At 48.7% G+C, this 112,673-nt stretch overlaps 1 protein-coding gene across 2 annotated transcripts; it reads right to left on the bottom strand.

The window, feature by feature from the left end:
• Positions 1–42,007: 42,007 nt before the first annotated feature.
• LOC141162666 (uncharacterized) lies at positions 42,008–103,195 on the bottom strand. Of its 2 annotated transcripts, XM_073649012.1 has the most exons (5): positions 103,022–103,195; positions 77,928–78,269; positions 70,128–70,254; positions 50,839–50,906; positions 42,008–45,636 (listed from the first exon to the last, which is right to left on the bottom strand). In XM_073649012.1, exons 2-5 carry the CDS (start codon positions 78,244–78,246, stop codon positions 45,314–45,316), a joined length of 837 nt encoding a protein of 278 aa, XP_073505113.1. In that variant the 5' UTR covers positions 78,247–78,269; positions 103,022–103,195; the 3' UTR covers positions 42,008–45,313. The 2 variants fall into 2 exon arrangements, with proteins under 2 accessions (XP_073505113.1, XP_073505112.1); XM_073649011.1 differs by lacking the exon at positions 103,022–103,195 and having other exon boundaries at positions 77,928–78,357.
• Between the last annotated feature and the right edge of the window lie 9,478 nt (positions 103,196–112,673).

Genomic DNA, 112,673 nt, shown 5'->3' with positions numbered 1-112,673 from the left:
AGAGTAGTGAACTGTGCAACAACATTGCTCGGGCACCTCCATTTTGGAGGAGGTGCCTTATATATGGTGAAGTCCTCCGGCCATTGGCCGGGGACTCCTTAGGACGGCGCGCGCGGCCCCTTTAAGAGGGAGGGAGCGCGCGCGCGCGCGCCCTAAGCACAGTGGCCGGGAAGGAGCGCGCGCTGCCAGCAGAGCGGGAGGAGGACGCCGGGCTCGGAGCAGAGAGGTGAGGGGAACAGCGTCCCTGCCTAGCAGAGGGCAGGGACGCCGACGCTACAGTACCCCCCCCTTTAGGCCCCCCTTTTTTAGGCCAGACAGAAATTTAGCAAGGATGAGAGGGGCATGGATGTTCTCCCGGGGCTCCCACGTTCTCTCTTCAGGACCAAACCCCTTCCAATCTACTAGAAAAAAGGTCTTCCCTCTTACCCTTTTGGTGGCCAGAATGTTCTCTACCTCAAATTCGTTTTCAGCGGAAACCGGAGCAGGAGGCGTGCCTGTAGACTTGGAAAAAGAGTTAAGTACCACAGGTTTGAGGAGAGATACATGGAAGGAGTTAGGGATCCGCAAGTTGGCCGGGAGTTTCAATTTATAGGCCACCGGGTTGATCTGACTGATGATTTCCAGAGGACCGATGAACCGAGGCCCTAACTTATAGGAAGGAATCTTGAGCCGGACATACTTGGACGAGAGCCAGACCTTATCCCCTGGACGGAATTGAGGAGGATCCAGACGTTTTTTGTCAGCATGTCTTTTCATACGCTCGATGACAGAAGGAGTGCGGACCGGGTACTCTCCCATGTGGAGGAAAATTTGTTAACAAGAGATTCCGCAGCCGGATTGTCCACCGAGGTGGAGACGGGAAACGGGATCCGAGGATGCTGACCGAAGACTACAAAAAACGGGGATTTGGAGGAAGATTCGCTCTCGTGATTGTTGTACGAGAATTCGGCCCATGGCAGGAGATCCACCCAGTCAGAATGGTGGGCATTAACGAAGTGCCGGAGGTAACTGGTCAGGATCTGATTGATCCGCTCCACTTGACCATTAGACTGTGGGTGGTAAGCGGAGGAGAAGTCCAGGGTGACGTCTAGCAATTTACAAGTGGCTCTCCAGAAACGAGAAGTGAACTGTACCTCACGATCCGACACGATGTGACGGGGCAGGCCATGAAGACGGAAGATGTGGCGGATAAAGTCTTTAGCCAGCTCGGGTGCAGACGGGAGGCCTGGCAGGGGAATGAAGTGAGCCATCTTGGAAAAGCGGTCAGCGACCACCCAAATGACCGTACAACCGGCAGAGACGGGAAGATCAGTTATGAAGTCCATCGCTATATGCTGCCAGGGGGCAGCAGGTACTGGCAGAGGAAGAAGGCGACCGGCTGGCAGGTGTCTCGGAACTTTGTTGCGGGCACAGGACACACAGGCAGAAACAAAGTCTATTACATCCTTGCGCAGGTTAGGCCACCAGTAGTGCCGGGAAATAAGCTGGAGGGTCTTTTTCTGACCGGCGTGGCCAGCTAGTTTAGACGAATGACCCCAGTGTAGGATCTTCTCCCGATCAGGTACCGATACGAACGTCTTACCGGGAGGGAGACGATTTAGACTCACGGGAGCCACCTGCATTACTCTGGCGGGATCGATGATATGTTTAGGTTCTTCCTCGAGATCAGATACCAGAAAGGATCGGGACAAGGCGTCTGCTTTGATGTTCTTGTCAGCCGGGCGAAAATGTAGAACAAAATCAAAGCGAGCAAAAAACAAGGACCACCGGGCTTGGCGCGGATTAAGTCTCTGGGCATGCTGGAGATAAGCCAAGTTCTTGTGGTCAGTGTAAATTATTACCGGATGAAGAGCCCCCTCGAGTAGGTAACGCCACTCCTCCAATGCCAGCTTGATGGCCAATAACTCTCGGTCTCCTATGGAATAATTGCGCTCAGAAGAGGAGAAGAGTTTGGAGAAGAAGCCGCAAGTTACCATCCTCCCGGAAGAAGATTTTTGAGTAAGTACAGCTCCGGCTCCAGAGGAGGAGGCGTCAACCTCCAGAAAGAACTGCTTGTTGCCGTCCGGACGATGCAGCACCGGGGCGGAAGAGAAGGCCTGTTTTAAGGAAAGAAAGGCCTCCTCTGCTTCGGGCGGCCACTGTTTGGGATTAGTACCCTTACGGGTGAGCGCGGAAATTGGGGCAGTCCGGGAAGAGAAGTGCGGTATGAAGAGGCGGTAGTAGTTGGCGAAGCCCAGGAACCGCTGAATGGCCTTCAACCCCTCCGGTCGGGGCCATTTCTCGATGGCAGACAGTTTCTCTGGATCCATTCGTAGGCCGGTCTGAGAAATAATGTAGCCCAAAAACGGAAGCGAGGTCTGCTCAAAGAGGCACTTCTCATATTTAGCGAAGAGGTGGTTCTGCCTGAGCCTGAGCAGGACCTGACGAACGTCCCTCCGGTGAGTCTGGAGATCCGGAGAGAAGACCAAGATGTCGTCCAGGTACACCACAACGCAGGAGTAGAGTAGGTCCCGGAAGATGTCATTGACCAACTCTTGAAAGACGGCAGGAGCGTTACAGAGACCAAAGGGCATTACCAGATATTCATAGTGGCCGTCCCGGGTGTTGAATGCAGTCTTCCATTCATCCCCTTGACGGATACGGACCAGGTTGTACGCCCCACGGAGGTCCAGTTTGGTGAAGACTCTAGCCCCCCTCAGGCGATCAAATAATTCTGGAATGAGCGGAAGGGGGTACTTATTCTTCACCGTGATCAGGTTTAGGCCTCTATAGTCTATACAGGGACGGAGAGAGCCGTCCTTCTTTTTTACGAAGAAGAAGCCTGCTCCCGCCGGGGAGGTAGATTTCCGGATGAATCCCCTGGCCAAATTCTCCTCAATATATTCGGACATCGACCGGGTCTCAGCAGCGGACAATGGGTAAATACGCCCACGGGGAGGAGTAGTACCGGGTAACAGGTCGATAGGACAGTCGTATGGTCTATGAGGGGGTAATGTCTCTGCCTCCTTTTTATTAAAGACATCAGCAAATGACCAATAGGGAATCGGAAGTCCAGGTAGATTAGTTGGGGTAGGAGAAGGACGGACGGGATGAACAGGAACCAAACAAGTCTTATGACAGTTCTGTCCCCAGCGAAGGACTTCTCCGGTCTGCCAGTCAAGCACGGGTGCATGTCTCTGGAGCCAAGGTAGACCTAGTAAGAGGGCGTGAGAGAGTCCAGGCAGAACATGAAAAGAGATGCTCTCAGAATGCAGCATTCCCACCTGCAGAGTTACGGATTCGGTGATGAGTTGGATGGGACGTGGTAAGAGGCCCCCATCCACAGCAGCGACAGATAATGGTACAGCCAGAGGTTTGGTGGGAATGCGGTATTTTTCTACCAGGGACTGTGAGATAAGATTCCCGGCCGCTCCAGAGTCAAGTTGGGCTAGTTCGAAATAACGATTCTCCCCGCAGATAATAGAGACTGACAGTAGCAGAGATGGAGAGGATTTATTCTTGTCTAGGTTGACCTCTCTGAGCGAACCTAGACACAGGCGTTTCCCGACCTCTCCGGGCAGGTACGGATCCGGTGCTCCTTACTGCCACAGTAGAAGCAGCTCCCTTCGGCACGGCATAAGTCCTGACGGGTTTTGACCATCTTGGTCTGGTCGACCTGCATAGGCTCAGGAGAGTGTACCTGGGGAGAGACGGATTTCTGAAAAGTAGGAGCTAGACGTGGAAACCTCCTCTCACGGGTGACCTCTTTGGCACGCTCCTGGAACCGTAGGTCAATCCGGGTGGCAAGAGTTATTAGGTCATCGAGAGTGGTAGGAATGTCCCGACCGGCAAGTTCATCTTTAATACGGCCGGACAGACCCTCCCAGAAGACGGATACCAGAGCGTCGTTATCCCAGGCCAGCTCCGAGGCAAGGGTACGGAACCGTATGGCATATTGGCCCACGGTGAGACTTCCCTGACGGAGGCGTAGCAGAGATGATGCGGATGAGGTCTTCCGTCCGGGTTCATCGAAGACTTTCCGGAAAGCCATGAGAAAGGCAGGCAAGTCGGACACCAGGGGGTCTCCTCTCTCCCATAGAGGATTTAGCCAGGCCAGGGCCTCCCCGGTGAGATGGGACATGATGAAGGCAATTTTGGCCCGGTCGGAGTTAAACTGGTGGGACAGGAGTTCAAAGTGCAGGGTGCACTGATTTATGAAGCCCTGAGCCTGGGCGGAGTCGCCTCCGAAGCGAGGAGGTGCAGAAAGCCGGGGTCCGGGGTAGGATACCATGGTATTGGTGGGCAGCGGAGCTGCCGGGTTGCGAGTCATGGCACTGGCGGTGGTTGCTGGTGGAGCAGTCAGAGTGTCCAGGCGAGAATTGACATTCCGCAGGTGACCCAGGATGGACTCCTGTTGGGACCTCTGACGGGACAGTTCATGGCAGAGGTCCGAGAGCGAGGGAGCTTGGGTGCCACCGGGTTCCATGGCCCGAGCAAACTGTAACGGGTCTGGGAGGCGGAACCTCTGAGCTACTATACAAGGGGGCGGTCCTTGTAAGGGAGCGGGTGGCAACCAGGGTAGACGGGCAGGCAGTCACAGCAGGTGACTGGGACAGTCTCTGAATGAACGGACAGGAGGTCACGGCAAGTGACCGGGGCAGTCTCTGGATGAACGGGCAGGAGATCACGGCAAGTGACCGGGGCCGTCTCTGGATGAACGGGCAGGAGGTCACGGCAAGTGACCGGGGCAGTCTCTGGATGAACGGGCAGGAGGTCACGGCAAGTGACCGGGGCAGTCTCTGGATGAACGGGCAGGAGGTCACGGCAAGTGACCGGGGCAGTCTCTGGGTAAAGGATTGGTACGACCTGTGGCGGCAGATGATAGACGTGAGCTCCCAGGTGAGCAGGCGAGAGTCTCTGGATAATCGGGTGGTCACAGCATGTGACGGTGGAGCCTCCAGGAAGACCAACAGGCAGGCAGATGAGCGCTCCCAGGTGAGCGGGCAGGAGTCACTGGACAGGCAGGTGGTCACAGCACGTGACGGCAGAGCCTCCAGGTAGGCTAGCAGGCAGGTAGCAGATGTGCGCTCCCAGGTGAGCGGGCAAGCTGGTCCATAGACAGACTGACAAGAGTTGGAAGGCAGGCCGTCGGACCTCAGGCAAGCAGGCAGGTAGTTGATGTGCGCTCCCAGGTGAGCGGGCAAGCTGGTCCTTAGACAGACTGACAGGAGTAGTAAGGCAGACCGTCGGACCTCAGGCAAGCAGGCAGGTAGTTGATGTGCGCTCCCAGGTGAGCGGGCAAGCTGGTCCTTAGACAGACTGACAGGAGTAGTAAGGCAGACCGTCGGACCTCAGGCTAGCAGGCAGGTAGCAGGAATATCAGGCAGGAAACAGACAGCAAACTGGCAGGACTCTGACAGGAATCAGGCAGGTAACTGGCAACGGGACCTGAGGGCTGAAGCAGAGTAGTGAACTGTGCAACAACATTGCTCGGGCACCTCCATTTTGGAGGAGGTGCCTTATATATGGTGAAGTCCTCCGGCCATTGGCCGGGGACTCCTTAGGACGGCGCGCGCGGCCCCTTTAAGAGGGAGGGAGCGCGCGCGCCCTAAGCACAGTGGCCGGGAAGGAGCGCGCGCTGCCAGCAGAGCGGGAGGAGGACGCCGGGCTCGGAGCAGAGAGGTGAGGGGAACAGCGTCCCTGCCTAGCAGAGGGCAGGGACGCCGACGCTACAATGTAAATAATACGTCTTAGATCCCAAAGGTCACAAAGATCAACTCTGATGGAAATACGGCAAAGATGGAAATGTATATCATTGCCATACAACCATGCCAATTGACACTTTACTAAAGCAAACGGCATATATACAGTATATAACATAATAGATATTTCACACATAAATAATCATAGATGATTTGAACACACATAAATGATGCTAATTAAATAACATATTACGGAATGCAAAGAAATATAAATATAACATATCCGAATTGACAATGGATACAGCAATGAGTAGACAAGTATATGGAATGATAGAGAGTAGATGGTGTTGTTGTGGTTGTCAGAGTCCATATCATCATTCCAGCCCATGTGGGGATAAAGGCGTATATAGGTCCTGCACAGTGCAACACTGATCGGACGCCCCGGCGGGTTGACGGCTTCCTTGTGGATCTTAGGTAGAAGGTACAGAGTTGCTTGGGGCATTTTACTGTGAGGGCCTCAATGTTTTTTTTACTAATTATCCCCTGTTCACATGCACGGCCCAAGATCCCCTGAAGCGCTATAGAGAAGGAGGCCGTAGGGTTAAAAGACAATTTGCTGTAAGTGTCTGAATCCCTCAATTGCCGGAAGGCCCCTCTTTCACATTTGGCACAGGGCCAAACCACTATGCTTCCTCCCGTGTCTGCCGGTTTGAAGATAATGTCATTGTATGACTGTAGTTGTTTAATGGCCATACGATGGGAGTGAATAAGGTTATCAAATCGTCTACGGGTGGAAAGACGCCTGAAGTCCTCCGGAACTAGTCGCACAACTATTTCCACTGCCGGACTTAAAGACAAGGGACACGGTGACACGGTGCGTCCGCGTGGCCGCAATGAGGCTTTGAGTTTTGTGCCTTTCTTATAAAAGAATCGGGGTATTTTCTCTTCTTCTCCTCCATACTCTGTTTGATATTTTTTGTTTCTTGGTGGCAACTTATTGTGTTACTTTAACATTTTGTTTTTAACACTTTTTTATTGTTTTCAGCTCAGTGTTGCACTGTGCAGGACCTATATACGCCTTAATCCCCACATGGGGTGGAATGATGATATGGACTCTGACAACCACAACAACACCATCTACTCTCTATCATTCCATATACTTGTCTATTCATTGCCGTATCCATTGTCAATTGGGATATGTTATATTTATATTTATTTGCATTCTGTAATATGTTATTTAATTAGCATCATTTATGTGTGTTCAAATCATCTATGATTATTTATGTGTGAAATATCTATTATGTTATATATATACTGTTTGCTTTAGTAAAGTGTCAATTGGCATGGTTGTATGGCAATGCTAGACATTTCCATCTTCGCCGTATTTCCATCAGAGTTGATCTTTGTGACCTTTGGGATCTAAGACATATTATTTACATCACCTGCAATTTCCATTGTTGATGCGGCGGGCTTGCTTGTGAGGGATCTCCCTCGCCCTACGCGCGCCCAGATATCTCGGCACCTGCTGCGTGATCCCGAGAGTTGCGGCTTCACCTCGCTCTTGTGCAGTCGGCATGACTGCCTGGGCCCGCTTGGTTGGTGTTGTCAGCATCCCCGTGCTCAAGCACCGTTATAGCATCAAGGCCATTTTGATGGATTGGGCAATTCTGAAAATATTTTAAATTTTGCATTTTTTGGGGGGGTGAAATTTGAAGAGAATTTGATTTGCCTCAAAGTGATTTGCTCATCTCTTGTAGGAACCGCTAACATAAAAAGGTACAGAAGTAAAGCTGACAGATGATCGTGTATGACTGTTCTTATAGGGTGGCACGGTGGCTCAGTGGTTAGCATTGAAGCCTTGCAGCGCTGGGGTCCTGGGTTTAAATCCCACCAAGGACAACATCTGCAAGGAGTTAGTATGTTCTCCCCATGTTTGCGTGGGTTTTCTCCGGGTTCTCCAGTTTCCTACCACATTCCAAAGACTGATAGGGAATGCAGATTGTGAGCCCCAATGGGGACTGTGCCCATAGTGTCTGTAAATTGTCTGAATTGTAAAGCGCTGCAGAATATGTTGGCGCTATATGAATAAAAAGACTATTAAGGTTACTCTTCTCCCAATCATTTTTCATAGTAAACAGGTTTCAGATTGCTTGATGAATGAGCAAAATGCTCATTCATCGGGTGAAAAGATCTTTTGCGCAGCAAATCATCATTCTTGGCTGTGTATTATCCTGTGTAATCAGGACTCGCACTGCCGAGAACAATGGCGGTCTATGCTCACCGATCTATTACTGATCTGCTACAGATCGCTGTGTGCGTCGAATACTGTAATCTGCCCGTGAAAACAAGAGTTTCCCCAATAGATGAGATCGGTCCAATTCATGATCAGGTTGAGTAACCGGATCCATGGGACCATAAACCCAACAAGTCATGATGGATGGTAAAACCAAAAACTTAACCCCATCCTGATGTAACAGCCTGAGCTGTAGCCGGACTGGTGGTCGGCAGTAGACATTCAAGTCAATGGCAGAGAACAACCGAATGAGTTGATTAAGGTGTAGATACAGAATCTGATGTTTTAGGTCTAAAGTAGAGTCTAAACAGTTTCCAGATTTTGTGTCCATTTAGTAGGTAAAGTCATGGACCATGAGCCAATTTCCTAAACATTTCCTCAGGAATGGAGCAATCTGGTGCACTGGTATTGTAAAATCACAGACGGGTGAGAGAGCGCCTCCATCTGGATGCTGTCACTGGAGTAAATACCCAATTACTAGAACTATTGGCTTGTCCAAAGAGAAGGGTAAAAAAGTCACTATGAACCTTGGTTATCTCAAATGTAACCCTGAGATACTACAAGATGTGAGATGGGTTCATTGTGAGGAGCCGGAGAAATCCCTGAGGACGGTGCAGATCCAGAAAGTGAAGGATCTACAGTACAGACCAAAAGTTTGGACACACCTTCTCATTTAAAGCTTTTTCTGTATTTTCATGACTATGAAAATTGTACATTCACACTGAAGGCATCAAAACTATGAATTACCACATGTGGAATTATATACTTAACAAAAAAGTGTGAAACAACTGAAAATATGTCTTATATTCTAGGATCTTCAAAGTAGCCTTTTGCTTTGATGATTGCTCTGCACACTCTTGGCATTCTCTTGATGAGCTTCAAGAGGTAGTCACCGGAAATGGTCTTCCAACAATCTTGAAGGAGTTCCCAGAGATGCTTAGCACTTGTTGACCCTTTTGCCTTCACTCTGCGGTCCGGCTCACCCCAAACCATCTCGATTGGGTTCAGGTCTGGTGACTGTGGAGGCCAGGTCATCTGGCGTAGCCCCCCATCACTCTCCCTCTTGGTCAAATAGCCCTTACACAGCCTGGAGGTGTGTTTGGGGTCATTGTCCTGTTGAAAAATAAATGATGGTCCAACTAAATGCAAACCGGATGGAATAGCATGCCGCTGCAAGATGCTGTGGTAGCCATGCTGGTTCAGTATGCCTTCAATTTTGAATAAATCCCCAACAGTATGACCAGCAAAGCACCCCCACACCATCACACCTCCTCCTCCATGCTTCACGGTGGGAACCGGGCATGTAGAGTCCATCCATTCACCTTTTCTGCGTCGCACAAAGACACGGTGGTTGGAACCAAAGATCTCAAATTTGGACTCATCAGACCAAAGCAGAGATTTCCACTGGTCTAATGTCCATTCCTTGTGTTCTCTAGCCCAAACAAGTCTCTTCTGCTTGTTGCCTGTCCTTAGCAGTGGTTTCCTAGCAGCTATTTTACCATGAAGGCCTGCTGCACAAAGTCTCCTCTTAACAGTTGTTGAAGAGATGGGTCTGCTGCTAGAACTCTGTGTGTCATTGACCTGGTCTCTAATCTGAGCTGCTGTTAACCTGCGATTTCTGAGGCTGGTGACTCGGATAAACTTATCCTCAGAAGCAGAGGTGACTCTTGGTCTTCCTTTCTTGGGGCGGTCCTCATGTGAGCCAGTTTCTTTGTACCGCTTGATGGTTTTTGCCACTGCACTTGGGGACACTTTCAAAGTTTGACCAATTTTTCGCACTGACCTTAATTTCTTAAAGTAATGATGGCCACTCGTTTTTCTTTACTTAGCTGCTTTTTTCTTGCCATAATACAAATTCTAACAGTCTATTCAGTAGGACTATCAGCTGTGTATCCACCAGACTTCTGCACAACACAACTGATGGTCCCAACCCCATTTATAAGGCAAGAAATCCCACTTATTAAACCTGACAGGGCACACCTGTGAAGTGAAGACCATTTCCGGTGACTACCTCTTGAAGCTCATCAAGAGAATGCCAAGAGTGTGCAAAGCAGTCATCAAAGCAAAAGGTGGCTACTGTGAAGAACCTAGAATATAAGACATAATTTCAGTTGTTTCACACTTTTTTGGTAAGTATATAATTCCACATGTGTTAATTCATAGTTTTGATGCCTTCAGTGTGAATGTACAATTTTCAAAGTCATGAAAATACAGAAAAATCTTTAAATGAGAAGGTGTGTCCAAACTTTTGGTCTGTACTGTATGTGTAATGAAAATGTATCTAAGGAGAGGGGACTTAATAACATTCTAAGATCGAAATACAGGAACGTGAGTGCGCAACGCAAGGAGATGTTACTGAGATGGATGAAGAGCTCGCTGCAAGATAACTTATGATAAAATATCCACAGCTCTTCATACCCCAATATACAAACCACAGAGACCACCCAGAACCATGGGAGCCCCTGCCCGTATACATTATACAATGTGAAGCTTTGGGGTCGAAAGAGACATCAGAACATAATAAATGTCTTTTCGGGGCAGATAAGAGTTGGTCAGGAGTTTTATCAGAATTAATTGAATTTGCCCTCTTCGAGGGATTCTGCCCGAAAATAACCTCGGGAGATTTGCTTATCTCTAATAGAGACCACCGGTCACATGACAACTACTACTGTAAGAACTGGCGGTCCCAGAAACGTCACATATAGGGTTTATGAGTGGTTTCTGACGGTCACAGGTGGGCCTGGAGGCTTGTACATGGCCTGACCAGTTGTGGTGACCCTGTGGTGGACGAGGTTATCCGTCCACCCTGAGGTGCATGGATCCCAGGTCGTAGCTCAGATCTGGGGGGTCCGTCCCTGACTAATATAACTCTGCTGTGGGAAATGTGCTCTGTAACGGTGCAGCAGATTGTAGACTGCCGGCAGCATTAACCTTCACAAGTGACAGAAAATGTCCTAGAGAGGTCTGAGAAATATGCTCTGTAAGAACGGTGGCGCAGAGCCATTCAGCTACAAAATGGTGCGCTGGCCCTTTAACATGAACAATAGCCGGACACCACAGGTCTCTGGGGTAAAGAGCACACAAGCTCCAGCTCTCAGTCTGGGTCTCTCCTGTTTGTCAGCTCATTTCCAGGAATCAGAGAAGCTTTCACTTTCGCCCTAACTGGATTAACCGGTTACTTTCCAAAACACTCAGAAGTCAGTTCTGAGGCCAAAATTGCTGGAATCTATGCAGAATCTGTGACAGATCCCAGCAGACGACTCCGACAGACGAGGCCCCTGTGCAAGAACAATAAGTGGCCTCTCTGCAGTGCAATCACTCATCATAGTGCAAAGTTCCTCCGCTTTGGAGGTGGAGTGGCCCCTTATCCCCTGAGCCCGGGTGCGGCTGCACCGCTACTGTACTGAACAAAAATAGTAACACTTTTGTTTTTCTCACATTTTTCATGAGTTGAAATCAAAGATGTAAAACTTTTTCTATGGATACAAAAGGCCCTAATATTAATCACACATGTCTAGATCTGTGTTAGTGAGATCTTCTCCTCTGCCGAGATAACCCGTCCCCCTCACAGGTGTGCATATCCAGATGATGATCAGACACATGATTATTGCACAGGTGTGACATATCCAGATGATGATCAGACACATGATTATTGCACAGGTGTGGCATATCCAGATGATGATCAGACACATGATTATTGCACAGGTGTGACATATCCAGATAATGATCAGACACATGATTATTGCACAGGTGTGGAATATCCAGATGATGATCGGACACATGATTATTGAGCAGGTGTGGCATATCCAGATGATGATCGGACACATGATTATTGCACAGGTGTGGCATCTCCAGATGATGATCAGACACATGATTATTGCACAGGTGTGACATATTCAGATGATGATCAGACATATGATTATTGCACAGGTGTGGAATATCCAGATGATGATCGGACACATGATTATTGAACAGGTGTGGCATATCCAGATGATGACCAGACACATGATTATTGCACATGTGTGGCATCTCCAGATGATGATCAGACACATGATTATTGCACAGGTATGGCATCTCCAGATGATGATCAGACACATGATTATTGCACAGGTGTGACATATTCAGATGATGATCAGACACATGATTATTGCACAGCTGTGACATATCCAGATGATGATCGGACACATGATTATTGCACAGGTGTGGCATCTCCAGATGATGATCAGACACATGATTATTGCACAGGTGTGGCATCTCCAGATGATGATCAGACACATGATTATTGCACAGGTGTGACATATTCAGATGATGATCAGACATATGATTATTGCACAGGTGTGACATATCCAGATGATGATCAGACACATGATTATTGCACAGGCCCCTTATCCCCTGAGCCCGGGTGCGGCTGCACCGCTACTGTACTGAACAAAAATAGTAACACTTTTGTTTTTCTCACATTTTTCATGAGTTGAAATCAAAGATGTGAAACTTTTTCTATGGATACAAAAGGCCCTAATATTAATCACACATGTCTAGATCTGTGTTAGTGAGATCTTCTCCTCTGCCGAGATAACCCGTCCCCCTCACAGGTGTGCATATCCAGATGATGATCAGACACATGATTATTGCACAGGTGTGACATATCCAGATGATGATCAGACACATGATTATTGCACAGGTGTGGCATATCCAGATGATGATCAGACACATGATTATTGCACAGGTGTGACATATCCAGATAATGATCAGACACATGATTATTGCACAGGTGTGGAATATCCAGATGATGATCGGACACATGATTATTGAGCAGGTGTGGCATATCCAGATGATGATCGGACACATGATTATTGCACAGGTGTGGCATCTCCAGATGATGATCAGACACATGATTATTGCACAGGTGTGACATATTCAGATGATGATCAGACATATGATTATTGCACAGGTGTGGAATATCCAGATGATGATCGGACACATGATTATTGAACAGGTGTGGCATATCCAGATGATGACCAGACACATGATTATTGCACATGTGTGGCATCTCCAGATGATGATCAGACACATGATTATTGCACAGGTATGGCATCTCCAGATGATGATCAGACACATGATTATTGCACAGGTGTGACATATTCAGATGATGATCAGACACATGATTATTGCACAGCTGTGACATATCCAGATGATGATCGGACACATGATTATTGCACAGGTGTGGCATCTCCAGATGAAGATCAGACACATGATTATTGCACAGGTGTGGCATCTCCAGATGATGATCAGACACATGATTATTGCACAGGTGTGACATATTCAGATGATGATCAGACATATGATTATTGCACAGGTGTGGAATATCCAGATGATGATCGGACACATGATTATTGAACAGGTGTGGCATATCCAGATGATGACCAGACACATGATTATTGCACAGGTGTGGCATCTCCAGATGATGATCAGACACATGATTATTGCACAGGTGTGGCATCTCCAGATGATGATCAGACACATGATTATTGCACAGGTGTGACATATTCAGATGATAATCAGACACATGATTATTGCACAGCTGTGACATATCCAGATGATGATCGGACACATGATTATTGCACAGGTGTGATATATCCAGATGATGATCAGACACATGATTATTGCACAGGTGTGGCATCTCCAGATGATGATCAGACACATGATTATTGCAGAGCTGTGACAAATCCAGATGATGATCAGACACATGATTATAGCACAGGTGTGATATATCCAGATGATGATCAGACTCATGATTATTGCACAGGTGTGGCATGTCCAGATGATGATCAGACACATGATTATTGTACAGGTGTGGCATCTCCAGATGCTGATCAGACACATGATTATTGCACAGGTGTGATATATCCAGATGATGATCAGACACATGATTATTGCACAGGCCCCTTATCCCCTGAGCCCGGGTGCGGCTGCACCTTCTACTGTACTGAACAAAAATAGTAACACTTTTGTTTTTCTCACATTTTTCATGAGTTGAAATCAAAGATGTAAAACTTTTTCTATGGATACAAAAGGCCCTAATATTAATCACACATGTCTAGATCTGTGTTAGTGAGATCTTCTCCTCTGCCGAGATAACCCGTCCCCCTCACAGGTGTGGCATATCCAGATGAGGATCGGACACATGATTATTGCACAGGTGTGGCATCTCCAGATGATGATCAGACACATGATTATTGCACAGGTGTGACATATTCAGATGATGATCAGACATATGATTATTGCACAGGTGTGGAATATCCAGATGATGATCGGACACATGATTATTGAACAGGTGTGGCATATCCAGATGATGACCAGACACATGATTATTGCACATGTGTGGCATCTCCAGATGATGATCAGACACATGATTATTGCACAGGTATGGCATCTCCAGATGATGATCAGACACATGATTATTGCACAGGTGTGACATATTCAGATGATGATCAGACACATGATTATTGCACAGCTGTGACATATCCAGATGATGATCGGACACATGATTATTGCACAGGTGTGTCATCTCCAGATGATGATCAGACACATGATTATTGCACAGGTGTGGCATCTCCAGATGATGATCAGACACATGATTATTGCACAGGTGTGACATATTCAGATGATGATCAGACATATGATTATTGCACAGGTGTGGAATATCCAGATGATGATCGGACACATGATTATTGAACAGGTGTGGCATATCCAGATGATGACCAGACACATGATTATTGCACAGGTGTGGCATCTCCAGATGATGATCAGACACATGATTATTGCACAGGTGTGGCATCTCCAGATGATGATCAGACACATGATTATTGCACAGGTGTGACATATTCAGATGATGATCAGACACATGATTATTGCACAGCTGTGACATATCCAGATGATGATCGGACACATGATTATTGCACAGGTGTGATATATCCAGATGTTGATCAGACACATGATTATTGCACAGGTGTGGCATCTCCAGATGATGATCAGACACATGATTATTGCAGAGCTGTGACAAATCCAGATGATGATCAGACACATGATTATAGCACAGGTGTGATATATCCAGATGATGATCAGACTCATGATTATTGCACAGATGTGGCATGTCCAGATGATGATCAGACACATGATTATTGTACAGGTGTGGCATCTCCAGATGCTGATCAGACACATGATTATTGCACAGGTGTGATATATCCAAATGATGATCAGACACATGATTATTGCACAGGTGTGATATATCCAGATGATGATCACACTCATGATTATTGCACAGGTGTGGCATGTCCAGATGATGATCAGACACATGATTATTGTACAGGTGTGGCATCTCCAGATGCTGATCAGACACATGATTATTGCACAGGTGTGACATATCCTGATGCTGATCAGACACATGATTATTGCACAGGTTTGACATATCCAGATGCTGATCAGACACATGATTATTGCACAGGTTTGACATATCCAGATGATGATCAGACACATGATTATTGCACAGGTTTGACATATCCAGATGATGATCAGACACATGATAATTGCACAGGTGTGACATATCCAGATGATGATCAGACACATGATTATTGCACAGGTGTGACATATCCAGATGATGATCAGACACATGATTATTGCACATGTGTGACATATCCAGATGATGATCAGACACATGATTATTGCACAGGTGTGACATATCCAGATGATGATCAGACACATGATTATTACACGGGTGTGACATATCCAGATGATGATCAGACACATGATTATTGCACAGGTGTGACATATCCAGATGATGATCGGACACATGATTATTGCACAGGTGTGAAATCTCCAGATGATGATCAGACACATGATTATTGCACAGGTGTGACATATCCAGATGATGATCAGACACATGATTATTACACGGGTGTGACATATCCAGATGATGATCAGACACATGATTATTGCACAGGTGTGACATATCCAGATGATGATCGGACACATGATTATTGCACAGGTGTGACATCTCCAGATGATGATCAGACACATGATTATTGCACAGGTGTGGAATATCCAGATGATGATCGGACACATGATTATTGAACAGGTGTGGCATATCCAGATGATGACCAGACACATCATTATTGCACAGGTGTGACATCTCCAGATGATGATCAGACACATGATTATTGCACAGGTGTGGAATATCCAGATAATGATCGGACACATGATTATTGAACAGGTGTGACTTATCCAGATGATGACCAGACACATGATTATTGAACAGGTGTGGCATATCCAGATGATGATCAGACACATGATTATTGCACAGGTGTGGCATCTCCAGATGATGATCAGACACATGATTATTGCACAGGTGTGACATATTCAGATGATGATCAGACACATGATTATTGCACAGCTGTGACATATCCAGATGATGATCGGACACATGATTATTGCACAGGTGTGATATATCCAGATGATGATCAGACACATGATTATTGCACAGGTGTGGCATCTCCAGATGATGATCAGACACATGATTATTGCACAGCTGTGACATATCCAGATGATGATCAGACACATGATTATAGCACAGGTTTGACATATCCAGATGATGATCAGACACATGATAATTGCACAGGTGTGACATATCCAGATGATGATCAGACACATGATTATTGCACAGGTGTGACATATCCATATGATGATCAGACACATGATTATTGCACAGGTGTGACATATCCAGATGATGATCAGACACATGATTATTGCACACGTGTGGCATATCCAGATGATGATCAGACACATGATTATTGCACAGGTGTGGCATCTGCAGATGATGATCAGACACATGATAATTGCACAGGTGTGGCATATCCAGATGATGGTTAGACACATGATTATTGCACAGGTGTGATATATCCAGATGATGATCAGACACATGATTATTGCACAGGTGTGGCATATCCAGATGATGATCAGACACATGATTATTGCACAGGTGTGGCATATCCAGATGATGATCAGACACATGATTATTGCACAGGTGTGACATATCCAGATGATGATCAGACACATGATTATTGCACAGGTGTGGAATATCCAGATGATGGTCGGACACATGATTATTGAGCAGGTGTGGCATATCCAGATGATGATCGGACACATGATTATTGCACAGGTGTGGCATCTCCAGATGATGATCAGACACATGATTATTGCACAGGTGTGACATATTCAGATGATGATCAGACATATGATTATTGCACAGGTGTGGAATATCCAGATGATGATCGGACACATGATTATTGAACAGGTGTGGCATATCCAGATGATGACCAGACACATGATTATTGCACATGTGTGGCATCTCCAGATGATGATCAGACACATGATTATTGCACAGGTATGGCATCTCCAGATGATGATCAGACACATGATTATTGCACAGGTGTGACATATTCAGATGATGATCAGACACATGATTATTGCACAGCTGTGACATATCCAGATGATGATCGGACACATGATTATTGCACAGGTGTGATATATCCAGATGATGATCAGACACATGATTATTGCACAGGTGTGGCATCTCCAGATGATGATCAGACACATGATTATTGCACAGCTGTGACAAATCCAGATGATGATCAGACACATGATTATAGAACAGGTGTGATATATCCAGATGATGATCAGACTCATGATTATTGCACAGGTGTGGCATGTCCAGATGATGATCAGACACATGATTATTGTACAGGTGTGGCATCTCCAGATGCTGATCAGACACATGATTATTGCACAGGTGTGATATATCCAAATGATGATCAGACACATGATTATTGCACAGGTGTGATATATCCAGATGATGATCACACTCATGATTATTGCACAGGTGTGGCATGTCCAGATGATGATCAGACACATGATTATTGTACAGGTGTGGCATCTCCAGATGCTGATCAGACACATGATTATTGCACAGGTGTGACATATCCTGATGCTGATCAGACACATGATTATTGCACAGGTTTGACATATCCAGATGCTGATCAGACACATGATTATTGCACAGGTTTGACATATCCAGATGATGATCAGACACATGATTATTGCACAGGTTTGACATATCCAGATGATGATCAGACACATGATAATTGCACAGGTGTGACATATCCAGATGATGATCAGACACATGATTATTGCACAGGTGTGACATATCCAGATGATGATCAGACACATGATTATTGCACATGTGTGACATATCCAGATGATGATCAGACACATGATTATTGCACAGGTGTGACATATCCAGATGATGATCAGACACATGATTATTACACGGGTGTGACATATCCAGATGATGATCAGACACATGATTATTGCACAGGTGTGACATATCCAGATGATGATCGGACACATGATTATTGCACAGGTGTGACATCTCCAGATGATGATCAGACACATGATTATTGCACAGGTGTGACATATCCAGATGATGATCAGACACATGATTATTACACGGGTGTGACATATCCAGATGATGATCAGACACATGATTATTGCACAGGTGTGACATATCCAGATGATGATCGGACACATGATTATTGCACAGGTGTGACATCTCCAGATGATGATCAGACACATGATTATTGCACAGGTGTGACATATCCAGATGATGATCAGACACATGATTATTACACGGGTGTGACATATCCAGATGATGATCAGACACATGATTTTTGCACATGTGTGACATATCCAGATGATGATCAGACACATGATTATTGCACAGGTGTGACATATCCAGATGATGATCAGACACATGATTATTACACGGGTGTGACATATCCAGATGATGATCAGACACATGATTATTGCACAGGTGTGATATATCCAGATGATGATCAGACACATGATTATTGCACAGGTGTGGCATCTCCAGATGATGATCAGACACATGATTATTGCACAGCTGTGACATATCCAGATGATGATCAGACACATGATTATAGCACAGGTTTGACATATCCAGATGATGATCAGACACATGATAATTGCACAGGTGTGACATATCCGGATGATGATCAGACACATGATTATTGCACAGGTGTGACATATCCATATGATGATCAGACACATGATTATTGCACAGGTGTGACATATCCAGATGATGATCAGACACATGATTATTGCACAGGTGTGGCATATCCAGATGATGATCAGACACATGATTATTGCACAGGTGTGGCATATCCAGATGATGATTAGACACATGATTATTGCACAGGTGTGATATATCCAGATGATGATCAGACACATGATTATTGCACAGGTGTGGCATATCCAGATGATGATCAGACACATGATTATTGCACAGGTGTGGCATATCCAGATGATGATCAGACACATGATTATTGCACAGGTGTGACATATCCAGATGATGATCAGACACATGATTATTACACAGGTGTGACATATCCAGATGATGATCAGACACATGATTATTGCACAGGTGTGACATATCCAGATGATGATCAGACACATGATTATTACACAGGTGTGACATATCCAGATGATGATCAGACACATGATTATTGCACAGGTGTGACATATCCAGATGATGATCAGACACATGATTATTGCACAGGTGTGACATATCCAGATGATGATCAGACACATGATTATTGCACAGGTGTGACATATCCAGATGATGATCAGACACATGATTATTGCACAGGTGTGACATCTCCAGATGATGATCAGACACAAGATTATTGCACAGGTGTGACATATCCAGATGATGATCAGACACATGATTATTGCACAGGTGTGACATATCCAGATGATGATCAGACACATGATTATTGCACAGGTGTGACATCTCCAGATGATGATCAGACACATGATTATTGCACAGGTGTGACATATCCAGATGATGATCAGACACATGATTATTGCACAGGTGTGACATATCCAGATGATGATCAGACACATGATTATTTCACAGGTGTGGCATATCCAGATGCTGATCAGACACATGATTATTGCACAGGTGTGACATATCCAGATGCTGATCAGACACATGATAATTGCACAGGTGTGACATATCCAGATGCTGATCAGACACATGATAATTGCACAGGTGTGAGATATCCAGATGATGATCAGACACATGATTATTGCACAGGTGTGATATATCCAGATGATGACCAGACACATGATTATTGCACAGGTGTGACATATCCAGATGATGACCAGACACATGATTATTGCACAGGTGTGACATATCCAGATGATGACCAGACACATGATTATTGCACAGGTGTGACATATGCAGATGTTGATCAGGCACATGATTATTGCACAGGTGTGACATATCCAGATGATGATCAGACACATGATTATTGCACAGGTGTGGCATCTCCAGATGATGACCAGACACATGATTATTGCACAGGTGTTACATATCCAGATGATGATCAGACACATGATTATTGAACAGGCGTGACATATCCAGATGATGATCAGACACATGATTATTGCACAGGTGTGATATATCCAGATGATGACCAGACACATGATTATTGCACAGATGTGACATATCCAGATGCTGATCAGACACATGATTATTGCACAGGTGTGACATATCCAGATGATGATCAGACTCACGATTATTGCACAGATGTGGCATATCCAGATGCTGACCAGACACACGATTATTGCACAGGTGTGACATATCCAGATGATGATCAGACACATGATTATTGCACAGGTGTGACATATCCAGATGATCATCAGGCACATGATTATTGCACAGGTGTGACATATCCAGATAATGATCAGACACATGATTATTGCACAGGTGTGATATATCCAGATGATGACCATACACATGATTATTGCACAGGTGTGACATATCCAGATGATGATCAGACACATGATTATTGCACAGGTGTGACATATCCAGATGATGATCAGACACATGATTATTGCACAGGTGTGACATATCCAGATGATGATCAGACACATGATTATTGCACAGGTGTGACATATCCAGATGATGATCAGACACATGATTATTGCACAGGTGTGGCATATCAAGATGATGATCAGACATATGATTATTGCACAGGTGTGGCATATCCAGATGATGATCAGACATATGATTATTGCACAGGTGTGACATATCCAGATGATGATCAGACACATGATTATTGCACAGGTGTGACATATCCAGATGATGATCAGACACATGATTATTGCACAGGTGTGGCACATCCAGATGATGATCAGACACATGATTATTGCACAGCTTTGGCATATCCAGATGATGATCAGACATATGATTATTGCACAGGTGTGACATATCCAGATAATGATCAAACACATGATTATTGCACAGGTGTGACATATCCAGATGATGATCAGACACATGATTATTGCACAGGTGTGACATATCCATATGATGATCAGACACATGATTATTGCACAGGTGTGGCATATCCAGATAATGATCAAACTCATGATTATTGCACAGGTGTGGCATATCCAGATGATGATCGGACACATGATTATTGCACAGGTGCCTTAGGCTGCCACAGTAAAAGACCACTCTAAATGTTCAGTTTTGCAGCATTGGGGGTCTAATGGGTCAGAAAACCAGTCAGAGTCTGGTGTGACCAGCAATTGCCTCACGCAGTGCAGCACATCTCCTCTGGATAGAGCTGATCAGCCTGGTGACTGTGGTCGGTGGATTGTCATTTTATTCAGAGTTTTTGCAGTGATTTTTCCCAATTCAAATGAATTGGAAGTAAAAGGTAAGTGAAAATGCTGCAAAAAACGTTCATAAAAACATGCAAAAACCACATAAAATCATACTGCACACAGCATTTTTCCTGCCAGTACTCTGTATTTTGATGCAGATCAATCTGCAGCAAATATGGTGCGTGTGAACAGCCCCTACAGGGGTTTTCTGAGAATATAAAACAGATTAGCATAAAAAGGATAAATCCCCCGCCACTCCTGCACCGACGCTCCGAGGATCTCTGCCAGTCTTGGCTGCAGTCATCTTGTCGCTGCACCTTATGTTATAGCTGCAAAGTGAATAATGACCGGCAGGGACGGGAGCACCAGCACTGGAGAGATAGCAGGGGAGTTGGGGGATAAATGCCAATGTTTTCTGTTCTTGACTGTTAGGAATCCGCCTGAAAAAGTGCTAATGTGCATGTATCTTCACGGTATGTGCACCCAATGTCTTTTTCAGGCAAAACCCACTCAAACCCGCTTGAAAAAGCACAAAAAAAACTAGAAAAAGAATGAATATATACGGCCAGCAATGTCAAAACCACATTGTGCACATGTTCAGCCTTAACATCTTCTCTTATCAACTTCAGGTTTCACAATAGAAGTGACAGCTCTGTTCCTCCGGTGGTTTCCACTTGGCACGGTCGAAGCTGGCGAAACAGACGCCGTTTCTTTTTTTTTGGCGCACCCACGAGCCTGAAAAATGCCCTTATGTAAATGCTCAAAAGAATAAAGACCTGCATGGCCATCAGAAACCATCTCAAATGTTCAGGCTTTTCAGCAACTTTTAACTTCTTCAAGTTTCCAAAGACGCCAATGTGACCGGTCTGTTCTTCTGATGTTTTCTGCTTGAGATGATTTATAATTGCAAAGTCAATGGGAAAGCTCAAAAAACACCCAAAAGAGCCCAGCTAGGTTTTTAAGTGTTTTCCCAAAGTTTTAGTCACCGATGGTGATTTCTTAATTGTTGAATGAAGAAAAAAAAAGTCCGGAAAATGGCAAAAAAAAAAAGACGACCCCAAAACACTGGAAAAAACAATAGTCAAAACCATAAAAAAGCGCTCATGAAACAAACTCTGCAGGTAGCCGGCATGAATGAGACGTCGTCTGCACAGAACAAACTTTGTCCAGCTGAGGGATTCATCCATCAGAGACTGATTGTGATCGGATGCAATAATCTAAGGATATGTGTGTGTGGCGCTCATGTCTATAGCGCCACAAAATGCCTGCATGTCTAATATAATTATATGTATCGCCAGCAATGGTGAGGATAAGTTCTCTGCTGTTTTCATTGCATACACATATTGTTACCCGAGCCCTTAGTGGAGGATTGTGCACTTTTGCCTAAACCAGGAAGTTATGCAGATCCCTCAGAGGGGAGGTGGTGCTTCAGTAGTGGAAGTTGTAGTCTTGAGGAAGATGCAGCATCATGGAGGTTCCTGGTCCAAGGGAGATACATGTGCTCTATGCAAGGACAAGCTGCACAAGGCCAGGCCTCAGTCCCGAGATCACAGAGACCTCCAGAGTCTGTGCTATACTGAAAGACTGCTCAGTCTTCATATAACGAGCAGCGAAGTGCTTTCTGTAACCTACCTGTCGGCGTCCTTGCATGGTGGTCCATCTCCCACTGTGCAAGAGCACGCACTTGATCTCCAGTCCAGAATGTCTCTCTGGCTTCCTTCCATGCTGTCTGTTTGTGTCTGTTTCTGCTGCTTAAGGGCGGCGCCCGATCACTTCCTGCTTTTTGTACCTGCTGTGGGTCACACCCCTTGTGCGTCCTCAGCCTATTGCTGTCTGTCACCTGGTATATAGCTCAGCTGCTCCCATCTATCCCTGCCTGAGCATAGTGTTTCATTCAGTGTGTGCTTGCACTCTGAAGGTGCCAGGTCCCGTCCTTTGTTCTCTTGTCTGCCTTTCCTGGAGGCTGTATTTCCAGGCCTGTCTGAACATGCTCCTAGCCTGTTCCTCCCGCCTTCTAGGGGCCGATTACCTAGATCCGTTCCTGTATCTTGTCTGTCCTGTCTGAACACGCTCCTAGCCTGTTCCTCCTGCCTTCTAGGGGCCGATTACCTAGACCCGCTCCTGTATCTTGTCTGTCCTGTCTGAACTCGCTCCTAGCCTGTTCCTCCTGCCTTCTAGGGGCCGATTACCTAGACCCGCTCCTGTATCTTGTCTGTCCTGTCTGAACTCACTCCTTGCCTGTTCCTCTCGCCTTCTAGGGGCTGATTACCTAGACCTGCTCCTGTATCTAGTCTGTCCTGTCTGAACTCGCTCCTTGCCTGTTCATCCCGCCTCTCTGGGGGCCGTATTCCCAGACCCGCTCCTGTATCCCGCTGCATTGTCGGTCTCCTCCGTACACTCCGTTCCAGTCTGAACTCTCTCCTATCCTTTACCTATTTTGCCTCTATGTCCGTTCCCTTCCGTTTTCTGCAGAGTCTGAACTCGTACCTAACTCCTGCTTGTTGTCTCTGTACTCTCGTTTGTGAGTTTGTGGTCCACTCGCTACTTCACTGCAAGTACCCTGTGGGTATTTGGCTCTGCCTTTCTCTTCCTGTCTGTTCCGTGTGAACAGAGCCCTGTCCCCCCTGCTCCTAGCCTGCTCTGTCTCCTTTGCTTACCGCTCCGGCGGTTCTAACCTGCTCTGACTCCTTCACTCGCTGCTCCGGCAGCCTTGCTCCGCTCTGACCCTTTTACTCGCTGCTCCGGCAGCCTTGCTCCGCTCTGACCCTTTTGCTCGCTGCTCCGGCAGCCTTGCTCCGCTCTGACCCTTTTGCTCGCTGCTCCGGCAGCCTTGCTCCGCTCTGACCCTTTTGCTCGCTGCTCCGGCAGCCTTGCTCCGCTCTGACCCTTTTGCTCGCTGCTCCGGCAGCCTTGCTCCGCTCTGACCCTTTTGCTCGCTGCTCCGGCAGCCTTGCTCCGCTCTGACCCTTTTGCTCACTGCTCCGGCAGTCTCGCTCCGCTCTTATCCTTTTGCTCACTGCTCCGGCAGTCTTGCTCCACTCTTGCTCACCGCTCCTGGCGGCCTTGTCCTGCTTTACTCTTGCTCACTGCTCCGGCAGTCTCGCTCAGCTCTGACCCTTTGCACACCGCTCCTGGCGGCCTTGTCCTGCTCTACTCTTGCTCACCACTCCAGGCGGCCTTGTCCTGCCCTGTTCTCGCTCACCTCTCTGGGCGGCCTCACTCTGCTGTGTTTGTCCGCCACATCCGTGGTTCTGTTCCTGAGTCCCAGTGTGTACTGGGTCCTATCCCGCCAGTGTCCCTACCAGCTAGTGCCTCCCTGTCTGCACTCTAGCTGTGCTTGCCTGTACCCCTCTGCCTGTATTGTTCCTGAGTCCCAGTGTGTACTGGGTCCTATCCCGCCAGTGTTCCTACATGCTAGTGCCTCCCTGGCTGCACTCTAGCCGTGCTTGCCTGTACCCCCCTGCCTGCATACCAGTCGTGCCTGCATACCAGTCGTGCCTGCCTACCAGTCGTGCCTGCCTATTCCCACCAGTCTGTGTGCCAGCCTACCAGTCTGTTCCTGTATTCCCCTGTGTGGGTCAACAGCCGTGTCCGGGGTCTGTCCTGGAGTAGCACCTGGTCCCTCCGCTCGGTTCCTCCTTGGTGCACTGGCGTCGTATGCCGTCGTGCGACCCTGGTCGGATCGGGTGAATACCTAGTTACGCCCCTCCAGGCATTCACTCTCCGGCACGGTCCAGTGGAATCACTACAATCACACGCACACGCCGCTCAGCCCGGGCGTGTGCATTACACTTTCCAGGGAGCTCAGCAACTGCATGGAGTCACAAAGACTGCTCAGTCTTCATATAACGAGCAGCGAAGTGCTTTCCAGGGAGCTCAGCAACTGCATGGAGTCACAAAGACTGCTCAGTCTTCATATAACTAACGAGCAGTGAAGTGTTTTCCCGGGAGCTCAGCAACTGCATGGAGTCACAAAGAGTACTCAGTCTTCATATAACTAACGAGCAGTGAAGTGTTTTCCCGGGAGCTCAGCAACTGCATGAAGTCACAAAGACACTACTGCAAGAAAAAGTGAGAGAAAGTGAGGATTCATGTTGCCTGCTCGCTGGAAGTGATCACAGATCCAGTAACTGTTCACCTTGGACCCTGGGGATCCAAAGAATCATCTACCAGAGGTATAATTAGCAGCTGGAAGGCTACACAACCTCACATCAGAGAATCTGAACCCTCACCGTGCAGGTCTGACCAAAACCCTGTATGTGAATGGTATAGAAGCTTCTGGAACTGTTTGCAGAACTTCAGTAAAAGGTACAAACTGGTTATCACCCTGTCTAAAGCTAATTATTTCCTGCTGCTCCATTCCTACTCCAACTCCCCTGGGAGCCAGCCCTGGTTGGGAAGGGTTAATCATCTGGCACTGCTCATCATCACCTAACTCCCAGGGGCCCTCACCAGTGCCCAGCCATACCAGGCCGAACATCTCAACTGGCGTCACAAACATTTTTATTATTTTATTAACCCCCACAATTGACAAAGACTGGCGCACAACCCCAGTCGGACCATATCAGAACTCGGACCGCCGTGCACCAGTAGCGGCCCGGCCGGGGCTGCACATGTGCATGGAGTATTTCAGGAGTAGATTCTCTCCAAAATCCTCCTCAGAAACTCTTCCGATTCTCTTCTATGTGAAATCGACTTTGCCATTCACACCAGAAGCTTCTGAGCATTTTTTTCTCCATTTCAGGTTTTGAAAAAAATTAATAAATGTGAATGTCTCTTCTGTGAAGCTGATCCTGATGGGCTCGGCTCCAAATGAGGCAGTGTCAAATCCAAAGGCTGAAAAACGCCTCTGGGGGGGGGGAGCTCTTCCAACACTCCCCCAAACATGAAATATCTCCTGAAGTGGTGTCTGCTTGAAAAACTGACCATTGTTAAATGCTTGACGATAGATGGACTTCATGAAAGTCCAGGGAAGACCTGACAGAGAAAGCCAACAAATGTCAAGGCAGCTCAGCAAGAAGGAGCAAGGCAAAATGAGCAGATCCAGACCCAAGAGCGGAATAAATATGTCAAATAAAACCTTCTTATCCTCACCGCTCACATCTGTGGCCCCTCAGCTCCTCACCGCTCACATCTGTGGCCCCTCAGCTCCTCACCGCTCACATCTGTGGCCCCTCAGCTCCTCACCACTCACATCTGTGGCCTCTCTGCTCCTCACCGCTCACATCTGTGACCCCTCAGCTCCTCACCGCTCACATCTGTGGCCCCTCAGCTCCTCACCGCTCACATCTGTGGCCTCTCTGCTCCTCACCGCTCACATCTGTGGCCCCTCAGCTCCTCACCGCTCACATCTGTGGCCCCTCAGCTCCTCACCACTCACATCTGTGGCCTCTCTGCTCCTCACCGCTCACATCTGTGACCCCTCAGCTCCTCACCGCTCACATCTGTGGCCCCTCTGCTCCTCACCGCTCACATCTGTGGCCCCTCAGCTCCTCACCACTCACATCTGTGGCCTCTCTGCTCCTCACCGCTCACATCTGTGGCCCCTCTGCTCCTCACCGCTCACATCTGTGACCCCTCTGCTCCTCACCGCTCACATCTGTGGCCTCTCTGCTCCTCACCGCTCACATCTGTGGCCCCTCAGCTCCTCACCGCTCACATCTGTGGCCCCTCAGCTCCTCACCGCTCACATCTGTTGCCCCTCAGCTCCTCACCGCTCACATCTGTGGCCCCTCAGCTCCTCACCGCTCACATCTGTGGCCCCTCAGCTCCTCACCGCTCACATCTGTGGCCCCTCAGCTCCTCACCGCTCACATCTGTGGCCCCTCTGCTCCTCACCGCTCACATCTGTGACCCCTCAGCTCCTCACCGCTCACATCTGTGGCCCCTCAGCTCCTCACCGCTCACATCTGTGGCCCCTCAGCTCCTCACCGCTCACATCTGTGGCCCCTCTGCTCCTCACCGCTCACATCTGTGGCCCCTCAGCTCCTCACTGCTCACATCTGTGGCCCCTCTGCTCCTTACCGCTCACATCTGTGGCCCCTCTGCTCCTTACCGCTCACATCTGTGGCCCCTCTGCTCCTCACCACTCACATCTGTGGCCCCTCAGCTCCTCACCGCTCACATCTGTGGCCCCTCTGCTCCTCACCACTCACATCTGTGGCCCCTCTGCTCCTCACCGCTCACATCTGTGGCCCCTCTGCTCCTCACCGCTCACATCTGTGGCCCCTCAGCTCCTCACCGCTCACATCTGTGGCCCCTCAGCTCCTCACCGCTCACATCTGTGGCCCCTCAGCTCCTCACCGCTCACATCTGTGGCCCCTCTGCTCCTCACCACTCACATCTGTGGCCCCTCTGCTCCTCACCGCTCACATCTGTGGCCCCTCTGCTCCTCACCGCTCACATCTGTGGCCCCTCTGCTCCTCACCGCTCACATCTGTGGCCCCTCTGCTCCTCACCGCTCACATCTGTGGCCCCTCAGCTCCTCACCGCTCACATCTGTGGCCCCTCAGCTCCTCACCGCTCACATCTGTGGCCCCTCTGCTCCTCACCACTCACATCTGTGGCCCCTCTGCTCCTCACCGCTCACATCTGTGGCCCCTCTGCTCCTCACCGCTCACATCTGTGGCCCCTCTGCTCCTCACCGCTCACATCTGTGGCCCCTCTGCTCCTCACCGCTCACATCTGTATCTATGTAGTAGTGGGGAAGGACGTAGCCCTCCTTTGAGACTGAAGGAGTTAAGAGTTAGATCTCTCTGAGCTGCCATTAGGTCCAGTTAAGGGGTTAGCTGTGATGATCCAGCAAGTAGAGTAGAGGGGGAACTTAGTGCCATGATGAAGCATAAAGTGTGTATAAAGCTTGTCCCTGATATATTTCCTTGTGGGGCTGTAGTACTTTTAATCTGCCCCAGGATGCCACTGTCAGGCGCAGCTGTTAGTGAGAGCCGCTACCAGAATGACAGTGAGGAATTAACTGCCGCAGGGTTGTGGGGCATCCTAGGTAACGTCTGGAGAATTTTCTAGAAAGTGTCAGTTGGAGTCAGGGTCGGACTGGGGTGCCTAGGGCCCACCAGGGGAACTGACTCTAGGGGCCCACACTACAGCCCACCATAAACGGTTTTATTACTTGTTATGCTTGTCTATAATGCACTATAGTTACATGATTGGCCGCGCTGTGGAGCACTGAGCGGCAGGACTTTGTTCGATCAGGTATTCCGTCCTGCCAGAGTCCCTTTAATGGTAACTTGTCACCTTGAAAAACGCTATTTGTCTGCAGATATAGGGGTAATCTGCAGGTAAATAGGGTTTAAAGCCTGGTTAGACGGCTTATTGGAAAAGCGTTGGCTACACGTTTTATTCTCCCTGCCATAGGATCGGTGCAAGGAGGGAGACATTACAGTCACCGCGAACTACAAAGTGAGGGTGCTGCAATAACGTCCGGCACCTGGATTGTGACACTTCCATGGAGGCCAACCTCAGGCTGAGCTTCATTGAACGACTAACATGGCAGCAGCACCTGGTAACTAGTGCTGAGTGAGCGTGGTCAGATAAGGTGTGATCCCAGCATGCTCGGGTGTTATCCAGGTATCTTGTAGTGCTCTGCTAATATGCTCGAGTCCCCGGGGTAGCATGTGTTGCGGTGGTAGGCAGACGCAACACATTTAGGAATTGCCTGTTTGTTAGGTAATCCCTGCATGTGTTGCTTCTGTCTACCGCCGCAAAACATGTTACCGCAGGGACTTGAGCATATTAGCAGAGCACTACAAGATACTCAGATAACACCCGAGCATGCTGGGATCACACCTTATCCGACCACGCTCGCTCAGCACTACTGGCAACCCATCAGCAACCTGCAACTGCGTCACAGGGGGCAGAAGGGAGCAGGTGACTGCATGCACCGGCCATCGTGCTATCTAAATGCTGCTGTCAGTGATTGACAAGGGCACTTAAATACTCAGAACAGCAGCAATCAAGGCGAGCTCTGATCACTGCTGTTACAGGCAGACGCCGGCTACGTAACACAGCCGACATCTGCCCGGTATGGAGCAGGCTCAGCTCCTGAACCCGCTCCATACAAGTACAGCCCTATGGTTATGACAAGGTTAGCAAATTTCACTTGTCTGTTCCTAAATGTGGAAAGACAAATGGAATTCCCTAACACATGTGAGTGAGTCCTAATAGATTTAGTAAAGGTGCCTCAAGCATATGAATGTTATTACACACCACAATGCACAGTCACATACACGCATCTTACAAAATACATATTATTCCAGATACGTAGACGCGCACAAACTCATCAGTACATGAATACATCATCTGAACCACCATCATTTGTAATGTCAGGTCAGCCCCATATATCTTTGTATCGCATAAACCTACAACTCCCAGTATGTAACTAACAATAGAGATACTGGGAGTTGTTATCAGTCATCATCAGACTGCGGACCATACAGGAACCACAGTACTGATGAGACACAGGCAGGATCACAGATGAACATTTACATCCAGGTATCTTACCTGAGACGTCTTCTCTGATTAGAGTCGTTCTCTTTCCTCTTTCTGTTCTTCCTCTTGTCCAGTCTCAATGATGACTTTTCTCATCCACAGCTCGTCTCTGCAGACTTCCATCTTCTCCGGTCTTCTGCAGCACATCCCGACACGATGCCCTTAAAGATACAGTGTCATTATAATGCTCCTGAATAACAATATCTACACTGAGCCCCTGAATAAACCTAACTCTTACAATGCTCCCTGCACAAAACATGACATACACTCTACCCCTCTTATGGTACCTGCTCTCCACACTGTCCTCTCCTTACCATTCTGGGCCCCCTCTTCACACTGTCCTCTCACACTGTGTCCCCCCTATACTGCCCAGTCTCTATACTGTGCCCCTTCATCACACTCCCCCTCCTCAGCATACTGTTCCCTCCTTGCTGTGCCCTCACACTGTTTCCCCCATACTGCCGCATCTCTATACCTTCCCCCACACTACCTAGTCTCTGTGCTGTCACCTCACACTTTTCTCCCCCCATACTGTCTCCTCACAGTATTCCCACGCTCTCCATACTGTCTTATACATCCCTTCCCCATTCTGTTCCCGCACCCATTCCCACCCCTCCCCTAGTTCACCATACTGTTTCTTCACACATCTCCCCATTCTGTCTCCTAAAATTTCTCTCCCATCTCTCTCCAAATATAATAAATCTTCGGAAGAGCACACAGACATGCAGAAGCGCGCTGACACACACGACAACAAGCGCACACAGACACATACTAAGGGCTCTTTCACACGTCAGTACATGCGGTGACCGTTTCCACACGTACCAGAGACACTGACACACGTAGACCCATTCACATGAATGCGTATGTGCACATGTCAGTGTGTTTCCACTTTCCACAGATCATGTGGTGTCCGTGGGCAAAACACGCTGGCATGTCTGCTTTTTACCTGCTGTCCAGACCGCAAAAAGTCCCGCACACTGATGACAGTTAGCACCCGGTGCTTGGGAAGAGCGCTGAGCGCTGCCCTCATCATAGATCCCTGCAGGCGCTGCGATCAGCACCAGCAGGGTCAATGATGAAAGTAATAGTCTATACAAGCTGTGTTCAACTGTAAAAAGAATAAAATAAAAAAAACCTTATACTAACCTCTACTAAGTGTAACCCGCTGTAATCCGTGCGAGCTCTCACGCCGAGGAGAATGTCTCCTGCAGCGAGTGGGCTCCGGAGCTGCGCTCAACAAGCGGTGCCCTGTCATTCACTAAGTGCAGCTCTGGAGCAAGCTCGCTGCAGAAGTCATTCTCCTCGGCGTGAGCGCTCGCACGGATTACAGCAGGTGACACTTAGGAGAGGTGAGTATAAGGATTTTTTTATTTTATTCTTATTTTTACAGTTGGACACGGACACGGTGGGAGTAGACTACTACTCTCATCATTGACCCCGCTGCTGCTGATCACAGCGCCTGCAGGGATCTATGATGAGGGCAGCACTCAGCACCCGGCTCTTGGGAACAGCGCTAACTGTATACTGATTCCCAAGCGCCAGTATGTGTCACACGGATGACACACAGGTGGACACGGATATCTCCAGTCCCGTAAATATCAGGACATGTGAAAGAGCTCTAATATACACACGCAGATACACATACTCACAGAAATGGGGACACGTACACACACAGGCAAGCACAGACACACTCAGACAATCACGCACACAAAAATGCAGACACGCAGGGAAGCACACACACACAAGTGTGAAGACACAAACACACAGGCATATACACAATGGACACACACAGGCATATACACACACACATACAGGCATATACACACACACATACAGGCATATAAACACACACACAGGCATATAAACACACTGTACACACACAGGCATATACACACACTGTACACACACACACAGGCATATACACACACTGTACACACACACTGTACACACACACACAGGCATATACACACACAGTACACACACAGGCATATACACACACTGTACACACACACTGTACACACACACACAGGCATATACACACACAGTACACACACAGGCATATACACACACTGTACACACACACACAGGCATATACACACACAGTACACACACAGGCATATACACACACTGTACACACACACTGTACACACACACACAGGCATATACACACACAGTACACACACAGGCATATACACACACTGTACACACACACTGTACACACACAGGCACATACACACTGTACACACACACACAGGCATATACACACACTGTACACACACACACAGGCATATACACACACAGTACACACACAGGCATATACACACACTGTACACACACACTGTACACACACACAGGCATATACACACACAGTACACACACAGGCATATACACACACTGTACACACACACTGTACACACACACACAGGCATATACACACACAGTACACACACAGGCATATACACACACTGTACACACACACTGTACACACACACACAGGCATATACACACACAGTACACACACAGGCATATACACACACTGTACACACACACACAGGCATATACACACACAGTACACACACAGGCATATACACACACTGTACACACACACTGTACACACACACACAGGCATATACACACACAGTACACACACAGGCATATACACACACTGTACACACACACTGTACACACACAGGCACATACACACTGTACACACACACACAGGCATATACACACACACTGTACACACACATACACAGGCATATACACACACTGTACACACACACATGCAGGCAGCATATACATAAAAATCCATACAAACACAAATATTACAGTACCTTGGCTTGTCTCCAGCCCATACAGTGTACAGACAGGCTCCAAATGTGGGAGACTGCAGTGCAGGGCGCGCTGTGACGTCACTTTTAACAGACGTGCGGCCCTGTCTGCTGAATGTGATGCTGCAGTGCAGCCCCTGCTCTCCTGCTCCCAGGCCCCTCCCGCTACTCTCCTGGGCATCGCGTCGGTGAAAGTGCATGCGCGCGCCCTTAAAGGGCCCACGACCACTTTTTTTTTTTTTTTTTTAAATTCTCCTGTTCCCTCTGCAAGGGGCCCGGGGCCCACCGGGAAATTTCCCGGCGCCCCGCCAGGCCAGACCGAGCCTGGTTGGAGTCTTGTCAGAGTTGTGACAGGAAGCCTTACGGGCGGACAGCCAGGGAAATTGGCTGCTAGAGTAGACGGGGGCTCCCTACCCTCAGACAGTGGATAAGCAATGTAAATATCTCCTCACGCAGGAGTCCCATTAGCCGGCCGGAGAAACTCAACAGAGGTATTGAGGACCCCGGAGCAATTCTAGTCTGCAGGTAGCAGAGGAAGATAGGACTCCAGGTTAAGCCGTGAGGGAGATATAGGATCCGGACACACTGTCGCTGGTAAGGAAACTTCTCTTCAGCTAGAAAATAGAGTTAGAGAGATGCTTCACCTAAAGAGGGCACCAGGGCTGAGGATGTTTCTAGCACCCGTATGGGAGATGAAAGCCTGTTGGGCCTTATCCAATGTACCTGACTGTAAATACTGTATATACTCCTCTCCCCCAAGTAAAAGAAGACCTTCGTGTCCTCTGAATTTATTGCTGACCTGGTCCCAGAAGAGAAATGCCTGGAGATAGCCATGATCGGATGGTTTAAAGTAAGTGAAGAATGTCACATACCCAGCCACACATCAGAGGGAGGGCGCAAATTGTCTGTAGGGTGTCAAAGTGAGCAGGGGCTACAGCTCGCCCACGACTACCTCGCTGGGGCACCTTACATCATCACCTCGCCGCTCACATCTGTGGCCCCTCAGCTCCTCACCTCACTGCTCACATTTGTGGCCCCTCAGCTCCTCACCTCACTGCTCACATCTGTGGCCCCTAAGCTCCTCACTGCTTACATCTTTGGCCCCTCAGCTCCTCACCTCACTGCTCACATCTGTGGCCCCTAAGCTCCTCACTGCTTACATCTTTGGCCTCTCAGCTCCTCACCTCACCGCTCACATCTGTGGCTCCTAAGCTCCTCACTGCTTACATCTTTGGCCCCTCAGGTCCTCATCTCACTGCTCACATCTGTGGCGCCTCAGCTCCTCACCGCTCACATCTGTGGCCCCTCAGCTACTCACCTCACAGCTCACATCTGTGGCCCCTCAGCTCCTCACCTCACTGCTCACATCTGTGGCCCATTCTTATCATCACCTCACCGCTCACCTCTGTGGCCCCTTCTTATCATCACCTCGCCACTCACATCTGTGGCCCCTCAGCTCCTCACCTCACTGCTCAGATCTGTGGCCCCTCAACTCCTCACTGCTCACATCTTTGGCCTCTCAGCTCCTCACCTCACCGCTCACATCTGTGGCCCCTAAGCTCCTCACTGCTTACATCTTTGGCCCCTCAGGTCCTCATCTTACTGCTCACATCTGTGGCCCCTCAGCTACTCACCTCACTGCTCACATCTGTGGCCCCTTCTTATAATCACCTCACTGCTCAGATATGTGGCCCCTCACCAGCTCACCACTCACATCTGTGGCCCCCCAACTCCTCACCTCTCACATCTGTGGCCTCTCCGCTAATCACATCTGTGGCCCCTTCTTAGCATCATCTCACCGCTCATATCTGCGGCCCCTCAGCTACTCACCTCACTGCTCACATCTGTGGCCCCCCCACTCCTCACCGCTCACATCTGTGGCCCCTCCGCTCCTCACCGCTCACATCTGTTGCCCCTCTGCTCCTCATCGCTCACATCTGTGGCCCCTCTGCTCCTCACCGCCCAAATCTGTGGTCTCTCCGCTCCTCACCTCTCACATCTGTGGCCTCTCCGCTCCTCACATCTGTGGCCCCTCAGCTCCTCACCGCTCACATCTGTGGCCCCTTCTTATCATCACCTCACTGCTCACATCTGTGGCCCCTTCTTATCATCACCTCACTGCTCAGATATGTGGCCCCTCTGCTCCTCACCACTCATATCTGTGGCCCCCCACTCCTCACCTCTCATATATGTGGCCTCTCCGCTCCTCACATCTGTGGCCCCTTCTTAGCATCATCTCACCACTCATATCTGTGGCCCCTCAGCTACTCACCTCACTGCTCACATCTGTGGCCCCTTATCATCACCTCACTGCTTAGATATGTGGCCCCTCAGCTCCTCACTGCTCACATCTGTGGCCCCCCTCACTCCTCACCGCTCACATCTGTGGCCCCTCTGCTCCTCATCGCTCACATCTGTGGCCCCTCTGCTCCTCACTGCTCACATCTGTGGCCCCTCTGCTCCTCACTGCTCAGATATGTGGCCCCTCTGCTCCTTATCGCTCACATCTGTGGCCCCTCTGCTCCTCACCTCTCACATCTGTGGCCCCTCTGCTCCTCACCTCTCATATCTGTGGCCCCTCTGCTCCTCACCGCTCACATCTGTGGCCTCTCCGCTCCTCACATCTGTAGCCCCTCTGCTCCTCACCGCTCACATCTGTGGCCTCTCCGCTCCTCACATCTGTGGCCCCTCCGCTCCTCACCGCTCACATCTGTGGCCCCTCTGCTCCTCACTGCTCAGATATGTGGCCCCTCTGCTCCTTATCGCTCACATCTGTGGCCCCTCTGCTCCTCACCTCTCACATCTGTGGCCCTTCTGCTCCTCACCTCTCACATCTGTGGCCTCTCCGCTCCTCACATCTGTAGCCCCTCTGCTCCTCACCGCTCACATCTGTGGTCCCTCTGCTCCTCACTGCTCAGATATGTGGCCCCTCTGCTCCTTATCGCTCACATCTGTGGCCCCTCTGCTCCTCACCTCTCACATCTGTGGCCTCTCCGCTCCTCACATCTGTGGCCCCTCTGCTCCTCACCGCTCACATCTGTGGCCTCTCCGCTCCTCACATCTGTGGCCCCTCTGCTCCTCACCGCTCACATCTGTGGCCTCTCCGCTCCTCACATCTGTGGCCCCTCTGCTCCTCACCGCTCACATCTGTGGTCTCTCCACTCCTCACATCTGTGGCCCCTCCGCTCCTCACCTCTCACATCTGTGGCCCCTCTGCTCCTCATCGCTCACATCTGTGGCCCCTCTGCTCCTCACTGCTCACATCTGTGGCCCCTCTGCTCCTCACTGCTCAGATATGTGGCCCCTCTGCTCCTTATCGCTCACATCTGTGGCCCCTCTGCTCCTCACCTCTCACATCTGTGGCCCTTCTGCTCCTCACCTCTCACATCTGTGGCCTCTCCGCTCCTCACATCTGTAGCCCCTCTGCTCCTCACCGCTCACATCTGTGGCCCCTCTGCTCCTCACTGGTCAGATATGTGGCCCCTCTGCTCCTTATCGCTCACATCTGTGGCCCCTCTGCTCCTCACCTCTCACATCTGTGGCCTCTCCGCTCCTCACATCTGTGGCCCCTCTGCTCCTCACCTCTCACATCTGTGGCCCTTCTGCTCCTCACCGCTCACATCTGTGGCCTCTCCGCTCCTCACATCTGTGGCCCCTCTGCTCCTCACCGCTCACATCTGTGGCCTCTCCGCTCCTCACATCTGTGGCCCCTCTGCTCCTCACCGCTCACATCTGTGGCCTCTCCGCTCCTCACATCTGTGGCCCCTCTGCTCCTCACCGCTCACATCTGTGGCCTCTCCGCTCCTCACATCTGTGGCCCCTCTGCTCCTCACCGCTCACATCTGTGGCCTCTCCACTCCTCACATCTGTGGCCCCTCCGCTCCTCACCTCTCACATCTGTGGCCCCTCTGCTCCTCATCGCTCACATCTGTGGCCCCTCTGCTCCTCACTGCTCACATCTGTGGCCCCTCTGCTCCTCACTGCTCAGATATGTGGCCCCTCTGCTCCTTATCGCTCACATCTGTGGCCCCTCTGCTCCTCACCTCTCACATCTGTGGCCCTTCTGCTCCTCACCTCTCACATCTGTGGCCTCTCCGCTCCTCACATCTGTAGCCCCTCTGCTCCTCACCACTCACATCTGTGGCCCCTCTGCTCCTCACTGGTCAGATATGTGGCCCCTCTGCTCCTTATCGCTCACATCTGTGTCCCCTCTGCTCCTCACCTCTCACATCTGTGGCCTCTCCGCTCCTCACATCTGTGGCCCCTCTGCTCCTCACCTCTCACATCTGTGGCCCTTCTGCTCCTCACCGCTCACATCTGTGGCCTCTCCGCTCCTCACATCTGTGGCCCCTCTGCTCCTCACCGCTCACATCTGTGGCCTCTCCGCTCCTCACATCTGTGGCCCCTCTGCTCCTCACCGCTCACATCTGTGGCCTCTCCGCTCCTCACATCTGTGGCCCCTCTGCTCCTCACCGCTCACATCTGTGGCCTCTCCGCTCCTCACATCTGTGGCCCCTCAGCTCCTCACCGCTCACATCTGTGGCCCCTCTGCTCCTCACCGCTCACATCTGTGGCCCCTCTGCTCCTCACCGCTCACATCTGTGGCCCCTCTGCTCCTCACCGCTCACATCTGTGGCCAGAATCTGTGTGGAAGTAAATTGCAAAAAATCCTCTCTTTGACAAATTCATATTTTTTGCACCATTCAAGTAGAAATCATTTATTTTTTCTCTAGCACCAAATATAAAGATGCGAAGCTCCGGAACCATATGGTGGAGTTACAAAACATTATCTGGTGACAGGTCCCCTTTAAGGATGTCCAGTATTTATGTAAGGGTGTGTTCAGGGCAATTCATGCCCTTCGTCCCTTCCTTCTGAAAGAGGTGCGCTCTTGTTGTAATGTGTACAAGGTTTTATGATCATTAACGCTGTAAATGATTTAAATGTATTTTATTGGCATTGACAGGCTATAGTGTTACACGACTAGATAGGGGTAGTGTAAGGATAAACAGTTAACATATAGGTATAGGATTAATATTAGACATAAGCTAGAACTTTACATGGTGTAATTGTGGTCACAATAAAAATGGGAGGTGTGTAGTGGCAGTAAGGGAATAGTTGATGTGTTTAGGGAATTTCCCAGTTGGGAGGGGTAAGAGTAGATATAAGAGGGGGCACTTCCTGGTTGGGGGGAGTTCAGTCAGAGGTGGTGAAGTGCTTAGTGTTAGGTCCAAGTTCAGATGCTGTGGGCTGCTAGGAACCGCATGTGGGAGGCCAAGATGAGATCTATAACAATTACTCCTGTAACGTCTGGAACCTACGGCTCAGGCCGGGTACCAAGGAGCAGGCCTGGTCTTCTGACATCTCGAGATGGGTGGACGTGGATTTACGTGGGGGAACAGATGGCCGGGCCCAGGTGCACTGCCAGAATGGACAGCGAATCCCTGAGGCTGATGGAGTCAGCGGGCTTGGGGTTAGTCCAGAATAAACGTGTGACAGAAGAGAAGATGAGTTGTGCTAAGGAGGAAGGAAGTCTGCGTTCTTGTGCCCGATCCCATTTGTATCCACCTGATGAACTTGGACTGTTTGGTAAAAGTTTGAATGTTGCAAGAAACCTGGCGTCCCCTGTATTGTGTGCGACGGCTCCTGAGGACGGAGGCCTGGAGGAAGTGGAGGTCTGCAGCCCACAAGTGAATGTGGTGCACCCCGCACCCTACAGCACACTGGGACTGGGACAACCCTCTGGCTGTAAAGTGCCAGAGCTCAACCGGACAGCAGCTCGGTCACGACTGCCGCTCTGCCGCATCTACAGGGCTGGGAAAATGAGCAGTCACATAGGAAGATGCAAACCCAGACATGTACCAGTGGCCCCTGGAGGAAGATGTGACCAGGAGCCAACGTCCGTGACATGGAAGCCATCAGTGAACCCTCGGCTTCCATAGATATTGTGGAGACGCGGACGTTCTCTCACTTTGTGCTCAGATCCTGTGCAGCTAAAAAAGAACAGAAGGCGGACATCTTCATGTTTCTACTGGAAATGAAATTGGAGGTGAGACGTCAGATGCAACGTCTGCAGGTGAAACGTCAGATGCAACGTCTGCAGGTGAAACGTCAGATGCAACGTCTGCAGGTGAAACGTCAGATGCAACGTCTGCAGGTGAGACGTCAGATGCAACGTCTGCAGGTGAAACGTCAGATGCAACGTCTGCAGGTGAAACGTCAGATGCAACGTCTGCAGGTGAAACGTCAGATGCATCTTCTGCAGGTGAAACGTCAGATGCATCGTCTGCAGGTGAAACGTCAGATGCAATGTCTGCAGGTGAAACGTCAGATGCAACGTCTGCAGATGAAACGTCAGATGCAAACGTCTGCAGGTGAAACGTCAGATGCAACGTCTGCAGGTGAAACGTCAGATGCAACGTCTGCAGGTGAAACGTCAGATGCATCGTCTGCAGGTGAAACGTCAGATGCATCGTCTGCAGGTGAAACGTCAGATGCAATGTCTGCAGGTGAAACGTCAGATGCAATGTCTGCAGGTGAAACGTCAGATGCAAACGTCTGCTGGTGAAATGTCAGATGCAACGTCTGCAGGTGAGACGTCAGATGCAACGTCTGCAGGTGAAACGTCAGATGCAACGTCTGCAGGTGAAACGTCAGATGCAACGTCTGCAGGTGAAACGTCAGATGCAACGTCTGCAGGTGAAACGTCAGATGCATCGTCTGCAGGTGAAACGTCAGATGCAATGTCTGCAGGTGAAACGTCAGATGCAACGTCTGCAGATGAAACGTCAGATGCAAACGTCTGCAGATGAAACGTCAGATGCAAACGTCTGCTGGTGAAACGTCAGATGCAACGTCTGCAGGTGAGACGCCAGATGCAACGTCTGCAGATGAAACGTCAGATGCAAACGTCTGCAGGTGAAACGTCAGATGCAACGTCTGCAGGTGAAACGTCAGATGCAACGTCTGCAGGTGAGACGTCAGATGCAACGTCTGCAGGTGAAACGTCAGATGCAACGTCTGCAGGTGAAACGTCAGATGCAACGTCTGCAGGTGAAACGTCAGATGCAACGTCTGCAGGTGAAACGTCAGATGCAACGTCTGCAGGTGAAACGTCAAATGCAACGTCTGCAGGTGAAACGTCAGATGCAACGTCTGCAGCTGAAACGTCAGATGCAACGTCTGCAGCTGAAACGTCAGATGCAACGTCTGCAGGTGAAACGTCAGATGCAACGTCTGCAGGTGAAACGTCAGATGCAACGTCTGCAGGTGAAACGTCAGATGCAATGTCTGCAGTTGTAGAGGCGTCCAATAGAGTTCGGCAAATTCTTCCATGTGGGAAAAGTAGAAATCTCAGCACCTTTCCCGGCTTGAGCGTCTTCTTCCCTTTAGATTATTTTTCGTTCCAGAGATTTTATATATATAACAAAAATGCAACAACTTTTAGAACTTTGCACGAATGACATTTTGTTTTTGGACCGGGCAGAAGCCGCGCACGGAAAGAGATTAGAGTCTTACACATCGCAAAGAACGAGACCTGAGAAACAAGAGTAGGTTCAAGAAAACAGAGATTCCGTCCACAAAGAGACAAAGACACTTCGGCCATCGCCTTCGGGTGAGAATCTTTTCACAACTTTGTGTTTGGAAGGTAACTTACTATTGATACAGATCACAAGTGATCGGTCACAAAAAAGGAGGTGAGGAAACTGCAGAAATATAACCAGAGGTGTTTACAGCAGGCTCATTATCAGTCAAGGGCATGAGGAGAAGACATAAGACCCCTGAAAGACAAAGAAACAATGTAACAATGTTCCATGTAGTCCTGAAGCAAAAGAAGATGTTCTGATCCGTATTTTTCTAAACGTTTTCTCTGCACATGATTTTTTAAACAAGTTCATCCTGGAGGACGGAGCACCGACTTTTTCTTCAGTCACTGTCACATGGAGTTACATTGTTCCTTTGTCTTCTCTTCATGCCCTTGATTGATAATGCGCCTGCTGTAAACGCCTCTGTGTAATTATATTTCTGCAGTATATGAAGACAAAGAAACAATGTAAGCAAAGGAACGTGGAAGAAGTTTTAAACGGAATCTGTTATCAGGTTTTTCCAATGTAATCTGAGAGCAGCACGATGTCGGGGCAGAGACCCTGATTCCAGCGATGAGTCACTTACTTGGCTGCTTGCTGCAGTTTTCTCAGCATGAGATTATCACTAGAGAAATGGTAAACCTGCTGCTCTGTATCCTCCATATTCATAAACTCTGTGTAACCCTGTCCACACTACTGATTAGCAGCTTTCTGCCTATGCATAGTGCACACCGGAAGCTGCCAATCAGCATTGTGGGCGGGGCTAAACAGAGCTCAGCATTCAGAGCTCTGCTAGTTCTGCAGCAAATAAAAAAGAGATTTTACCAATACTGCAGCAAGCTGCCTAGTAAGTGATACATCACTGGAATCAGGGTCTCTACCCCGACACCATACTGCTTTCAGATGGGAGAGCAAAAACTTCCTGACAGAATATACTCTACTACAGATGTGGATGTACAGGAAGTGATAAGAGCCTTGCAAAATACCAACCCCAAAAATATCTTCCTAGGTCACCTCGTCCGTGTGTGATCAGCCTCCTGCACGGGGTGCGCTGCCGCTTACAGGATCTCACATCCTAGCACCTACTTGTACTGCCCCAAATAACATATCCACCGAGGCTGCAGGTGCAGCGACTGTCAGCGGCCTGGTGATGATGGACACTGTTGTCACATGTGCACTGCGGCCTATCTGCTCCGTCTGACGACACTGACATCTGACAGAGGTGACGGCTGCAGCCGAGGCTCCGAGTCTCCTGCACAGACACAGCAGACGACAATACGGACGACACACGACGCTCACACGTTACCTCCAGATTTATTTCTCCACTGTGATCCAGAGTATAATACAAAGCACGTCATGTATGATACGAGCAGAACTGATAACAGCAGCTGGCTGATGGTTTCCACACAGTAAGTCAAGAAGAAAATCACTGCAAATGATATGAACAGAAGCATCAAAATACCAAGGGCGACGCCAACAGAGCCGCACCGTCTACTGCGCCTGATGATCCCGCTGCTGAGCTATTCCCCTTCCATGCTTTACACTGCAGCGCTACTTGTTAAGATATGATACAAGCTCTGCATGAAACCAGGGGAGACAATTGTCATCACAGAAAGATTATAAAGAAAAGATTCTGATTACTGACCAAGAAAATGGGGTCTTTATAAAGGGAAGGAGCCGAGAAAAGCCACAATAATCAGAATGATCATTGCGAACAGCATTTACAATTCTGACTTTATAAATTGCTATAAAGCCACAGGACAAAGTATGTGCACCCCCTGTAACGTTTGTACTGTACGTGGACATATCAGTATTTGATCTTCAATTGTGCAGAATATCTTCTTGGAGTAGGAGGAGGTCCTGACTCTTGAGTTCTCCAGTAGGGTCTCCCTGGACTATGGTGGTCTCCTTCTGCCACCCCTCATCTAGGGGCGAGCTCCTTCTATAACCATCATCCCCTGTACTGTGACCCCAGAAATGATGGCAGCTTCTTGTAGGATGAAGTTTTAGCTTCATAGAGACATTTTCCAGCATCTTGTGTTCTGCTAAACTAATTGGACATAGGTGGTCTTCTCTTGTAAACCCTATTTAAATATTATGTGTATCACCCTATCTAATGGTCACCTCCTGCACTGTGACCTCAGTAGTGGTGAGAGCTTAGACTAGAAGGTCATAATGGCTTCTAACATTACAGCATCTTGAGTGCTCCGGAAGGTCTTCCTGGACAGTTGTGATCTTCTCTTGTAAACCCCATGTAAATATTACGTGTACCTCACTCTCTAATGGTCACCTCCTGCACTGTGACCTCAGTAGTGGTGAGAGCTTACAGTAGAAGGTCATAATGGCTTCTAACATTACAGCATCTTGAGTGCTCCGGATGGTCTTCCTGGACAGTTGTGATCTTCTCTTGTAAACCCCATGTAAATATTATGTTTACCCCACTCTCTAATGGTCACCTCCTGCACTGTGACCTCAGTGGTGGTGAGAGCTTACAGTAGAAGATCATTATGGCTTCTAACATTACAGCATCTTGAGTGCTCCGGATGGTCTTCCTGGACAGTTGTGATCTTCTCTTGTAAACCCCATGTAAATATTATGTGTACCTCACTCTCTAATGGTCACCTCCTGCACTGTGACCTCAGTAGCGGTGAGAGCTTACAGTAGAAGGTCATTATGGCTTCTAACATTACAGCATCTTGAGTGCTCCGGATGGTATTCCTGGACAGTTGTGATCTTCTCTTGTATACCCCATGTAAATATTACGTGTACCACACTCTCTAATGGTCACCTCCTGCACTGTGACCTCAGTAGCGGTGAGAGCTTACAGTAGAAGGTCATTATGGCTTCTAACATTACAGCATCTTGAGTGCTCCGGATGGTCTTCCTGGACAGTTGTGATCTTCTCTTGTAAACCCCATGTAAATATTACGTGTACCTCACTCTCTAATGGTCACCTCCTGCACTGTGACCTCAGTGGTGGTGAGAGCTTACAGTAGAAGATCATTATGGCTTCTAACATTACAGCATCTTGAGTGCTCCGGATGGTCTTCCTGGACAGTTGTGATCTTCTCTTGTAAACCCCATGTAAATATTACGTGTACCTCACTCTCTAATGGTCACCTCCTGCACTGTGACCTCAGTGGTGGTGAGAGCTTACAGTAGAAGATCATTATGGCTTCTAACATTACAGCATCTTGAGTGCTCCGGATGGTCTTCCTGGACAGTTGTGATCTTCTCTTGTAAACCCCATGTAAATATTACGTGTACCTCACTCTCTAATGGTCACCTCCTGCACTGTGACCTCAGTGGTGGTGAGAGCTTACAGTAGAAGATCATTATGGCTTCTAACATTACAGCATCTTGAGTGCTCCGGATGGTCTTCCTGGACAGTTGTGATCTTCTCTTGTAAACCCCATGTAAATATTACGTGTACCTCACTCTCTAATGGTCACCTCCTGCACTGTGACCTCAGTGGTGGTGAGAGCTTACAGTAGAAGATCATTATGGCTTCTAACATTACAGCATCTTGAGTGCTCCGGATGGTCTTCCTGGACAGTTGTGATCTTCTCTTGTAAACCCCATGTAAATATTACGTGTACCTCACTCTCTAATGGTCACCTCCTGCACTGTGGTATGGTGAGAGCGGCATGCAGGAGGAGGTCATGCATCTCGATGTCTTTATACGTCTCCCTCCAGACATATCGGCATCTAAAAGAGTCAGAGATCTGTGCATCCAGGTCCGGTAATAAGGCAAATGTCACCAACACAAGGCGATGAGATAGGAAGAACGTGCTTCCTCAAAGGTCCTCATCATCTGATCTGTTGAAATGGAGTTTAATCCATCAGAGGGGGCACTTACTTTTATTCATAGATTTAATTTATGTATCTGGGAATTCAGTTTTACTCTTTTCGTTACTCATATCCCAATTGTTCTTCTGCGTGTCAGACGAACTGACACCGATAGAGCCACAAACGGTAGAAACAGATAAGCATTACATTAGGTGCACTTGCTTTTTCAAGTTACAATAAAACAAAAAGGACCCGCACACCTTTAGTATTACATTTATGCAAAGGTGCACAAATACACGATGTAGTTAATATACTAACATATACATGGTGCGACTAATGAATACATAAACTCCACCAATACTGTACACGTATGATACGTAAGGTTCTTGGTTAAAAAAAAAAAGTTATCAAAAAGTGTGAAATCTTATGACCACGACAAGGTGACCTCCACATATTGATGATCTCTAACTCCAATAGTTCACCTCTCCATGTGCTCAGACCGGCCTCTGAAATGGGGTAGAGAAAGCTCGTAATGAAACCATTTTGGGAAAGACCGGTGGATAATGGTGAACATCCCCCAATGCCAGCTACAAAAAACAAAAAGGCTGGTCACAAGGAGGAGTCATCCATATGAGGTCAACTTTGTTGTGATTGGAGGCTTTTATACTTTTTTTGATACTACGTCATTCATGTTTTTTTACTTTTTCATGTGTTCAGTTTTATGTTAATCACTTTGTTTTACCCAGAATAACTTTTTTTTTCCTATAGAGGCATCTGTCACCTTCCACCTCGTATAGTTGGTCAATAATAGGACCACTGTTCCCCTACAGAATAAAACATAGACGCTTCTCCTTTTCCTGTTTTTGTTCCATGTCTCTCCTGTGTGCGAATTCCAGCAAGAACCTTTTCCGGTTAATTCTCTCACTGATGGCGTCGCGTTCCTCCAGCATCTGGAACTCCACATCTTTAATGATCTCCTGAAGACACTTTAGGATGGTCTCATGTTTCCCCCGGGTCTTCCTGCTGTCTTCAACTGTGTAGTTTTCCAGAGAGAACATGTTCTTCGCTCCCATCGTTCGGAACGACTCCTTAACTTCTGACAGGTTCTTACTAAGCTCATGGGTCAGAACCACAGTCGGGAAGAGTCCTAGGAGAGAAGTAGAATTAGTCACCTCTACTGTACCAGACATACGAGGAGTCTCCACGTCCCACCATATCTATGGAGAAGACTCCAACACAAGGGCTGTAATGTGCAGAGTATGTACAAAGCAGAAGAGAAGAGCTAAAAAGCACACGAGAAACCACAACCAACATCCACTACACAACATATACGAGCCACATACATATTCTAATCATGTGCGAGACACAAACATACACAAGTAAAAGTCATAAATATATAAATGCGCAAAATGCACACATTATATATATATATATATATATATATATATATATATATATATATATATATATATATATATATATATATATATATATAGATATACATTAGATGGTGGCCCGATTCTAACGCATCGGGTATTCTAGAATATGTATGTGTGGCGCCCTGCTGTGCATTGGTGCCACAGAACCCAGAAGGGTGCATGGATGGACTTCTCCACAAGAGGCCCTCGCACATTCACACACCTCCACCCTGCCACCTCAGACCAGCAGAGGGAGCCCGTTAGGGATACATATAGGGAGGGTGGAGCCAGGCAGCTAGTGAGTTAGTTAGTTAGTCTCTCAGACACAGAGAGGGACAGAGCTCAGAGATGAGCAGAGAGCGTGCTGACGCTAAGAGAGCAGCGAAGAGGCAGCAAGCTGGCTGCTGTGCTTAGGCAAGCCAAGGCCTACAGCACGTGTGAAGGCCTAGTGAGGGCCCTGAGTGGGCTGAAGGCGAGAGGAGAAGGAAGAAGTAGCGAGGGGGCAGAGGAGCATACCAGGCTCACCCCAAGATATATATACCGGACACCGGGTCCGCGCCTACAGGGACCCTTCATACCCAGTAGGAACCACCGGAATCCCTGGAGGACTACAGGTCCCAGGTTTGCGAAATGCTGACCTCAGTACCAGGGCTAGGAGTCACGGAGGCCCCAGCGTCCAGGGAGAGTGATCTCCAAGAAAAAGCCCTATCACCAGGTCAGCAGGCGCAAGGGAGAGAGAGAGACAGTAACCAAGCTAGGCCTAGTTCCAGGCAGGCCAGAAGCTTAGCGAGTAAAACAACGGATCAGGAGGCCCTATACCCGCTCACTGGGGAGAGTCCAAAAGTGCGCCCTTCACCCGGAGTACCCTGGACCTTGCCTGCATCGTCACCAGTAAAGGTACTGAAGCTTACCCCCGTGTGAGTGCCCGTCTTTCCTCCGGGACCGTCCTGCAGTCTCTCCCCTGCACCACCATCCATTACACCCCACGCTGCCCTGGAGCTAGCTCTACCTGTGGAGAGCCACACCATCCCTGCTGCCGTAACACCAGCTCCAGAGAACTGCTCCGCAGCGGCAGCACTCCTTAGCTGCATTCCACAGGTGGCGTCACAAACACTTTAAATCCCTTATAAATATTCCCCTTTTTACTGACCGCCCTGGGTCATGGACCGGGCCAGCTACCGTGATAATCCCCAGCAACTAGAGGCCCGGCTGCCGAGTACACCACAGCCCAGGGGGTGCGTCATATGCGGTCGACCGGGCGCAATCAGCAGAGCGGTGTTTAAATTTGGCGCCAATATGGTGCCAATATCGTGCCTGCGGCAGCGACCAATCAGCAAACCGTGTTAGGACCGGAGAGCGTGTTTAAATTTGCCGCCAAAATAAAAAATTATTATCCTTTTATTGGTTAAATAAATAAATATATTAAATAAAACATATGGGGTCCCCCCTTCACAATATTTTTGAAAACCAGCCAAGGTAAAGCAGAATTATCGAGATTTGGCGCATCCATTAGATGCTCCAGCGTTGATCCGGCAGCTCTGATGAGAGTTGCTGTCACTACCTGGCGCCAATAAATAGCGGTCACTTTACTGCTATTCACAGTCACCAGAACTGCATTTTGGGAGCGTGGACTTCAATGGAACTTCGTGGGAACATTTTTGATAATAAATTGGTGAACAAGGGACAGTGTCGGGGAGTCTTTATTCAAGTAAAGTGTTTGTTTTTTTCTGAGTCTGTGTGTTTTTATTTTTTATTAGTGAGCTAGTATTGGATGTGTCTGATAGTCGCCTCTCCATTACTAACCCCTGGGCTTTAACCCAGCTGACATCCACCCCCAAAAATATTACCCTGATTGCCATCGCATCAGGGCAATCGGGAAAAGCAGGGCAAAACGCCCAAATTGGCGCATCTCCATTGCTCCATTTCTGGGGTGGCTGCAAGTTTGCATTTTTAGGCTGGGAAGGGCCCAATAACCATGGAGCTTCCTAGCCTAATAATATCAGCCCGCTGCTGTCTGCTTTACCTTTGTTGGTTATCAAAAATGCAGGGGACCCCACGTCATTTTTTAAAATTGTTTATTTATTGGTTCTGATAGACATGGCTATGGCATTACCGTGTATGGCAGGCAATCCGCACATGTTTAGTAGCTGTCTAACAGTCACAAAACCTGCGGGGCGGGGACTCCAGCATGGCGCTCGAACACCCGCGATGCTCAATGGAATAACGAGCGAGCGTAGCCGAGCACCCCGATGCTCGATTGAGTATCGATCAGTGGTGAGCACACTCACTCATCACTAGTCCGTACATTTACATTGATACTAAATTTCCTTTTTCGTTCTTTTTTTGAGGTGAAAAATATGACACTTTGATCACATTTTTTGTGGAATTGTGGTGACCAAAAACCCACAATTCTGACGTTCAATATATATATATTTTTTTTTCCTTTAGTTTTTACAGATCAGGTAATTAATTTTAGATTTAAATAGATCTGACTTTTCTGGACAAGTTGATACCAAATGTGTTTCTTTTGTACTTTTTTAATACTTCTTTATTGTTAACTAGGGTAAAGGGGGTGATTTGATTTTTTATGTACAGTCATGGCCAAAAGTGTTGGCACCATTGAAATTGTTCCACAAAATAAAGTATCCTCCCTCCTTTCGTCTCAGCTCCTGACAAGCTGCTGTTATAAATCTTGCTTTTATGACTCCTGTAGATTTACAATATTCGGCATCCAGCATCACAGCTCTCACTGTATGGAGCTGTGTGCTTGTTCAAATGCCCTGTTATCTCTATGTGTAAGTACACTAGTAACAGCATAGACTAGAATAAATCACTGATAGCTGAATGTGTTACAGCAGAGCTTGTGCAGAGCTTTATAGTTCTACTAATACTACAGCTCTGCTACTCACCAGAACTGTCACTCAAGGGGGAAGAGTGCCCACCCCATCAGATATTAGGATGTAAGGAGACTTTAAGGAGCCTACATAGCTCGGAGCAGCTCAAAAGACAACCTCAGAATACTCCTTAAATCCAGAATTGATAATGTGTATAGCACGTATTAAGCTCAGGATAGAGTGAGCAGTATGGACCAACAGCACTGATGCACTGAAATTGGACATGCTGGTGGGCATATGGGAAAGCAAGGACCAGAAGAGATAGATATGCTGGACAGGAACAATATTAGCCATGCAGAGGATACCAACATAGATCTTCTGGTAGCAGAGACAAAATATGTGGACAGCCCCTTCTAACAGTTGAGACAAATAGTTCTATATCGAGGTAGGAGCCAGCCTGAGTGTGCATACTGCACCCAGGAACAGCAGAGCTTAGTTGGCAGTCAGACACCTGGTTATAGCAGAGCTGAATGTGCATTCAGAACCTTGCAACAGCACAGCTGGGACAGCAGTAAGGCACCTGGTTAAAGCAGAGCTGAATGGGCAGTCAGAACCTTGGAACAGCACAGCTGGGACAGCAGTAAGGCACCTGGTTATAGCAGAGCTGAATGTGCAGTCAGAACCTTGGAACAGCGCAGCTGGGACAGCAGTAAGGCACCTGGTTATAGCAGAGCTGAATGTGCAGTCAGAACCTTGGAACAGCGCAGCTGGGACAGCAGTAAGGCACCTGGTTATAGCAGAGCTGAATGTGCAGTCAGAACCTTGGAACAGCACAGCTGGGACAGCAGTAAAGCACCTGGTTATAGCAGAGCTGAATGTGCAGTCAGAACCTTGGAACAGCGCAGCTGGGACAGCAGTAAGGCACCTGGTTATAGCAGAGCTGAATGTGCAGTCAGAACCTTGGAACAGCGCAGCTGGGACAGCAGTAAGGCACCTGGTTATAGCAGAGCTGAATGTGCAGTCAGAACCTTGGAACAGCGCAGCTGGGACAGCAGTAAGGCACCTGGTTATAGCAGAGCTGAATGTGCAGTCAGAACCTTGGAACAGATCAGCTGGGACAGCAGTAAGGCATCTGGTTATAGCAGATCTGAATGTGCAGTCAGAATCTTGGAACAGCGCAGCTGGGACAGCATTAAGGCATCTGGTTATAGCAGAGCTGAATGTGCAGTCAGAACCTTGGAACAGCACAGCTGGGACAGCAGTAAGGCACCTGGTTATAGCAGAGCTGAATGTGCAGTCAGAACCTTGGAACAGCACAGCTGGGACAGCATTAAGGCATCTGGTTATAGCAGAGCTGAATGTGCAGTCAGAACCTTGGAACAGCACAGCTGGGACAGCAGTAAGGCACCTGGTTATAGCAGAGCTGAATGTGCAGTCAGAACCTTGGAACAGCTCAGCTGGGACAGCAGTAAGGCACCTGGTTATAGCAGAGCTGAATGTGCAGTCAGAACCTTGGAACAGCTCAGCTGGGACAGCAGTAAGGCACCTGGTTATAGCAGAGCTGAATGTGCAGTCAGAACCTTGGAACAGCGCAGCTGGGACAGCAGTAAGGCACCTGGTTGAAGCTGAGCTGAATGTGTGGACAGCGGTCAGATACAGCAGAGGGATGTTTGTCAATGATACACTTGGAATAAGTTGTAGCAGAGCTAAGTGGCAATAGAGCATTAAGGACACACATACAAGCAGTGTGTGTCCCTGTGTCAATGCTCAGGTCACAAGTATCCTGTCTGAACAGTCCTAAAAGGCCCAACAAGGTGACCTCAGAGATGTGACCAGGTGACTGTAGTAATCCAATGTGCATGAATGCAGAGATAGAAGCTGCAGAAATAAAGGGGATCAGCTCTGAAGACAGAGCAGGCGAGTAACCATTTGCATTGATTGACGCGCTGTTATTGCTTAGTGAGTTGGTTGTTGTGATCATGTTGATTGGTGTATTGCTATTCATTGGTAAATTGTCATTGATTGGTGCAGTGGTAGTGATTGGTGGCCGGGGGATCAGAGGATTGGCGCTTATACAGTGACCACAGAGGACGGTACCTGTGATATTTCTGGCAGCAATAAGAATCTCTTTCATCTCATTGACATCGACAATCAGACAGTCAGCGCTAGAAGAGAAGAAGAACGTCACAGTGATTCATCTGCATAGAAATACCAGTTATTATTACCACTATTATTAATATTATTATTAATAATGATAATTATCATTATAATTTGTATATAAATTCCAATTATCACATTTATAAAGAGATGTTTGGAAAGTCTAGTTCTCCAACTTTGTTGCTTTTTTAAAAAAAAAATAGATAAGCAGCGAATATTGTAAATCATCTAGTTGCCCTGAAGAGACGTATGTAACACTCTGAGGTCTCCTAGGACTGTATCTGACCCTCTTCAAGTGTTCTATTAATGCAAACACAGCCCAAGGAAAATGTAAGTATCTGTAACGCTGGAGGGTGTGGACTCACTGTGCCATGGACCGGACTTACCCTGGAGGGGACATGACTAAGTGTCTACCAGGTCTTCTCTAGAGCCTCTGATGGTGAGGATAGGCTGGGCTGCCGATAGACGTCAGGTGCTACTCCAGGGCAGTCCCCAGTGTAGCTGGACTGCAGAATCCTGACAGTTTGTAATTAGTGATGAGCGAGCACTAAAATGCTCGGGTGCTCGATGCTCGGGTCAAGCACATTGGAATACTCGGGTGCTTGACCCGAGCAACGAGCCCAATGTTAGTCTATGGGAAACTCGAGCATTTTTCAGGCGGCTCCCCCCGGCGGTCTGCAGAGGGCATACAAATTGCCCAAATCGATGGGAAGAGTGCTCAAATGACATGGGGACAGCATGGGGAAGACCCCTGGAAGCATTTCTGACTCCCAGGTCACTGCTGTCAACAACATGGTCAGAGATATTACACCACTTTTACGGACTCACAATAAAACATAACAAAACGAAACCAAAATGGATTTTCCTGGGAACTATTGTTACACCCACGCTGCCTAAGTTCAGATAGGGGCGAGACCGGTATTACATGAATTCTTTGGAATCCTGGGGAAACCGTTACTCAGGGCGACCATAGACCATGTGCTGCAGCTTCTCTCAGGCACACGATAGATTCAGTTGCTGACCAGACACATCTGACAAGAGTCTTCATACACGGTAGAACAGTAACATTTAATGAGGCACGGCCAGTGTAATGCAAAGGTCTCTTTGAGCAACAGGCTCCAGTAATAACAGTACAGTCTCCTGTGCAGCACAGCAATACACAGTCTATTATCCGGTAGCACAGTACAGCACAGTGTTAATGCATACACAACCACAGGCTTTTCCTTCACAAGGACTCAATAGTACACAACATTCTTTATCTGGCATGGAGATGGAGGGGGGGGAGGGTGTGATGAGGCAGATAATCTCTATGATAGGATTCCTTCCAGTCCTTATCTTCCTGGCAGATACTTCACACTGTTAGCTCAGGGAGTCTAACTGACCTTTGTTTAGCTTCCTTTCTGACCTGAATTCTGTTCATTTGCCTTCTGTGAGATACAAAGCACACACCACCTTTCTCTTTGGCTCTAGTCAGACAGTAAACAACTTCCCCACAATCCCCCTGGGGCTCTGCTAAAAAACACTCCCCTTCTCCTGTGACTGTGTTAACCCCTCTAGTTGCTGGATGCTTTTAAAGCAACAGCACTACTTCTGCATGTCACACTCTGCAACAGCACTACTTCTTCATGTCACACTCTGCAACAGCACTACTTCTGCATGTCACACTCTTCCCTCCTTTTTAAATGTCGTCCTCGACATTCGTCTTAATTGGTCAATCTGACCAATTCTGAGACAGTGATGAAAGTTGGATAACTTTATATACAAATTGGCATGGTCAAATTGGTATGACGTTCATAAACATTGATAACAACCTAATCTTACGACCTTTTTCTTGTAGGACGCCTGTAAGAAATAAACAAGTAACACAATTAAAACAATCAGCATCTCTTTAGCTGGAGCTTTTCGTATGTCTGCATCCAGCTCCCTCTCTTTATGCTTTAACAGTTCATTGTTTCTAAAAAGTTTTTTAAGGAAAATCAAAGCATAAAAACAAGTCTTTCCACCAGGCAACATCTTCCATACTGCCTGTCGGTGGTGAATACCACTCAAGTGGGCTTACATGGTCCGCAGGCAGAGATACCTGTTTCCAGTTGACAGTCCTTGGCACTTGACTTGGTTCACCAAGTGTCTCAAACGTCAGCATCACGGGCCTCCTCACTTCTTGAGTCGACATCCTCCTGGTGGGTTGCTCCTCCGAGACCACGGGCGCTTCGGTCACAGAAGTTTCTTCCACTGCACTCATTTCCCGTGCTTCCTCAGATGCTCTTGGAGCTGCCTCTGTAAGTTCCTGTACTTTTGAGTCGCTTGTTTCCACACGGTCAGGTAATTCCGCTCCTTCTGAGTGTCGATCGGTCTCTGCAGGGGCCGGTGTTCGATCATCAGATCTGAATTGGACTTCATCTGTACTCCTTGGTACAAACTCTGGAGCCTCAGTACTTCGTTCACTCTCCTGAGGATGATACATCATTCTCCTTGCTCGTCCAAGAAATACAACGGTGTGTTCTTCTCCATCAGAACTTTCAAGGTCACTATCCACCTCCGGAGCTTCAGTCTGTGGTGGTACCTTAGTCGATCTCGGTTGATGTCAGTCTACTTCTAGGAAGACTTGTTGTGGTGGGAGATAATCACAGGGTAGTAGTAAATTCCGATGGACCATTCTGGTTTTCTTGTCTCCCGTTTCCAATCAGATTTCATACACTGGGCTGTCATCAGCTTTCCTCCTTACAACCACATACACCTTGTCTTCCCAGTATGAATGAAGTTTTCCTGGACCGCCTTTCTCACGTACGTTCTTGACTAGCACCCGGCTTCCCGGTGCCAATTCTGCTCTGTAACATTTTCGATCATAGTACTCCTTACTCTTGCTCTGTCCTTGCGTAACCACTTTGGACGCTATGTTGTATGCCTCTGTCATCCGTTCCTTCCATTTCCGAACATACTCTGGATACGTTCTGTAAGTCTCTGACACCGGAGTATCGAACATGATTTCGATTGCCAGTCTTGACGATCGTCCATACAATAGGAAAAAAGGGTGAATAACCCGTTGCATCGCTCTTTGTACAGTTATAGGCATGTACCACTTTTGACAGAGGACTCTTCCAGTCTTTCTTCTCATCAGCTGTTAAAGTGCGCAACATCGACAATAATGTCCGGTTAAAACGTTCCACTTGTCCATTACCCTCTGGGTGATAGGGTGTTGTGTGAGATCTCTGAATTCTACAGTACTTTCCTAGCTTGGCAAAGAGCTGGTTCTCAAATTCTCTTACTTGGTCGTAACCTCGTAGGGAATCCAAACTTCAAAACAAAATCATTGAAGATCTTCTCTGCCGCTGTTCGACCGGATTTATTGGTGGTGGCATATGCTTGAGCAAATCGAGTGAAATGGTCCATCACCACCAAGATGTATTCAAAACCACCCTTGCACGTCTCGAGATGTAGAAAGTCTATTGAGACCATCTAAAACAGATATGTAGTTTGGATGTTGCCCATGGGTGCAAGGGTTGATGTGTTGGGATGTTTAGCTTTCAGACATCCACACTCTCTGATCACGTACCTCTCAATATCTCTCTGCATATACGACCAGAAGAAACGTTCACGGATCAAATTTGTTGTCCTTTCCACTCCCAGGTGTCCCATGTTTTCATTAAGTTGTTTGAAGACCAACCTACGGAATACTCTGGGTAGTACCAAAGGCCGGTTTTGTCCTCTTTTATGATACAGGATACCGTCTCCACTGAGGTAGAGCTTCATCCATTCTTTAATTAAAACAAATACTGCTGGTGACTCATTGTCTCTCTTCCGTTTACTTGGAAACTGATTTTGGTCCACATAAAGTAGTATTCTACCAATTATCTGATCTTTCCATTGTGCTCTATGGATTTTCCCTTTTGGTAGTTGTTGAATAGACCGGGGGTGATCTTGTTCCCTCGCTTTTATGGTGGATTCCACCGTCAATGGACACCACAATGGTGTGTATTCCTCCTGATAACCTTGTACTGCTTGGGTGGTGCTCTCAATTGCTTCCAGACTGACTTCCTCCGAGCATTCTTGCATGAACTCCTCAGGCTCTAGTGGCATTCTTGGCAATCCATCAGCATCCGCATTGCATTTTCCTGGCCTGTACTTGATGCTGAAATTGAAGTCAGCTAGTTCAGCGACCCATCTCTGACCCGTTGCATTAAGTTTGGCTGTAGTGAGGACATAGGTCAAAGGGTTGATGTCAATGTATACCTCAAACTCTTTGCTGTAGTAGAGATAATCTCTAAATCATTCACAGATAGCCCATTTCATTGCCAGGGACTCCAATTTTCTAGAATGTAGATGGTAATTCTTCTCGGCGTCTGTCAACTTTCTAGAACCATAACCGATGACTCTCAATTTTCCATCTTGATGTTGATACAGGGCAGCTCCCAGTCCAACTTGCAAAGCATCACAATGAAGAACAAATGGTAGATTGAAATCAGGATATCCCAAGATGGGTGGTTTTACCAGGCAGTATATTAGTTCTTCCAATACCTCCTGGAGGTCTGCTGTCCAGAGAATTGGCTGTTGGGACAACACGGCGTTGTTTCTTTTAAGAAACCCGCGTTCTTCGTTTCTCCATGGGTGTTGTTGTCTCTGTCGTTGTCCCCAAGAGGAGGTATAGTGGGGCGGCAATCCTGGAGAAGTTCAGAATGTAAGTACAATAGTAGGAGAGGAATCCTAATATCTGCCTCAACTCCCCGACGGTAGAGGGTCGTTTGTCTTTTAAGGCCAGTACCGGAGCGATTTCTGCTGGGTCTATGGTATATCCTTCTCCGGACACAATTTTCCCTAGAAATCGAACTTACCTTTGAACAGTTCACACCTCTTTGGGGTCAACTTAACTCCGTGTTGTTGATACCGTTGTAATACGGTCCTCACGTGTTCAACATGCTTCCGAAAGGTTTTGCTGTGTACCACATTGTCATCTAAGTATGGCTGGCAGATATCGTCCCTCGATAATTCTAAACATGTCTCCATGTTCCTCTGGAATTCTTCTGGAGCTGAACTGAGCCCAAACAGTATGCGGATCCACTCATATAACCCTCACAGTGTGATGAATGCTGTCAAGGTTCTACCGAACTCTTCGACAAACCCTTGGTGGTATGCCTTACCCTGATCGAGGATAGAGAACCAGGTGCTTCCTGATAGGCTATCCAGCATATCTTGGATCTTTGGTATCGGGTGTCGATCAGGTACTGACTTTCGGTTTAGTTCCCGGTAATCACAATGTACCGTCCTTCTTCCTAACACAGACAATAGGAGAGGAATAAGACGACTTAGACTTTTGGACCCAACCTCTGTTGATTAGATCTTGTAAATACTCTTTCACTTCACGGTGTAATGATTTCGGCAGAGACATGTAACTTCTGGTTACTGGGCTCGTGTCTTTCAAATTGATTTTCAAATGCAATGACGGGATACAGCCTATATCAGAGTCATCTTTGGAGAACGTATGACACTCTTCTCTCAGCATCTGTTTTGCTACCGCTGGATCTTCAGCACACAAGTGTTCCAGGGGTACTGGGGGATCCCAGGATACCGAGGTCGGTTGCGCACTTTCCTCCCCTGGGCAACTCCTGTTCATTGGTGGGGAAACTGAATTATTATTATTTATTATTATAGCGCCATTTATTCCATGGCGCTTTACATGTGAAAAAGGGGTATACATACCAAAAACAATTACAATAATCTTGAACACAATGTGACAGCAACTGGTACAGGAGGCGCGAGGACCCTGCCCGCGAGGGCTCAACTCTACAAGGAATGGCTGAGGATACAGTAGGTGAGGGTAGATCTGGTCGTGCAGCGGTATGTTGGAGCGGTGGTTACCGCAGGTTGTAGGCTTGTCGGAAGAGGTGGGTCTTCAGGCTCCTTTTGAAGGTTTCCACGGTTGACGAGAGTAATTCACTGTAGACCCCTGGGCTGGTCTCACACTGGCTGGATATACCGTTTTAACGGTTTCGATGTGACCTAACACAGTCTTTGGATCCGGTCTAATTTTGGGTTTCGTAGTATTCATCACCTGTACTGTCACTCGAGCAAACCCACCAGTAGGAATCGTAAGCACAGCCTCACCTTGAACTAGGCCTTCCAGAAGTTCTGAGGAGTCTTTTGGCACAAACAGTCTTTTTTGGACTTTTCTTCTCAGTTCTACCCGGACTCCACCCCTCACCCCCACCATTAGGTTTGCAGGGATGATGGTTGGGCTCAAGCCTACCTTGACTTCTTTTAGGTCCATTGTATTCTGTGCTTTGTTTACTCTATGAACCACATTTTCCGCCACGGCACTGGGTATGGCGAGTGTTACGGGTCCGGGAGGTGGAACCTCTGAGCTGCAGTACAAGGGGGAAGTCCTTGTAAGGAAGCATGTAACTCCCAGGGAAGGCAGGCAGGTAGTCACAGCAAGTGACAGGGACAGTCTCTGGGTAAACGGGCAGGTGGTCACGGCAGGTGAGGGGACAGTCTCTGGGTAGACAGGCATGTGGTCACGGCAAGTGACGGGGACAGTCTCTGGGTAGACAGACAGGTAGTCACGGCAAGTGACCGGGACAGTCTCTGGGTAAACAGGCAGGTGGTCACGGCAAGTGACCAGGACAGTCTCTGGGTAGACAGGCGAGACGGATACCTGACAGGTAACTGGCGGGCGCTCCCAGGTGAGCGGGCTGACGGAGACAGCAGGTAACAGGCAGGTAACTGGTTGCCTCTCCGGGTGAGGGGGCTGACAGACGAGGCAGGAGACAGGCAGGTAACTGGTGGACGCTCCCAGGTGTGCAGTCTGGCAGACAAGGCAGGTAACAGGCAAGTAACTGGTGGACGCTCCCAGGTGAGCGGTCAGACTGATGAGGCAGGTAACAGGCAGGTAACTGAAGGACGCTCCCAGGTGAGCGGACTGGCAGACAAGGCAGGTAGCTAGTAGACGCTCCCAGGTGAGCGGTCTGGCGGACAAGGCAAGTAACAGGCTGGCAGGCAGGACGAGAAGTCAGGCTAGCAGCGGAACATGAGGGCTGAAGCACAGGTGAGACACAGTGCAAACAACATTGCTCGGGCACCTCCATTTTGGAGGAGGTGCCTTAAATATGGGAGGTCCTCCGGCAATTGGCAGGGGACTCCTTAGGACGGCGCGCGCGGTCCCTTTAAGAGAGGGGGAGCGCGCGCGCCCTAAGCACACTGCCGGGGAAGGAGCGCGTGCCGGAAGCAGCGGGGAGAGAAGCGCTGGAGGACGCCGCGCCAGAAGCGGGGAGGTGAGAGGGACGGCGTCTCTGCCTAGTGCGGGGCAGAGACGCCGATGCTACAGCGAGCGATGTGGCGATTGCATCCACCACCAGCATCCCTGACTTGTGTTTCATGATGACCTCACTGATTATATTATAACCCAGAATAGAATCCTCTTCCACGTTCTGATCACTGGCCACAAGAAAAGGTACAAAAATCTCGAAGGTGTTGCTGTTCTTCGTGGCCCTGAGTTGGAAAGTCACTTCCACCCAGCCTATGAAAGGGATTTCGGTTTAGTTGACGGCTTTACCATGGAGTTCCACTGGTCCCAAGAATTCTTTTAGTGACCAAAGGCAAGTATGTGGCAGGTAGCGCCTTCTCCATTCTTCATTTAAAAGGCTCGCTTGGGCTCCTATATCCCACAGTGCTTTTACTAGGAGTCTATCTAGCTGGCACTGTATAAAGCACCTTTCACTGATTAGACTGATGAGGCTATCTTTACTGACTGAGGAATCCTCCTCCCAGGAGTACATCGTTTGACCTCCGCTCTGGACATTAAGTAACTGATGCCCCTGTCTCCCTTGCAGCTGTTGTAGAAGGGAACACACTTGGGGATAGTACTGACGCAGCCGTTTTACCTCTTGCGCTGTTCTGGGGTTTGGTAAGATTTGGATTTGCTTCTGGGGCCTCCTCCGTGTCGCGGTTACCAATCGCTCTGCACTGGCAACGTCCCGTCTTTTAACCCAAACGACTGTGACCATTGGCATTCCTTGGCATAATGGCCTTCTTCACCACATCTTAGACAGTGGACACACACCATACTCTGATTTGATGAACAGCACACTTCACAAGCCGAGTATCTTCTGTTTTGGAACCCACTCCAGAACCAGTATCCCTCAGATCCAGGCCTGGAACTAATCAACTTTTTTACCTCAATCAACTCGGCTCGCAGTTCTCCTATTACTTCCTCCCAGTCAGCGCTGGCAGGCCTCTCTTTTGTTGGGGATTTAAGGTTCCCTCTCGGAGGTGGCACTGGAGGGTCTCCATGATGATCTTCGGACTGGCCACTGGGGGTCTCCAACTTCAGCTGACTCATTTTGGTGATTTTAGGAGCAGAGCATTTCTTTAACTTATGTTCGCTCTTTGACTCCAAACTAGCGGCCTCATTCATTTTTTCAATTAGGACTTCGTCCAGAATGCCCGGATCTTCTAGGTACTGTTTCAGCTGTAACTTAATATCTTTGCTGATTAACCCCGTTCCCAACGATCTCAAGAACTTCTGGACTAGTCCAGCATCAAACTTCTCCTCCGCTTCTATATCTCTGGATGCAAACAACAGTCTATCCTTCAGTTCAATTGCTCTGAACAAGAAACTTTGGGGTGATTAATTATTTTTCTGTGAGAGGTTAATGAGTCGGTGGAATAATTCTGAAGTACTCTCTTCTTTATAATGCCCTTTTAAAATCATCTTCAGCTGCTGCAAGGTCAGTTGACTCTTCATTTCTAGCATACTCCAGAGATTCAGTCCTGGGCTAAACGCTTTCACCACCCTCTCAATGATCTCATCTGGCTGGTAGTCTTTCTGTAAGCATGCATCAATCTGGTGCAACAAGTTCCTATAAGACAGTCTCTCTTTCTGTTCACACTCTCCAATCTGTCCCAGGATCTTGAATTCTTTCCTTATGGTGATTTGTGGTGTTTGAGAGGACTGTCTCCCTGATTTATCTAACCCGAGCAGGTTAAAGGTCCTGTCTGAGTCTATCACCCGTTCAGAGGTTTTAGTCAATTCCTCCAGGGCTGTTGTTAGGGCTTTGAACTGTTCTTTCAATTCCTGTAGTTCAGTCTGTGGATGGAGATTCCCGCTTTTGGTAATTGGTGCCGCCCCTCCATCATCCTACTTCAACCTGGTTAGAAACTTTGTTAGTTCCTGAAGGAATGTCCCCATGATGTCTTCAGCTTCTTGCTCCCCCAGCTCATCCATTTTTGCATTAATGGCAGCTAACAGTTGCCTGCGGTTGTGTGCTTTGGAAATCTGTTCTTCTGACATCTTTATGTGTTCTGCTACTGTTCTCAATTCTTCACAGGTTAACTGAAGAAGCAGCTCACTAATTCTGTCCATTTGTATTTCCACATCCATTGCTGAAGGTGAGTTTTCTTTAGGGCTGGTCCCCTTTAACTGGTGTAGCAGAGTTGAGTTGAGGTGCTGTGCTGCTGTGTTTTCCAGACACTTTTCCTCTTCTCCCTCTACACGCTAATGCCCACTCAGGACTCCCCATATGGGCCACCAATGTTACACCCACGCCGCCTAAGTTCAGATAGGCGCGAGACAGGTTACATGAATTCTTTGGAATCCTGGGGAAACAATTACTCAGGGTGACCATAGGCTGCAGCTTCTCTCAGGCACATAATAGATTCAGTTGCTGACCAGACACATCTGACAAGAGTCTTTATAAACGGTAGAACAGTAACATTTAATGAGGCACGGCCAGTGCAATGCAAATGTATTTTTGCGCAACAGGCTCCAATAATAACAATACAGTCTCCTTTGCAGCACAGCAATACACAGTCTATTTTGCGGTAGCACAGTACAGCACAGTTTTAATGCATACACAACCACAGGCTTTTCCTTCACAAGGACTCAATAGTACACAGCATTCTTTATCTGGCATGGAGATGGAGAAGGGGGGGTGATATTGGAGATGATCTCTATGATAGGATTCCTTCCAGTCCTTATCTTCCTGGCCGATAATACTCCACACTGTTAGCTCAGGGAGTCTAACTGACCTTTGTTTAGATTACTTTCTGACCTGAATTCTGTTCCTTTGCCTTCTGTCAGATAGAGAGCACACACCACCTTTCTCTATCGCTCTAGTCAGACAGTAAACAACTTCCCCACAATCCCCCTGGGGCTCTGCTAAAACACTCCCCTTCTCCTGTGACTGTGTTAACCCTTCTAGTTGCTGGATGCTTTTAAAGCAACAGCACTACTTCTGCATGTCACAATATGTTAAAGAGCATCCTTTCCAGGGTAATGACTTGTATATAAGGCAAAATAAATAACCAAAAATAAAAATGCTCCTCCACACCTTGGGCTATGTTCACACGTAGCGTTTTTGATGCGTTTTTGCACTTTTGCATTGCTTTCAACCAAGACAAATGCATTCACTGGGAAATGTCATTTTAACATTTTACAACCTTATCTGGCCATGTGGTGTGTGACACATCATCGAACACATGCATACAGTGCTGAAAAGACATGGGAACAGCATGGGGAAGACCTGTGGAAGCATCTCTGACACCCAGGTCACTGTCTAAAATGTGCCCATCATAAGTGATCCTTGGCACATGCGAAGATGCCTCCCGCCATGCACCTGTCGTTGCAGACTTGCAACAATCACCGTCCATGTCCTTGTCCCAATGAAGCATTCAGTTGTCCCTACCCCTTTTCTTGGAATGCAAGAGCAAGTATGCAGCCACCCACCCACAAGTCGCAATAGTAAACTGCCAGATTTCTGGGCAGCTGCTTGCACTTGAAATGTGGCCTTTTAAGCTCGTGGAGGCGGAAGCTGTCCACAACCTCATGACGGCGGCGGGGTGTCCATAGTCGGTCTCCAGCCGCCACTATTTCTCCCGGTGTTGTCTTCGCCTTCCACAAGCACGGGTCCCACAACATTATCCGTGCCCTCTCCAGTGCATGTACTAGGAAGGACAGCCTAACCACAAACACGTGAACAAGTGAATGTGGCCAGGGACAGTACAGAGCCAGTCCACAGCTTTTTTATGCTGAGAGTTGTATTTCACCACAGCCATATTATTTAGCCCGGTGAAAGGACTGGCATAGAGGGAAACCGTATCTACTCTGGGTGTCATTTCTCCCAGGAAGTCCTCTAATGCAGCTTGTTGCAGAAGCAATGGCAGCCCGTCCAACATCAACTCGCACTTGTCGGTGGTTCTTTGACACACAAACATCTTTCTTTGCGCCTTTAATTTCATGACTACAGAGTTGGGCAATGGCCTGATCTGAAATCCGGTTTGAGAAATAACATGCATAAGCACGTCTGATCCACAGTAAAAAAGCAGCCATAGAGTGTCCGGTAACCTTCCCACACCCACACACTTTTCTTAGCCAGGTCTTCTACTCGGCAGGGTTGGACGGGCCCACCAGAAAACCGGAGACTCCTCCGGCGGGCCCTGGCTTCTCCTTCAGTAGAGTTCATAGTGCCGAGGTGAGGCCATGATGATGATAGAGGCCACCATCAGCTTAGTTTTCTGTTACTTGGAATGCAAGTGCAAGTATGCAGCCAGCCACCCACCCACAGGCCGCAACACTAAACTGACAGATTTCTGGGCAGCTGCTTGCACTTTAAATGTGGCCTTTTAGGCTCATGGAGGCAGAAGCTTTTCACAACCTCATGGCGGCGGAGGCCGGGTGTCCATACTAGATCCCCAGCCGCCACTATTTTTCCCGGTATCGTCTCCGCCTTCCACAAGCACGGGTCCCTGAACATTACTGCTGGTACTTTTCTGTGGAATTCTGCTTGCATCCTACCAGCCTGGAATATTTCCAGTGAACTATAGTATGACGCCATGGTATTAGCACTGCCCCCAGTACCAGTAGCGAAGCCATCCCTAATTTCCTTCTCAGGAATTTTATTTGGTAGACTGAGTGGCTGCCCAAATACATTAGTTTCTCACAAAGGAGCTGAAGATAGAGTGGCAGTAGGTGCAAGTTTCTCCAGCCGGTTAAATATCAGAGGGTGAACACTGGATCAGTGGTTAGCACTGAAGCCTTGCAGCGCTGGGATTCAAATCCCAGCAAGGACAACATCTGCAAGGATTTTGTATGTTCTCCCCGTGTTTGCGTGGGTTTCCACCTCAGTAAAAAAGCAGCCATAGAGTGTCCGGGGACCTTCCCACACACTTTTCTTAGCCAGGACTGCTTCTCGGCAGGGTTGGACGGTCCAACCAGAGAATCCTCGCATGGGCCCTGGCTTCTCCATCAGGAGAGTTCATGATAGCGCTAACTTTGCAGCAGCTATGGGGCTCTTGAGCAGGGGAGAAAGGTTATCCCTCAGAATGAAATCCTCTGGTGGGTACAATGTTTTTCAATCTGAAACAGCTTCTCAGTGGGAGTTATATTTCACCACAGCCATATTCTTTAGCTCAGTGAAAGGACTGGCATAGAGGGAAACCTTATCTACTCCAGCTGTCATTTCTCCATCGCCAGGTTCTGCCCATTGTCACACACGACCATGCCTGGCTGTATGTTCAGCGGTGAGAGCCACATATCAGGCTGCTGTGTTACAGCTTTCAACAACTCTGCAGCGCTGGGCGGTTTGTCACCTAACCACTAAGCATGTTATCTTCAGCACAGCCTGTTGCCGCTTGGCCAAGGCAGTGCCGCAGTGCTGTCAGCTTGTGACTGATTTGGTCATTTCAGAGATGGAGGCCAAACTGGAGGAGGAGGTGCAGGAGCTGAACAATGTGATTACATTGAGGTTACATTGTCGACTCTGGTGTTTATACTAAAGAAAGATCCTACTGTGTTTATTTATTTATTTTTTTACGTTATTTTTTAAGACAAATGCATTCACCAGGAAATGTAATTTAACATTTTACAACCTTATCTGGCCATGTGGTGTGTGACACATCAGACACATCCTGATTCATTTATGATGGAGGGGCTCGGAAAGTCACAAAGCCTATTTTCATAGGATCATCAGGTGGCCCTTACTATTCTTAAAGGGCCAGTAGCAGGCCCTCGCTATTGTTAGAGCCATCAGCCGGCTATGCTTTGTTGTTCCCATTATTAACGAGTGGGTCTCCTATACTGTTATTGCGTATGCAGTGACTGCAAGGTCTGCCAAAAATTTGGACACAAACCAATACCCCTTTGAAGAGACATAGAGGAGGGACTCAGTAAAAAAAAATGTTCTCATTATAAAGGAGCGCGTCTCCTATAATGGTAATGCCCATGCTGTGACTGCAATGGCTGTCAAAAATTTGGAGAAACTCCAATGCCCTTTGCAACAGACGTAAATATGTTGATATGGTACATATGGTGGTGATATGTTGGTGGAGGATGAGGATGCGGAGAAGAAGGAGGACAAGAGCAAATAGACAAAATCAAGAAGCGTATACCCATGTGTGGGTGTGAAGACAGAGGTGCATGGGAAAAGAGTTAGACCTCCCCAAAAAAAAGACACTGGATTTGAGTTTATGTTACGCTGCTATCATTCGGTGGTGTTGAGAAATCTGGCCCAATCCAGCCCTTTTTCATTTTTATAAGATTCAGCCTGTCAGCGTTTTCAGTTGACAGGCAGATGCGCCTATTGGTTATAATTCCACCGGCGGCACTAAAAACCCGCTCTGATAAAACGCTAGCGGCAGGGCAGGCCAGGACCTCCAAGGCGTAGAGAACCAGTTCATGCCACGTGTCCAGCTTGGATACCCAATAATTATAAGGCACAGCGGAATCACGGAGTACGTTGGTAAGGTCGGCAAGGTACTCCCTCACCACCTTCTGAAACTTTGCACTCCTTGTGAGAGTACCCAACACCTCAGGCCCTGTGCGATGGGAGGGTCTGAGAAAACTGTCCTAGAACTTTGACAGTGTTCCCCTGCCTCTGCTGGATTGAAGTTGTGTCTCTCTCGCCTGTACTCCTTGGCTGTCCAACGAACTGTGACTTCTGCCGCCAGCGTTTTCAGATGGGAAATTCCTGCTCAGGAAAAAGAGACATAAAGTTCTCCCTGTAGCGTGGATCTAGAAGTGTCACCAACCAGTAATGACTGTCACCTAAAATTTGGACAATGCGAGGGTCACGGGAAAGGCAGTGTAACATAAACTCATCCATGTGTGCCAGACTGCAAAGAGGCAAGACTTCCATGTCCTCACCAAGAGGATGACTGACCATGCTCTCCTCCTTCTCCTCCTCTCTGTCCTCAGGCCATCCACGCTGAACAGACGGTATGACATCTGTGCAGGTAGTACCGTCTATAGTGAATGAAACTAGCTCCTGTCCTTCCTCCTCCTCCTCCTCATTGTCACCCAATCCATGTTGGGATGAGATGAGGCTTAGCTGTGTGTAATCACCCTGTATGGTTCCTTGCTCCATCTCATCGTACTCAATGCATCCTCTTTGATTGTGAGCAGAGAGCATTTCAGAAGACATAGAAGCGGGATGGTGACGCTAATTATGGCATCATCGCCGCTCACCATCTTGGTGGAGTCCTCAAGCTTTTGGAGGATGGTACATATGTCTGACATCCATGTCCACTCCTGAGGTCTTATGTGTGGAGTCTGAACTGAATACTGACGGCCTTGTTGCAGCTGGTACTCAACAACTGCCCTCTTCTGCTCACAAATCCTTCCCAACATCTGCAGTGTAGAGTTCCAAAACGTGGGGACATCACACACCAGTCTGTGAGCCGGAAGCTGCAAACGCTGCTGAAGCACGGCAAGGGCGGCGGAAGCTGTAGCTGACTTTCTAAAATGGGCACACAGGTGGCGTACTGTAACAAGCATATCCGGCAGCTCTGGGTAGGATTTGAGAAACCGCTGAACCATGAAATTATGCACATGGGCCATGCATGGTACGTGTGTGAGCTTGCCTCGCCTCAGAGCCGCCACCAGGTTCCGGCCATTGTCACACACGACCATGCCTGGCTGTAGGTTCAGCGGTGTCAGCCACAGATCTGCCTGGTCTTTCAGAGCTGTCCACAACTCTTCAGCATTGTGCGGTTTGTCACCTAAGCATTTTAGCTTCAGCACAGCCTGTTGCCGCTTGGCCGAGGCAGTGCTGCAGTGCTTCCAGCTTGCGACTGATGTGGTAATTTCGGAGATGGAGGCTGAAGAGGAGGAGGAGGCTGAGGAGGATGAGGTGCAGGAGCTGTAGACCGTGGGGGCAACCCTGATTGACCTAGGACCCGCAATCCTTGGCATCAGGAGGACGTGTTTCGTCCCAAGGTCCGACTGGGTCCCGGCTTCCACTATGTTAACGCAGTGTGCCATCAGCGAGATGTACCGTCCCTGACCACAAGCACTTGTCCATGGGGTTAGGTTAGGTGGACTTTCCCAGTAACTGCGTTGTTGAGAGAACGGCTAATGTTTTGGGACACGTGCTTGTGTAATGCGGGGACGGCACACCGGGAGAAATAGTGGCGGCTGGGGACCGAGTACCAAGGGACGGCTGCTGCCATCAGGTTGCGGAATGCTTCTGTCTCCACGAGCCTAAAAGGCAACATTTTGAGCGCAAGCAGTCGTGAAATGTGAGAATTTAGTAGTGTGGCCTGTGGGACAGGAAGGTCGAGCGAGAAGATGTGGGTGTTTGTTGTGGCACAATTTCGGCTTGCCCACGGCCTCGGCCTCTGCATGCACCATTACCATCACGTCCAGTTCCCCGTCCCTTGCCACGTGCCTTGCTCATATTAAATGAAAGACAGTATCTTCCACGCTCACTACAAATGACTGAGTTTGGAGCGAAATTATATGTGATCCGTGTGACGGATAAAACAGAGTTTTAAATACCTGGCCTGTAGGTAAGTAGTTTGAACAGTAAACTGCTGTGAATTTTTGCTTTTTAAGCAAATAATGAGGATTAACATGCAAAAAAAATTATTCCTGGCCCCTGAGACCTGGGCCTAGGTCTAGAAATATCTAACAGCAGTAAAAGGCAGAACTGGAATGGAGCCTCTTGTACTATGTGCACTACAGTCTGCTATATACACTGCCTGCCTATATACACTGCCTGCCTGATATCTCTGCAGATGGATTAGTCCTCCGAAGGACTGTTTGTTAATATGGATATGTGTAATGTACGGTTTTTCTCCCTACACTACCTAATACACGATCAAATCTCTCCCTAGCTCAGCAGCAGCTCTCCCTACACTGTCTGATCCGGGGTGACTGTGACGAGCATGGCGGAGCCCGGTCTGATATAGACCTGATGACGCTGTGCGGCCAGCCAATCCCTGTAATGCCCACAACCAACATGGCTACGGCAGTACAGTAAGTGGCAGGCAATCCCTGCATGTTCATTGGCTCTCTAAAGAGCGCCAAACATGCAGGGAGGGGACCCAAGTTCCCGCCCGAGCAACCCGGAGATACTCGCCGAGCGACGAGTTTGTCAAGCACCATGATGCTCGGACGAGTACCGAGTAGTGGCGAGCACGTTCGCTCATCACTAGTCCTGAACCAGTTGTGAAAGGTAATTGTCTCTCATAGTAGTCAGAAACCTATTACCTTTGCTTGAACTACATGTTTCTGTCCCCCAATGGATTTCAGGGTAGTTGAAATCTCCCATAATAATGACTTCTCCTTGAGTCGCTGCTTCATCTATTTGCTTCACGAGGATGTTCTCCGCTGCTTCCATTATTTTTGGAGACTTATAACAAACCCCTATCAGTAATTTATTATTTTTCCCCCTCCCCTTATCTCTTCCCACAGGGACTCTACATTTTCATTAGATTCACCTATATCCCCCTGCAAGATGGGTTTTAAGGATGATTTTACATATAAACACCCCCCCCCCTCGCTTGTTTGTACGGTCATTTCTGAAAAGACTATAGCCCTGTAAATTAGCTGCCCAGTTATGGCTCTCGTCCAGCCACGTCTCAGATATCCCTACCATGTCAGAATTATTTTCCAACAAAATTAATTCTAATTCCTCCATTTTGTTGGTGAGGCTTCTGGCATTAGTGTACATGCATTTTATGTATCTCTCTGTACCTCTGTTCCTTCTTACTATATTGACTGTTCTAACCCCACCCCCAATTTCTTTATTTGTGCCCAGGTCACTATCTGAACTATCTTCCCCACCTATAAAATGAATACCCTCCCCCCCAATTCTTAGTTCAAACACTCCTCCAACCTTCTAGCCATTTTCTCCCCCAGCACAGCTGCACCCTCCCCATTAAGGTGCAGCCGGTCCCTAGCGTAGAATCTGTAGCCAACTGAGAAGTCGGCCCAGTTCTCCAGGAACCCAAATCCCTCCTTCCTACACCAGTTCTTAAGCCACTTATTTATCTCCCTAATCTCCCATTGCCTCTCTAGCGTGGCACGTGGTACAGGTAGTGTTTTAGAGAATACCACCTTGGAGGTCTTTGCTTTAAGCTTGCAGCCTAATTCCCTGAAATCATCTTTAAGGACCTTACACCTACCTCTAACTTTGTCATTTGTGCCAATGTGCACCATGACCGCTGGGTCCTCACCAGCCCCTCCCAGTAATCTGTCAACCCGATCAGCGATGTGCCGGACTCGAGCGCCAGGTAGGCAGCACACTGTTCGACGATCCCTGTCTTTGTGACAGATTTCCCTATCTTTTCCCCTAATAATTGAGTCCCCCACTACCAGCACCTGCCTGGCCTGCCCTGCTCTCCTATTTCCCCCCTTACTGGAGCTGACACTCCTCCGGCTTTCAGGGGACATGTCTTGCTGCATCAGTGCTACCCCTGTACTGACACCCCCCTCATCTGCTAACTTTGCAAACTTATTGGGGTGTGCCAGATCAGGACTAGCCTCCCTGGCACTCTACGCTCTACCCCCCCTTATAACTGTCACCAAGCTAGATGTCCCACTGTCCTGCAGCTCCCTACTGCCACCCTCCCCCACAACTACCTCAGTGAGCAGGAGACTCCTTTCCATATTGTCAATGGATCTCAGTGTTGCCAGCTGCTCATTTAGATCCAGATGACTTGTATATAAGGCAAAATAAATAACCAAAAACAAAAATACTCCTCCACACCTTGGGCTATGTTCACATGTAGCATTTTTGATGCGTTTTTGCACTTTTGCATTGCTTTCAATGGTGAAAAATATATTCACCGGGAAATGTAATTTTAACATTTTACTATCTTATCGGGCCATGTGGTGTGTGAGACATGATCTGACACATCTAGAATGAACACTCATTTCCAGCTGATAATATCATCTAGCACCTGTCCCTATTTTAAAAGCAGCTAACAGCGTTATCAATAGGGAATAATTTTTTTTTTCAGCATGGAGTATATATAATACAATAATCTCTGACTGGATGCCTGTAAGACGCTATCCCAACTGCTATAGGTCACCTGTACACAAATCTCAGATAACAGAAGAAATATAGTAGAATAAAAAATAGAATTAACCGGCTCCATAGAGGCTGTTTTGGTACGTTGCACCACCAAACTGTGAAGGAACGCAAGCAACCCTGTCTGCTTTCATTAATTTCTAATTATAGATCACCGTTAAAAATTATGAATCAGTCAACGAATGCATGGAAAAAATCTATCAAGTTATAGATTGCTCTAGGGATGTATGCGACCAGAATGAACACTCCTTTCCAACTGATAATACCATCTAGCACCTGTCCGTATTTTAAAAGTAGCTAACAACGTTATCAATAGAAATAGACTTTTTTTTTTCAGCACGGAGTATAATACAATAATCTCTGACTAGATGCCTGTAAGACGCTATCCCTACTGCTATAAGTCACCCGTACACGAATCTCAGATTAGAGAGGTAATACAGTTCAATAAAAAATAGAATTTATCCGGCCCAAAAAAGGTTTTTTTGGACATGGCAGCAACAAACTCTGAAGGAATGGAATCAACCTTGCCTGCTTTCATGAATTTGTGAGTAAAGATCAAAAAAATTATGAATCGGTCAATGAGTGCATGAAAAATATCAAGTAATGCACTGTGGAAGAGATGTATTTGACGACAATGAACAACACTCATCTCCAGCTGATGATGCCTTGAACCTGTCCCTATTGTAAATGCAGCTAACAGAGGTATCAATAAGGAAAATAATAGATTTTTATTTTTTTTCAGCAGCAGCAGTACTCAGTATAAGGCAATAATACCTGGCTGAGCACTATATATTTATAGTTTATACTGATAATACAGTGGTGTACTCATTTATGCTGTGCGCTGTATATATAATGCACTGATAATATAGGAGGTGTACTCATTTTTGCTGAGCCCTGTATATAAGTAAGATGTGACACCTGTGTTACCTGTAGATGAGCACGGGGACAATGAAGTCTGAGGTCAGGTCCAACCGCTCGGACTGCAGCAGATGCTCCATCATGTCTTTAAATCCCGTCTGCCAACTCACATACTTCTCCAGTGGTAGGAAGTTCCCTGTGTGATCAATGGAGAAAGTCACTGACCAGGGATGATGAGGGCTGTAGTACTGGTCAGGGATGATGAGGGCTGTAGTACTGGTCAGGGATGATGAGGGCTGTAATAATGGTCAGGTATGATGAGGGCTGTAGTACTGGTCAGGGATGACGAGGGCTGTAGTACTGGTCAGGGATGACGAGGGCTATAGTGCTGGTCAGGGATGATGAGGGCTGTAGTACTGGTCAGGTATGATGAGGGCTGTAGTACTGGTCAGGGATGATGAGGGCTGTAGTACGGGTCAGGGATGATGAGTGCTGTAGTACGGGTCAGGGATGATGAGGGCTGTAGTACGGGTCAGGGATGATGAGGGCTGTAGTACGGGTCAGGGATGATGAGGGCTGTAGTACGGGTCAGGGATGATGAGGGCTGTAGTACTGGTCAGGAATGATGAGGGCTGTAGTACTGGTCAGTAATGAGGGCTTTAGTACTGGTCAGGAATGTAGTACTGGTCAAGGATGATGAGGGCGGTAGTACTGATCAGAGATGATGAGGGCTGTAGTACTGATCAGAGATGATGAGGGCTGTAGTACTGGTCAGGGATGATGAGGGCTGTAGAACTGGTCAGGGATGATGAGGGCTGTAGTACTGGTCAGGAATGATGAGGGCTGTAGTACTGGTCAGGAATGATGAGGGCTGTAGTACTGGTCAGGAATGATGAGGGCTGTAGTACTGGTCAGGAATGATGAGGGATGTAGTACTGGTCAGGGATGATGAGGGCTGTAGAACTGGTCAGGGATGATGAGGGCTGTAGTACTGGTCAGGAATGATGAGGGCTGTAGTACTGATCAGGAATGTAGTACTGGTCAGGGATGATGAGGGCAGTAGTACTGATCAGATATGATGAGGGCTGTAGTACAGGTCAGGGATAATGAGGGCTGTAGTACTGGTCAGGGATGATGAGCGCTGTAGTACTGGTCAGAGATGATGAGGGCTGTAGTACTGGTCAGGGATGATGAGGGCTGCAGTACTGGTCAGGAATGATGAGGGCTGTAGTACTGGTCAGTAATGAGGGCTTTAGTACTGGTCAAGAATGTAGTACTGGTCAAGGATGATGAGGGCGGTAGTACTGGTCAGAGATGATGAGGGCTGTAGTACTGATCAGAGATGATGAGGGCTGTAGTACTGATCAGAGATGATGAGGGCTGTAGTACTGATCAGAGATGATGAGGGCTGTAGTACTGATCAGAGATGATGAGGGCTGTAGTACTGATCAGAGATGATGAGGGCTATAGTACTGATCAGAGATGATGAGGGCTGTAGTACTGGTCAGGGATGATGAGGGCTGTAGTACTAATCAGTGATGATTAGGGCTGTAGTACTGGTCAGGGATGATGAGGGCTGTAGTACTGGTCAGGGATGATGAGGGCTGTAGTACTGGTCAGGGATGATGAGGGCTGTAGTACTGGTCAGGGATGATGAGGGCTGTAGTACTGGTCAGGGATGATGAGGGCTGTAGTACTGGTCAGGTATGATGAGGGCTCAGCAGACAGTATCACACAGGATAGGATTAGATACACGGCTCAGCAGACAGTATCACACAGGAGAGGATTAGATACACGGCTCAGCAGTCAGTATCACACAGGAGAGGATTAGATACACGGCTCAGCAGTCAGTATCACACATAATGGGATTAGATACCTGGCTCAGCAGACAGTATCACACAGGATAGGATTAGATACACGGCTCAGCAGACAGTATCACACAGGAGAGGATTAGATACACGGCTCAGCAGACAGTATCACACAGGAGAGGATTAGATACACGGCTCAGCAGACAGTATCACACAGGATAGGATTAGATACACGGCTCAGTAGACAGCATCACACAGGATGGAATTAGATACACGGCTCAGCAGACAGTATCACACAGGAGAGGATTAGATACACAGCTCAGCAGACAGTATAACACAGGATGGGATTGGATCAGAAATGATGAGGGCTGTAGTACTGATCAGAGATGATTAGGGCTGTAGTACTGATCAGAGATGATGAGGGCTGTAGTACTGATCAGAGATGATGAGGGCTGTAGTACTGGTCAGGGATGATGAGGGCTGTAGTACTAATCAGTGATGATGAGGGCTGTAGTACTGGTCAGGGATGATGAGGGCTGTAGTACTGGTCAGGGATGATGAGGGCTGTAGTACTGGTCAGGGATGATGAGGGCTGTAGTACTGGTCAGGGATGATGAGGGCTGTAGTATTGGTCAGGGATGATGAGGGCTGTAGTACTGGTCAGGGATGATGAGGGCTGTAGTACTGGTCAGGTATGATGAGGGCTGTAGTACTGGTCAGGTATGATGAGGGCTGTAGTACTGGTCAGGTATGACGAGGGCTGTAGTACTGGTCAGGGATGATGAGGGCTGTAGTACTGGTCAGGGATGATGAGGGCTGTAGTACTGGTCAGGGATGATGAGGGCTGTAGTACGGGTCAGGTATGATGAGGGCTGTAGTACGGGTCAGGTATGATGAGGGCTGTAGTACGGGTCAGGGATGATGAGGGCTGTAGTACGGGTCAGGGATGATGAGGGCTGTAGTACTGGTCAGGGATGATGAGGGCTGTAGTACTGGTCAGGAATGATGAGGGCTGTAGTACTGGTCAGGAATGATGAGGGCTGTAGTACTGGTCAGGAATGATGAGGGCTGTAGTACTGGTCAGGAATGATGAGGGCTGTAGTACTGGTCAGGAATGATGAGTGCTGTATTAGTGGTCAGGAATGATGAGGGCTTTAGTACTGGTCAGGAATGTAGTACTGGTCAAGGATGATGAGGGCTGTAGTACTGGTCAGGGATGATGAGGGCTGTAGTACTGGTCAGGGATGATGAGGGCTGGAGTACTGGTCAGGGATGATGAGGGCTGTAGTACTGGTCAGGGATGATGAGGGCTGTAGTACTGGTCAGGAATGATGAGGGCTGTAGTACTGGTCAGGGATGATGAGGGCTGTACTACTGGTCATGGATGATGAGGGCTGTAGTACTGGTCAGGAATGATGAGGGCTCTAGTACTGGTCAGAGATGATGGGGGCTGTAGTATTGATCACTCTCCAGAGTGATAGAATTAGAAGAAAAAGCTCAGCAGACAGTATCACACAGGAGAGGATTAGATACACCGCTCAGCAGTCAGTATCACACAGGATTGGATTAGATACACGGCTCAGCAGACAGTATCACACAGGAGAGGATTAGATACACGGCTCAGCAGACAGTATCACACAGGAGAGGATTAGATACACGGCTCAGCAGTCAGTATCACACAGGAGAGGATTAGATACACGGCTCAGCAGTCAGTATCACACATAATGGGATTAGATACCTGGCTCAGCAGACAGCATCACACAGGATAGGATTAGATACACGGCTCAGCAGACAGTATCACACAGGAGAGGATTAGAAACACGGCTCAGCAGACAGTATCACACAGGAGAGGATTAGATACACGGCTCAGCAGACAGTATCACACAGGAGAGGATTAGATACACGGCTCAGCAGACAGTATCACACAGGAGAGGATTAGATACACCGCTCAGCAGTCAGTATCACACAGGATTGGATTAGATACACGGCTCAGCAGACAGTATCACACAGGAGAGGATTAGATACACGGCTCAGCAGACAGTATCACACAGGAGAGGATTAGATACACGGCTCAGCAGTCAGTATCACACAGGAGAGGATTAGATACACGGCTCAGCAGTCAGTATCACACATAATGGGATTAGATACCTGGCTCAGCAGACAGCATCACACAGGATAGGATTAGATACACGGCTCAGTAGACGGTATCACACAGGAGAGGATTAGATACACGGCTCAGTAGACGGTATCACACAGGAGAGGATTAGATACACGGCTCAGCAGACAGTATCACACAGGAGAGGATTAGATACACGGCTCAGCAGACAGTATCACACAGGAGAGGATTAGATACACGGCTCAGTAGACGGTATCACACAGGAGAGGATTAGATACACGGCTCAGCAGACAGTATCACACAGGATAGGATTAGATACACAGCTCAGCAGACAGTATCAAACAGGAGAGGATTAGATACACGGCTCAGCAGACAGTATCACACAGGAGAGGATTAGATACACGGCTCAGCAAACAGACTGTTGAGACCAAATAACCCTATTGAACCAATGTCCAATGTAATAAAGACAAGACACCATTTTAACCAAACTCTTTCTTCTTAGGCTGTGTGCACACTATGCGTTTTTTAAGCAATTGCGCCGCAGAAACGCTTAAAAAACGCTTGGTGGAAGGTCTGCCATGTTCCCCAGTGATAATCCGCATCTGCTGTGCACATGCTGTGGAAATTTCCTCTGCGGATTATCATTGCGGAAAAATCCGCAGCATTACCAATTATTTTGTGGAAGCGCTGCGTATTTGCCGCCATTGACTTGCATTGAATCGCTTAATATCCTGATGACTACATCTGTACATGCGGATATGAAGCGATTCAATGTGCGGATGGTACCCGGGTGTGGAGGACAGGAGACTCTCATCCAGAGTCGGGTACCATAGAACCTGTAAAAAAGAGAATAAAATAAAAAATATACATTATACTTACCTTCTTATGGCCCCCGGTCTCCACAGCGATCCGTCCTGCCTCCCCGGTGTCTCATGATGGTCTAAAAGGACCTGCCATGACGTCATTTATTCATGTGACAGGTCACGTGATCGCTGACGTCTGCTGTTGTGTGACCTGTCACATGACTAAATTACATCACCGCAGGTCCGTTTAGACCATCACGAGACACCGGATAAGGAGACCAGGGGCCATTGGAAGGTGAGTATAATTTTTTATTATTATTTTTTACCGTTTTTATTATGTTTTTTAAGCATTACTTGGTCACGCTATATATGCCAGTTGCATGAATTTATATAGTGTGACCAAGATGTCAAGCACTTTCCAAGTGATGCTAATATCGCTTGGAAAGCGCTTGTGTGGCGCTCCTGCAGGTTCAGTTGTCACAGAGGTACTGCACCTCACCCAGAGGTGTGGTATCTCACTCTCAGGTAAGGATAGAGTGCTGCCCGGGACCCAAACACCAGCATCCAACACTACACTGCTCCAGACCAGCATGAGGGGCAAGATGCATTGCTCGGCTGCTGAGCCCTGTCCCTGGCTGGAGTGGGGGGAAACATGTAGTGGGTGTGGGTGGAGGAAGAAGTACAGGGGAGCACTTGTCAGGAGTAGTATAAAGAGGGAAACCATCTTGGGAGTAGGCAGTCGGTAAGAACAGTCAGTCAGAGGAGGAGAAGTGAAGGGAGCAGGAGCTCAGCAGGAGGAGGAGGGCCTAGCCAGAAAGGCCCAGGACAGATAGAAGAGAGAAGCAGGAGGAAGGCTCCAGTAAAGAAGAAAGGATTCTAGGGGCATGGGCAGTGCAGAAGGCCACCCGTTCGCCCGAGTCTGCAGAGGAGCGGAAGGATCAGGTCGCACAGAGGGAACCGGTCCCTGAACTAGTAAGAATTACAAAGTTCAACTAGAAATCGGAGGCTCCAGTATTTCAGGTACTGCAGCCAAAAGCCACATCTAATCACCAGAAAGGAGGCCATAGAGGACCCAGGGGACAGAGAAGACGTCGCCCGACAAGGTCCACAGCCACTGGCCTGAGATACAGGGTGTGAGGCGCAGGGAGACGGCCAGAAGGAAAACACAGAAGGGGGTCCTGATACTTACTCTGGAGAGACCTGGCAGTTTGCTGAACCCCTCCCTGAGTAAGCGCAGGACGACGTGGGAAGTTACACCGGTACCTGTAACTTGGAGTGCAACAACCATGAGTAAACCCTGAGGACTGCACCCTACTGCCTCTGTGCATTATTAACTGTGCCATCCCCTGCACTACACTGCACAGCAACGTATATAACATCACCACTTCCTGCCCTGGAGCCACGCTCTACCAGTGGAGTGCTGAACCAACTCTGCTGCGTCACCATCAGCTCCAGAGGATCTGCTCCGCAGCGGCGGCTCCATACGGCCGCATACCACAGGTGGCGTCACAAACATTTCATAAAAACTATAATCCTTTTCTTTAAAACCCCTTTTATTGACCGCCCTGGGTCGCGGACCGGGTCACCGCCACTGTGACATCTCCCCTAGCAACGACCGGCCCAACAACGAGTACCCTACGGCCCAGGGGATGCATCAACTTGATAACCCGATGCAGAAATGCATGTGAAGAACGCTTCACAAACGCTTCTAACTGGCGGGAAAAACACATGGAAAATCCAGAGCATTTCTGCATGGTGGGCACACAGCCTAAGGGTGAAGGTCGGTCACAGCTAAGAAGACTGAGCACGTAGGCAGCATGGAATCTCCAATCACGGCACCACTGGCCAGCGGCAAGTACGAATCATTATGCCCAGCCGGACTGACAATCATGGTGTAAGAACTGACCGCAGCTGTGACTGCTATGCCAAAACACAGAACAGATAAAAAGGGGAGGGAGGAAGGGGGCGACAACACAGAGGGTCCCACTGCTGTGAGGGGAGGGGGAGGGAGGAAGGGGGCGACAACACAGAGGGTCCCACTGCTGTGAGGGGAGGGGGAGGGAGGAAGGGGGCGACAACACAGAGGGTCCCACTGCTGTGAGGAGAGAAGGAAGAAGAGGGGGAGGAGGAGACAGGCCACTGCTGAGAAACAGGAAGGGAGGAAATGGGGCTTCACAGTCAGGGGGCATACAATGACATATTGCAGTGCTCCTCAGTATCACACAGGATAGGATTAGATACACGGCTCAGCAGACAGTACCACACAGGATAGGATTAGATACACGGCTCAGCAGACAATATCACACAGGAGAGGATTAGATACACGGCTCAGCAGACAGTATCACACAGGAGAGGATTAGATACACCGATCAGCAGACAGTATCACACAGGAGAGGATTAGATACACGGCTCAGCAGACAGTATCACACAGGAGAGGATTAGATACACGGCTCAGCAGACAGTATCCCACAGGAGAGGATTAGATACACGGCTCAGCAGACAGTATCACACAGGATAGGATTAGATACACGGCTCAACAGACAGTATCACACAGGATAGGATTAGATACACGGCTCAACAGACAGTATCACACAGGATAGGATTAGATACACAGCTCAGCAGACAGTATCACACAGGAGAGGATTAGATACACAGCTCAGCAGACAGTATCACACAGGATAGGATTAGATACACAGCTCAGCAGACAGTATCACACAGGAGAGGATTAGATACACGGCTCAGCAGCCAGTATCACACTGGATAGGATTAGATACATGGCTCAGCAGACAGTATCACACAGGATAGGATTAGATACACGTCTCAGCAGACGGTATCACACAGGATAGGATTAGATACACAGCTCAGCAGACAGTATCACACAGGAGAAGATTAGATACACGTCTCAGCAGACGGTATCACACAGGATAGGATTAGATACACAGCTCAGCAGACAGTGTCACACAGGATAGGATTAGATACAGAGCCCAGCAGACAGTATCACACAGGATAGGATTAGATACACAGCTCAGCAGACGGTATCACACAGGATAGGATTAGATACACGGTTCAGCAGACAGTATCACACAGGAGAGGATTAGATACACGGCTCAGCAGACATTATGTAGCAGTCTCCTGGTCTCACCCAGTTGGGCGTAGATCTCTCCGATCTCTTTCTTGTTCATGGTCACACATCCTCGGTTGTCCACCAGGGTGATGGTCTTCGTCAGGTTATACGCCTTCCTTATCATGGTCTTTGGGTCCTTTTGTGATTCCGCCACCTCAGCATATTCCGTGTAGGGTCCGTCATCCAGCACGTACTTACAGGTGTTGATGAAGGAGGATTTCCCATGACCGGTGTAACCGAAGAGCTGCAGGAGAACCCGGGAGTATCCCTGATTACCCCGCGGCCCGTCACCCAGGCTGAAGTTCTGGATATAACCCTTCATGGACTCGGATTCCATGGTCGGTTCTGGAGGAGTCAGTTCTGAATATAAAGAAGCAGGAAACAAAGTAACAAGACTGAAAGTGAAAGAAAATTCTCACTACTTTGTAACAAGCACTGATGCCGAGCAACTAGCCCAATTGAAGTCTATGGGAAACTCCAGCATTTTTCTAGTGCCCCCCCCCCCCCCCCCCCCCCCGGTGGTCTGCAGAGGGCCTAAAAATTAATTGCCCAAATTGATGGGAACAGTGCTCACATGACATGGGGACAGCATGGGGAAGACCCCTGGAAGCATCTCTGACTCCAGGTCACTGCCTAAAACCGTGGTCATCAGACGTGGTCCTATATTACTGCGGTAATATTACAGACATTTTTGGCAAATATTAAACTCCATTTAAAATGGGCAAGGCGCATGGCAAGGGATGGGGAAGTGGATATGATGGTTCATGCAGAGACCGAGGCCGTGGGCAAGATGAAACTGTGCCACAACAAACACCCACATCATGTCGAACTACCTTCCTGTCCCAATTTCTAGGGGGCCGAGGAACACCACTATTGAAGCCGACCAGTGTGAAAAGGTTGTTGGTTGGATAGCGGATAATGCCTCCAGTCACTTAGTCACCACCACCACCACCCTGTCTTCCACAAGGGCAAGTCTCAGTAGATGTGAGCCAGGACCACATTATTATTATTTATTATAAGAGCGCCTTTCATGTGATCGGGGTATACATACTGTAACAAAAACAATTACAATAATCTTGAACAAAAACGTGACGGCGACTGATACAGGAGGAGCGAGGACCCTGGCCGCGAGGGCTCACAGTCTACAAGGGATGGGTGAGGATACAGTAGGTGAGGGTAGAGCTGGTCGTGCAGCGGTATGGTGGAGCGAGGACCCTACCCGCGAGGGCTCACAGTCTACAAGGGATGGGTGAGGATACAGTAGGTGAGGGTAGAGCTGGTCGTGCAGCGGTATGGTGGAGCGAGGACCCTGCCCGCGAGGGCTCACAGTCTACAAGGGATGGGTCAGGATACAGTAGGTGAGGGTAGAGCTGGTCGTGCAGCGGTATGGTGGAGCGAGGACTCTGCCCGCGAGGGCTCACAGTCTACAAGGGATGGGTGAGGATACAGTAGATGAGGGTAGAGCTGGTCGTGCAGCGGTATGGTGGAGCAAGGACCCTGCCCGCGAGGGCTCACAGTCTACAAGGGATGGGTGAGGATACAGTAGGTGAGGGTACAGATGGTCATGCAGCAGTATGGTGGAGCAGTGGTTACTGCAGGTTGTAGGCGTGTCGGAAGAGGTGGGGCTTCAGGTTCCTTTTGAAGGTTTCCACAGTAGACTTGAGGCTGATGTGTTGGGGTACAGAGTTCCAGAGTAGGGGGGATGCACGGGACAGATCTTGTATGCGATTGTGGGAAGAGGAGATAAGAAGGGAGTAGAGAAGGAGATCTTGTGAGGATCGGAGGTTGCGTGCAGGTATGTACCGGGAGACTAGGTCACAGATGTATGGAGGAGACAGGTTGTGGATGGCTTTATATGCCATGATTAGGGTTTTGAACTGGAGTCTCTGGGCAATGGGGGGCCAGTGAAGGGACTGACAGAGAGGAGAGGCCGGGGAATAGCGGGGAGACAGGTGGATTAGTCATGCATCAAAGTTTAGGATAGATTGGAGGAGTGCAAGAGTGTTAGATGGGAGGCCACAGAGCAGGAGGTTGCTGTAGTCGAGGCGGGAGATGATGAGGGCGTGCACAATTGTTTTTGCAGATTCTTGTTTGAGGAATGTGCAGATCTGGGAGATTTTTTTTACTTGGAATCGGCATAGTCCTCAGTTGTCCCTCAGTGTTCAGTTGTCCCTACTCCAGTCCTTGGAGCACAAGCACAAATACGCAGCCACCCACAGGCCACAATACTAAACTGCCACATTTCTCGACTGCTTGCAATAGAAATTTTGCATTTTAGGCTCGTGGAGACGGAAGCTTTCCGCAACTTCGTGGCGGCGGCCGTCCCTCGGTACTCCATCTCCAGCCACCACTATTTCTCCCGGTGTGCCATCACCGCCTTATACAAGCACGGGTCCCAGAACATTACCCGTGCCCTCACCAACACAGTTACTGGGAAGGACCACCTAACCACAGACTCGTGGACAAGTGCTTGTAGCCAAGGACGGTACATCTCACTGACGGCACACTGGGTTAATATTGTGGAAGCCGGGACCCAGTCAGACCCTGAGATAAAACACGTCCTCCCGACGAAGAGGATTGGGTCAATCAAGCTTCAACACAATGTTCACAAGGTAGACAGCAGCGGTGGTTGGTCTCCTAGACAAAGAGCAAACTCTTTCATGATGATAGAGGCCACAATCTCTTTAGGTTGCTGGTTGTCACGAATCATTTGGAGATTTGTGGCAGCTATATTTATGATGTAATTTAAATGTATTTTTTTCGTTCAGCAAGGGTTAATGTTAGTCTCTTGCTGGCAGTCTTTTGTTAGCGGTCTGCTGATATTGGTTGGTGCCACTCCCACCTCCCTTTAAATAGCCACATGCTCCATCAGCTGACCGCCAGTTATAGTTCATTCTATGCTGATCTCTTTGAAGGAGCCAGTCTCTGGAGAAGCTGTGGTGTTCGTTGCTATTGCAGCGGTGAAGTTTAGTGTTGAGCCACCCCCGTAGTGTTCGAGTTCGGTTCGGTTCGTCAAACACCCGTGTGTTCGCCGAACTGTTCGTCGAACACCTTCGAACACCGTTAAAACCAATGGCAGGCAAACAAAAACACATAGAAACACATAGAAAACACCTTCAAAGGTGTCCAAAAGCTGACAAACTGCTCAGAAGACACAACTAACACATGGAAAAGTGACAAGTACATATAGTCATGCGAAAAGAAAAGAGGTGGAGGAGTAAAAGGAGGGGGAGACACAGATATAGGCATGTCATGCCCTTCTAAAATCCAAAAAGTGAGAAGCCGAGACGGCCAGTCCGTTCCTGCCCGTGCCACCTCCGTGTCGCCGGGTTTGTGCCAGAGCCGCGGTGAACCCTGACGGCCAGCCCCCCTCTCCCAATACTGGTGCCTGTCCGCTGGTGGGTCGAGCGAGCCCCCCTGTGGTGGAGGCAGCTCTAAGCTTTTTAATTTAAATTGTCTCTCTAATTTGAATAAATACACTTTAAATCCATTTACAAGGATCTATTGGAGGGCAAGTCTCATGCCAGCAGCCGCGTAATTCCAGCTCCAGTAGCGTCCACTAAAGCTGCTGCAGTTAAAAAGCTTTTATAAGGATCGAGCTCGGCTGTCCACTGCAAGGCATCTTACTGCCAGTCCCAGCCCCTATGCCTTGGGGTGCCTCCTGATGCTCTTCACTGAGTATCCCGTGGTCCCGAAGCATTTCCTTTGAAAAAATGAAGTGTCCAAACTACAGGTGGTGTAGCTTGCTTAACAGCCGGGATAATCCGCTGACTAGCAGACCCTGCTACTAGGCACAAAGTATTTCCTGGGCTAGATGCAGTTAAAAATTTGTAATTAGATACTCTCGTTGGATGCTGAGAAAGCATTCCATAGAGTCTCCTGGCACGCCATATATGATTCTCTTAAAAAGCTTGGGGTAGGGGTCTAGGGGACCCTTTTATAGCCAAAATCACGGCCCTGTATCGCAATACGTCACCTAGGCTGAAGATAAATGGAACTGTAGCACCCTGAGGGCTCGGTTGCTACAGAGGTATTGCACCTCACCCAGAGGTGTGATATCTCACTCTCAGGTAAGGATGTAGTGTGGATCAGGACCCGACACCTGCATGCATTACACCACATTGCCGTGGGGCAGGGCGACCAATATGCCCCTGAGATGGGCATGACAGTCCCTGTCCCTGGCTGGAGTGGGGGGAGGGAACACTGAGGAAGGGGAACCCTGTAGTGCAGGAGCAGGGAGGAAGCAGTTCCTGAGTGCATTGAGAAGGGAGTATAAAAGGTGGGCACCATCTTAGTTCAGTGCAGAGAAGTCTGAGCAGAAGTGGCAGGGAGCAGGGGCTCTGCATGAGCTCTGCTCCGGAGGCGGGCCTAGTAACAGAGGCCCAGGCCTGGAAGAGGGAGAAGGAAGGAAGAGGAGTGGAGAAGGCTCCAGGAACGAGGAACGAAGGGATCTCAGGGGTGCGGACGGGCGAGTCGCCACCGCACGCCCGAATCCACCTGCGTGGAGGGGTCAGGCCAAAGGGGGAGACCGGTCCCCGAAACTAGTGGAGGCAGGAAACGACCCTCAGCTAGAAACAGGAGGCTGTGACATTTTAAGTGGCGCAGCCCCTCGCTACACCCGCTAGGAAGGCACCACATAGGGTCAGGGAAACTGGCGCCAAGTTTACCAAGAGGAGGCCCGAGGCAGCCGGACAGAAGGGTTGGTAAGAAAGGCCAGACAAAGGACACACAAAGGGGGTCCTGTGAAGCACTCCAAAGTTATCTGGGAGTTGTCTGAGCCCCTCACCTGGTGAGCACAGTACGACGTGGGCAGCCGTTACCTGCAGACGTGGTCTGGATAATAAGAACTGTGAGTAAAGGCCCTGGACTGCATCACTGACTCCGTGTCGTTACTGCTGCTGCCCTGCACCATCACCCCCATCCTCCGCATACACTGCCCTGAGGCTATTCTCCTCCCGTGGGGAGTTATGCTACGCTCTGCTGCACCCACAACACCAGCCTCAGCGGTCTGCCCTGGAGCAGCGGTTCACTCTGACCGCAATCCACGGGTGGCGTAGTCGGACATTTAAACATCAAAACCACATAAATAGTTCCGCCACTGGTTTGACTGCCCTGAGCCACGGAACCGGGTTGCCGCCACGGAGACTACAACCACCAGCATCCACCAAAAAGGGTCCGGCTCCGGGTGTCCCAAGGCCCAGGGGGTGCGTCAGAACATTTTCATCACCTTTCACAATCACCAATGGGACAAGGCAGGGATGTCCTCTGTCCCCTCTCTTATACATCCTAGTGACGGAGCACCTGCTCTCATCAATTCGCCATAACCCCAATATTAGGTGGATTGAGGTGGGAGGCACCGAGTACAAGTGCTCTCTATTTGCTGATGATGTCCTAGTATATATCACTCAATCACATATATCCATCCATGCTGTTATGGCTGAAATAGATCACTTTGTTACATGGTCAAATTTTAAAATCAATGCAGCGAAGTCTGAGGCCCTCGATGTCTCCCTCCCCAAATCCATATAGGATTCCATCCAGTCCAACTTTCCCTTTGCCTGGCCCTCACAGGGTATCAAATACTTAGGAATTCCTATTCATAGAGACCTCTCCCATCTATGTTATCTTAATTTTGGGCCCTTTATTGAACAACTCCATACAGACCACGGTTGGCAAGTTAGAACTGTAAGATTCACTACGTGAACCACTGGTGTTTTGTGGAAAAGCACATGTACACTGCGTTCCAAATTATTATGCAAAAAGTGTTTAGGAGTGATAAGGGAAGAATTTGTTTGTTTGTCAGTTAAACTCATTGATGGTGATGTGTGTCAGGGCTCTTTATATCACTGTAAGCAATTGCAGACACCTGTGCTAATTAGTTTGGCAGGTGTGTCCAATGAAAGGCAAGACTACTTAAGAAGGCTGTCCCACATTATTAAGCAGCCTACATTTTCTGCCAAAATGGGAAAGAAAAAGGATGTGTCGGCTGCTGAGAAGCAACAAATTGTGGAGTGTTTAGGTCAAGGCATGACTACAATCAACATTGTGCGATGATCAGGATGAAGTGTCTTGGCAATCAAGAAGTATGTAGCTGATTCACAGTACACACGGGTGCGTGCTGATAAGGGCAAATTGAGGACTCTTTCCTACAGGCAATTACGTCAGGTTGAAAGAGCAGCGGCAAAAAAGCCTTGTCATAGCAGCAGACAAGTTTTTGAAGCTGCTTGTGCCTCCAACGTCCCCCGAACAACAAGATGCAGGGTCCTTCAGAGGTTTGCAGCTGTGCATACGCCATCCTGTCGACCTCCTCTATCCACTTCACATAAGCAGAAACGGCTCCAGTAGGCCAAACATTACATGAAGACTGATTTCAAAACTGTTTTGTTCACGGATGAGTGCCGTGCAGCGCTCGATGGTCCAGATGGATGGAATGGAGGATGGCTGGTTGATGGACACCCCACGCAAACACGGCTACAGCGCCAACAAGGAGGAGGTGGAGTAATGTTTTGGGCTGGAATCATGGGGAGAGAGATTGTCGGCCCCTTTAGGATCCCTGAAGGCGCTAAAGATGAACTCCATAATGTATGTGGATTTTCTCAAACAGCACTTCCTGCCATGGTTCAAGAAGAAGAACCGTGTATTTCACAGCAAGATCATTTTTCTGCATGATAATGCACCATCTCATGCTGCACATAAAACATCTGCATCTCTGGCTGATATGGGCATAAAAGGGGACAAACTTATGGTGTGACCCCCATGCTCCCCTGACCTCTACCCCATTCAGAACCTTTGGAGCATCATTAAAAGGAGTGTCTATGATGGCGGGAGGCAGGTCACATCTAAGCAACAGCTCTGGGAGGGTATTCTGTCCTCATGCAAAACAATTGAAGCAGAAACCATCCAAAACCTGACAAATTCAATGGACGAGAGAGTTCAGAAGCTCCTTTCGAACAAGGGGTCCTATGTGAAAATGTAACATCACCTAGAATAAAGTTTTGAGTTGAAAACTGTTTGATTTCAGTTTCTAACAACCTGCTAATGCTTATAATTTCAAAAATGACCATTTTTTTGGTCTTTATTAAAATGAAAAGGTTGATCGAAAAGTTTGGGGGATCTAAGAGTGTGGCAACCCAGTAGTCATGATTACTTCGAATTCTGACAATATGAGGGTCATGCTGCAGGTAGTGCAGCAAGAAGGCACTTATGTGTCTTGCGCATCTCGGAGCCCCAAAATTATTTTCCGGGCTAGATGCAGCTAAAAATTATTATTAATTTTAAATCTGGTGAAGCTTTAGTATAGATGGCCTAATAGGATCAGTGCTGCACACTGCTACAAAGCCCAAATTATTTTCCAGTCAAGATACAGATAAACATGATTAGTAATTTGAAAGCTTAAAACGGTTGGTAGGGTGATTTTAACCAATCATCAAGCTTTTACTCTCCCCAGGATGACACAGGGGTAGAAAAGTCGTTTCGGATCCATGATTTGTTCATCTTTATGAACGTGAGTCTGTCTACATTATCAGTGGAGAGCCGCGTGCGCTTATCTGTCAGCACACCACCAGCAGCGCTGAACACACGTTCAGACAGAACGCTGGCTGCGGGGCATGACAAGATCTCCAAGGCGTAAGTGGCTAGCTCCGGCCATTTATCCAGATTGGAAGCCCAAAAAGAGCAAGGGTCCAGTGACACAGTCGTGGCTTCAATGTTTACTTGGAGATACTCCTGTACCATCGTCTCTAGGCGTTGACTATGTGTCAGACTTCTTGTCTCCTGTGGCCTTGCAAAGGATGGGCTAAAAAAGTGGTGAAATGATTCCGCAAAATTGATGTTACCAGCAGATACTGTGGTTCTGTTACGGTTTGAGTGCTGAACACTTGACGTCCCACGGTTGGCAAGTTGGAACTGTGAGATTCACTACGTGCACCACTGGTATTTTGTGGAAAAGCACATGTAAGATTCTGCAACAGTCTCTGCTGATACTCCTGCATGCGTGCATCCCTTTCTATGGCAGGAATAATTTCTGCAAATTTACTTTTGTACCGGGGATCTAACAGTGTGGCAACCCAGTAGTCAGGATTATTTCTAATTCTCACAATTCGAGGGTCATGTTGCAGGTAGTGCAGCAAGAAGGCACTCATGTGTGTTGCGCATCCAGGAGCACCAAGTCCCTGTTGTGTTGGTGGCGAGGTAACAATCATGCTTCCTTCCTCTGTCCTCTCCCCCCAACCTCGCACAACAGAAATGTGATCAAGGTCTCCCTCATCTGATGAGTCTTCCATCAGTTCGTCCTCCACTTCTTCCTGGGCTCCTGCACCTTCCTCACTAGTTTGGCTGCTACCATGCGCCCTGGTAAAACCATCTCCCCCACCCTCACATGCCTGCCGCCTTGGTGCTGCCGACCGTCTGGACCTTGCAGATGTTAGCCCTTCCGCATACAACTCCTCCTCCTTTACTTCCTCCACCTCCTCTTGTGCCACCACCTGACTCCGAATTCTGTTTAACATGTGCTCCAGCATGTAAATCACCGGAATAGTCATGCTGATAATGGCATCGTCAGCACTAAACATCTTCGTCACCATTTCAAAACTGTGCAGAAGGGTGCATAGGTCCCTGATCTGAGACCACTCCTCCAGCGTGATTTGCCCCACCTCTGGATCTCGTTGGCCCAGGCTATACGTCAGAACGTATTGCACCAGGGCTTGTCGGTGCTGCCACAGTCGCTGCAACATGTGCAGAGATGAATTCCACCGAGTAGGCACATCGCATTTTAGCCGGTGAAGTGGCAGGCCCAACGACTTCTGTAGAGATACTGAGCTGCGGGATGCGAACGGCGGAAGTGAGCACACAGCGACCGAGCCCTCTGCAGAAGGCCATCTAGTCTGGGATAGTGGGCTAAAAATTGCTGGACAACCAGGTTCAACACGTGAGCCATACAAGGCGCGTGTGTGACATTGCCCCGGCGAAGGGCCGCACCCAGGTTTGCAGCATTGTCGCACACGGCCTTCCCTGGTTTCAGGTCCAGTGGAGACAACCATTCATGAAATTGGTTCTCCAGAGCTGACCACAACTCCTCAGCTGTGTGACTCACATTTCCCAGACATTTCAATGTAAAAACCGCATGATGACGTTGAGCCCTACTGCCAGCATAGTAAGGAGGTGTGCAGGATCCCTTCTGCGCAGTTAGAAAGCTTGTGGCATGACCAGACAGGCTTTGGGTGCAGGTGGAAGACCGAGAGGAGGTTGAGGAGGCAGAAGCAGTGGAGGAACTTTGACATAAAGAGGATTGACGCACAACTCGTGGGGACGGCAAGACTTGGACAGCAGCCCCTTGTCCTGCTGTCACCATAGTTACCCAGTGCCCAGTCAGCGACATGTAACGCCCCTGTCCATGCCTACTCGTCCAAGTGTCTGTGGTGAAATGCACCCTGTCACACACAGAGTTTCTCAAAGAAGCGGTGATGTTGTGTGCGACATGCTGGTGGAGCGCAGGCACACCTTTCTTTGAGAAGTAGTGCCGACTGGGCATCTGGTACTGGGGCACTGCGACGGACATAAGGTCTCGAAAATCCTCTGTGTCCACCAGGCGGAAAGGCAGCATTTCTGTAGCCAAGAACTTGCAGATGGTGAAATTCAACCTCTTAGCTTTCTCATGGCTAGGAGGAAATGGTCTTTTACTTGTCCACATCTGAGGGACCGAGGGCTGGCTATTGTGCTTAGACGGTGTTGATAAGGGTGTCCCCGGCAAACTGCCGGTCTGTGAGGAAGATGCAGGCGGACATGTTAGGTTGCCTTGTTCCAAAGGTGGTGCTATCGATGTCGGACAGCGCTCAACACCAGCTGGTGTTACCACCTCCAAAGAAAATGATGACCTGCCAATCACGCTGGCTGTTGCGGGTAAAGAGGTGGCAGGTCTGCGCCCCAAAACAGGTGTGACTGCTGTCCCCCCAGTCACAGAGGATGAAGAGGCCGCGGATGCACAAGATATGGCAGACGGTGGTTGGCCCGGCCGGCTAGGCCGCATTGTATCACACTGAGCTTCCTACTGCAACTTATGCTTCATGTCCATGTGCCGGTTCATGCATGAAGTACTCAAACTATGTATTTTTTGGCCTCTACTTAGCTTTTGCTGACAAATGTTACAGATAACACGAGTTAGGTCATCTTTATCGATCTGAAAAAATGCCCAGGCTATGCAAGGTTTAGCACCCATGCGACCTGAAGAGCCACCACGACTTGTGGTGAGAGGCAGAATTGTGTTTGAGGATGCAGTTGTTGACGTGCTTCCAGTACTACGTCTCTGTCCAGGAAGGCGCAACCTGACCTCGTCGTCACTAGCATCTTCCTCCACCTCCTCTGCTGACCTCATCTCTTGGCTGACTGTGGGTTGACAGTAAGTGGGATCTCCAACCTCATCATCATCACCCTGTGCGTTATCACACCCGTCGTCCTCAGAGCCAACCTGTTCCTGCCCTGACAAAAAACTAAAGTTGTCGCTCCAATCAGGTATTTGAGTCTTATCATCGTCTTCCTCATTGTCTCCACCAACAGGAGTTACAGTTTGGGAATGAGGGTCTACATTATGGTCAGAACCTTCTGCGTCTGGTCCTGGATCCGACTCATAAAGATTCTGGGCATCAGTGCAGATCATTTCCTCGTCTGGATTCACAGAAGCGCTGGAGTCGACCTCTGATTCCCAGGCTATAGTATGAGTAAACAGCTCTGCAGACTCAACCATCTGTTCTACCTCATACTCAGACGGGCAGCTGGAGATTTGGGAGCTGTGAGGAAGCAAGTGCGATTGGGGTGACACCTTTGAGGACTGGAGTATTTGTGATGTTGAAGTTGATGTGGAGGAGAGCCCACTTAAAGGAGCACTTGATATCCGTTGAAGCACCTGCTGTTTTTGTGCCTCATCTGGAATTTGTAGCGATTGGCGTGGCCGTAAGAAAGGGATCTTATCACATTGTCCGCTAAAGGAAGTAGACATTTTAGTTTGGCTGGAAGATGGTCTTTCTTCTGCAGATGTTACTGTTGCTTTAACACCTACCCCACGGACACAAGCTTTTTTCCCCTTCCCAACACACCTATTCCCCTTTCCACCAGCAGCAGGCCTTTTTCCACTCATTTTGGTGGTTAACTAATTAACAACTCTGGAGTTGTTTGCACAAAAAAACAATGGATGGGAACCGAGCAGAGCTGAGTGGCCAAACTGTGGCATTAGGCCAAAACTATTGGCTGGGTTAGATGCAGAAAAAAATTATATTCAATTTGCAACCTGATGGAGGTCAGTATAGATGGACTAATAGAGAAAGTCCCACACACTGCTAGAAGGCCAAATATTTTTTCAGAGCTAGATGCAGATAAAAATTATATTCAATTTGCAACCTGATGGAGGTCTGTATAGATGGATTAATAGAACAAGTCCCACACACAGCTAGAAGCCCAATATTTTTTCAGAGGTAGATGCAGAAAAAAATATATTCAGTTTGCAACCTGATGGAGGTCAGTATAGATGGACTAATAGAATGATGCTATGCCCAAAAGATTTTACTTCACTAAGTGCAGTAAAAAAATTGGTATTCTATACACAGGTGGTATATCTTGCAACACAGATAGGCTACTCCACTGACTAACACACTCTGCAATAGGCCAAAAAGGATTAGCTTTGCTAGATTCAGCCAAATGCTGTGAAAAAAACTTGCACAGCACTGGCACAGACCTGCCTGGCAAAAACTGATAGGAACTGATGTAACCTAGTCCTGAAAAGGACTGCAATTACAATTAGTCTTTACTCCCACAACCTATCTATTTAAGAGCACAGACCTGCCTGATAAAAGTCGTAGGAAATGCTGTAACCTAGTCCTTAAAAGGACTGCAATCACAACTATTCCCTACTCCCAAGCTATCTGTATATTTGTGCGAAAATTGGCTTGAAATTAACAAGGTATATCGCACACAGCAACAGCGGTGCCGTCTAACACGCAGCTGCAGCAGTGAGAAAATGGTGGCGACGGGGAAAATGGCTTGGTCTTATAGGGCAAGGACATGTGACATACACTGCCAATCACACATGCCCTTGCTTGTGTGAAAAAAAGCACTTCGCTCCGTGTGTGCGCTGCTGATAGGCTGACAGATTGCACCTCCCCACTGCAAATGCGGGAAAGAGAAAAAAAAATGGAGATCTTCATTGTTCCTGCAGAGATCCATCCCCTGCCCCTCCCCCCGCCCCGCTGTACACTCAAACTGCGTATTAACATTAATTTTCATCATTACTGAGAAAAAATCCAGTTATGATTTTGGTGCACGAACAGTTATCGAACATAACCTCGAACAGCCGAATTTTTCTCAAATCGTTCGTGTTCGCCGAACGGCTCGAACACCGCCCAAAACAGCTCGAATTTGAGATTGGCGAACAGTTCGAGTAGAACAACGCTCATCTCTAGTGAAGTTTCTTGTTAGAGAGAACATAAAATACAGATATCTTCCCATTGTTTGTCTTCCCTTCCTTGTGTTGTCCTATTGTAGTGGAGAGACTAGTGTCTCGCTGGCCTGCGCACTCGCCAGGTTAAGTCCAGGGCCAGCGATGGCTTAGGCACGTGATCGCGCACGGGAGGGAGGGAGACCCGTCTAGGGACGATAGGAAATTTAGGGACGGACACAGGTTGGTGTCAGGAGGTGTCCCTTCCCTTGTTCCCTACCACTAGGGTCCTCCTTAACTTTCTATATCCCTTTACATCCATGTGTTGTGCCATCCGCCGGACACTGGTATTTTTCTGTGGGAATGAGCTTGTCTCCAACCATACAGGAATATTTCCAGTGAGTTATGGCACGCCACGGTTTGGTATTAGCACCCAGTACTAGAAGTGAAGCCATCCACAATTTCCATCTCAGGAATTTTATTTGGTAGACTGAGTGGCTGCCCAAACATTAGTTTCTAACAAAGGAGCTGAAGACACTGAGTGGCAGTAGTTGCAAGTTTCTCCAGCATGACCTGTCTGGGCAGCAGGGTAGCTCAGTGGTTAGCACTGTATGGTGGCTCAGTGGGTAGCACAGAAGTCTTGCAGCGCTGGGATCCTGGGTTCAAATCCCACCAAGGACAACATCTGCAAGGAGTTAGCATGTTCTCCCCGTGTTTGCGTGTGTTTCCTCCAGATTCTCTGGTTTCCTCCCACAGTCCAAACACTGATAGGGAATGTAGATGGTGAGCCCCAATTGGGACAGTGCCGATAATGTGTCTGAATGGTAAAGCGCTGCGGAATATGTTGGCGCTATATAAATAAAGATTATTATTATTTGTTAGATATCAGAGGGAGAAAAGAATTGGGCTTTGCCAAGGTGCCAGATTGCATCTTCTTAAGTCTTATAGATTGCTGGAGCCAGTCCAAAGTAAAAAAGCAACCACAGTGTGACGCCCTGCGGCTGCAGGCTGTCACAGAACTCCTGGGTGTTGCACAGATGGATTCTCCCCAGTGGCCTCAATACATGCAGACACCTCCTCCCAAATCCACTAGATGGAGCCCTGTCAGGTATATATATACTGGGGGGTGGAGTTCAGGAAGTCAGTCAGTGGGAAGCAGTGAGTGTGACACGATGCTGCAGCACCAGACAAGCTGAAGTCTGTGTGGCTGAAAGCCAGGCTAGGCCCAAGTTGTGGGCTAGTCTGGCCAGTGAGGGCCTAGAGTGGGCCAGAAGGCAGAGGAGAGGAGAAGAGCCATGAGGGACAGAGGAACCACAGAGGGTTCGTCCCCTGATGCAAGCCAGGCACCGGGCCCGAGCCTATTGGGATCTCTATGCCCAGTAGGGAATCCGGCATACTGAGGAGGATTTCATATCCCTCAGTCCATCCGTGAATAGCGCACATTCAGAGGACTAGGTACCACGAAGGCCCCAGCGTCCAGGGATCGTGGTAACCAGAGGGAAAGCCCTCGGCGCCAAGCAAGACGGGTGAGAGAAACATCAAGGGAGCTAGACCCTGTTCCAGGCAGGTCAGAAGCTCCAGGGAGAGAGACAGGAAGATACAGAAAGGAGGCCTTACACCCACTCACTGGGGAACAAGACCAGAAGTGCACCCCACCTACAAGTACCCTGGACCGTACCTGACTACCATCTGCAGTAAAAGTACTGAAGCGAACCCCTGTTTGTGTGTCTGTTCTTCCTCTGACCCAGCTGGGTCCCCTCTCTCCTGCATCCCTTCACACCATCCCTGCCCCGGGGGCCCGCTCCACCTGTGGGGAGCAGAAACACCTCAGCTGCCATCCCAACACCCCCGGAGGTCTGAAGCAGCGCTGGTAATCATTACCAGGTACCACAGGTGGCGTCACAAACTATTTATTTTTATTTTTATCCAAGTTCCAATCCCCTTTTTGGTTGACCGCAATGGGCCACGGACCGGGCCAGCCGCCGTGCCCTATCCCTTTTCTCAACATCCACCGACACGGCACCGAGTACCCCACTGCCCTGGGGGCGCATCAATTGAGTGTCCGGGAACCTTCACACAGACTTTTCTTAGCCAGGGCTGCTTCTCGGTGAGAGTTGTATTTCACCACAGCCATATTCTTTAGCTTGGTGAAAGAACTGGCATAGAGGGAAACCGTATCTACCCCGGCTGTCATTTCTCCGTCACCAGGTTCCGCCCATTGTCACACATGACCATGCCTGGCTGTATGTTCAGCGGTGAGAGCCACAGATCAGGCTGCTGTGTTACAGCTTTAAACAACTCTGCAGCATTGTGCGGTTTGTCACCTAAGCATATTAGCTTCAGCACAGCCTGTTGGCGCTTGGCCAAGGCAGTTCTGCAGTGCTTCTAGCTTGTGACTAATGTCATTTCGGAGATGGAGGCCGAAGAGGAGGAGGAGGTGCTGGAGCTGTAAAATGTGATTACATTGAGGTTACATTGGAGAGTCTGGTTTTTATACTAAAGAAAGATCCTACTCTGTTTTTATAGTTTTTTTTTTAATGTCTCTTCAAATGTGTATTGGAGTAAGTCCTAATTTTTGGCAGCCCTTGAAATTGCTGCATATGCAATAACAGTATAGGAGACCCACTCCTTAATAATGGGAAGCAAAATTCAAATATATTCTATATTCTAGAATATTACCTGTCTTATCTGAAATTCATTTACGCGTGATGTATCGCAGTATGGATAGCGTATTACACCGATCCAGCCAGGTGTTATTGCCTTATAGTGCGTGCAGCTGGTACTGCCGAAAAAAAATAAAAATCTAATCTATTCCCTATCGATAAAGATGTCAGTTGCATTTACAATATGGACAAGTGCTAGGTGGTATCATCAGCTCGAGATGAGTGTTCATTCTGGTCGCATAAATCTCTTCCACAGTCCATAACTTTTTTTGTTGTTGTTTATTTGGCCTTATATACAAGTCACGACCCTGCAAAAAATGTTTGTTAACATTTCTTCCAGGAAAATCCATTTTAGCTTTTTTTTTGTATGTTTAATTGTCAGTCAAAAAAAGTGGAGTAATACTCTTAACAACATTGTTCACAGATATACTATTGGTCAGCGACCAACTGTGAATAGGTTTGAACAACACACAACTAGCAGAATTTAAATGGAGTGTAATATCTGACACACTCCCAAAAAATGCTGGATTATTAGCACAGTAATATCTGATCCCTTCTGATGATCACGGCTTTAGGCAATGGCCTTGTAGTATGGTTTTGGCAATGGTCAACAGGCAAGTATAGATAGGTTTGAACAACACACAACTGGCAGACTTTAAATGGAGCGTAATATCTGGCACGGTCCCCAAAATGTGACGATTATTACGGCAGTAATATGGGATCATGGCTGATGACCACGGTTTTAGGCAGTGGCCTAATAGTATGATATTGGTCAGCGAACAAATGTGAATAAGTTTGAAAAACACACAACTGGCAGACTTTAAATGGAGTGTAATATCTGGCACGCTTTCAAAAAATTCTGTATTATTACTGCAGTAATATCTGATCACGTCTGATGACAACGGTTTTAGGCAGTGGCCTTATAGATATGGTATTGGTCAGCGACTAAGTGTGAATAGGTTGAACAACACACAATTGTCAGACAGGATAGTATAATATTTGGCACGCTCCAAACAAATTCACGATTATTACAGCAGTAATATGGGATCACGTCAGATGATGGACAAGTTTCTCTGCTTCCACAATACAGTAACGTGAATAAAATAAAAAAAATCGGCCTGTATGCTGCTAACAAGCAAATGGAGTAGCAAAATGGTGTACTGTATTGTTTAAGCAAATAATCAGGATTAAGAGCAAAAAAAATTAGTTCTGATATCTAGGGCTATGGATATCAGTAATAGCAGCAGCAGGAAGAACATGCAATGGACCCTATTCTGCTGTATACAGAGTCCACACACTCTGCCTGCCTAACTCCTGCTATCACCAGTAATATCTGCAGCTGGATTAGTCCTCAGAAGGACTGTTAGTTCAGATTTATATACAGTGGGGAAAAAAAAGTATTTAGTCAGCCCCCAATTGTGCAAGTTCTCCCACTTACAAAGATGAGGTCGGCCTGTAATTGACATCATGGGTCGACCTCAACTATGAGAGAGAAAATGAGAAAACAAATCCTGAAAATCACATTGTCTGATTTGGAAAGAATTTTTTTTTCAAATTTTGGTGGAAAATAAGTATTTGGTAAATTACAAAACTTCATCTCAATACTTTGTTATATATCCTTTGTTGGCAATGACAGAGGTCAAACGTTTTCTGTAAGTCTTCACAAGGTTGGCACACACTGTTGCTGGTATGTTGGCCCATTCCTCCATGCAGATCTCCTCTAGAGCAGGGATGTTTTGGGGCTGTCGCTGGGCAACACGGACTTTCAACTCCCTCCAAAGGTTTTCTATAGGGTTTAGATCTGGAGACTGGGTAGGCCACTCCAGGACCTTGAAATGCTTCTTACGAAGCAACTCCTTCATTGCCCTGGTGGTGTGTTTGGGATCATTGTCGTGCTGAAAGACCCAGCCACGTTTCATCTTCAATGCCCTTGCTGATGGAAGGATATTTGCACTCAAAAGCTCACGATATATGGCCCCATTCATTCTTTCATGCAAACGGATCATTCGTCCTGGTCCCTTGGCAGAGAAACTGCCCCAAAGCAGCATTATGTTGCCATCCCCATGCTTCACGGTAGGTATGGTGTTCTTTGGATGCAACTCAGCATTCTTTCTCCTCCAAACACGCCGAGTTGTGTTTCTACCAAACAGTTCTACTTTGGTTTCTGACCATATGACATTCCAATACTCTTCTGGATCATCCAAATGCTCTCTAGCAAACTTCAGACAGGCCCAGACATGTAATGGCTTAAGCAGGGGGACACGTCTGGCACTACAGGATCTGAGTCCCTGGCGGCGTAGTGTGTTACTGATGGTAGTCTGTGTAACGTTGGTCCCAGCTCTCTGCAGGTCATTCACTAGGTCCCCCCGTGTGGTTCTGGGATTTTTCCTCACCGTTCTTAAGATCATTTTGACCTCACGGGGTGAGACCTTGTGTGGAGCCCCAGATCGTGGGAGATTATCAGTGGTCTTGTATGTCTTCCATTTTCTAATTATTGCTCCCACAGTTGGTTTCTTCACACCAAGCTGCTTGCCTATTGCAGGTTCATTCTTCCCAGCCTGGTGCAGGGCTACAATTTTGTTTCTGGTGTCCTTCGACAGCTCTTTGGTCTTCACCATAGTGGAGTTTGGAGTGCGACTGTTTGAGGTTACGGACAGGTGTCTTTTATACTGATAACGAGTTCAAACAGGAGCCAGTACTACAGGTAATGAGTGGAGGACAGAGGAGCTAGTACTACAGGTAATGAGTGGAGGACAGAGGAGCCAGTACTACAGGTAATGAGTGGAGGACAGAGGAGCCAGTACTACAGGTAATGAGTGGAGGACAGAGGAGCCAGTACTACAGGTAATGAGTGGAGGACAGAGGAGCCAGTACTACAGGTAATGAGTGGAGGACAGAGGAGCCAGTACTACAGGTAATGAGTGGAGGACAGAGGAGCCAGTACTACAGGTAATGAGTGGAGGACAGAGGAGCCTCTTAAAGAAGAAGTTACAGGTCTGTGAGAGACAGAAATCTCGCTTGTTTGTAATTGACCAAATACTTATTTTCCACCAAAATTTGATAAAAATTTCTTTCCAAATCAGACAATGTGATTTTCAGGATTTGTTTTCTCATTTTGTCTCTCATAGTTGAGGTCGACCTATGATGTCAATTACAGGCCTCTCTCATCTTAAGTGGCAGAACTTGCACAAGACTGTGACGAGCATAGGATTACCAGCTATTATATAGATCTGATGATGCTGTGCGGCCAGCCAATCACTGTAATGCCCACAACCAACATGGCTACGGGATTACAGTGCGTGTCAGGCAATCCCTGCATGTTTATTTGCTCTCTAAAGAGCGCCAAACATGCAGGGAGGGGACCCGAGTTCCCGCCGAGCAACCCCGGAAATAGTGGCCGAGCAACGAGCAATAGCGAGCATGCTCGCTCATCACTAGTAACAAGTAAATACCATCGGGAGGAGGACATCAATGGTCAAGAGACATGATGGCATATGCAGGTAATACACTGGGTGCAAGTATACAGAGCGGGCCAGGAGTATACAGCGGGCATCTGCATTTAGCAGCAGTGATAAGAGATGACCTCAGATCGCTGCTGTTATCCTCTTAATTAAATACAGCAGTCAGTCTCTGACAGCGACGTTTAATGCATGATATTCTGTGGTTGGGGTCATTCCCATATCTTCATGGCCCATACCTCTCAACCTCTGAGGGACTCAAAGAGGGACAAACCACCCTCCGACCAAGCCCCCAAGCCATACCATTTCATTTTTCCCTGGCAACATGAAGAAAATGTTAGAACGTGATGGACAACCACTTTAAGTTTGTGTTCACAATACTGCTATACCCTCCCGTTGGCCAGGTCCATTATAGGAGCAGAGCAACTGAAAGCAGCAGGGGACGGATCCATCATTAGATGCAGAGCAGCTAAGTTCTTTTTCTTCCAAATCCATGCTCAGGCCATCTGCTCGGTGCTCCTAAGGACGTCTGCTCAGCGCTCCTCTCTGCCCTCGGGATTTCTGCTCAGCTCTCCTCAGGCCATCTGCTCAGCTCTCCTCAGGCCATCTGCTCAGCTCTCCTCAGGCCTTCTGCTCAGCTCTCCTCGGGCCTTCTGCTCGGCGCTCCTCTCTGCACTCGGGATTTCTGCTCAGCTCTCCTCAGGCCATCTTCTCAGCTCTCCTCAGGCCATCTGCTCAGCTCTCCTCAGGCCATCTGCTCAGCTCTCCTCGGGCCTTCTGCTCGGCGCTCCTCTCTGCACTCAGGATTTCTGCTCAGCTCTCCTCAGGCCATCTGCTCAGCTCTCCTCAGGCCGTCTGCTCAGCTCTCCTCAGGCCTTCTGCTCAGCGCTCCTCTCTGCACTCGGGCCGTCTGCTCAGTTCTCCTCTCAGCCCTCAGGCCATCTGCTCCATGCTCCTCTCTGCCCTCGGGCCATCTGATCAGCTCTCCTCGGGCCGTCTGCTCGGCGCGCCTCTCTGCCCTCGGGCCGTCTGCTCGGAGCTCCTCTCTGTCCTCGGGCCGTCTGCTAGGAGCCCCTCTCTGCCCTCAGGCCGTCTGCTCAGAGCTCCTCTCTGCCCTCGGGCCGTCAGCTCGGAGCTCGTCTCTGGCCTCAGGCTGTCAGCTCGGAGCCCCTCTCTGCCCTCGGGCGATCTGCTCGGCGCTCCTCTCTGCCCTCGGGCCGTCTGCTCGGAGCTCCTCTCTGTCCTCGGGCCGTCTGCTAGGAGCCCCTCTCTGCCCTCAGACCGTCTGCTCAGAGCTCCTCTCTGCCCTCGGGCCGTCAGCTCGGAGCTCGTCTCTGGCCTCAGGCTGTCAGCTCGGAGCCCCTCTCTGCCCTCGGGCCGTCTGCTCGGCGCCCCTCTCTGTCCTCGGGCCGTCTGCTCGGAGCTCCTCTCTGCCCTCGGGCCATCTGCTCGGAGCTCCTCTCTGCCGTCGGGCCATCTGCTCGTAGCTCCTCTCTGCCCTCGGGCCATCTGCTCGGCGCTCCTCTCTGCCTTCGGGCTGTCTGCTTGGCGCCCCTCTCTGCCCTCGGGCCGTCTGCTCCGTGCTCCTCTCTGCCCTCGGGCCGTCTGCTCGGCGCTCCTCTCTGCCCTCGGGCCGTCTGCTTGGCACTCCTCTTTGCCTTCGGGCCGTCTGCTTGGCGCCCCTCTCTGTCCTCAGGCCGTCTCCTCAGTGCTCCTCTCTGCCCTCGGGCCGTCTGCTTGGCGCCCCCCTCTGTCCTCGGGCCGTCTCCTCAGTGCTCCTCTCTGACCTCGGGCCATCTGCTTGGCGCTCATCTCTGCCCTCAGGCCGTCTCCTCAGTGCTCCTCTCTGACCTCGGGCCGTCTGCTCGGCGCTCCTCTCTACCCTCGGGCCGTCTGCTCGATGTTCCTCTCTGCCCTCGGGCCGTCTGCTTGGCACTTCTCTTTACCCTCGGGCCGTCTGCTCGGCGCCCCTCTCTGTCCTCGGGCCGTCTGCTCGGAGCTCCTCTCTGCCCTCAGGCCGTCTGCTCGGAGCTCCTCTCTGCCATCGGGCCATCTGCTCGGCGCTCCTCTCTGCCTTCGGGCTGTCTGTTGGCGCCCCTCTCTGCCCTCGGGCCGTCTGCTCAGTGCTCCTCTCTGCCCTCGGGCCGTCTGCTCGGCGCTCCTCTCTGCCCTCGGGCCGTCTGCTTGGCACTCCTCTTTGCCCTCGGGCCGTCTGCTTGGCGCCCCTCTCTGTCCTCGGGCCGTCTCCTCAGTGCTCCTCTCTGCCCTCGGGCCGTCTGCTCGGCGCTCCTCTCTACCCTCGGGCCGTCTGCTTGATGTTCCTCTCTGCCCTCGGGCCGTCTGCTTGGCACTCCTCTTTGCCCTCGGGCCGTCTGCTCGGCGCCCCTCTCTGTCCTCGGGCCGTCTGCTTGGAGCTCCTCTCTGCCCTCGGGCCGTCTGCTCGGAGCTCCTCTCTGCCCTCGGGCCATCTGCTTGGCGCTCCTCTCTGCCTTCGGGCTGTCTGCTTGGCGCCCCTCTCTGCCCTCGGGCCGTCTGCTCAGTGCTCCTCTCTGCCCTCGGGCCGTCTGCTCGGCGCTCCTCTCTGCCCTCGGGCCGTCTGCTTGGCACTCCTCTTTGCCTTCGGGCCGTCTGCTTGGCGCCCCTCTCTGTCCTCGGGCCGTCTCCTCAGTGCTCCTCTCTGCTCTCGGGCCGTCTGCTTGGCGCCCCCCTCTGCCCTCGGGCCGTCTGCTCAGTGCTCCTCTCTGCCCTCGGGCCGTCTGCGCGGCGCTCCTCTCTGCCCTCGGGCCGTCTGCTCGACACTCCTCTCTGCCCTCGGGCCGTCTGCTCGGCGCTCCTCTCTGTCCTCGGGCCGTCTCCTCAGTGCTCCTCTCTGCCTTATGGCCGTCTGCTCGGCGCTCCTCTCTGCCCTCGGGCCGTCTGCTCGGCGCTCCTCATTTCTCTCACACCAAGGCATGTCGCACCTAAGAACTTCAAAATATCCCCTGGATTAAAGGGGTTTTCCCATGAATGCAAGTAAATTTTAATCAATAGATATTGGAATAATAATAAGTTCCACAATTGGATGTATTTAAATAAAATGTTCCTGTGCTGAGATAATCTTATACATGTTCCCCTGTGTAATGGCTGTGTCTGACCGTGTACGGAACATGGTCTGATCATACCACATCTCCTGGGCGGGGAGGAAGCAAAATAGCAAAATACAAAATAGCAAAAAAAATTACTATGTAATTTCTATCATTTTTAAATGTAGCAAATGTAGAAAAGAGGCACTTTTTTATTTTCTAGTTTATGCTTCAAACAAAATAACCTGTTGATTAAATTTGGCAGGTTACTAGGTATTTTGCTGTTTATATTTAAAGGGTTTGTCCACTCCTGGACAATCCCTGCTTAATCTGTTCACTGGCCAATCACTGTCTGCAGCTGGCACGTGACACATCGTCATGGTACGTCAATGGTTCCTGTAAGTGTGCCAAAATCAGCGGCAACCAGGCCCCAACGTTGGACTGTATTAGTCGCATTGCCGCAGCCATTTCTTGGTTAAGTGTGATTAGTTAGAATTGTGTTTTCTTTCACTTAAAGGGAAAGTGTCACCCTTAACATCCAGGCCTGCTGCAAAGGACATTCTGTACCTTTAAGAGAATAACATATTTTCTGGGTTTATGTAATATTTATTTTGCTGTTCTTTTTTATGCCCCCCCACCTGTATTTTTCACCATTTATCCCCCTATAAATAATCCTGTTAAATGTTTCAATCTCATCTCTTGTGATTGTGTACGGAACGGAGCCCCCAGTAAAATTCAGGTGGAGACACTAGACACCCTGCCCATGGAGGCGGCTTAAAGGGGTGTTAAATTGGAGGCACTACTGAGATCAATCAAGACAGGTACCGTTATTATAGATACTTTTACTGAAGCACAAGTTTCCACAAAGTGGGAGCCACCCATGGGAGCCACCTGCTCTCTTACAAGGTCGTCCCCAGAGTAGCACCTGGTCCCTCTGCTCGGTCCCTCCCTGGTCACGGAGTCGTTAGCGGCCGTACGACCAGGGTCGGTCTGAGTTGATACTTAGTTACGCCCCTCTGGGTCCCTCCTTGCACCGCGGCACAGAGGTTCCACCACCTGGACCCATAACAGATTTTACAAAGGTGGACCATACAACACAGAGTATACAGTTACACAAATAAAATGGGATTAAAGAAGAACTTACTAAAAAGATCGCAGAGACAATTCCATTTAGCTGGAGGGGAGGCGCTCCAATTGATTTGACCGTTATCGAACGGGATCCCTTGCTTAGAGAATCTATATCCCCCAGCAATGAATACCGACACCCCCTTAAGCTGTATTTTTTATGCCGAAGAGGGAGACCTGCCAACACACCCCTGTGATGACATCACGTGTGCTGAGCTCCAGCCTTCATATTTTCATTAAAATATCTAACTTCCGCGATAACTTATCGCTGGTTGATCGCAGAAGCTTGCAAGTGATGCCATATTTTCCATTATGAATTTACCTATATTTAGAGACCACACATGACATAGCTGCGTTCTGTTATTTTGTACTTTTGCATTACCGCTCATCGGAGGGGCATACAGCTACGGAAAAATAAGCGTATTGTTCCTTAGCTGACCGCGCTGCTAAAAATACGTGTCCCATTATTATCGGAATTATGGAACCTTCGATATTCCATATTTTATGTCGGTGCCGAAAAGCATGGAGTTTGCAGCTGGAAATGTCATGGCTATTGTGAGTAGTGTTTGAAGCTTAACGAGCTGCAGCCTCCTCCCCCAGGTGTAAATTTATATTTTCTTAATATTTTTATGACACACAGCCAAGGGGAAGGTCATGCAGATCCAACTGTTGTTAACTTTTTGTCAGGAGAACACAACTTCACTGCCTCCAGCCATCAGGACAATTACGTAATTGGCTGAAGAGTGATGGGTGAGATGGTGGCTATTTCCACTACTAGGCTGGTTATTGAGGAACTCACTGTGAGTGTATGGTATATAAACCCTCCAATTACAATGCATGGAATACATGTATATACCCCCATACGGTCACTGTCAGCCGAGCAATAATGAAAAGAACCTACTCGCTGCCACCACCAATCATTTATACACGCCAATTGGACACCCATTACAGGTAGCGCATGGCTTCAGGGGTGTAGTTTACAGAGATATTACATTTTCTATTTAATGCAGAAAGATAGGCAGTGTTTATAAAAATATATACAAGACGATACAAAATGGGAACCAAACAATACTGTATAAACAATTACATAGAATAAAAGCAATAACGAAAGAAACTTACTAACCCTGGTCACGGAAATGGTTCAGAGCTTAGCGGAGTGAGGCACTCCGATTGGAAAACGGGCAGAACCTACAGCGAACCATGCCACCAAGTACTAAGAATTGATCCAAGCCCCATTTCTCCACTTTATTAGCTCCTAAGTTATGCCTACAACACCTCCCCTTAATGATCTCATCAAGTCTGTTTGTGGGATGTTCTCTGCCCATCAGGACTTTATGAGATCCATAACTTACAAGATATCTTTGCCTCTGAAAGTCCCAATCATTAGACATTGCCGTCATATTTTTTATCATGATTTTAAAGTTACATAGAGACCAAATATGACATGTCTAGCATCATCTATCAGAACGTTATTCAATTGGAGGGATTGTAGTGGCCCTACAAGGATGTGAGTGAAAGTGTCACATCCATCCCTTAGCTACCTTGACGAAAACCTATGTCCCATAAGTATCAGATCGACACAAACCCCAATATTCATATCTGACCGTCAGAGATGGCGTGTCTATGAAAGATGCTTTGATGAGAACAAAAGTTACCTCTCATTTTGGTATCTGTTTCCCATAGAAGACCTTTTCCTATTTTTATTTCCTGGCCACTGTTGGGGTGCTCGGCATCAAATAAATGTTAGTGTCAGTTCTTTCCCTGTTTCTCTTGTGTTAATTGGTTTCTCTGTTCCTAGATATAATTAATCCCTCTTCTCCATATGTTCAATGTGAGATCAACGTCAAAGGGGTTAGAGTGTCAGCTCTTCTGCTTCTGGAGATGTCTTATGGATTTTAATTTTCATCTATGACACACAATAACAGACATTAATCCCTTTATTGCGTCGGACTACAACTACCAGAAACATTTGTTCTTCTTTGTAACCTGGAAGAGGAGGAGTAGAGCAGAAGAAAGGACTGATTGGCTGAGCAAGATGGAGAAGGGAGGAGCTAGTGGCACTAGGGAGCAAGTGAACTGTCACTCATTGAGTGGGGACATTGAGGAGCCAGGAGAGAAACACATGGTAAGAGCTGACAGCCCAACAGTCCAGTGTTGGGGGAGGACAGTGAGCCCTGGAGCATAACCGCACCTGCAGACCAGCCAGGTTACCAGGAGATGTCCACCCCTGCCAGGCTTACCTCAGAGGACCATCTGTGTCCCTAATCACCTGGACCTTGCAGCCCCAAGCTGGATCCCTGTGTGACCCGAGACCTGCTACATCAAAGAGTAGCTACTGCTCGGACTTGTGGTCGCACTGTTGAGGAAGTTATGATTGAACTACCTGTTAAGGGAATATTGCTGGGACTTCTGGTTCCACGCAGCAGGAGTTTATAATAGGACCATCAGCGAGAAGGATTTTCTTATTGGGTTATTAAGTGCACCAACGGTTCCTGTAAGTTCACCAACATCCGCAGCAACTGGACTTCAACTTTGGACTGTATTATTTGCATTGCTGCAGCCATTTGTGGGTTAAGTGTGATTAGTTAGGATTGTGTCTGCTTTCACTTAAAGGGAAAGCGTCATCCTTAACATCCTGGCCTGATGCAAAGCACATTCTATACCTTTAAAAGAATAACATATCTTCTGGATTTATGTGATGACATTTGTTTTACTGTTCCTTATTATTTCCCTTGCATTTTTCACCAATTATCCCCCTATAAATTAACCTGTTAAGTGTTTCAATATCATCTTAACCCCTGGAATAAGAGGAAGAACCTCTCCTAGAGTTCCCTTCACCTCTCTAGGTGGCTGTAAGTCAGGACTACCTCCTTTTTGGATTCAAGTCACTCTATCATGCTCTGAGCCCTCACCATTTGTCATCACCTTATTTATAGAGTCCTCCCAGCCTGGGAAATGTAATGTAAAAATGTAATCTAGTCTCCCATGCTGGCATGTTCAAGATATGCAATGGTCAATGTGACATACAGAAGTAGTGCTGTTGTAGAGTGTGACATGCAGAAGTAGTGCTGTTGCAGAGTGTGACATGCAGAAGTAGTGCTCTTGCAGAGTGTGACATGCAGAAGTAGTGCTGTTGTATAGTGTGACATGCAGAAGTAGTGCTGTTGTAGAGTGTGACATGCAGAAGTAGTGCTGTTGTAGAGTGTGACATGCAGAAGTAGTGCTGTTGTAGAGTGTGACATGCAGAAGTAGTGCTGTTGCAGAGTGTGACATGCAGAAGTAGTGCTGTTGTAGAGTGTGACATGCAGAAGTAGTGCTGTTGTAGAGTGTGACATGCAGAAGTAGTGCTGTTGCAGAGTGTGACATGCAGAAGTAGTGCTGTTGCAGAGTGTGACATGCAGAAGTAGTGCTGTTGTAGAGTGTGACATGCAGAAGTAGTGCTGTTGCAGAGTGTGACATGCAGAAGTAGTGCTGTTGCAGAGTGTGATATGCAGAAGTAGTGCTGTTGCAGAGTGTGACATGCAGACGTAGTGCTGTTGCAGAGTGTGACATGCAGAAGTAGTGCTGTTGTAGAGTGTGACATGCAGAAGTAGTGCTATTGTAGAGTGTGACATGCAGAAGTAGTGCTGTTGCAGAGTGTGACATGCAGAAGTAGTGCTGTTGTAGAGTGTGACATGCAGAAGTAGTGCTGTTGTAGAGTGTGACATGCAGAAGTAGTGCTGTTGTAGAGTGTGACATGCAGAAGTAGTGCTGTTGCAGAGTGTGACATGCAGAAGTAGTGCTGTTGCAGAGTGTGACATGCAGAAGTAGTGCTGTTGTAGAGTGTGACATGCAGAAGTAGTGCTGTTGTAGAGTGTGACATGCAGAAGTAGTGCTGTTGCAGAGTGTGACATGCAGAAGTAGTGCTGTTGCAGAGTGTGATATGCAGAAGTAGTGCTGTTGCAGAGTGTGACATGCAGACGTAGTGCTGTTGCAGAGTGTGACATGCAGAAGTAGTGCTGTTGTAGAGTGTGACATGCAGAAGTAGTGCTATTGTAGAGTGTGACATGCAGAAGTAGTGCTGTTGCAGAGTGTGACATGCAGAAGTAGTGCTGTTGCAGAGTGTGACATGCAGAAGTAGTGCTGTTGTAGAGTGTGACATGCAGAAGTAGTGCTGTTGTAGAGTGTGACATGCAGAAGTAGTGCTGTTGCAGAGTGTGACATGCAGAAGTAGTGCTGTTGTAGAGTGTGACATGCAGAAGTAGTGCTGTTGCAGAGTGTGACATGCAGAAGTAGTGCTGTTGCAGAGTGTGATATGCAGAAGTAGTGCTGTTGCAGAGTGTGACATGCAGAAGTAGTGCTGTTGCAGAGTGTGACATGCAGAAGTAGTGCTGTTGCAGAGTGTGACATGCAGAAGTAGTGCTGTTGCAGAGTGTGACATGCAGAAGTAGTGCTGTTGCAGAGTGTGACATGCAGAAGTAGTGCTGTTGCAGAGTGTGACATGCAGAAGTAGTGCTGTTGCAGAGTGTGACATGCAGAAGTAGTGCTATTGTAGAGTGTGACATGCAGAAGTAGTGCTGTTGCAGAGTGTGACATGCAGAAGTAGTGCTGTTGTAGAGTGTGACATGCAGAAGTAGTGCTGTTGTAGAGTGTGACATGCAGAAGTAGTGCTGTTGTAGAGTGTGACATGCAGAAGTAGTGCTGTTGCAGAGTGTGACATGCAGAAGTAGTGCTGTTGTAGAGTGTGACATGCAGAAGTAGTGCTGTTGTAGAGTGTGACATGCAGAAGTAGTGCTGTTGCAGAGTGTGACATGCAGAAGTAGTGCTGTTGCAGAGTGTGATATGCAGAAGTAGTGCTGTTGCAGAGTGTGACATGCAGACGTAGTGCTGTTGCAGAGTGTGACATGCAGAAGTAGTGCTGTTGTAGAGTGTGACATGCAGAAGTAGTGCTATTGTAGAGTGTGACATGCAGAAGTAGTGCTGTTGCAGAGTGTGACATGCAGAAGTAGTGCTGTTGCAGAGTGTGACATGCAGAAGTAGTGCTGTTGTAGAGTGTGACATGCAGAAGTAGTGCTGTTGTAGAGTGTGACATGCAGAAGTAGTGCTGTTGCAGAGTGTGACATGCAGAAGTAGTGCTGTTGTAGAGTGTGACATGCAGAAGTAGTGCTGTTGCAGAGTGTGACATGCAGAAGTAGTGCTGTTGCAGAGTGTGATATGCAGAAGTAGTGCTGTTGCAGAGTGTGACATGCAGAAGTAGTGCTGTTGCAGAGTGTGACATGCAGAAGTAGTGCTGTTGCAGAGTGTGACATGCAGAAGTAGTGCTGTTGCAGAGTGTGACATGCAGAAGTAGTGCTGTTGCAGAGTGTGACATGCAGAAGTAGTGCTGTTGCAGAGTGTGACATGCAGAAGTAGTGCTGTTGCAGAGTGTGACATGCAGAAGTAGTGCTGTTGCAGAGTGTGACATGCAGAAGTAGTGTTGTTGTAGAGTGTGACATGCAGAAGTAGTGCTGTTGCTTCAAAAGCATCCAGCAATTGTTACAAATAACACAAGCACAGGAGACAGGAAGTGTTGCGCTCCAGAAGCATCCAGCAACTAGAGAGGTTAACACAGTCACGGGAGACAGGAACTGTTTAGCAGAGCCCCAGTGGGATTGTGGGGGAAGTTGTTTACAGTCTGGTTGAAGCTGAAGAGAAAGGCGGTGTGTGATCTGGATCTGACAGAATGCAACTGAACAGGGTTCAGATCAGGAAAGAAACTAAACACAGGTCAGATAAACTCCTGCAGAGTATTATCGGGTGGCAAGATAAGGACTGGAAGGAATTATGTCACAGGGATCATCTCCCTCATCAAACCTCCCCCTCCATCTCCATGCAGGATAAAGAATGCCGTGTACTATTGTGTCCTTGTGAAGGAAAAGCCTGTGGTTGTGTATGCATATGTAACGGGTCTGGGAGGCGGAACCTCTGAGCAACTATACAAGGGGGCGGTCCTTGTAAGGAAGCGGGTGGCGCCCAGGGAAGATGGGCAGGTAGTCACAGCAAGTGACCGGGGCAGTCTCTGGGTAAACGGGCAGGTGGTCATGGCAAGTGATTGGGACAGTCTCTGGGTAAACCGGCAGGAGGTCACAGCAAGTGACCGGGACAGTCTCTAGAAAATGGGCAGGTGGTCACGGCAAGTGACCGGGACAGTCTCTGGGTAACGAGCAGGTGGTCACGGCAAGTGACCGGGGCAGTCTCTGGGTAAAGGGCAGGTACGACCTGTGACGGCTGAGCCTCCAGATAGGCTAGCAGGCGAGTAGCAGATGTGTGCTCCCAGGTGAGCAGGCGAGAGTCTCTGGACAGGCAGGTGGTCACAGCACGCGACGGCGGAGCCTCCAGGTAGGCTAGCAGGCGAGTAGCAGATGTGTGCTCCCAGGTGAGCAGGCGAGAGTCTCTGGACAGGCAGGTGGTCACAGCACGTGACGGCGGAGCCTCCAGGTAGGCTAGTAGATGAGCACTCCCAGGTGAGCGGGCAAGAGTCTCTGGACTGGCAGGTGGTCACAGCACGTGACGGCGGAGCCTCCAGGTAGGCTAGTAGATGAGTGCTCCCAGGTGAGCGGGCAAGAGTCTCTGGACTGGCAGGTGGTCACAGCACGTGACGACGGAGCCTCCAGGTAGGCTAACAGGCAGGTAGCAGATGAGCGCTCCCAGGTGAGCGGGCAAGCTGGTCCATAGACAGACTGACTGGTGTCGGAAGGCAGACCGTCAGACCTAAGGCTAGCAAGCAGGTAAGCGGATAACAGGCAGGAATCAGACAGCAAACTGGCAGGAAACTGGCAGGTAACTGGAAACGGGACCTGAGGGCTGAAGCAGAGTAGTGAACAGTGCAACAACATTGCTCGGGCACCTCCATTTTGGAGGAGGTGCCTTATATATGGAGGGATCCTCAGGCCATTGGCCGGGGACTCCTTAGGGCGGCGCGCGCGGCCCCTTTAAGAGAGGGGGAGCGCGCGCGCCCTAAGCACAGTGACTGGGGGAGAGCGGGCGCTGCAAGCAGAGCGGGAGGAAGCCGCCGGGCACGGAGCAGAGAGGTGAGGGGAACAGCGTCCCTGCCTAGCAGGAGGCAGGGACGCCGACGCTACAGTACCCCCCCCCTTTAGGCCCCCCCTTTTTTAGGCCAGACAGAAATTTAGCAAGGATGAGAGAGGCATGGATGTTCTCCCGGGGCTCCCATGTTCTCTCCTCAGGACCAAACCCCTTCCAATCCACTAGAAAAAAGGTCTTTCCTCTTACCCTTTTGGTGGCCAGAATGTTCTCTATCTCAAACTCGTCTTCAGCAGAAACCGGAGCAGGGGGCGTACCTGTAGACTTGGAAAAGGAGTTAAGTACCACGGGTTTGAGAAGAGATACATGGAAGGAGTTAGGGATCCGTAAGTTGGCCGGGAGTTTCAATTTATAGGCCACCGGGTTGATCTGTTTGATAACCTCCAGTGGGCCGATGAACCGAGGCCCTAACTTATAGGAAGGAATCTTGAGCCGGACATATTTGGATGAGAGGCAGACTTTATCTCCGGGACGAAATTGTGGGGAATCCAGGCTTTTTTTGTCGGCGTGTCTCTTCATCCGCTCGGACGACTGAAGGAGTGCGGATCGGGTACTCTCCCAATTTGCTAACGAGAGATTCCGCGGCCGGGTTGTCCACAGAGGTGGAGGCAGGAAAAGGGATCCGAGGATGCTGACCGAAGACTACAAAAAACGGGGATTTAGAGGAAGATTCACTCTCGTGATTGTTGTAAGAGAACTCGGCCCATGGTAGGAGATCCACCCAGTCTGAATGGTGGGGATTAACGAAGTGCCGGAGGTAACTGGTCAGGATCTGATTGATCCGCTCCACTTGACCATTGGACTGTGGGTGGTAAGCGGAGGAGAAGTCCAGGGTGACGTCGAGCAGTTTACATGTGGCTCTCCAGAAGCGTGAGGTGAACTGAACCCCACGATCCGACACGATGTGGAGAGGCAGACCATGGAGACGGAAGATGTGGCGGATAAAGTCTTTAGCTAGCTCGGGTGCAGACGGGAGGCCTGGCAGGGGAATGAAATGAGCCATTTTGGAAAAGCGGTCAGCGACCACCCAAATGACCGTACAACCGGCAGAGACGGGGAGATCTGTTATGAAGTCCATAGCTATATGTTGCCACGGGGCAGCAGGTACTGGCAGAGGGAGAAGGCGGCCAGCAGGCAGGTGTCTCGGAACTTTGTTGCGGGCGCAGGACACACAGGCAGAAACAAAGTCTATTACGTCCTTGTGCAGGGTAGGCCACCAGTAGTGCCGGGTGATAAGCTGGAGGGTCTTTTTCTGACCGGCGTGCCCAGCTAGCTTAGATGAGTGACCCCAGTGTAGAATCTTCTCCCGATCGGACACCGTTACGAACGTCTTACCGGGAAGGATACGATTTAGGCCCACGGGGGCTACCTGCATTACTCTGGCGGGATCGATGATGTGTTTAGGCTCCTCCCCAAGATCAGACACCAGAAAGGATCGGGACAGGGCGTCAGCTTTGATGTTTTTGTCAGCCGGACGAAAATGAAGAATGAAATCAAAGCGGGCAAAAAACAAAGACCACCGGGCTTGGCGCGGGTTAAGTCTCTGGGCGCTCTGGAGATATGCCAAGTTCTTGTGGTCAGTGTAAATTATTACCGGGTGGAGAGCCCCCTCAAGCAGGTAACACCACTCCTCCAGTGCCATCTTAATGGCCAACAATTCTCGGTCACCTATAGAATAGCTGCGCTCAGAAGAGGAGAAAAGTTTGGAGAAAAAGCCGCAGGTTACCTTTCTTCCGGAAGATGACTTTTGGGTAAGTACCGCCCCAGCTCCGGAGGAGGAGGCGTCAACTTCTAGGAAGAATTGTTTGTTGCCGTCCGGACGATGCAGCACTGAGGCGGAGAGGAAGGCCTGTTTTTTAGGAAAGAAAGGCCTCCTCTGCTTCGGGTGTCCATTCTCTGGGGTTCGTACCTTTACGGGTGAGCGCAGAGATAGGGGCGGTCCGGGAAGAGAAGTGCGGTATGAACAGGCGGTAATAGTTGGCGAAGCCCAGGAACCGCTGAATAGCCTTCAACCCCTCTGGTCGGGGCCACTTTTGGATGGCAGACAGTTTCTCAGGATCCATTTGTAGACCTGTCTGAGAGATTATGTAGCCCAGAAATGGAAGAGAGGTCTGCTCAAAGATGCACTTCTCATATTTAGCGTAGAGGTGGTTCTGCCTGAGCCTGAGCAGGACCTGACGAACGTCCCTCCGGTGAGTAGGAAGATCCGGAGAGAAGACCAAGATGTCGTCCAGGTACACCACCACGCAGGAGTAGAGAAGATCACGGAAGATGTCATTGACCAACTCTTGAAAGATGGCAGGAGCGTTACAGAGACCGAAGGGCATCACAAGGTACTCATAGTGGCCGTCCCGGGTGTTGAATGCCGTCTTCCACTCATCCCCCTGACGGATACGGACCAGGTTATACGCCCCACGGAGGTCCAGTTTGGTGAAGATTCTAGCCCCCCTCAGACGGTCAAATAATTCAGGAATGAGCGGAAGGGGGTATTTATTCTTCACAGTAATCTGGTTTAGGCCTCTATAGTCTATACATGGACGGAGTGAGCCGTCCTTCTTTTTGACAAAGAAGAAGCCTGCTCCCGCCGGAGAGGTAGATTTCCGGATAAATCCCCGGGCCAGGTTCTCCTCAATATATTCAGACATGGACTGGGTCTCTGCAGCGGACAAAGGATAGATTCGCCCACGGGGAGGAGTAGAGCTGGGCATCAGGTCGATTGGGCAGTCGTATGGTCTATGAGGAGGTAAAGTCTCTGCCTCTTTTTTATTGAAGACATCCGCATAAGACCAATAGGGAACCGGAAGACCGGGCAGATTGGCTGGGGTAGGAGAAGGACGGGCAGGACGAACGGGAACTAGACAAGTCTTATGGCAGTCCTGTCCCCAGCGAAGGACTTCTCCGGTCTGCCAGTCAAGCACGGGTGCATGTGATGTGCAGGGGGATACCCGGAGCCGGATCGCTGGGGGTTGTAGTCCTCCGTGGCGGTGACCCGGTCCGTGCCCAGGGTGGTCAAACCAGTGGCAGTCTATTTGTATGGTAATAAGTGTCCGACTACGCCACCCGTGGATTGCGGTCAGTGGGGACCGCCGCTGCGCTGCAGACCGCTGAGGCTGATGTTGTTTGCGCAGCTGAGTATGGGATGACTCCCCACGGGAGGAGTATTGCCTCAGGGCAGCTAAGGTGGAAGATGATGGGAGTGATGGTGTGAGCGTCCCAGTACTAATGGTGCTGGTGCGGCAAGGAATCACAGAGACGGGTGGTGCAGTTCAGGGTCTTTACTGATGGTACAAGGCAGACCCTCCCGGGAGTACTGGCTAGTATAAGGGGCCTGGTCAGTCGGCGAGCAAGCAGGAGTTCCCCTGGCCAGGTGGAGTTGTAGGCCTCCCCGTTTATCTGCACTCTTCCTGGCTACCTTGCTGTCAGCGGTTACAAGTAGCCCACGTCCCTGAGTATACCGTGTGGTGCTCACCCGTATGGCTGGTGACTTGGGGCCTTCTGTTAGCCTCCGCTCCTGGATGGCGGCGCTGGTCCCTTCTCTGTGACTGAGCCTCCGGGCTTCTATGGCCAGAGGACCTGGAACCCCCTGCCGGCTGGTCTCTGCTGCTGGGTGTATATCAGTCCCCACAGCCTCGGACTCCTGTGTCCGGCTTTAGTATCTTCGTCCAGGGCGAACTCTGCTCAGCTCCAGCCCCTGGACTTCTGCTACTGCTCCTACAGAGCTCCTGATCTTACTTTCCCTCTCCTGACTGCTCTAATCCCGCCCCAGACCCAGTTTAAAAGGGCAGATTCCTCCCCTCCAAGGTCTGGGCGGACCGTGTTGCATGCTTAGGGATCCTGACCAGAGAAACCTCCCACTTGCTCTCAGACATAATATCTCTATTACTGTGGCAACCAGACCCCTGGGGTGTCACATTCCCCCCTAGTAAATTTTAGTACTCCGGGACTAAACACATTTTTGAAGAAACATAAATACAAGGTATAACAATAACAAGACAACATATTTACAAGAAGCTTTAGTCTGTAGAGGTCACGGCATTTCCGTGACCGGGTGTCCATATCACCCAACAAGGCGAAGTCTTGGCACAGAATAGGGGACCTGTCCAAAGCAAACCCCTTGCGTTGTCCTTGGGCGTGGCTGCAAGGTTGGACTAACTACTTTGGGCCGCAAGGAGGCCACGCTAGACAAGTTTTCTCTTCCGCGGCCGTCTTCGCAAGAGGCACCAAGGTGCAACTATCTACAAAACTGTTCCGGTTATCCAGTGTCCATAACCTGTTAGTCCAAATAAATCTGCAGGGTAACTGAGAAACATAATTAGTAACAGGCAACAAACAAAAACCATAAACATTTTTCAATAAACAGTCAACTTTACAGTGCATTGGTTTAGATTCTCCAGCGAGCGGGCATCTGACCTCTAGTGACTCTAGTGGACCTACGGAGCTCACTAACTGGTTCTGCACTACAGGGTGTAGGAGGTGTTATGGGTAAGCTGGGCAGCTTTCTGCGCACTCTTTGGCTCACTAGGGGCACAGCAGGCTCACTACTAGCAGAGGGTTGATCCTCCTGTACTGCTGGTGTGGACTCTTCTGCCTCTTGGGCCGGCTGCTCTTCCAGCTCTACCGGTTCCTCTGTAGGTACTTGCGGGGCTGGCTGGAGAAAGGTGAGGACGGGTACTACGACAGCGCCGTTACTTGTGTCCAAGACCGGGGGAAGTCTCCGAGTACGGTACTGATCATTTCTTCCCTTTCCTCTGCGGGTTGAGGATTTTCTTGATCTTCTTCAGGGCTTTGCAGCTGCTCGGGACACTTCTTCAGGTGGTCTCTGGAGACAATGGCTGTGGTTTCTCCTCCATCCTTACTGATTACGCAGATTTTTGGGTTCTCATGGCTTGATGGCAGTCTCTTGCCTTTCTCTAGCTTGAGACAGACTTCGCTCGACGCTCTCCTGTACTTTCCGATACTGCTGCTGCCGTTCT

This window comes from Phyllobates terribilis, unplaced genomic scaffold (genome assembly GCF_046119375.1).
Source record: "Phyllobates terribilis strain yellow unplaced genomic scaffold, ASM4611937v1 Scaffold_9__5_contigs__length_417890890, whole genome shotgun sequence".
Classification (NCBI taxonomy): domain Eukaryota; kingdom Metazoa; phylum Chordata; class Amphibia; order Anura; family Dendrobatidae; genus Phyllobates; species Phyllobates terribilis.
The sequence above is the reverse complement of the archived record's forward strand: the minus strand, read 5'-3'. Positions and strand labels throughout refer to the sequence as shown.

What these genes read in the sequence shown, in the direction of transcription:
- LOC141162666 (XM_073649012.1), bottom strand. Translation starts at nt 78,246, where the DNA reads ATGGAATCCGAGTCCATGAAGGGTTATATCCAGAACTTCAGCCTGGGT. An exon ending in AGAGATCTACGCCCAACTGG is followed by an intron (nt 70,255 to 77,927) that starts GTGAGACCAGGA and finishes TTGATCACACAG; the next exon opens with GGAACTTCCTACCACTGGAG. An exon ending in GTCCCCGTGCTCATCTACAG is followed by an intron (nt 50,907 to 70,127) that starts GTAACACAGGTG and finishes CTTCTCTTCTAG; the next exon opens with CGCTGACTGTCTGATTGTCG.